This window comes from Chelonia mydas, chromosome 3 (genome assembly GCF_015237465.2).
Source record: "Chelonia mydas isolate rCheMyd1 chromosome 3, rCheMyd1.pri.v2, whole genome shotgun sequence".
Lineage (NCBI taxonomy): Eukaryota > Metazoa > Chordata > Testudines > Cheloniidae > Chelonia > Chelonia mydas.
The window spans coordinates 200,669,362-200,783,444 of record NC_057851.1 but is presented as its reverse complement, the minus strand read 5'-3'; the positions used below and the strand labels follow the sequence as shown (position 1 = coordinate 200,783,444).

Here is a 114,083-nt window from a genome sequence, read left to right as displayed (position 1 = left end):
AGAGCCATGGGTAGAGCCGGGGCCGGCTCTAGGTTTTTTGCCGCCCCAAGCAAAAAAAATGTTGGACCCTCCCTCCTTTTTTTGGCTTTTATACAGGTTCGCACTTTGCAATGGCTTTTGGTTGGTTTGTTTTGTTTTGACTGTTTAAAATAAAAAAAAAAATGAAAACAGAGAATTTGTAGTGAGTGAAATAAAGCAATTTCCTACGAGTGTACTCCTTTAATTTTAACAAAATCACAATTACAAACAATTTGGGTTCAACGACACGCTAATGAAAAACGTTACTGTCTTCCGGTGTGCCCGGTTTTGCATAAATTAAAAGAATTTATAGGACCTGAATTTTTCTGGTTTTCATACTTATGTCGTCTTAATAATTCAGTGAAATCTAAATTGTTTGCAGTGGTACTCTCAATGGAAAGGAATGCGAGTCTGACAAACAATTCTGAGACAGGGTGGACCTCAAATAATGGTTTAGTCAGTTCAGTTCTGAGAAACTGCACTCGCCAGAAGCCACTGATACGGGTCATGGTAAAAGAACGCGTAATGCTAGAGCTGTGTTTGGAGTGAAAAAATCATTTCTTGCTATAAATTCTAATACTTTTAGAGGAGAAGTTTTAGGACTTATGAGCCCAGGTAAAGCTATTAATTCTTCATACAGTTCTACTCCGTCAATGGCAGCAGCGTTATCAGCACTGAGTGCTAAATGCAGGTCTTGGCAGTGCTTCAGGAGGTCGTCTTTGGGAACCTGCTTTTTAATATTTCCAATATCGTATAAAAATTCAAAAGTTTCACAGTGACCATGCAACTGATAAAATCTGTCTTCAATGGAAGTTCTAGCTCCATCCAAAACCAAAAAACTACATCTTTGGTCTGTGAACACACTAACCACGATCGATTAATTTGTTCCCCATTTTTCATTTTTTTTCTTCATACTGGATGGCATAAATCAACTATTCGACTCATTAAATGGATATTCAAATGTAGGATCTAGTTTTGAAGAACTTTTTTTCACAATAATCTTTAGTATTGCATCAGTAATTACTGTCGGCCATGTACTTGGATCCGATCCTATGTCAGTCTCTCCGCCTTCCAATAATTGTTCTTCAGTTTTAGATTTGGATAACAGTTCTTCGTTTCTGGACTCTTCAGCTGAAGAAGTAAATCTTTGGCTGGATTGTGATTGTTTGTCTTTATCAGTTAGCGAAGATAATCTTTGGTCAGATTGTTGTTCATCTTTATCAGTTGATAAAGATAATCTTTGGTTTGATTGGTCTTCATCAGCTGATGAATAATCACTTTCAATGCATTGCTTAGAGCTTTCTCCTTGATTGTCGACTTTTTAAAAATACTTATGAAGTAGGAGAGAGTTTTTCTAATTCTTTTGGCCATTTCTCTCTTTGTTGCCGGTAGGCAGCACCGGAAAGTCGTTTTCGTTTTTGTCCCCGCATTTTCGCCCTATAACCACTGGCAACCAATGCAACTCGGAAATTGGCGCGAATGGTGCTGATAGGGCGGCACAGTACACACAAGTAATCGTGATTCCTGATTGAATTAATCAATAACCGTTAACATTTACACATGTTCACACCGAGTGACTGTGTCACAACGTGACACGATATTTTCCACGTCATGCTCCTATCGCACTACTGGAGATTTTTTTGATCTTCACGTATTATTTTTTTTCGTACATTGGTGGATTTTTCTGGGGAAAAAAAGGCTGTCCAGAATGCCACCCCTGGAAATGTACTGCCCCAAGCCCGTGCTTGCTTTGCTGGTGCCTAGAGCCGGTCCTGGGTAGAGCATGGCTGGGAGCTGGGGCATGTGCTGTCTGGGCAGCACGAGGAGCTGCGAGGGGATGGAGCATGCTCAGTGGGGACAGAATCCTTGGGGAGTTTAGCTGCTAAACTCGAGCAAGTTCCTAAGGAGCATGTGTGAACTGGGCTGGTTCGAAGCCTTTTCATAAGGGTGGCAAAAGCCTCTTCCCTCCCTCCCCCCAACTTTCAATCCCTGCTCCAAAGCAGAGGGGCACTACAGGTGGTCAAAAAGGCCACCATACGTTTTTAACATGGGCAAAACAAGGTGTTTTTCCCCTTCGCCCCATGCGTGGAAATGCCTGAACCGTTTTGGCTCGTTTGCCAAAAAGAAAAGGCTCAGCAGGAGGCAGGGACCCAGCGTGGAAAGTTCATCCCAAGTAGTTACCCAGCAATGTGATCAGCACCTGGAAAGAGGGGCTTAGACTGGGAAGGGGTGGGCAGCCCTGTCTGTAAGGAATATTTCAGAGGGGAGCTCAGGACCCCATTCTGCTGGGCAGAATACACACACGTAGTAAGAGAAAGAGCTTGCAGCCTATTCGACGAGGGGTGGGAGGGGAAACTGAGGCACGTGCTGGGGAAGTGACTTGGCCACGGTCCCACAGCAGGCCTGTGCAGAGCTGGGCTCAGAACGCAGGTCTCCTGAGTCCCAGCCCAGTGCGCTCTACCCCGGGTGATGCTGCCTCTCCTGAGCCCTGCCCTTTCCCTGGGCGAGAGGCACTCCTCTGGCTCTCATCCATGGAGGAGACTGGGTTTGTTTTTCCAGCTGTCTGAAGGGCTGAGCCTACCAAAGCTGCTCTGAACCCAAGTCTTTGTTGGGGCCTCAGGTGCAGTGCTGGGTGTGGGGAGAGGGTTTGAGCTCTCGCCAGCTTTGCTCTCAAAGGACTAGTCCTTATTTGAACCTTCCCTCGATGGGGGTGGGGAAGGACGGTCCCTGACCTGTTTTCTAGCAGTCGCTATACCCGGCAGAGCCAGCGGCTGTGTACTGCGTGGGCAACGTGTGAGCTTGGCTCCTGACCCCGTCTGGTTACAAGTGCCTGATACCGTTCTGAACGGCTCTCCCTGCTGCCGGGGTGCTGGGGGACTTGGCTCCCTACCCTGGGCTGCATGGCCAGCATGTAGAAATGGACCCTGCCCCCAGTAAGTGCCCTGGCGCTCGCCGTGGTTCTTTGGTCCAGGGCTTTCCAAGGTGCAGCCCTCCTCGCGGCCGTGTCTGTTTGAACTGTATTTCAATTGGGCAGTGCAGAAATAGAGAGAAAATGGGGTTTTACTCTTCAAAACTCAAACACTGTAAAATGCAGAGTTAAGGTGACGCTTCCCACCCCACCACCTTGACTTGGCCGCTCTGGTCCCTACCCTCAGATGTCCCTTGGGGGCTGGCAGGACCTTACCCGTCCCTCAGCCTCGTTGCCCTGGGTGTTCTGTGCCAAGCAGCAGCAAGCCCTGCATAGAGCACAGCAAGGGGCTGGTGGGCTGTGTGGACGGGGTGCGGAGCTGGACCTGTGCTGGGCACAGAGAGGGTGGCAGGTCTGGTTGGGGTGGGCTAGGTGCTGTGATGTTCCCTGTTCCTATTGTCATCCCCACAGGGGCAGAGTTAAGGGGGTGTGGTTGCATTGTGCAGAGAGAGGGTTGAGAAGCTGCCCTTTTCCCGGCCCAGGGTAGAACTCAGGGAACACAGCTACTGTGTCTGGTATTGGTATTAGATTCATAGACTTTAAGGCCAGAAGGGACCATCATGATCATCTCGTCTGACCTGCACATTGCAGGCCACCGCCCCTCACCTGCCCGCTCCTGTAATAGACCCCTAACCTCTGGCTGAGTTACTGAAGTCCTCAAATCATGATTTAAATTCAAGTTACAGAGAATCCTCCATTTACACAGCTCCCCTTGGAAGACTGTTCCAGAACTTCACTCCTCTGATAGTTAGAAACCTTTGCCTAATTTCAAGCCTAAACTTGTTGATGGCCAGTTTATAGCCCCTTGGTTTTGTGTCCACATTTGCCCTTAAGTTAAATAACTCCTCTCCCTCCCTCGCGTTTATCCCTCTGCTGTATTTATAGAGAGCAATCGTATCTCCCCTTGGCCTTCGTTTGGTTACAGTAAACAAGCCAAGCTCTTTGAGTCTCCTCTCATAAGGTTAGTCTTCCATTCCCTGATCATCCTAGTAGCCCTTCTCTGCACCTGTTTCAGTTTGAATTCGGCTTTCTTAAACCTGGGAGACCAGAATTGCACACAGTATTCCAGATGAGGTCTCACCTTGTACAGTGGTACTAACAATTCCCTGTCTCTACTGGAAATATCTCGCCTGACGCATCCTAGGCCTGCATTAGCCTTTTCCACGGCTGCATCACACTGGCAGCTCAGTCATCCTGTGATCAACCCATACACCCAGGTCTTTCTTCTCTGTCACTTCCAGCCAATATGTCCCCAGCTTGTAACAAAAATTCTTGTTGTTAGTCCCTAAGTGCATGACCTTGGACTCTGCACTATTAAATTTCATTCCATTTCTATTACTCCAGTTTTAAAGGTCTTTCAGATCTTTTTGTATGGTATTTCCATCCTCCTCCACATTGGCCATACCTCCCACTTTGTGTCATCTGCAGATTTTATTAGCGCACTCCCACTTTTTGTGCCAAGGTCATTCATGAAGATATTAAATAAGATTGGTCCCAAGACAGGTCCCTGAGGAACTCCTCTAGTAACTCCCTCCAGCCTGACAGTTCACCTTTCAGTATGATCATTGTAATCTCCCTTTAACTGGTTCCTTATCCTTTCAATGCTCATATTAATCCCCATCTTCTCTAATGTAACTAATAATTTCCCGTGTGGAACTGTATCCATTGCCTTACTGAAATCCAGGTGGATTAGATCTATTGCATTTCCTTTGTCTAAAAAATCAGTTATCTGCTCAAAGAAAGAGATCAGGTTGGTCTGGCATGATCTACCCTTTGTAAAACCATATTGTGTTTTATTCCAGTTATTATTTACCACTATGACCTTAACTACCTTCTCTTTCAAAATTTGTTCCAAGACCTTGCATGCAATTGAGGTCAAACTAACAGGCCTGCAGTTTGGTCCACTACTAGATGGAAATGGTAGAATCATCCAGGATAAGGCAGCAGAGGTGTTCAATAGATATTTCTGTTCTGTATCTGAGAAAAATATGATGTAGACATATCATATGATAATGCTCTTTCTGTTCCACTAGTATCTCAGGAGGATGTTAAACAGCAGCTATAAAGTTAGACATTTTTAAATCAGCAGGTCCAGACAACTTGCATCAAAGAGTTTTAAAGGAGCTGGCTGAGGAGCTTGCTAGACTGTTATTGTTGTTTTGGAACACTAAGGAAGATTCAGAACACTGGAAGAAAGCTAACGCGTGGCATTATTTAAAATGGGATTACATTGCTCCTGGGCAAGATAATGGAGCGGGACTTGATTAATAAAGGGGACTTGATTAATAACGAATTAAAGGAGAGGAAGATAACTCATGCCAATCAACTGGGGTTTATGGAAAGTAGATCCTGTCAAACTAACTGGATATCTTTTTTGATGAGATTACAAGCTTGGTTGATAAAGGTAATAGTGTTGATGTAAGCTAGTTAGACTTCTGTAAGGCATTTGACTTGCTGTCGCATGACATTTTGATTGAAACAACTAGAAAGATATACAATTAACAGAGAACACATTAAATGGATTAAAAACTGGCTAACTGGTAGGTTGCAAAATGTAACTGTAAATGGGGAATCATCAGTGAATGGGTCTGTTTCTAGTGGGGTCCTGCAGGGATCGGTTCTTGGCCCTATGCTATTTAACAATACTATCAATGACTTGGAAGAAAACAAAAATCAGCACAGAGGAAGTTTGCAGATGGCCCAAAACTTGGGGGAGTGGTAAAGAATGAAGAGGACAGGTCACGGATTCAGAGTGAACTGGATCACTTGGTAAGCTGGGTGCAAGCGAACAATCTGTGTTTTCATACAGCTAATTGTAAATGTCTACATCTGGGAACAAAGGCTGTCGGCCAGACTTGCAGGATGAGGGCCTCTATCCTGGGAAGCAGTGACGGGAAAAAATGTGGGAGTTGTGATGGATAATCAGCTAAACATGAGCTCCCAGTGTGACACTGTGGCCAAAAGGGCTAATGGGATCCTGGGCTGCGTAAACAGGGGATTTGGAGTAGGAGCAGAGAGGATCTATTGCCTCTGTATTTGGCACGGATGTGATGGCTGCTGTGCAGTCTCTCTGTGACCTTCCCTGCAGAAAGGGAAGGCAGATAGTTAGACATGGTTACTAGTAGAAGTGAAGGGTACAGACATGTTAGCAGCAGCCTGTGGAAGCTGAGACTTGCACTCATATATCTCTGGCTCCCAGCCCAGTGCACCTTCCCCTCGGCTACCTTGTGAGGGAAGGGCTCTCTCTCTCCCCCTCTTTCTGTCTGCTTGCAGCAGTCCAGCAAACCAAAAAAAGGATGAGCTCCGGCACTTTTGAGTTCTCCAGTGTCACAGTAAATCTCAGCTGTGGCATCCCAGGAACGTCCCTTTTACAGGGATCTTGCCTATCACTTTCTCCATTTTTGTGCAAAAAGCATTCCAAGGTTAACATTTTCAAATGCTGTTTTTGGAATGCTGTATCTCAAGAACCCCTTCATTGAGTGGTCCCAGATTTTCCCCATAGACTCTACCCCAGACCACGAACTGGTATATCCATTTTTAGACAGATCTGACTCTGCCTGTGGATTTTCAAGCCATTTGAAGATTTGTCCTTAAGCAGAAATGCAGATGCAGCCTTCACTTCTGAGTGGCTCTGTGTTGCTCCATAAAGCACAATAAGTAAAGGAGAACAGGACAGTGCCGTGTGCTATGAAATGAAGAACAGGGAAACGGGCACAATGACATGAGACTAGCAGGCTATGGCAAGAGGAAAGCTCCCATGCTAACAATCCAGCAAGGAACCCTCCTGCTCTGGCCCCACAGCATCGTTCCAGCTCGATTTTCTAGGCTTTGTTTAAGCTCCCATATTTGTAACCAGACCTGAGGTAGCTTGGGTACTCACTCTGTTTGGGTAGTTAGCTCCGCACCCTGGTAATAAGCCTATGGCATACTATGCTACTGACAGGTGTGGTATAAAACCCAGCTTAGAGAGGAGATCTAGTTGCTCCATCATGAAGATTGCAACAGCATTTCTCTTCAAAGCCCAATTGTCCAACTTCTCTACGTGCTCAGTCAGATCTGCTTGAAATCTGGCATGCTGGTTCAAGGCCCGTTTGTGGTGAAAAATTGGCAGCATTGGGTCAAAAAGTTCCCGAGATACAAATCCCCCAAATGACTTTTTGTTGTTTACATTTTCAATTGCTTACAGTGGTTTTTGCTCCAACATGGAAAATCTACTTGAAACCTACATCCCTAAGCTGCTCCGACGGAGATCTAGGTCTGGTACGCAGGCGGCGGGTCTAGCACTTTGGTTCTTATCCTCCAGAGCAGTGTCTTGGACGGCTCCCCGCCTTCTCCAACTTCTAGTGCTGGGACTCGCAGACGCGATCACGGCAGCTGCCAGTGGTGCCAACTCTCATGATTCTGTCCTGAGTCTCATGATAATTATTGCTTTCCTTAAAGCCCCAGCTCCTGGAGTCAAGTGGAGATGTGATGATTTCAACCTTCGTTTTTAAAGAAAAAATACATTTCTAGCCCTCGTGGCTGTGGAGAAAGCTTCAAGACGTGACCCCCGTGCACCCGAAAGGCTCCAAAAGCAGAAGGCCAATAAAAACACCACCAAAGCTTTTATTTTTACATAATCTCATGCTTTTAAAGCCAGCCTCCTGATTTCTGGTGAGCCTGACTCGTGCTGTTTGAACATTTGGGGTTGTCAGTACTGCATCTCTGACTGTCACAGAAAGACGAACAGCAGTTTTAGGAAGAAGATGGGTGCTATAGCCACCAACGCAACAGGCCACCACTGCCCTGCTCCGCTGCCTGGGGCTGGGGGAGAGGAGTGTGTGGGGCGTGGGGCGTACTCTGATACTTCCTCCGAGCCTATAGGAGACAACTAAACTTTGTGTTTACTCTCTTATGCTTGCAGTGATCTCGGACATGCCAGCCAGGCACGAAAGGGTGCCCGAGAGGGCCCAGAGCGGACTGTGGGGAGGAAAGGGTACTATCAGTTACTGCACTGAGGGGGGAAGGTGGGCACGAGGCAGTGAGAGCCAGTGGGGGAGGAGCTGATGGAGGGGCCACAATGCGGTTTTTGCTCCCAGGTGGAATGCCTTTGCACTTTTGCTGGGTGGATGCGTAGGTGGGCGTGGGGGTGGGGGGACAAAGTCAGGAATGGTGTGGAGAAAGTGGGCAATGAGGCAGAGCTGTTCCAGGCTGGGTGCTCAGGTCAAGCACAGTCTTTTGCTCACTGGGAAATCTCTAGGAGGAGGTGAATGGAAATTCACCCCCACAGCTCCCTTGTTATGCAAAAACCAAGCCTTTGGAAGCTATGCCTTGGAGAAGGGACCATTGTCTAGTCATTACCTGTTCCCACAGTGTAAAGATCAAAGGCCCAAGCTGAATAAAGGAAAGACTGGTTTCAGAGTAGCAGCTGTGTTAGTCTGTATCTGCAAAAAGAACAGGAGTACTTGTGGCACCTTAGAGACTAACCAATTTATTTGAGCATAAGCTTTCGTGAGCTACAGCTCACTTCATCGGATGCATCCTGTGGAAAGTGTAGAAGATCTTATTATATAAGGAAAGACTAACCTATTCAGGGGTGTACTTGTGCAGTGACCCAGCCCTTGGCTAGGCAATGCCTACTATATGGAGAGGCAAAGGTGAACTAAGACACTGGAGATAACCTTAAATTGTTAAACTTAGAAAGGACACCCCAGAAATTTGGCAAAAACATAAACCATACGAAGTAACATCAACTCTTTCCTTAGGAAAATAATCAACCGTAAATTACCCTCACACAAATGTTACTGTGACACGCTGAGCATCTTTCCCAGCCCTGAAGTAAAGCTCTGTGTGGAAGGAAAGTTTGTCTCTCTCACCAACAGAAGCTGGTCCAATAAAAGATATTCTCTCCCCCACATTGTCTAGCACAATAAAAGAAACCTGTCAACAAGGCGTTGTGCCACCCCAGGAAGGAATCAGCTCCTGCTCTCCCTGGCTGCAAAGTCCAATTTTATGCCTGCTGTCCCGCCTTCGTCCCTCTCTGGCCTGCACCTCTGTCCAGCCATCCCCCCGTGAGCAACAGCTCCTCACCCGTTCCCCAGGCGCCAAAACGGTATTTCCTCTGTCAGTGCCCCAGTGGTGAACCTCCCTGGTGATACGCTTTGTGCTCCTTGTGGCCAGGCTGCATGCACACGGCGCTTCGCAGCCCAGTTTCCTCTGTCCAAACCCCTTTTTAGCCAGCACTACCTTCTTTTGCCTCTCTCTGTAACTGCCATCTAGCTTCCCCTATGGGCAGTTCCTGAGCCTCCCCCCAGCTCCAGCCGCCCTCTCGCCTTTCTCTCTCCCCCCGGCAGCATTCTGAGTTGCTGCACCACGGCTGCAGGCCCTGTCACCTACCCCTCCTGGTCACAAGTACAGCAGGGGCTCGTGCTGGGGCCAGGGTTATTAGACTTACTCTGCGCCAAGGTGGTTGTGAACGTGCAATCATTGGGAGAACACCTGAGTGGGGTTTGAAGGACTGACTCCTACGCAAGCCCCTGGTGGAGCTGGGGGGACGTCTGGTAAGTGTTCCACCATAGGCGTCGGTTCTCTGATTGTTTTAATAGGTTTTCCCTGTAATGCTTTCACCGTTCAAATACGTGTGCTTGCTTAGAAAGAGCTAGTTATCACTCACCTGTCGGTAACGATGCGGTTCCCAGCCTCGGAGGGGACAGCGGAGTGCAGACCCTGGCCTGCTTAGGCCGTCTGGCTTACTGGGGTATCAGAAGATCTGTGCAGCCTTGACATACCCTGGCCAGGAGGGCACGAGATGCAGGCCACTGTGCCAGGGAGGTGAAAGCTGGGAGCCAGGAGCCCAGGGTAGGTGCCCTCCAGGGAGCAAGTGGGTGCTGTTGCCCTGCTCGTGGGCATGTGGGGAAGGGGTGGTGGTGGTTGGGGGTGTCGGTGCATCCAGCCAGGGCAGGGTAAGTGGGGGTGTCTGTCGCTTAGGGTGGGGCCTGTGGGGGGGGGGTCAGTTGCTAAGGAGGGAACTGGGGGGCGAGTCACTGGGGGCAGGGCCCCGTGGGAGGAGGGGCAGGGCAGGACCCCACTGGGTCAGTCGCTAAGGGATGGGGCCGGAGGTGAAGCCGGGGGGGTCAGTTGCTAGGGGTGGGGCTGGGGAGGGGGTCAATAGCTAAGGGCCAGGGTTGGAGGTGGGGTTAATTGCTAGGGGAGGGATGGGGGAATGTGTTGCTAAGGGGAATGGCCAGAGGCGGGACTGGGGGTGTCAGTTGTTAGGGGAGGAGCCAGGGTGACTGTCTATGGCTATGGGGCGGGGCCAGATGCTGGGGGGGCCAGCCTGGAGTCTGTAGCTATGGGGTGGGATGAGTTGCTAATGGAGGAGCTGGGGCGGGGGCCAGTAGCCAAGGGGCAGGGTTGGGGGGGTGGGGTCAGTTGCTAGGGGAGGAGCCGGGGAGGGGCCAGCAGCCAAGGGGCAGGGTTGGGGGGTGGGGTCAGTTGCTAGGGGAGGAGCCGGGGAGGGGGCCAGTAGCCAAGGGGCAGGGTTGGGGGGCGGGGTCAGTTGCTAGGGGAGGAGCCGGGGAGGGGGCTAGCAGCCAAGGGGCAGGGTTGGGGGGGGTGGGGTGAGTTGGTAGGGGAGGAGCCGGGGCGGGGGCCAGCAGCCAAGGGGCAGGGTTGGGGGCGGGGTCAGTTGGTAGGGGAGGAGCCAGAGAGGGGCCAGCAGCCAAGGGGCAGGGTTGGGGGGCGGGGTCAGTTGGTAGGGGAGGAGCTGGAGAGGGGGCCAGCAGCCAAGGGGCAGGGTTGGGGGGAGGGGTCAGTTGGTAGGGGAGGAGCCGGGGTGGGGGCCAGCAGCCAAGGGGCAGGGTTGGGGGCGGGGTCAGTTGGTAGGGGAGGAGCCGGGGCGGGGCCAGCAGCCAAGGGGCAGGGTTGGGGGCGGGGTCAGTTGCTAGGGGAGGGGGCGGGGCCAGCAGCCAAGGGGCAGGGTTGGGGGCGGGGTCAGTTGCTAGGGGAGGAGCCGGGGAGGGGCCAGTAGCCAAGGGGCAGGGTTGGGGGCGGGGTCAGTTGCTAGGGGAGGAGCCGGGGAGGGGGCCAGCAGCCAAGGGGCAGGGTTGGGGGGCGGGGTCAGTTGCTAGGGGAGGAGCCGGGGCGGGGGCCAGCAGCCAAGGGGCAGGGTTGGGGGGGTGGGGTCAGTTGCTAGGGGAGGAGCCGGGGAGGGGCCAGCAGCCAAGGGGCAGGGTTGGGGGGCGGGGTCAGTTGCTAGGGGAGGAGCCGGGGAGGGGGCCAGCAGCCAAGGGGCAGGGTTGGGGGGTGGGGTCAGTTGCTAGGGGAGGAGCCGGGGAGGGGCCAGTAGCCAAGGGGCAGGGTTGGGGGCTGGGGTCAGTTGCTAGGGGAGGAGCCGGGGAGGGGGCCAGCAGCCAAGGGGCAGGGTTGGGGGCGGGGTCAGTTGCTAGGGGAGGGGGCGGGGCCAGCAGCCAAGGGGCAGGGTTGGGGGCGGGGTCAGTTGCTAGGGGAGGAGCCGGGGAGGGGCCAGTAGCCAAGGGGCAGGGTTGGGGGCTGGGGTCAGTTGCTAGGGGAGGAGCCGGGGAGGGGGCCAGCAGCCAAGGGGCAGGGTTGGGGGGTGGGGTCAGTTGGTAGGGGAGGAGCCGGGGAGGGGGCCAGCAGCCAAGGGGCAGGGTTGGGGGGTGGGGTCAGTTGCTAGGGGAGGAGCCGGGGAGGGGGCCAGCAGCCAAGGGGCAGGGTTGGGGGGTGGGGTCAGTTGGTAGGGGAGGAGCCGGGGCGGGGGCCAGCAGCCAAGGGGCAGGGTTGGGGGGCGGGGTCAGTTGCTAGGGGAGGAGCCGGGGCGGGGGCCAGCAGCCAAGGGGCAGGGTTGGGGGCGGGGTCAGTTGCTAGGGAAGGGGGCGGGGCCAGCAGCCAAGGGGCAGGGTTGGGGGCGGGGTCAGTTGCTAGGGGAGGAGCCGGGGCGGGGCCAGCAGCCAAGGGGCAGGGTTGGGGGGGTGGGGTCAGTTGCTAGGGGAGGAGCCGGGGAGGGGGCCAGCAGCCAAGGGGCAGGGTTGGGGGGTGGGGTCAGTTGCTAGGGGAGAAGCTGGGGAGGGGGCCAGCAGCCAAGGGGCAGGGTTGGGGGGGCGGGGTCAGTTGCTAGGGGAGGAGCCGGGGAGGGGGCCAGCAGCCAAGGGGCAGGGTTGGGGGCTGGGGTCAGTTGCTAGGGGAGGAGCCGGGGAGGGGGCCAGCAGCCAAGGGGCAGGGTTGGGGGCGGGGTCAGTTGCTAGGGGAGGGGGCGGGGCCAGCAGCCAAGGGGCAGGGTTGGGGGCGGGGTCAGTTGCTAGGGGAGGAGCCGGGGAGGGGCCAGTAGCCAAGGGGCAGGGTTGGGGGCTGGGGTCAGTTGCTAGGGGAGGAGCCGGGGAGGGGGCCAGCAGCCAAGGGGCAGGGTTGGGGGGTGGGGTCAGTTGGTAGGGGAGGAGCCGGGGCGGGGGCCAGCAGCCAAGGGGCAGGGTTGGGGGCGGGGTCAGTTGCTAGGGAAGGGGGCGGGGCCAGCAGCCAAGGGGCAGGGTTGGGGGCGGGGTCAGTTGCTAGGGGAGGAGCCGGGGCGGGGCCAGCAGCCAAGGGGCAGGGTTGGGGGGGTGGGGTCAGTTGCTAGGGGAGAAGCTGGGGAGGGGGCCAGCAGCCAAGGGGCAGGGTTGGGGGGCGGGGTCAGTTGCTAGGGGAGGAGCCGGGGAGGGGGCCAGCAGCCAAGGGGCAGGGTTGGGGGGCGGGGTCAGTTGGTAGGGGAGGAGCCGGGGAGGGGGCCAGCAGCCAAGGGGCAGGGTTGGGGGGCGGGGTCAGTTGCTAGGGGAGGAGCTGGAGAGGGGGCCAGCAGCCAAGGGGCAGGGTTGGGGGGCGGGGTCAGTTGCTAGGGGAGGAGCTGGAGAGGGGGCCAGCAGCCAAGGGGCAGGGTTGGGGGGCGGGGTCAGTTGCTAGGGGAGGAGCCGGGGAGGGGGCCAGCAGCCAAGGGGCAGGGTTGGGGGCGGGGTCAGTTGCTAGGGGAGGAGCCGGGGCGGGGGCCAGCAGCCAAGGGGCAGGGTTGGGGGGTGGGGTCAGTTGCTAGGGGAGGAGCTGGAGAGGGGGCCAGCAGCCAAGGGGCAGGGTTGGGGGGCGGGGTCAGTTGCTAGGGGAGGAGCCGGGGAGGGGGGGTTGTGTCAGTTGCTAGGGGAGGGACGAGGTCAGTCGCTAAGGGGCGGGCCCGGGGCGGGGCCGAAGATCCGTTGCTAGGTGACGGCCCCGCGGTGGCAGTGGGGGAGGGGGTCCGCGTTCCAGCGGGGGTCGCGGCACCTCCCCGGGGTCAGAGGTCGTGGCGCTGCTCAGGGCGGTTTCCGGTGCAGACCCCCCCCCCCCCGCCGGAAGCCCCTCCTGTATGTGGCGGGGCGGGGCCGGTGGGCGGAGCCGGCGGCCGGGTCGGAGCGCGGCGGCATGGAGTGAGCGCGGCGGCGGCGGCGGGGACCCAGGGGCTGCGATGGAGGCGGCGCGCGGAGTCTGGCTCCTGCTGCTGCTCGGTGAGTGCGGGGCGGCCGGGCCCAGCGCCCCCCGGGGGCCCTGGCGCCTGCTCCCCCCAGGCCCGGCCCGGCGCGCGGGTCACGCGGGCTGCGGGGTCTGGGCAGCAGGGGACCGGAGCCCCCCCCCGGGCGGGTCTGGACTGATCCCGGGCGGCCCGTTCTTCCCCAGCCCCCCCCGCCCGGGGCTTCGGAGAGACTCTGAGACCTGCCCGGGACCCGCCTGCGGAGCGCGCCGGCCGGGAGCCGGGCCGCCCGACGGAGGGGTCAGCGACTCCTGGCGGGGCGGGGGCAGGAAAGACCCTCGCGATCCGGCCGGCCGGGCCAGAGGGCTCGCCCGGCGGGTCCTGCTGCAGGCTCGGGGGCTGGGGTGGCCAGGCGCCTGTCTCCGCCATCCCCCGGCGATGGGCCCCCCCAGGCCTGGGTCGGCTCTTCCCCCGGCTGTGTGCCTCTGTTCCCTTCGGGCTGGGAATGGGGTGGACCTGCCCCCCGGTTTCAGTCCCCGGCCGTCGCTTGTTCGGTTAAAGAACTTTTAATGATCAAGTCGCCTTTGACTTTTCTTTTGGGTAAATGCAACTGACGGTGCTCTTGAAGCCTCTCATGATGAGGGGTGTTTTCTGGGCTGTGAATCATTCTTGTGGCTCTTTTCAGTTTTTCAGCCTCCTTTTGGAAGTGTGGACACCAGAACTGGACACTGTATTTATTCCAGCCAGCTTGTTCCCTATCTCATGTACAGAGATAACACCTCCCTAGGCTGTTCTTTGTTCCCTGTTAGGTCATGCATGCAGGGATCACCTTAACCCTTTTGGCCACAACATTGCTGGGGGAGCACAAGTTCAGCTGGTTTTCACCAGTCCTTTTCCGTACCAGCTTTCCAAATGATGTACTCCTGCCTGCTCATTTCCCTCTGTCACAGCCCTCCCCATTAATGGGGGATTCCTTCAGGTGAGGAGGAAGCATTAGGAGCACAGGGCCTGCAAAGCAGTGAGAACCCATGTGCATGGAATGGTCCATAGTAGCACTAGGCTAAAGGCTGAAAAGAAGCCTTGTGGCCACTTGTGAAAAAGACTTGCTTTTTATCCACTTCACCAGGTGTTACTGCTTGATGCCGGATGACTGCATGCCCTGTAAACCTTAATGCCCTCTCTAGGGAACACCATCATTTGAAGCTGTAACAACTTTAATAATAATCTTTTAGATCTTGCAATTTGGAACTTTGTTCTAAACTAGCAAGGCCTGAAGTGAGAGCAGAGGGAGTTGGGTTTAGCTGGCATGTTTTTAGGATTTGAAATATGTATTATGGTCAGGTAACTCTCCTGTCTTGAATTTTGCCCCCTTGGATCCCTACCCTGACATGTTCATGGGAGAGATGACAGCATCTTACTTTCCTTTAGCGTCTGTGTAAAGTGTGATCTCTGCAAACCAGCAGCAAATACTCCCTGGGTCAGAGGTGCTGTGCATAGCTCACTGAGAGTCCGGTTGGCTATGTGAATAGGAGTGCGGTGTTGGACTGGGGTGGGTACAGAGAATGGGGTGGTAAGGTACTGGATATTCCCAGGTCCTGTTGCCATTTCCCTGAGGGCAGCAGCAAGGTGGTGTGATTGTGGTATTTAGGAAGTGTCACGTAGCTCTGCATTTTCTAACAATTTTGGTTTGCTCTTCCTTGTAAGGGGACCTTAACTCAGCATTTCATGGTTTTCCAGCATTTAAGTTTTGGGAAGGAAATTCTAATATTCTGGAAGGACTTGAGGAGCACAGGGCTGTGTTGACTGGCAGCAAATTTAATTCCACACTGGCTAAGCTTTTTTGCTTGTGACGCTTAGTTATAACCACGACCATAGTTTTGAAAGTGAGGAAATTAGAAGGCTGTTGAGAGAGGGGGTAGGGGGGGAATCTAAGAATGAGTCTGGAAATACTTAACTTTATAAAGCATGTGGGGTTCCTGGCAGAGTATTTCCAGACTCTTCAGTGCTTACGTTATTTGGATGACTCAGACAGCATTTGTTTTTTTAATATCTACAGCGTTCTAATGTGTGAGGTAAGATGTCAAATTATTTATTTTACCGCACTGTGACATGTGCATTGGAGAGAATGAATATATTTGTGGAGGGATATGTTTCCAATACCAATGATATAACTTATTTGTGCTTTCCAGTGAGGCTTTGGCAGAGTCAATCACAAGAGTCCATTAAGGAAATTAAGTAGTCCCAGGGTGAGAGGCAAGAAGAAACTTCCTCTGTGGACAGGTTATTCCACAGTTACCCAGCTGGAGAGTAGTGTTGTACCTTCCTCTAACTAAAGCATCTGATAAAGGCCACTGTTGGAGACAGGGCAGATGGGCCCTGACAGTGCCTTTTTTTTTTTTAATTAATTGGTCATTAAGATCTGATGAACACTCCATTCTGTAAAAATGGGAGCAACCAGATGTGAGCGGAGAGACCAGAAGCTGGAGCCCTTGGAAATGTCAGGACTCCAGCAACCGCCAGTGCTTTTAAATGCTTAATAGGAAAAGTTTAGTAACCACCTCCTGTTGCTGGTTTTAAATGTTACTTTAAGAGCTGCTATTTACATTCTTCTAGTAAGTAGCTAATACATTGTGGGGCTGCATTAAGTATCTGAAATATTTAAATACTATGCTCCTTCTTAAAACAGGAAAGAGTGGCAAGAAGCCGTGCATGCAACAGGATAACTGCTACAAGAGTGTAGTGAAGATTCAGCTGGTATGATTAGTTACATTACAATGCAGCAACCTGAGCATTGTGGGTGGAATACCAGAGGCTTCTGAAATAAATGAGCTGTTAAGTTGTAAAAGCAGCCCTTCTCCCTGCAGGAACTTGTACTGGGTTGAGGCTTGAGTATATTGCCTACTTGTTAGTGCAAATTGCATTCTTTGTGTGGTGGTCCTTTTGTTGTCTGGCAAGGTAGAGTCTGTGTCTTTATTTGATCAGTAAAGCACCCATCACACTTGTGGGCGCTGTACATATAGTAAAAAGGGTGACATTAAACCGTCTGCTGCAGTTCGCACTGAAGCGCTCCCTCTGTAGCTGGCACTCCATGGCTCAAATTTGTATTGATGTATCAAGTTGAGCAGAAGGAATTGAAAAGAGTTACTAAGGATGCATGATAGGCAGGTGCCTAAAACATTGATTAACACAATCCTCCTTGTGCTGTCCCCAAGCCTTGTGCTTTGCAGAGACCTTTGTGTGCTTCAAGAATAAAAGTTACTTCATACATGGGGCCTCAGAAAGCAGCGTCTTCATGGTGCTGGAGAATTTGATTTATTAGTGAAATGCAAGGCACACATAATGCAAAAATAGTATCCATGCAATGATAGGATTATGCAGTTAAAATCAGACCGAAAATATGGCAGTTAAGGCAACAGCTGCATTACCTTGATCCCATAAGACATACGGTGTGTTTTCAGGTATGTGTTCCATAGCATAAATAAGAACGTATTTATATATTTAACAAGAAATATAGTAATAGAAATTTCACCTTTGTAGTGGGACCAAGTTAGTGTTACTGGTGGGTCTCAACTCTTGCATTTACTGGCTGTTTTGGGACCTACCTGCATATTTAGCATGATATTACCATTGAGTTTTTTTGCATTTAATTTTGTTTTCATCGATCCTTAAGGCCAGAAGGGACTATGGTGACCATCTAGTCTGACCTCTTGTGAAATATAGGTCATAGAATTTCATCAAGTGGTTCCCATGGCAAGCCCTTAATTCGTCGTGAAGGCTGAGCTAGAGTTTGCTCTGATTTCAAGCAAGGGTATGTGCCTGTGGTGCAGATTGTGGCTTTATCTGGCCATACTAGGGGAGTGAACTGGGCTGCAGCTCTGAGGGTGGCTGTCATGGGGGCACATCCCTTGCATAGACAAGGCCTAGCTCTCTGTCCTTGAAATTGGCTCAGTAGCAGCCCCGGACTTGAGGCCCTGCTTAGGCTGATGAGGGAGTACTTGTGATGTCACGAAGAGGAGGAGCTTCACTGGGCTCTGATAGGTCTTAGCTGAGTGTGTGGAGAGGGTCAGATTCTATGTTTGGTTAGCAGTTAAAAACTACGTAGTGGCAGTACAGGTTGGGGCGGTTCAGGTCCATCTACCCAAGCCTTAACAGCCTGGAAATAACAAGGGGGAAGACTCGTGTGTTCCAGCTTCATCCAACATGGCCTGTCCAGTAAGGCACTAACCCATCTAAACAGATCAGCACGTCTGACGGTCACGTATCGTGTGCATTTGGAAAGTTATTCTGCCTTAATGTTGCTGAGGTCACTGTTAAGGTTTTATGTGAGTCTTTACAGCTTCTGCTGAAAAGCCAGGCTCTCAAGTTAAGAGATGTCAGACTCTCATCCTCTGTGGATTGGTGACAGAGGGGCTCACCACACGGGTGCTGACTTAAAGCCCAAGGGTTGTGGACGTAACACGCTATGTATTAGTCAGCCCTGTCCCTGGTTATGAGAGAAGGCTGTGGGTAATAGTAGCTAGGAATGGGATAATCCAAATGGGTTTAGTCACTCTGGAAGGCATTTGGTGCAGTGGATATGACTGGAATTTGTTGTGTTAGGAAAAACTTTTTAACTCTAAGGATGGTTAGACACTGGAACAGGTTACCATGGAATTCCCATCATTGGAGTTGTTTAAGAACAGGTTGGACCAAACACCTGTCAAGGGTTGTCTAAGTTTACTTGGTCCTGTCACAGCGCACAGGGTCTTGTCAAGATGACGTCTTGAGATCTCTTCCAGCCCTGCCTTTGTATGATTCTGTGTTAGAGACCTGGGTTGTGGGCCTGAAGTGATCTTGCATAAGCTCACTGCTAGCTTCCTTTTAAAGTGGTGGCTCTGCGGCATTTCTAGTGTGGCCATAGCCTAGTCATCAGTAGAGGGAGTAAATTTAAACAGAAGAGGTGAGATTTGAATGCCTGGTTTGATGATGATTGTCCTGCAGCTTGTCATCAGATTCTGTGGGTTTGCTTTGCCTCTATATCTAAAAAGTTTCAAAATGCTCTGTAGGTGCTCTTGGTGTACAAGTGATATTGTAGGTCTCATCGAACCATCCTGAAAACTTCAAATAATGCTCGGTGTTTATTCTGTGTGATTTGGCTTGTGCCATTAAAAACCTTTTCAATGAAAATCTCATTGAAAGTTGCTGTTAAATTGAACTCTAGGTAACACAACCTTAAGTGTGGAGTTGGGACCAGCGCCTCCATAATCCCATGGACTGGGGTAAATTTAGGCCTGTGTACGATCTTCAGTCAATCACAGATCCCCACTCTGATGTCAGTGGGAAGTTTGCCCAAACCTCAAGGATGGAATCTGGTCCTTACATATTGACTGCATTTTTAGTTACCATTATTTATTCAGCACCTGATTGTCTAACTTGGCAGCATCACTGTTCACCTGTCCTTTGCTTGTCCTTTGTCTCCTCTTTTGTTCACTCTGCATCTTCGTATTTTCTTCCTCACGGCCCCTCCCAATTTCTGTCCCTGTTCGTTTTCCTCCCGCTCCCTTCCTGTTTTCATCAGCTCGGGTGCTCAGGGCTTGTGAGATGAATGGGGTGGAGGGAGTTCCTGCCTTAGAGAAGAAGGATGGGGTGCTGGCCAGGGAGTGGGAAGACCTGAGTTCGGTTTCCTGCTCCACAGCAGGCTGCCTGTGTGATCTTGGGAAATCTCTGTGCCTTGGTCCCTGTTCGAGAGATGGGAACGGGTCACAGCCCTTCGAGGTTGTGGAGGGTAAATGCATTAAAGGTTGAGATGCTCAGATGCTGTGGTGATGGGGGATGGAGAGATCGTTGCCCTTCTGTGAGCCAGTATTTCAGCCTCTCTGTAGATCTGGGAAATCAACGCTGATGTGGGGCACTTGGATCTCGCGTTTTGAAGGCTTTACTTACAACCCGGAGGCACAGAAGCTGACCCTTTGAAATGAAAGCTCAGATTCTGTAGCTCCTGGACATGCCATATGGCTCTCAGATCCGTGAATCCCTCCTTATTTAAATTTTGCTTCTCTGGTGAAGCCATTCAGGGAAAACCCACCACAGATAAACATTTTGGGTAAAAAACAAAAACATAACCCCACTGAAACTTAAATTCAACCCTGTGTTGTTTCAACAGCCAAAAAAATATGTCTACACGGCAAACACAGCTGCTTTGTGACAGCGAATGTCAGAGCCCAGGTCAGCTGTCTCGGGCTTGCTCTATGGGGCTAAAAATCACAGTGCAGATGTTCCCACTTGGGCTGGAGCCCAGGCTCTGAGGCCCCCCAACCCCTTCACTGGATTTCAAATCCCAGGCTCCAGCCCCAGCCCAAACATCTACGCTGTGATTTTTAGCCCCTTAGTGTGAGCCCAAGTCAGTTGATCTGGGCTCTAAGACTGTCTGCCTCAGGGTTTTTTTCTGCAGCGTAGACATACCGTAGACGAGGGTACCTTTTCTATGGGGCTCCCAGTCTGAGCTCAGCCCTGGCAAACCGTAAGGAAGATGTGTGAGGAGTAAGGACAAGGGTCCCAGCATGACAATCATGCAGTCATTTGGGTCAAGGCATGGGGGGGGGGGGGGGGTTCAAATATAAAAATAAGTCCCAAGTTACAAGTAGTAAAATGATTTTTGTAGCCATCACCACAGATGAGCACTTCAGCAGGGACTTAGCAAGTGAGCTTGGCCCTTTGCCTGTGTGCACCAGTTCTCCTGGCCTCCTGTTGATTTGGGTTTGTGTGTCTGCTTTGTGACTTGTCTCTCTCACAGTGAAAGCTCCATGGGATGAGCGTGGGGAGGGCACAGACAAACTGCTTTCCTTACTGGAATGTACAGTGCCTAAGCTAGCTGTTAGCATTGGCCAGTGAGCAGCAATTCCACACCCAACTCCATCAACAGCTGTCTGCCATCCTGCAACACCCTGCCAACCTGATGGAGCTGGGGGAGGCTGCCCGGAGAAATGCAGCGAAACCGAGAAGCTCAGTAGCACGTTATAAAAAGCCTCTGCAATTCACAATGCTGTGAGAGGCCTCCAGTGTTAGGAATCGAAAGCAGGTTTTGTGTCCTTCCCCGGAGGATGCTTGCAGTGCCCACTCCGTGTTCCCCTCTCCCCTTTGGCTGGGCGTCTCTCCTCTTGGTGCTGCTCTCTTCTTCAGGCCAATGGAGCCTCCCTTTCCTGTTCCGTTCTCTCCTCTCTTCCCCCCCCCCCCCCACCTCTCGAGGGGCCCTCTTGCCATGTCGAGAGCTAAACAGTACCAATCACCTGACTGGTAAGTGCCTCTCTGGGCAGGTCCTGGATAAAGGAGCCACCTAATGACTAGGAGCATGGAGCGCTTCTTACGCCCAGCTGCCTCTTCCTTCCCCACAAGTGTATGATCCCAGGCACCCTTCTTTCCCTCTGCCAGGACGCAATGGGAGTCTGCCCTACCTGCCAGCAGTTCCTGTGGTGGGTGAGCCTGTCAGGCCTCCTTCACAAGGCTCCTGTGCATGCACTTTGTGCCTAAGTGTTTTGTTACCCGCTCAAACAGCTCTGAATTTTTGTTGCAAGATAATCAACTCCTTTCAATACTGCCTTTGGGAAGTATGCACTCCGTGGCACTTTCTTTTCGTCTGTTCCTTGAAGAGGAAATACATTAATATACAGGAGTCCTGGTCTGTTTATGCTACAGAGCTCAGTGTTTGCGTAAAGCTAAACGTGTCAGAGGCGAGTAACATTGCATGTCTGATGGAATGGTATTCAGCGCTCCAGCTTTACTCTTCATGTATAAGGAGCTGGGATTGGGCGCTGCTATTGGACTGGAAATAACATCCAGTTTGGAGGCAGTGTGCACAAAATGCAGCTTTTGTTTAACTAATTAGCACCGGAATTGCTGACTGGCTCACAGCATCCTGGGAATCTGGTTTTAGTGCTCAGAACTTGACAAAGCTCTGACTAGTAGCTCTTCATTCTCCTGTGTGTGTTCTTAAGAACAATAAGAACGGCCGTGCTGGGTCAGACCAATGGTCCAGCTAGCCCAGTATCCTGTCTTCCGAGAGTGGCCAGTGCCAGATGCTTCCCAGGGAATGAACAGAACAGAATTATTGTGTGATCCATCCCCTGTCATCCAGACCCCAATTCTGGCAGTCGGGCTTAGGAACACCCAGAGCATGAGGTTGCATCCCTGACATTCTTGGCTAATAAGGTCCATCAGTGGCTATCCTCCATGAACTTATCTAATTATTTTTTGAACGCAGTTATACTTTTGTCGTTCCAACATGAGTTGGAGCTTTCCTGGCAAGGAGTTGCACAGGATGACTGTACGTTGTGTGAAGGAGTACTTCCTTTTGTTTGTTTGTTAAACCTGCTGCCTATGAATTTAATTGGGTGGCCCCTGGTTCATGTGTTACATGAAGGAGTAAATATCACTTTCCTATTCACTTTCTCCACATTATTCATGATTTTATAGACCTGTCTCATATGCCCCCTTAGTCGTCTCTCTTCCAAGCTGTATAGTCCCAGTTTTTTTAATCTCCCTTCATATAGAAGCTGCTCAATACCCCTCATCATTTTTGTTGCCTTTGTACCTTTTGCAGTTCTGATATCTTTTTTTGAGACTGAGTGACGAGAACTGCACGCAGTATTCAAGGTGTGGGCGTACCATGGATTTTTATAGTGGCATTATGATATTTTCTGTCTTATCTATCCCTTTCCTAATGGTTCCTAACATAGTTAGCTTTTTTGACTGACACTACATATTTAGCAGGTGTTTTCAGAAAACCATCCATGATGACTCCAAGATCTTTGAGTGGTAACAGCTACTTTAGACCCCATTGTTTTGTATGTGTAGTTGGAAAACATAATCCCAGTGTGCATTATTTTGCATTTATCAACACTGAATTTCATTTGCCATTTTGTTGCCCCATCATTTAGCGTTGTGAGATCCCCTTGTAACTCTTCACAGCCTGATTTGGATTTAACTGTCTTGAGTAATTTTGTGTCGTCTGCAAATTTTGCCACCTCACTGTTTACTCCTTTTTCCAGATCATTTATGAATATGTTGAACAGCACTGGTCCCCATACAGATCCCTGGTGGACCCTGCTATTTACCTTTCTCCAGTCTGAAAACTAATAATTTTTTTCCTTCCCTTTTTCCTTCCTTTTAACCAGTTACTGATCCATGAGAGGACCTTCCCTCTTATCCCATGACAGCTTACTTTGCTGAAGAGCCTTTGGTGAGGGACTTTGTCAAAGGCTCTTTGAAAGTCCAAGTACACTATATTGATGAGATATCCTTGTCCATGTGTTTGCTGATCGTCTGCAAACAATTCTAGTAGATTAGTGAGGCATGATTTCTCTTTACAAAAGCCGTGTTGTCTCTTCCCCGACAAACTTGCAAAATGTCTTGTAAACAGGCCTCAGTATTTCATCAACTTGCTCATAAATCTTGTTCTGTCGTAAGCCCAGACCCGCTGCATTTCCTGGCTGGGCTTTTTTCCCCTCATTTTGGGCCAAAGGAGACAATTGTTGTTGTTTCTGTGTTGCTCTGCTACAGTTCTGTTTTAAATGTATTCTTTGTATATGTCTGTGCTGCCTGCTCGCTAACTGCAGTATTTGTGAGATTGTCCCACGTGCACATTTGAAGCCATTGTAAATGTAGATCTAAACTTTAACTTTGACTGACCGCTTTAATAGAAAGGTTTCAGAGTAGCAGCCGTGTTAGTCTGTATCCGCAAAAAGAAAAGGAGTACTTGTCTCTAAGGTGCCACAAGTACTCCTTTTCTTTTTAATAGAAAGGTTGACCTTAAATGTAGAATTTATTTGGTGATCAGTCTCATAGGTCTCAGAGGGAGGGTTTCTCCATTGTTCCTTTCCTGACTGAAGAGCTGTCATCCAACAGCAGTTGAGCGTGCTCAGTAAAGAGGGACTGTCGTTTTGGAGGAAGTGTTGTATTGGTCCAATTTACACAGATCATTTCACCTTGCCCTCTTTTAGTTACTGAAGCAACTTGTATCTGACCTGCCAGTCCATCCTCTTTGGTTAGATCTTGTAGTGAAGTTACAGTCTTTCCCACAATGGCAGACTCTGGCATTCCAGATATGAGCTGACCAATATTGAAATACGCAGCTGAAATTACTAGCAAAGGAATTATGGGCCAAGTCAGTTTCTTCTGTAAATTTTCCAGTTTGCATCAGTGTGCAAGTCCTGCTCTTACCCATGTGGTGAATTGTCTGTTTGGTGGTGATGGCGCCCTCTAGGTGATTCATCCCACCTATCAGGATCATGGTTTGTTAAGAAATTTTTTTTTCCTAAATTTAATGTCTTGAGACTGCTTAGCTGAATCCAGGCCTTTCCTTCTTCTAACCCTACTCTCCATTTCACAGGACTTTTCTTGTTCATAGAGTCCTAGGCCATTGAGATCCTATAGTCTGACCTTCTGTATAAAACAAGCTAGAGAACTGCTCAAGGAATTAATTCAGGGCCGATCTTTTAGAAAAACATCCAATATTGATTTTAAAGACATCAGGGATGGAGACTCCACCACGACCCTTTTAAATTGTTCCAATGGTTAATTACTCTCACTGTTAAAGTTACCTTATTTATAGTCTTTGTCTAGTTTCAACTTCCAGCCATTGGATTTTACCTTTCTCTGCTAGATTGAGGACCCATCATCAAAGGTGTTCTCTGTGAATGGTACAGACTTTGCACCAACCATTTAAATGTTTAAGCTGAGCAAAAATCCCTCTGGGCTCTGAATAGCTATTTTGTTCACAACTCAGCTGATGTGAAATTAAAAAATAAATCCACCCCATACTCCTGTGGGCTGCTCTGAACTGATGAGACCCCACTTCTGGCTTTGCAGCAGCACTGAACTGACCACCATCCAAGAGCTGAGTTGTGAATTAGACAAACAAGGAATTAAACCGAGCAGCATTAAATCCCTCGTCAAAAGGTGAATACCTAGCTTGGCTATGATGAGGAAGAATCAAAACCTGATGTTTCATAGAAACCTATCTGAAGAATGGATGTTGGAAGAAATTCACATGCCTACACCTCCTGTAAATAATGGGCTCTTTTTTTTTTTTTTAGGGGTTAAACACAACTCCCCCTGAGTTGAAGAAACATGCTGGGACATGCACTGAAGATACAGTGGGGGGAAGCGTGTCTGAAGTTGGGAATTGTTAATTTTTTCAGGGATTTTAAATCAAATGAACAACTTCCATAATGTTGCATCTCACTCAACCTCTTTTAGCTTTAAATTGTTAGTATTTTCAGTCAATTTTTTTTAAAAACACAAACTAAAAAATATGTAAACCTGCTCATCAAATTGGCTTAATTGTAAGCAACTAAGAACCGATTCAGGACACTGCATGTTGCAGCTTTCTAGGATTGCGTGTGTCTGTTAGCTCAGCCCAGCCTGATCCTTGCTGGATAAAGCAGAGTATATGTAACATCCAGATCTCTGGGGTATTTCTTCAGGCGAATAAAACTCTTCCTTCACTTATCAAAGCAGGCAGGGAGAAGGGTTCTGGCTCTATATAGTATCTGGATCTCTGTACGCTGGCTCTACTTAGTACCATGTTATGCATCCTTGGACCTCGCAGGTCACCAGTGTGTCAGAGCAGAGTGCCCAGTGGGCTTTTTGTGGAGAAGTCTGAATAAAGGCCATAAAACATCCCCCCCTGCAGGGTCTGAATCGGAAACAATTAATTCCTTATCCCCGTCTTGCTGCTCAGTTCTAGGGGCTAGATCCATTGGTGGCCGTTCTGGTCAACTTGGAGGGTAACTGTGTTTTGTCCTAGCCTGTGTGATGATCTCACCCCCAGAGATGGAGGCTTTGGTGGCCACTAATCTGACCTCCAGGTTTCTGTACAAAAGCCTATTGGCTACTCCCTCCTTTGTTCAGTATTAGGCACCGTCTACACACAAGTTTCACTGGCATGACGTGCGTTGCTAGAGTTAAACTGACGTGTCTGATTGTATGCCTTGTGCCTCATTTGTGTGATCTGCTTTGCATTTGAGCCCCTGCTTGTAGAACGTGGCTGGATGGGTAGGTATCCCAGAGTTCCTGGCACTGCTCTCAGGCTTGCTGAATTTCTCATGCCAGGAGTCCAGAGGAACTGTGGGAAGAGGGGCTCAGACTCCCCCCGCCCCTTGTGCTGTACCACAAAGCTCAGCTAGCTGCTAGTGCCAGTTCCAAACTAATCTCCGTCCGTGTGGAGGAGGCCCAGGGGAGCCCTGCCCTGCAGCAGGAATCTTGAGAGTCACTCAAGGACCCAGAGGTGGAATGGGAACAGTCTGCTGAAATGTATGGTGTCGTTCTCTGTGCCCAGTGGTTATGGCATTAGCTTGGCACTCAGAAGACCAGGTTCAAGTTCCAGCTGCACACAGTGTGTGTGGGCAAGTCCCTTAGTGTATGTCTACACTGCAGTGTAAGCCCAGGCTCAAACCTCGCCCCCCCTTCCATCTACCCTAAAATCACACTGACCCAGGGTTTGAGCCCTGTTGCTTTGCAGTGTAGACACAATCTCCCCTGACTCGGGTGCTGGGAGTCCTCCAAAAAGTATCCCACAATCCTATGGGCCAACTCCTTTGTCCTTTCTAGCCCAAGAACTTCGCATCTACTCTGCTGAAAATGGCAGCAGCCCTTTCATTGGCTTCTGACCACCAAGCTGCAAATGCACCACCAGAGCCTTCTGTGTTTGCGATGGTGACTGAACAGAACAAGCCTTTTACAAATCGTGCTGCCCCATGGTCAGGGGAGCACAGCCAGAGTTTGGAACATTTCTGGCAGAAGGCCAGCAAAACTGCAGACTTCAGTAAGAGTAACAGGAATGGCCACACAACCAGCAAATAGCTCAGCAGCTGGCACCTGCAAACTTACTGGACCTGTGACCAGCCCAGACAGTGGGATCAGCAGCTGAATAGCGAGTACTGGAAAACCAGGGACCACACTGTGGGCAACTTGCCAACATTGTGCCCATTTGATGAGGTGTTTGGCTGCTAACCAAGAGGGGACAGCAAAGTCTCTCTGTTACTGACAGCAGTCCCAGAGCAGGCTCTGGACCACGGGTCCATGCTCGGAGGAGCTGTTTGATGCCCCTCCCAGGAACAGCCAGCAGTGGAGCAGGCAGCAGCCACAGAAAGGACAGAAGCCCCCCCTGAGCCTGGTAAGTTTCTGGCTTACTAATATAGGAATGGGAGGGATTTCCGCTTAGGAACAAATGCAAAAATTATGAGAAGCCCTGGCTAGCAATGTGTATCTGCTAATGGGGAATTGTATGCCAATGCCTTGGTGTCCTCCCTCTACCTCCCTCACCACCGTGTAGAATTCAAAATGGCAACTGAGACATGCAAACAGTAAGGAACACCTTTACAGGGAACTTTTACTGGAAAGGTGCAGATTTTTGCTAGGGTCACTCCTGTTTCTTAAAGACAACCACACATTGCTTATAGGTATGCTGCTCTGTAACCAGTCAGTGGTCTACTGAGCGACCTGGAAACAGTGAACTGTGGGGGGTGGTAATGTTCCATTTACGAATCTAGTCCATTTCAGTTCAAGATAGTCCATGCAGTCCACAGGTGACAAAATCACTTGTCCCAAATATGACTGGGGTTTGTAATTTTGCCCAGAATCGTGCCATGGGCAGGAAGGAGTTTTGTGTGTTTGCATGCAGCCATAGCAGGGTAAGCCACATGGAAGGTAGTGCTGAGCAGCATCCTGTTGATTCCCTCATGAATTCTGGCCCACTCCTGGGTGCTGATAGCTGCAGACTTTTCCTGAAGCAGGAACTCTAGGTCAGTTGTTTTCAACCTTTTTTCATGTGTGGACCCCTTTGGAAATTTTAGATAAAGTCTGGGGACCCCCGGGGGTCCACGGACCATAGGTGGAAAACCACTGTTCTATGGTAATGACAATCTTTTGTGAACCCCCAGGGTCTGCGAACCACAGGTTGAAAACCACTGCTCTAGTTAGGTAGTCACATCTCAGGGCACATTTTCCTTGGTAGCTGACCAGCCCACTCCACTCATTGATGTGCTGCTTAGTCACGTTGTTTGAATACTTCGCAGGTCCATCAGCAGCTTGGCATAACCTCTCTCTTTGCCAGTCAGGCACCACAAGAACTGTTACGTCCTCCAAAATGTGGAAGGCCTGAAATTATAGAAAAAGCTTTTATAGCACAGCCACTGATGGCAGCCCCCTTTTCCCCAAACCCAAGTAGCTTTGCAGTTTTCTCAAATGAAAAATGCAGCTTTGCATGGAGTTAACCAGGCTGTGTCCAGGGAGCGCCTGTGGTCTGAAGCATCCTCCTCACAATATACTGAAATTCAGTTTGGAGCAGTAACATTTTATGTCCTTGAAATTCCACAAGGATTTTTTTCTGTGTTCTTGCAATGAGCTATTGGACACTATAACTCTCTGGGTCTTGTCCTGTTCCAGGCTCCTTGCTCTCTACTGGCTACAGCACTTACACAGCAGAAGCCTGGACCAACACACATGGACTGTTCCAGGAGGAATTATGGTTGAAGTTCTGGAGGTCCAGAACCAAAAGACACAGAGGGACATGCAGCTAGAGAAGAGGCATTCTGCAAGGCAAGAGGAAAGTCTCAGGCTGGCTGCATAGCTTGAGGACAGGGTTTCAGCGCAGGAGCAGTTACTTGCTTCGCAGTCCCCGAAACAGGAATGGCAGCTAAGGAAGGAGGACAGAGCTCAGCGGAAAGAGCTGTTTGAGTGGCTTATATCACTAATGACTGCAAGAATGGAGGCTCCTGCTGCATCACCCAGACCACAACCCTAGTTCCTTGCGTGCTACCCTGAGCTGCAGTCCGGAAGCAGCTTGGAAGACTCCATGGTTGGGTGGCCCATGTAGTTAGGCCCCATGAGTGGCTGGTCAGGGCAACCTTGCTCCATGTAGCCCTCCATATTGACCCCTTTCCACAGTGCCATGTGTGCAGGGAATGAAGGGAGAGGAGACTGGGGGGCCAGGGCCATGCCTCAGTAGGGGTTTTCTGTCTTGTACATGGTTTCACTGTTTGCACTTGTTCGTGCACTCTGTTTTTCTGTAAAGGTCTGATGTTACTGGCGTTTAGGTCTGGTAATGGCAGCTGGCGTGCCTGGCAGTGAGTGAATGTTGTAATATGTTTACAAATAAAGACTTTTTTATTTTATCTGGAAAGTTTATTTCTATCACTGCTTCACATCACATGGTGTGTGTTCAAAATAATAAAGGTAAACAACTGATTGTGGACAATTAGGAATTAGTATGCAAAGACTATCCCTCAGTACAGTTATCTATAGCAAGTCACTTCAGTCCCTTCCTTATGTCAGTCCACAGTGTGAATAACCCCTCTCCCCATTTCAAAAGTGTCATGTCCTTCATAAGTACATTGCCTGACACTAACATTCCCCACCCCTCTCAGAAGCACATTCACAAAGATACTGTATCCCCTCTTCTATTGGGCCATGCATGTCTAATATGGGAGCACACAGCAACCCTGACTCTGTTGCCAGCTCCGGCAGTGGGAGGTGCCCTTTCTGGCTGAGTGTACCGGTTCTGCGACCCCCTCGCAGTCACAGGTCCATTCAGGCGGAAATGACTAACCTCTGGCTTTACAAAGACTGTAAGGGCACAGTAAACGAACAGCATTGATGACACTGGCATCCAAACGGGTCTGTACACACCCCAAATGGGATTTCAATCTGCCAAAAGCACATTCAACTACCATTCTGGAGTCGCTGAGAGTGTAATTAAACTGTCTTTTGCCAGGGCATCTGAAATCAGGGTATGGTTTCATGAGCCAAGGCAAAAGAAGGTACCTGGGGTCCCCCAGAATACTGGTGGAGGCAGTAACTCCATTTATGACCATGTCATTTGGTGGGAATCGTGTCCCAGCCTGTCCATGAATGTAGACTGCTGATCGGTGGAAAACCCTGGCGTCGTGAACTTTCCCAGTGCAACCCACGTTGTCATTCATAAATCTCCCTCTGTGGTGCGCGAGGGCCTGCATAAATGTAGCAGTGTCTTTATGATCTATGTATTCATTGAGGAGGGCAAACTATGGGCACATGAATCCATCAGTGGCCTCAGCATAGTTTGGAAACCCCATTCCTTCAAAGCCAGCAGTTTCTTCAGGAATATAAATCCATGGTACACCCGCATCTTGAATACTGCATGCAGATGTGGTCCCCCCATCTCAAAAAAGGTTCAGAAAAAGGCAACAAAAATGATTAGGGGTATGGAACGGCTTCCATAGGAGGAGAGATTAATAAGACTGGGGCTTTTCAGCTTGGAAAAGAGATGGCTAAGGGGAGATATGGTTGAGGTCTATAAAATCAAGACTGGTATAGAGAGAGTAGATAAGGAAGTGTTATTTACTCCTTCTCATAACACAAGAACTAGGGGTCACCAAATGAAATCAATAGGCAGCAAGTTTAAAACAAACAAAAGGAAGTATTTCTTCACACAACGCACAGTCAACCTGCGGAACTCCTTGCCAAAGGATGTTGTGAAGGCCAAGACGATAATAGAGTTCAAAAAAGAACTAGATAGCCATTGATGGACCTATCCTCCATGAATTTATCAGCCAGGGTGGACAGGAATGGTGTCCCTAGCCTATGTTTCCCAGAAGCTGGGAATGGGCGACAGGGGATGGATCACTTGATGATTGCCTGTTCTGTTCATTCCCTCTGGAGCACCTGGCTACTGTCGGAAGATAGGATACTGGGCTAGATGGACCATTGGTCTGACCCAGTAGGGCCATTCTTATGTAATATCTTTTATGTCCGCCACCTTGGAGCAAACCACGCACCTGATTGCCTCAGAAACCTCCACCACTACCGTCAATGTTTCATCACCAAACTGGTTTGCACTGGATTTGTAGCAGTCTGGGCGTAGCCAGTTTCCAGACGGTAGTAGCAACCTGCTTCTTGATTGGCAAAGGTAGCCTCATGCGTGTATCTTTATGCTGGAGGGTGGGGGCAGACTGCTCACAAAGCTCCAGCAATGTAAAAGTGCTGGTCGTCCGAGGTGTGCATGCCCGTGTGATCCCACCAGTCTGTGCTCGTGGCTCTGCTCCAGACGTGCTGGGCTACGTAGGGGGCATCCGTGGGTATAGGGAGTGTAATGAGCTGCACCAGCTAGTTCGAGCCTCCATGCCTGGGTACGCCTCTTCTGCTGCTGCCTCCTCCTGCCGATGGGCCAGAAAACACCGCAGAAATGTCCACTGGTGTCTCATGGATGCTCTGCCTGTTTCCTGACCCAAGCAAGAGAAGTTCTTCAGAAGGTGCCTTCTCCATGTGGCTGGCTCCAGTAGCTGGGAGCACACATAGCAAAATGGCCACTTGGCGGGATTTGGTGGCAGGCTGTTCGTGACACTGTGCATATGTTTTCCCACTGTGCACCGCGGTTAGAGGTCTAGCTCGGCCACATTTCAGGTGGGCGCAGGGAGTCTGGGATATGGCTGGTCTGGCTCAGGTCTGCATTCTGCCGTGTTGACACAAGAGCGGTGGGTTCGAGCCAGGGTTAGAAAATTCTTAACCTAGGGTTAACAATCCGTGTTGATGCCCAGGCCAGGGCTGGCTGATCTGAGTCCCACTGACGTTACAGTGTAGACATACCCTTTCTCTCTGCCTCAGTTCCCCCACCTGTCCAGTGGTGATAAGAATAGTGCCCTGCCCTCTGCTTCACAGATTTGAAGGCCTGAAGGGACCCTTCTGGGGATCTAGTCTGACATGCCTAACACAGACATCAGGGCTTCCCGGCATTCGCTCCTGTTTGAGCTCGTACTGCAGGCAGCATCCAGTGATGAGTGCATGGCAGTATGTTCTGTAGTATTCTCCGTTACCCTTCCTTGATGCCCCTGAACATCTGCTTCCTTGACTGGAGCGGCACATTGCGCTGAGCCGTCCGTTAAGCCTAATGGCTGGAATGGAGAGCAATTACACTGGAGACATTAGGGTCCATCAGTACATTCTGGGAGGGCCTGTGGAATTGTAGGCCACAAGAAAAAACACAACCAAGAGCCCTCTTTTCTCTGGGGCAGTAGGAGAAAGTTCAGGGCCCCATCCAGGCATAACTGACAGCACCTTTCTGTAAATTGAGCTGAAAAGCAGCAAGATATCAATGACAAATATTTAGTGGTGGAGCTGTACATGGCTTTTTCCTACTCTGCTTACAATTCATTTGCTACTTGAATCACCAAGATCAAAGTAGGACTCCACCAAATACACGTGGGCATAAGTAAATACCCTGATCTTTAGCTCCAGCCCATGAATAAACACTCCTGCCTCTCTCCAGCCTTTGAAGCCTGGCTCTTGGTGCTGGAATGTGAAATATTTCATGTTAGCAGTGGGCTTGGGCTTTGGGTATTCATAAACTCCACACAAATGCTCATTGAGCAGCAGACAGACCTGGTCACAGATGTGTTCTTTGTTGATACTGAATCTGCCACATGTATTTGTAGCGAAATTCTACTGCAATTTTTGATGGTATGGCCAGGCTGTTCGTTAGACCCTGAACCAGCTTCTCTTCTAAGAACTGCCCTGAGTGCTGATGCCAGTCCTGCTGCGTTCTCAGGCAGGGCGCACCTTCAGGCCTCCCCTTGGGCCTTTTGAACTTCTATAGGATCTTGTCAACTTACTGATGACCCTCAGGAGTGATTTTCAGCTGTGTAGAGGCTTCCGGTCTAGGGGCCGTTGCTTTTTTTGTATACAGCCCCTTCATTTGTTTTATTACTGGCAGCTGGTCACTTGCAGTTCTCAGCCTGTTCCACATGGTATTTCCGTGTTGGTGGGGAGGAGGGATAGCGTGCATGCAAGATGTTTCTCCTCTTGATGAGGAGCAGACTTGGCTGCATTCATATTTAAAATGGAATTTTTCAATTCATAATTGGTTTGAAACAACCTTCATAGTTTTGCAGTTGGTCTCATTTGACAAGTGACCACTCTCTATTTAAATAGCCTATCAGAATATCTTGACCAGTAATGTATGCCTTTTTGCCATAGTTACACTGTCTGTATGAAACTGAATATAACGATTGGTTTATACATTTCTGAGGGGCGTGGTGATCTGGGCTGGAAATAAGCAAGGTCAGTTCTTTATTCTTGGAGAAAAGGAGGCACAAAACTACCCTGGCTCTTATAGGAGATCGAATAGGGTGTGGTGAAAAGGAGTGGGGGAAAAAATGCAGTGATAAAACCCTGCAGGAGATTGCTACTAAATAATGGGCTAAGGGATCTTGTAGGCAGAGAAATAGTCACTGAATGTGTCACCCAAACTAACAGCCCGGAGCATGCAGCTGTTTGGAGCTGGGAAGGCAGCTTGTAGGCCAGTCAGTGTCAACAAAAAACTCTGGGAGAAAGGCAGAAGAAAACTTTGAGCCCTCAAGTCCTCAACTAGGGAAGTATCCAAAGATTGCGTTGGAACCATGTGAGCTGGATACCAGCCAGGTGTGCAGGGGCTCCCCAACTGGGGGTCGTGACCCCTTGGGGTCACAGGGTGGTTACATGGGGGTTGTGAGTGGTCTGCTCTGTGGGGCTGACAGCCCCGAGCCCCCATTAAATTAAATTACCCCCCTCCATTTTTAATTTTTAAGCGGGGGGGGGGGTGTTACACTCAGAGGCTTGCTGTGTGAAAGGGGTCACCTATATGAACAGTTTGAAAATCACTCCACATGTGGAAGCATCTGGGGGCAGGAGGCCGTGTGAAAGAGGAATCCCAAGGCAGGGTGAGATGTGGGCCTCTGACTTGATGTGACTGTGCACGTGAAGTGGAAAGTGAACTGGCTGCGGAGGGGAAGGCAGGAGTGTAACCCAAGGAAAGCCTGACAGGTGCAAGGATGAAGATGGGATAGAGCAGGGAAGGTGGAGCGTTACCCAAGGTGATTTAAGAGGCACTGAGAGTTCTACGGTGAGATGGATGTGAGGGGGCTTCAGACTAAAGCTGGGAAGGTCTGGCTGAGGATGCGTGATTCTGGTCTTTTTTTAGGCAGGACATTGAAATCTCACTGCTTCTCAGATGGCCCTTAATTGCCATCTGCACATAGGATTGCCACCTTTCTAATTGCTGGTAATCGAACCCCTGAGTCCCTGTCCGGCACCGTTCCCCGTCTCTTTCCTTGAGGCCCCGCCCCTTCTCTGCCTCTTCCCTCAAGGCCCCATCCCATCTATCACTCCTCTCCCTCCCCCCGCCCCCTCTGTTGCTCGCTGGATCATCTCCACCTCGCTCCCCACCCCACCCTTCAACTGGGCTCCCGCTGCTCTGGGGTGGAATGGGAGCTGCTGCAGCCTGACCGGGGCCTGGCTGCAGATAGGAGGTGGCCCCAGTTGAGCAGGGGCCAGTTAATGACCTGGAGTCTCCCCGCAGTAACTGGGCTTTTGATGTCTGGTTAATACATGTGATCGGACCTTCTGGTCGAAAACTGGGCACCTAGCAACCCTAAATGGCACCTGAACACAGAAGCCAAAGACTGGGCTGTCCAGGTAAACCCCGTATGGCAGCAACCCTATTTGCACAACACATCAGAAATGCAAAATAGCTAGTGGGGGTGCACAAACCTAGAGCTTGCCAGCACCGGGCACATTTTAGCTTAAAGAAGAACCAGGACAGTATAGCTGCTCTGAGTCCACTGCAAGAGCTCTGGACCCTGGTGGTTCCAGTACAATAGCGTCAGAAGTTGGAGGCTGAGAGCGAAGAGGCGGGGTAGGTGAGGATGGGGTGGAAGCAGAGAGTATATGATGGTGATGTGCCACTGGCAGTTAGAAGTGTGGGAGCTTGTCAAGAAGGCAAAGTATAGCTCAGCGCAGGCAAGGACGGGCTTTAAAACCCCCCCAGGTCTGTGTGTCTGAGAGGCTGGGACCTGTGACTGTCTGTTGTATCGTGTGTCGTGGAGTTACTGGTTTGGTGGCGACAGCTTGTTTACTTTTCCAGTTGGCTTAAGGCGTCTGTGGAGCTTACTTCGTACAGTTCTGAGAAGGCTTTCTATAGTGAAGTGCTGCACACTTCAAGCACTCGCTAATCTTAAATAAGCAGCCCTTCCCGAGAGGAGAAAGAAGGCAGGGTCATGGGGAATGCTTTGTTGAGGAAATGTGTAGCCAGGAGCATGTGAGTTACTATTCCTACTGCTTTAAGTCAAGGGGGAAGAGCAGGAAAGTAATTGCAGCCTTTCTCTTAGAAGAGGAATGTCAGATGGGGCCATTGTCTCGCCTGGGCTGGGGGAGTGCTCTAAAGCGACATGGCAAGTCACCTGGCTCCTCACCAGGAGGTGGAGCAAAGACTAATCATGTGGCATGTTATCATACTCCCCTGGAGCTGTGCTAAGCAATGTCGGTAGTGCCAGGAGAGGCCACCAAAGCCCAGTGAGCGTTTCAGAATTGGGGGTAAACACCGCAACGTTGATTGGGCATTCTGGCCAGCTGCTAATTATGGCGGCCATTGCATCTCATTGGCCTTAACAATCTTAGCTGCTGAAACCAACAGTCTGCCCCTTGTTGTGACCCACCAAGCCGTAGACGTTGGGTATGGGAAAGACAGGTGAGACAGGCCTGTCTTATCTGCCGGGGGCCAGTGCAGGTTTGGTCCCTGTGCTGGGCTTCTTTCTCAGCCTTTGTCCAATATTAGAAGCCCCAAGTGACAGGACGTCTGCCTCTTTCCTTGGGAAGCTGCCCAATGCTCGTGCTGGGCACTGCAGTGGTGAATGCCTCCAGGTCTCCTGCCCGGCTGGCTCTAGTGGGTTGGCTTTCACTTTAGTTTCAGGCAGCTTTAAAATAGCCAAATACTGTCTGTGTGTTTTAAACAGTTGTCAGCCTGTTAATCGAGTGCATTGTGGGACTGTCTGGGAAGCAGGGTTCTCGGACCTCCATTTCATGTATATGGTGATCAAAGTGAGGGATACTTAACTCGTAAAAGCAATGATTTCTCTAAATTGTGGCGGCGTCAGCCCTGTATGTATCCATCCCTTTCCCCCGTCTGCTCTCTGGAGGATCGGCTAGCAACACGTGGCTACAGAGACCTTTTTCATAAAGGAAGGATAAATGGGCAGCAGTGGTCGGTTTGTTACTGACACCATCGTTGCTCTGTTCCTCTTTCTCTCCCTGATGAGCAGTGCTTAGGGTAAGTGCTGGAGTGGGGGGATGTAAAACCTGTTTTATATCTCATGTCTGAGACTGACACCTGGGGCTTGACTACACTACAAAATTAGGTTGACTTAATTAAGTCAACCTGCAGCCACCACAGCAATTAAATCGACTGTTGATGTCCACACTGCCTTCCTTCTCGTTGGTGTGCGTCCACACCAGGAGCGCTTGCACCGACTGAAGTGGGGCATTGTGAGGCACTGACAGCTGCGCAGAGCTCACAGCTGGAGCTCCCTTGCCCCCAGGGCTGACAGCGGGAGCCCCAAACTAAATGGGAAATAATAGAAGCCCTGAAACTGACAAGAACGTCAGTTGCACTGCTGGTAGGCTCCCTGCTGTGAAATTGAGCCATGCTTGGGGCTCAGGGCTAGGTTGTCAGCCATGGGGCTGAGGGCAGGTTCTCCCTCTGAGCCCTGCATGGGGCTGACAACCAACAGGTGATGTCAGTAACACAGTGTCTACATGGACACTGGTTCACCCTAACTACATCGACCTAAGGGCTACGCCTCTCATGGCGCAGTTATTAAGTTGATGTCGTCGGTGACTTACATTGGCGGGAGCAATGTTGTAGTGTAGACACTTAGAATTAGGTCGACGTTAAATTTACTAACTCCATAGAGTAGTCCAGGCCTTAGATTGTAGCTTTTATTTCACCCCAACTTGGCCATACAGGCCCCCTTTGCTTGGGTCTCTGAACCAGTCTGCAGACCCCTTGGAAGTGGTGAGGATTGAAGAAAAAGGAGGATAAGGGGCCATATTCTTGCATTGATACCAGTGGACATTGTAAACCGATGACAGTGACTTTTGCTGCTGCTGGCTAAAGCTTGAAAGGAACCGCACCATTGCCCATCATCTCAAAGCTGGAGCTTGGCACTTTCTGGCTGGCCATGCAGGAAACACTGCTGTTCCCCTAACCTGGAATGCCCTATTCTGGGTATCTGGTTTATTGAAAACGTTCAGCAGCTGTTTGGCACTGCATCTGTTGAAAACATTGAGCCTTATTTTTGTGGAATGTCTACGTCCAGCCACTGGAATGTCTACGCCTGGGGCAACCAACTGTGCTGCAGACGTGCGTGCTGGGTGTTTCTAGGAAAAGGGATTGATTAGGGTTCTCCAGGTTACCCCACTTAGACTAATGGGCAACCATTTTCTTTGGCTTTAGGATGCTGATTCTATAAGAGAAGGCTATCCATTTGCGTTGGGTACCCAACCGTTGCCCACCATGGCATACAGTGGCAACTCACCAATAGTCTGAGACTTAGCAGTGTCCACGCATGGGAATCTGACTCCGGCATGGGCAGTAGCATCTGCAAGTTTCCATCTTGATCAGGGCACCCTTCCCTGAGCGTCTTGGTTTCCCTACTTTACCATGGGGAACGGACACTTGCATTGTGAAGGGTTCTGTAGAAAGCTGCGGGGAGATGCATCTTTGGCAGTCGTTGATCTGCCGTTCCCTGTACTTGAGGGTTTTGGTAGGTCCAAAATACTGCCTAGTGCAGCTGAGTAGTAAGGTAGGAGTTGAGAGATACTCAAAGCCAGCCTCGGAAAGCATTTGGAAGTGCATCACTAATATGTCCCTCAGAAACAAGCTGTGTCTACACTGCGGCTGTGTTGCCGGAGCGCCATACTGTAGACGCTTCCTACTTTGGCGAAAGGGTTTTTTCTATCTCTGTAATTAGTCCACCTCTCAGAGGTGGTAGCGAGGTCAATGGAAGGGTTCGTTAACAAAGGCCTTGTCTACACTGCAGCTTATGTCTCCCTGAGCGACATAAGTTTCACTGGCATAAGTGCTTGTGTGCACAGTGCTATGCTGGCAAGAAAGCGTCTCCCACTGACATAGCTACTGCCGGTCGTGGGGGTGGTTTAGTTGTGTTGATGGGAGAGCTCTCTCCCATTGGCTTAGAGCGGCTATCTGAGGCATCTTACAGGGGCACAGCTGCATCAGTACCACTGTGCGACTATAAGCTCGCTAGTGTGGACATGGCCGAAGTGTCACTTCTCCATTGTAAAGCAGGGAAAACCAAGATGCACGGCGAAGGATGCACTGATCAGGATGGAAACTTGCCGGGTTAGGTTGGCTTAACATCAGAACGGCCATACTGGGTCAGACCAAACATCCATCTAGCCCAGTATCCTGTCTTCCGACAGTGGCCAATGCCAGGTACCCCACATGGAATGAATAGCACAGGGAATCATCAAGTGATCCATCCCCTGTCACCCATTAACTACATCGCTCAGAGGTGGGTGAGTTTTTCACATCCCTGAGAGATGTAGGTAGGTCAGTCTAAATTTGAAGGGTAGACCAACCCATGGATTTCATACAGTCTTACCGTAAGCGGATAACTGTTCATGCACATCTCTGAAACACTCCTATGCGGAATACTGGTCAATAAACACATGCACTTTACTTATTAGGGTTAACATGATACAAATCAGTGTGACAGTTCAGAGAGGCACACACCAATTTACGACGACGGTGCTAGGGCACTATGAAGTGTGTCATGTATTGGTGTGTTCAGCAGCCACAGCAGCTTTCACGCAAGACTTTTTTCCCCGTTTAACACACAATGGGGCACCTGCTACCTGGAGTCCTCCGCGGTAAGTGTGGAATCATTGCATCCCTACCTAGTCGTGTTTGATTCAACTTCACTATAAGCGGTCAACATGCTTTAAGGATCAGTGTCTCCTGGCTTCTCTTGTCTGGAGATGCCGCTGAATCTGTGGCAGGTATTCAGGGATTAAACCCTGTGAGGAGGAGTCTGATAGTATCTTGACCACTTCTTTGTTTTACATAACAGTCCTTGGCAGCAGGGGATAGATGTTCTGCACAGACGTGTAGCTTTCTTTAAGCTCTGTTGCCCCACTCCCAGCAGTTTGGGAAGATCTGAGAACACAAGTGGCCTTTGTCACAAAGGCATCAGTTTGAGTTGGCAGTCAAGCCCTGAGTGCATATGCTTTTCATTGAGTGCTCGCCGTTCCAGCTTCATACTTCCACTCCCTGTGCCAGCTTTTTTCTAGGTCTAATGTGAAAAAGTTTTCCCCAAGTTTACGTACAAAAAACAAGAACCCTTTAATTTGGCATTAAACGGATCCCTGAGCCATTATGGAAGTGTTCTCCCGGTCCCTGCACAGGCAGGCCGATGCTCTCTTCTGTTTGAGAATTGCGTCTTGTGCTGAGCAATTAAATTTTTTTTAGCACCTTAGTCATGAGGCTTCAAAAAGCACCATGTATACGAGATCAGTGATTGCTCTGTGTATGCCTACATTGAGGCTTAATCAAACTTATTCTTACAAAAAGGAATGCGGATTACGATCTAAAAACAATTGGTTGGGGTGGATTCTGCCGTGACTTTCAATACTGGTTCTTGAAAATGGTTTTTACTCTTGTGGCTTTTGCTGCCTGGTGCTGGCCTGCTTTGATTTGAAAGTGGTTTTCCACCATCATTTTTAAAAAGCTTCCTCAGTCTACACAGGTTTCTCTCTACTAGCAACATGATTTCCTGAAGCTGTTGTCTAGACTGGTCCTTGTAAAACAGTCTGGACCCTGAAATATATTGTGGATGGTACTGAAGTGACACAGCAGCCCTGGCGCTAATCTGAATGGAGTATACTGGGAGATGAGCCATGTACAGTAGAGGCGGATAAAGGGGAGCTGAGAGCTCTGTCTAGAACAGAGATGGGCAAACTACATCCGTCCTGCGGGCCGTCCTGCCTGGCCCCTGAGCTCCTCGCCGGAGAGGCAGCCCTCGGTCCCTCCCCTGTTGTCCCCCCTCCCCCGCAGCCTCAGGGGACAAGGAGCAGGGGGGGTTGGATGGGTCAGGGGTTCTGAGGGGGGCAGTCAGGGGCTGGGAAGTGGGAGGGGGCGGATAGGGGCGGGGGGCACAGCCTTTCCTATCTGGTCCTCCATATGGTTTCTCAATGTCGATGTGGCCCTCGGGCCAAAAAATTTGCTCACCCCTGGTCTAGAAGCTAGGTTTTCCGAATTGCATCAGGAATGTGGCTGTGGAAGGTATAACTGGCATTCCAGTTCATACAGAGGGTGACTGCTCATATTGTGATGGTGAATGAGGAATACTGGTATTTGCAGAATGAAATGCACTGTACTGTGGTCTTTTGGTCATCGTAAGAAGTTAGGGCGGAGGAGAGAGGCGACGTTGTCTTACTTCGGAAAGCAAGAAGTGAGTTGTTGGCATCTCTGGCCTATAAAGGGCTGGTGAACTGGAGGGCGGACACTGGGGCATATAGGGGAGTGTGTGGTGTGGGTTGAAAAAGTTGTAGCCCTTGTTGGAGATATATCTCTGAAGGTGGGTTCTGGTGTAAGTGGGCTTTTGGCCTGCCAGCTAGAGAGGGAATGATATTATCATGGCACCTAGGAACCCTTGTCATGGACCAAGATCCCCTTATGCTAGGGGTGGACAAACAGAACCAAAGGATGGTCCTTGCCCCAGAGAGCTCACAGTCTAAGGGGGGACTACGTTGCATTGGGAGGTGTGATTGCATCAATGTGAGTATATACCCAGGGTGGATTTGTACAGCCTGTGCTCAAACCCGGGCTGCCCCATCTTCACCGCTGGTGGTACCTGAGCTAGCCAGATTAAAGCCTACCTGAGCTGCAGTCACACCCTAAGCCAATAGATACAGCAGGCCAATGGGGGAAAACGAGAGACACTTGGTGAGCCTGGTAGGCAGTGGGCTTGGTACACCAGTGGCCTGTTAAGTTTTTATAAGCATCCTGGCAGAGGAGAGTTTTAAGGGGCAGGGTGAAGCCTTTTTAACATGCAGTGTGATACGTTACACACTTCAAAAGACTGAACTGTTGAGTGTATTTAAATCTCTCTTTATCTTCACTCGAATTCCAGGTACTAAAGGCTGACTACATTTAACTTGGTTGTTTTAAATCTGCGGAACAGAAATGCCCCCAAGGATTTTGCACACAGACTTCAATGCAAAACTGATAGACTGCTGCTTTCAAGATACCTTTAGAGCTAACAAATTGAATAACCATTGGATTAGTTCTGCTCCCTTTGTCATCGCTGCATCAAGTAGTTAGTTGCCCTGGCATTTATGTTCTTAGGTCTGAGTGCAAAGGTGTATATCGAAATTACAAATCCTATTGAGCCTAGAGCTCAAAATAATTAATTGCACAGACTGCTGTAATGGTGCTGGCAAATCAGATCCATTTTTGTCTGCCCAAAGGGGAAAATGAGACATGAATCCATTTACACTAAGGATATGTCTACACAGCAAACGAAATGTGATTGTAGAATGGGGAAGCCTACCCGCACCAACCGTGATCTGTCCACCACTGGTAACAGTTGCAGTGAAGACTGCAGCATGGGGTGGCTGCCCAAGTACAGTCAGTTCCTGTGCTAGCCCATTGGGGGCCCCTTGAGCTGCTCGGGGCCCTAAGCAATTGCTTATGCCTAGCCCTGGCTCTGAGTACAATCCTGCTGGGGACCCTGGTTATGTACTCTGGTTGTTAGCCTGCCTGCCTGTGCTTAATCACACCTTCATTTGTGGTAGATCTATCCAGAAGAGAAACCCAACCTCCCTAAGCTTCATCAGCTGGCAATCTGCTTGTCATCCTCTAAGCATTGAGTCTCTCCTCAAAGGTGAGTGTAGACCAGTTAGCTACTGTATCCACTCTTTCAGTTTGTAATTTGCAGAGTGTTAGTCATTGCTGTTGAAAGCAGAGTTATTGTAAAGCTAATGTGTAAGCCACATACCCTATTATTTAAGATCCATCAGCAAACAGTCCTCTTTGTTAGGGGTTGTTAGTCTCTTAAGAGTACAAAGAAATGCTTTGACTTCAAAACAAGCTGCTGTTGTAAGAGATGTCACAGTTTAAAGCCAACCAGGATCTGACTGGCCAGTGTCTTTGTTGCTTTCTACACTGGGTGTGTTGTACCTTCTTTGTGCTTTATGGCTCTCTCTGGGTGTCTCTCCTCTCCGAAAAAAGGGCATGTTCTTAAGTTATGTGAAAACTACAAATTGCCTTGTCTTCACGAGGGTGTTACCATGTGCCACCAACACAGGTTAAGGGGACATCCTTTTTGCCTAGTGAAGAGAGACCCTGAAAGACGTGGACTTGCAATACAATTGTGATCAGCCTTCCGGCATGCTATGAAGAGTGCTGTGTTGAGAGAGCATCTGGCTTTGTTGGAAAGTGAGCATCTCAGACTAGCCCTTGTGCTGCAGGGTGTCCTCTGAGTTCTGGGCGTTCTCAAACCACCGTGAGCGTGGTGTGCACTACGGGGCATATGAGTTGCGTGGTGTTAGAATTAAGCTGGAAAATAGCTTTATAACTTCAGGTTGCTTCAAGGGAGTGATTTTTGTTGCTGAATTACGTACATTTGCTGAGAGCGGAGAAGAGTGAGGACAGCTAAGGCATCCGTATTGATTTTCTGAGTTTCCTGCCTTCAGAACTCATGAAACATTCATGCGAGCAGGATGGGGTTAGCACTGCAGAGGATGGGTCATTCAAATGCTTATTAAACTGCTGACTGCAGTGGAAAGGGGCCAGTTGCTAAATATGAAAAATGTTTCCCCCAGCAGTTAAAAAGTTGTGCCAATCAGCTTAAGGCCAAAGAAAACAGACGTTTCTAATCAGTTACTTTTTCTTCATTCACATTCCTGCTTTTCCTGTGACTTTTGGAATGGAATCCTGATGAAACAGGCTAGTTACCAGGCTGAGGTGCAGTGTTTAAAGTATTCTGCATGCTCCCAAGTCCTTGGAAGGTATTGATGACGAGAGAGAAGGGGGTTGAGAGTGCCGAAAGGACTCTTCGTGGGTGTGCCTATGCTTAAGTTCCCAGAAACTTTCTGCCAGGCTCTGCGCTTCATCCTGTGGGCCAAGGACAGCAGGCAAGCTGGCTGCAGGGGGACTGAAGAGCTGTCTCTGGGATGTACAACAGCACATCTTAGCGAGCTGGTTAGTCTGAGTGTTTCGTCTAAACTGGCTCAGGAAGGGGAGAGTGAGGATCTGTCCTTTGGGAAGGCCTCTCCATAGTCCCACTCTCTCAACAGGTCAGGGGAAGGCACTTTGTTATGGGACTCCTGGCTCGGGAGCTGTGTGGATCTGACACTGGACTGTTGGGCTTTGAGGGTCCTCTGCACAGCATCTGGAACAAGAGGGCTTCAACACATACTGACTGTCAGGCCTTTGTTAGCTCCCATAAGAGTTTTCTAGTACCCTTGCACTCCATGGGGGGAATTATATGCCAGGCTCTCCAGGATGTGGCCTTTCTTGCGCTGGTTCTTGAGCCACGTGTGGGGATCCTGGGTAGAACAGAGAGAGATCTCCAGCACCAGAAGAAGCTAGCTAGGAGAGCCAGCTAGTTTCCTGGCACTCCCTGCAAGCTGCACATGGGGCCTCACTCGGCTGTAAGATTCATGACCAGAGACGCATGGCTTCTTCAGTTGGGGGTCTCAACAGAAGCACAAACTAATACTGTGGAGGTGTCCTCAGTACAGAACCGGAGGCCCTTCCACACATGTGAGGAGAAGATGTGCAGTTGCTGGGATCGACAGAAGCTCCCGCAGCTCAGGAGCTTTCCTTTCAACTCAGGATTTGGGTGCCAAGTCAGATCTCTGGCTGCCTCACCCTGCCGTCACGAAGAACTAGTCTTGGCCCCAGCTGCCACAGGCCAGGAGAGAATAAGGGTAAAAAGGCATTGGGTCATCTCTGGTCATTTGTGCTCCAGTCCTTAGATATGACTCATGGAGGCAACAGAACCAGCCTTCAGTTTCCCCTTTCAGCAACCCCTTACTTTGTGGACTGGCCAGTTCCATGCTGGTCCAAAGAGGTGTGGGAGTGGTGCTGTGTGTAAAGGGCGGACTCTGGGGAATCTAGTGAGATTAAAACCTGAGTGGAGACAACGATGCAGTTGAATCTAGATGGGGTGAATCCCACAGTGTAGGCATGTGAATGTATTAGCAGAGTTACACGCTCAGCCGCCCAATTACGAAAAGGAAACTGGGTGCGTGAGGTCAAAGAGGCAGCAAAATCTACCAAAATGATAAGGGGAGACTTCAGCTGTCCACCTAGAAGCTGTCCCATTGGGCTGTCCCACCAGTTGCTAGTTTCAGTTGCTGACTGCTTTTCAGCTTCTTAGAACCGTTATTTCTAGGACACCAAGGAGGAGAGGTTTCAACTTAGCTCCTGTGTGTTGTCTAAGACGAATGCAAGAAGTGACTGTAGCTGAGCCAGTAAGTACCGTAGTAGTGACCACAAGGGTCACCATCCTAGGGGCAGGTGCCTGCTAAAAAATGACACTTGAGAAAGGGTGATTTCAGTAAAATGAAGAGCCTCCTGAAAAAGGCCCTGAGTTAAAAGTAAAAAGCAAAATCCTTTATTATGTGGCTTGAATGCTACTTGAAAAAACAATAATAGTCTCACAAGACCTGCGTTCGACTGAGCTAAAGGGAAACAGGAGGGCAAGGAGTAAGCCAGTATGGTTACATGGCAGGCTCCAGGGGAGGTATTTAAGCCACACAGAAATCATTCAGAACTTGGAAATCTGACTCTAGTGAAGCCAATAAACAGATGCATAAATATCATGTATTATTGCTGAGAAGCTAATGGATTTCTTTGCCTCACTCTTCACTGCTGAGAACGTTGGAGAGATTCTTCTGCCAGAACCTCTCGTTCCCGATAACACAGATGAGGTGCCGTGAGGGACTGAGGTGACAGAAGAGGAGGTGCTGGAGCAAATTGATCATTTTAAAGTGCAGTAAGTCACCTGGCCTTCCTGATCCATCCCTGAGCTTTGAAGGAGCTCAAGTGTGAAATATCTGAGCCAACATCAAAAGTGTGCAATCACATTAAAAACAGCCACTGTTCCAGAGGCCTGGAGCGTACCAAATGTACCTTTATTTAAAAAGGGCTCTAGGAATGCTCTGGGGAATTAGACCTGTATGTAGCAGATTGATTGAAATTATAATTAAAAACAGAATAACAAAATACCTGGAAGATGATGATATGATAGGGTCTAACCAATTCTGCAAAAATAGGGCCTCACTAATCTTAAGAGTTCTTGGACTGTGTCAGTACAGTACGGGATAAAGCAGAAGAGGCTGTCATAGTTTATTTAGACTTCCTAAAGGTCTAGATAAGTTCCCAGACAAGAACTACTACTTGATAAGTTCCCACACAAGGCTACTAAAGAAGCTAAGCGGTTAACGGAAGAGGCAAAGAATTTTCCAGGATCAATAACTGGGTAAGAGACAGAAGGCAATGAGTAGGATTAAATGGTCAGCTTTCATCCCATGGCAAAAAGTTGACACACTAATTCCTCTGTTACTTATTGGTCTGGTAAGGGGAGTGAGAGAGAGAGCAAAATTTGCAGAGGACATATAGTTTGTTAGTCAGGACCAGAGAACTGTGAGGAACTTCCAAGAGCCCTAACCAACCTGGGTGAATGGGCAGCACGGTGGTAAATGAAATACAATGTCAACAATATGAAGTAATGGATATAAGAGGGAAAATGCAAAGTACTCTTAAACCTGGCAGGGTTCTAAATTCCCTGCATCAACTCACAAAGGGAGCTGGGTGTCACTGGAGACCGCTCAGTGGAGACCCTTGTTCAATGCCCAGCTGAGATCAAAAAGCAAACATTCTGGTGCATAAAGAATGTGATCAGATGCGCCGACTTCCCCAATTTCCCCTTGGTGCTTGACCCCTCCTCTATCCCCGGCCCCACCCCCACGCCACCCCTTCCGTGCGGCCCCGCCCCTACCCTGCCCCCATTCCAACCCCTTCCCCAAAGTCCTTGCCCCAAGTCCATCCAACTCCTTCCCCAAATCCCCGCCCTGGCCCCGCCTCTTCCCCTGAGTGTACCAAGTTCCCACTCCTCCCCCTCCCTCCCTCCCAGGGGAAGCGCTGGGAGGTAGGCGGAGGAGCGGGGACGCGGTGCACTCAGGGGGTGGGGGGAGGAGGAGAAGGAGGAGGTGGGGCGGGGGGTTAGGGGAGCTTGGTTGCCAGTGGGTGCTAATTTTTCCCTGTGGGTGCTCCAGCCCCGGAGCACCCACGGAGTCGGCACCGATGAATGTGATAGCATCATCATGTTCTTTGTACTATTCGCTGTTCTATAAGTCAGCTGTGAGGCCTCTTCTGGACACAGAGCAGTACTGACCACCCCATCTCCAAATGGTTATTGCAGAACGAGAGGGGTTCAGAGAAAAGCGACAAGAACGATCAGAGGCCTGGAAAGCTCTCCTGTAAAGGCAGATTGAAGAGGCGAACAAGCGGAGGGGAGGACACGCTAAAAGTATCTGAAATTACACACAAACTCCATTGCAAGAACATTATCCAGATTGCAGAGTCAAGCACTCAAAAATAAGTACATGGCAGAATTAGGGTTGGCTGTGCAGCCTCCATCCCCTTGTCCATATGCATAATGATACAGTCTCTAATTACACAATCAAGTACAGGTTTTCTACAAGCCTGTGCCTCATTCAGTGCGTGGAGTGGATGGTGCTCGCTTGATGAGCAGCCAGTCAATATTTTGTTCTGTTCTTATTGTTCAGTGTGTGATCCCGGCCTTATTTACTGTTACTTTTTAGCCTCTGCTCTGAAGACCGAGTTATTAATTCCCTCATGGGCTTTTCTCTGGTGCTCATCACTCTTACACTGAGTATGTCACAAACATGACTTAGGAGGAGGGGGCATTATCCTTGTTTTACAGGTGGGGAACTGAGGTACAGAGCAAAAAAGGCTTATGGAGAAGGGGAGCTGCCAGTCACTTTCAGGTCGGGGCAGGTTGGGCCAACACATTCACAGGAGGGGCAGTAGAAGGAGGGAACAAAAGCTGGCCCTGAGCTAGGCTTGTCTTCCTTCTCCCTTCCCTTCTAAGTGCATCTCCTCAGGACCCTGTGGAGGGGTAAATGAGCAAAAGGGAGGGAGGGGCACGGAAGAGAGGAAAAAGCAGGAATGTCCAGAACAAAGCAGCCTTTGGCCAGCTGCTCACTTGGTGCTGAGACCATTGTGGGTCATTAGAAGTACCTGGCAGGAGTGAGCGGAAGAGGAAGTAGAGAGACAGGGCCCATGGAGTTGGCTGGAGCCAGGACCTGGAGGACGGGGGTTTGGAGCGGGACCCAGAATAAAGGTGGGGAACCAGTGGAGATTCGGAGGTGGGAAGGGGTTGTGTTTGTGCTGCTGAGTGTACGTGAGAAGGTGGCAGCACAAGTCTGGAAAGCTGGGACATGGGGAGGCCCCAGAAGGAAGCTGTAATGTTATTTAAACATGTAGGGTCACAGGGAAGTCCCAGCTGGGGTACTGTGAGCCTCAGGCCCCCTCAGAGCTGCCTGTGAGTGGCTCTGGACACTGGTCACACCTCTGCAGTCTGTTCACCTACCAACAAACTGCGTGTTCTGTCTGTGCACCCATACCTCACCTCCTACCAAATAGCGGCAAGGTCCCCTCGTGGCCCCAGTTGTGCTGATCTAGTCTAGGTACTTTTAACCAAATGTGTGTCTGGACCAATCTGGTTGCTTTAATCAGAAGCTTCAGAAGTTGTTCCAGGAATCCTTGAATCTAAGCCAAGAGCTTGGCAATATGCCTAGAGAAAATTACAGGGAGGTCTACAAAGTGTCTGTTCTATGGGAAAGGACAGAGTTATTTCCAGCTGCCAAGTGTTGTCCAAATGCATAACAAATCTCAATACTTCTCCTGCTTGTAAATTAGTGACTGAAATAGAAATGATTAATTCTCCAGATCTCCTGGTGATCAAATGAGCTGATGCTGTAATGAGGGAAGCGCTTGTTTTTCAGGAACACTTGATTTAATGTGCATTTCTATCACTGAGAATCAGTTATTCTCGGTTCTCCTGTTAATTGGTTATTGGGCTCTCTATCAGACTGTACGGAAGTAAACATTCTGCCCACCTATTGATTTGTAAAAGCACTTCAGAAAGTGCCCTGTTTGCATATCCCAACTGCTATCTAATGGCTTTTATCCATTTTTAGAGGGGCGGAAATGCATTAATGTTTAGCAGTAGAGCATCCTTTTATTAAATATTGTATGAGCACAGGAAATACTAGCTTCTCTGGCTGTTCACTAATTTTGTGGCTTTTAATATAGATTTTTAAATTTCTATAATAAAACAAACAGATTTGAAATTGCATGTCCCAACTTTCCCCTGTCCCTGTAAGCAATTGATGGATACTAAAGGTAAGTTTTGAAAGTAGAGGCCATTGGCTCGCTATCCTGGCATCTGCAAGCCCGCAGAGAGAGCTTGCTCCATTTGAGTGGCTGTCTGACAAGTGGCCCAAAGGTGGCCTTTCTGCTTGAGAGTTTAGTCAGCAGCTTCGGCTGGGTTTGAGCTGAGTTACTTGGTGATGCTTTTCTGGACCGTGGGTTTGGGAGCAGGCTATCACTCCCCCGGAGGCTGATTTATACTAACCCACTACAAAGATTGTCTAAAGCTGTGGATGCCCTTGGTAATCTGTACACATAATTTATCGGATTATTGTAACACTCCCTCAGTAACTGCCAGATAACAATACACTAGTATAGCATTTTACAGAGCTGAAACTCTCTGAAATGCCTTCAGTCTCCGCTTCCCCTTCCTCAGGGGCTTGGAGAAGAGGTGGGCCCTTGTGCCCTGTGCTAAAGGCTGGAAATTTGGACTCTTCTGGACCAGCAATGAGTGAATTTCCAAAGCGCAGGACACCTGCCCCTCCTTTCTTTTGTCTGCCTGGGGTTGCTGGGAGTGGCCCAGGGAATTCCGGTCAGGATTAAAACAGAATTTTAAAACCTGGAAGTTCATGATATGATAGAGACAAACTAGCACGACGACTGCAACGTTTGCGTCGGACTCATTGGCTAGAATCTTTGACTGTCTGGAGAAGAGAGTGGGTAAAGGAGAACTGTCTGACCATTTAATTAGGCTTTCAAAACTGCGGTGACAGAGTTCCTTGCAGTAGGCTAAACCCAAAATTGTACTGCTTTAATGAAGGTGTCCTCTTAATCAATTTAAACGGTGCAAGAGCTGTACGTCGAGCAGACCTGAAGAAACAAGGTAGTCCAGGGCCAAAGGACAAAGCAGTGTCATAGATCAGAAACTGGCCAAGGCAAATCAAAAGAGTAGGAGTCATGGATCAGTTTTCATTGTGATAGGATATCACAAGGAGAGGCACTCGGTTAGGGAGGTCCCTGCTTTTCGTCTTTCAGTCTTAAGTCTTTTAGCATTTAAGGCTTTAAGTCATAGCTAGTGCCTTAGGCCTGGGCTACACTGGAGGGTGGGGGGGGTTTCGAACTAAGATACGCAACTTCAGCTGTGCTATTCGCGAGCTGAAGTCGAAGTATCTTAGTTCGACTTACCTGGCCATCCTCACGGCGGCGAGTCGACCGTGGCGGCTCCCCCGTTGACTCCGCTTACTCCTCCTGCCGAGGTGGAGTACAGGCGTTGATTCGGGGATCGATTTATCGCGTCTAGATGAGACACGATAAATCGATCCCCGATAGATTGAGCACTACCCATGGATCCGGCAGGTAGTGAAGATGTACCCTTTTGCTCCACCTGGAGACCAGCAGGCAGCCAGTGTAGATCTCAAAGCATGGGGGCGTGTGTGATGGCTTCTGTGCCAACTTCGATCTCCAGATGCCGATGGGGAAAAGCTGTCTTGGTTGGTGCTGTAATATGACCATCCAGCTGCAGCTGGATTCTGGAGTCCTCCAGTTGTGAACTTTGGTGATCAAAGGGATTGCCTCCAGCTGTTTCCTCCTCCCTCCATTCTCACCCCAGTGTAAACTTCAGCCAGCTCACTCTTATCTGTGCCCCAATCTCAAGTAGACGCTGGCTGAGGCCTTGAGCCGCCCTATGGGGAACAGCAGGGGGACAGAACAGCTCCCTGCAGCACTCCACACTTGAGAGCTCTGAAGGAAAAGGGACAATTCCCCATAATTACTTGTTATGATCTTTCCAAGGCAAAAAGTACAGTCACTGAAACACAACCCTGTCCACTCCTGCCAAGCTCTGCAGGCACATCGGAGCATCTTGTGATCTGTTGTCTCAAAAGCAGCTGATGGAGCTAATAACTTCATGGACACCTGGACTGCATCCATTGTATTAATGATCTGGAAAAGCCAGTGAACAGTGTGGGGGAAAACTTGCAATTATGTCTTGGGTAGTTTAGACCAGGGAAGATGTGAGGCGCATCAGTGGCCCTCACTAATTTAGGAGAATGGGCAGCATCATGGTGGGTGAAATTCAGTATTGACAAATGCAAAGCAATGCAGATTAGAAATTTGTAAGTTGGCTGTTAGCAGTCAAGAAAGAGATCTTGGAGTCATTGTGGATAGTTCTCTGAAAACATCCACTCCATGTGCAGCAGCAGTCAAAAAAGCGAACAGAACGTTGGGAGTCCTTAGAAAGGGATAGATAAGAAGACACACTGCCTCTTGGTGGCCCTCTGCTCTTTCTCAGTCTGGCAGTTCCTATATGCCCTGTGCTACTCTTTCATAGAGTCAGTTGCTAGCTAGAGTGACCAGCAGAGGGGACACCATGTTTGTGCAGCACACTGCACAGTGGGGCCCCAAATCTGCCTGAGTCCTTTGGTCACTACCCCAATAGAAATGGTTAATAATGATAAACCCACATTGCCTTGGCCTTATCTGTATGACCCTTAGCCAGCTAGCTCTTATCCAGACCCTGAGCACTGCAAGGGACTGCTCTCAGGGGGCTGGACAGCTGGACCCCTCATCTCTTCACTAGCCCTCCCATGCAGCTACACCCCTCAGACAAGAGGGAACCTGGTAGAACCCTGCCTGATAACATGCGGACGCCCTTTAGGAAATCAGCAAGGTACCAGTGGAGAAACCCGTGGGCAGCCCCACCTTTACAGAGACCTATCGAAGCTCATCTCACATGTGTGTCCACACTGGAACTCAAGCCTGGCGGTGAATGGACAGCTATTGATCCTCTCCATCACATACTCGTACGTGGACGTGAGGATAGGTTGGGCGAGAGAATTCCTGTAATCGGGCATCTTTCTTGAACATGGGTGCCCGGATCTGTACACAGTGTTCCAGAGGAGGTCTCACCAGTGCCTTGTTTGGGAGCCTTCCAACATCCTGCTCTGCACATGCTGCCAGCGCTCTCTGGTGAGGAGGGATTCCCTCCTCTAGAGCTCAAAGAAAGCCGATCAGTAGTGTTGCTTGGGTGCTTCTGTTTGGATATTGCACTCGATGAGCTGCATCCTGTCAGTCAGAATTGGACATTTCTGCCTCTCCCGTCTCTTCATCAAGTGAAAGCGTGGTCCCAAGTTCCCCCGGGGATTGGGGCAGGTGGCACTGACCGATGAGATCAGGGTCTTCCCAGATTTGTTGTAGAAAGGTTTTGTTTGGTCTCCTGTGCTGTAGGGACTGAGGCCCAGATCCTCAAAGGTATTTAGATGCCTGCCTTCCATAAGGCACCTAAATATCTTTTAGGATCTGAATCATAGTCCAAGCAAGGGAAAGAAACCGTGGGGTGGGGGAACCGTGAAAAATGTAGTGAATTTGTAAAGAGGCAGGTGGCACATTTGGCTGCATCTCTTCCCTCTGTGTCCCAAGCACTTCCCGGGTTCAACTCGAACAGTGTTTCTATCCTCCAGCCTAGCGTCCCATGCTGGAACTGCTTCCGGCATCTAGTGTCTGTTGCGGATGGTGCTGCTTGCTTAAATGTGGGACGTAGACTTTCCGTGGCAAGTGTTGTCATGTGTATCCTGCAAAATAACCAGGGACAGGAAATAGGGCCTGGTAAATACTCAAGAGATTTGCAGGCATCCTAGCCTGGAGCTGAGCAAAGGTCATTCACCAGAACAATATGCACACTGGCAGTTGGTCTCAGAGCTTAGCGAGCATGGCTCTGCAAAACAGCATCCCCACTAGTCAGAGCAGCAACAAGCTGTTCTTAATTGCCTCCCCTAGCCTGGAGTTTTAGAAGCGAGGGCAGTGGGTAAAAGCATCCAGCTAGTTAATCTGGGAGTTGATCTCCCCTGGATTTTGAGTTTGGTAAGCAGAGAAGAGGCAGTTGCTCTCAGCCAAGTGTGATACAGGAGGGCCAGGGAGCAGCGGGAGAGTGCTAGAGGGGAAATATATAAACTCAAGGCTAATTAAGGTGTGGTTCCCTGTAGACTAGGGAAGGTGGCTGCAGGTTAATTGGAGCACCTGCAGTCAATCAAGGCCCTGTTAGAAACCTAATAAAACCCCCTGCTTCAGGCAGACATGGGGGGAGGAGGAAGGAGAGAGGACTAGAGTTTGGAGGTGTGTTGAGAGATTTGGAAGACCTGAGTACTGAAGTAAGGGAGACCCTGCCCCAGCAGGACAGGGAGACTCCCTTCCCCCCAGCATCTAAGGAGCGAGGGTAAAACCCCACCTAAGAGGGACGAGGGTAAGAAACCCGCAGAGGTTGAGAGGGGCTGGGACTCAGAGCGAGGCGCAAACCCAGACCCCTGCCCCGCTTCGCTCCTCTACCACCTTCCCGGGCTAGTAGCGGGGCCCTCGGCACCCAAGAGCAGGGGCAAGGGGTGGCATCTTAGCTCCCCACCAGACTAATGTCGGCCATCTTGTCACACAAGTTACAATAGAGCAGCTGTGTGCAGGAATTCAATGGCGACTCCCTGCAGCTGTCACTGAGATCCAGAAGTCTCCTTCTGGAATCTCTGCAATTGGAAGAGGCTTTTCTCCAAGGCCCTGTAGCCCTCTCTGAGGCGCAGCCAGATGGGTCCTTCTGGCTTCATGTTAAGTCTGTCTGACCCTAGCAGGACATTTCCAGGCATGTTGTTAAACGAGAGTTACAGTTGTAAATACCTATCCATGACTTCGGGAGGGTGGGGGAGAAAGCCGTAAATAAAATATTCATTTAAAATCTGCGTTTGCGAGGTGGGGAATTGAAAACAAAGGTTACATTTACCACCCCAACCATGGACGAGTTAGCATTGCCCTGGCGTTCTCACCAATCTGGGCCCTCCCTGTTTGACAAGTGTCACAGCTAATTGCCCTGTTTAAATTCTGAATTTCCTTGATGGCTCAACCAGGAACAGCTGGGTTATTTTAAAGGTGAGGTGCCAAATGGGGTAGGGAATTGCCCTTTTCAGCTGCTTTATGATAGCTAGAGAGAGCCTGAATGGGTTGGGGGAGGGGATTCCGCCTGTTTTTTATACTGTACTCTGGCCTTGCCTGCCCTGGAGGTCTTGACCATCGATCTAGGAAAATGTCATCGTGAGGGTTGTGTGAAAGCTGCGGAAGGGAGTTTACCAGCTATTTAACTCAATAACTGAGTAAACGATGTCTTTTGTTAAACTGATCCCCCTAACAAAACTGATTCTCCAGCAGAACTAGGGAAGAGCACACTTCATTCTTCAGACTTTTCCAGTGAAAACAAGCAGGAGATAGAGAAAGAAGTGAGAATGGGCACACTACTTAAGTGGTTGCTGCCCTCCTTTAACCCTTGTGTGTGCTGGCACTTGGCCTACAGTTGCAGACAGCTTAAACTGTTGGGGTAGTTACTGTAAGTATTGGAGATGCAATTGGCGTTGCTACAGTATTGCCTAAAGGCACTGGGCACACACACGAGACAGCCCCTGCCTCCGAGCGCTTGCAGTGTAAATAGAGGGTGGCAGACTTGTGCTGTGGTAAAGGCTGAATTGCCCTTTCAGTGAGTCTGTGGCTGGGTGTGTAAGTTTCCCTAGCAAGAGGCAGGTATTGCAGCCTTCTCCAAATGCAGGCTGTGCCCCTCGACTGGGAGAAGTTAAATATTGCATTCAAAGCCAGTCAAAGCCTTTTTTAAAAAAGTACACGCCCTCCCTGATTGTCCATGAACGCAGCTCCCTGTGCATTCCCACTGCGACCAGTCCCCCACCATCTGTGAGCGTAACCCCTCCAAGTGCCACCCTACCTTCTGGAGCACTTGGCTTCTCTTTCTCTCACCTTCGTTCCCCTTCGGGCCCTTGTGCGGTGAGGCTATAGGCAAGTCTACACGACGAGCGCTACGGAGGCACCGCAGCGTAGACACTTCCTGCCGCAACGGAAGGGGTTATTCCATGGCAGTCGTCAATCCGCCTCCCTGAGCAGCGGTAGCTAGGTTGAGGAGAGAATTCTTCCACTGACCTCACTGCGGCTGCATTGGAGGTTAGGGCGACTTAACGATGGTGCGCCTCAGTGTGCATTTTTCTCCCCTGGGAGTGTTGTGGCTAGGTCGACCAAACTGTTAAGTGTAGACCAGGGCTCAGGGGGGAGAGGCTAGAAACTTGCATCCTCTTCAAGTCCAGGGAGTGGGCTGTGTGGGGAGCTCACTTGCCTGTGACCAATTATCCGTGAGTGCCCTCCGCAGCTCCTGGCACTGGGGTCTGTGGCCTGCAGAGCAGGCAGCCGGTGGCAGGCCATGTGTTTGACACCTCTGATCTAAGTAGGCAAGGCCAAGGGTGGGGGACGGGATGCAGCTCCCCAGAAGGGGGTAGGCTGCTGGGGTGTGCCTGGTGTGCGTGCACAGAGCCACCGGGGTGTATGTGCAGCGTGCTGGTGGGGAGGGATGTGGTGTGGAAGGAAGGCAGAGGGAGATTAGTTAGCAGGCAGGACAAAGCAGCAGCCATTGAAGGGAGGGTGGAAGCGATGGTGCACAGGGGGCAGGCCAGGCAGGGCGCAGCTGGTGGTGAGGGGACAAACAGCCACTCCAGAAACAAGAGGGTCCAGGTGTTGGGGGAGGGGTGCCCTGGCTCTAGCTTTGCCCCCTTCCCCCCCAGCACCTGTTGGGCCCCTCCCTGGCTGCTGGGATGGTTCCAACCTGGGAGTTTCTCCTTTCCCTGGGGTCTCTTGGCTGCGGCGTCCCCAGAGGAAGAGGCTCTCAGCTGAGAGACACTGTGCTGCGTGGTTTCCGTGGCCTAGGCGCACGGGTATACAGCCCAGGCCTCTTGGCCATGCTGTTTGCCCTGCTAAATGAGCTGCCTGTTTTACCAAGGGGTAACGAACGCACATGAGCCACCTCAAGGGAAAAGCACAGCAGAGACCAGGCATCTTAGTAAGTTTGTATCATCTGCAGACTTTTTCCGCCTCACTTGTTGCCCCCTTTTCCAGATCATCTGTGGATATATTGAACAGCACTGGTCCCAGTACAGATCCCTGGGGGACCCTTCCATTGTGAAAACCTGACCATTTATTCTTACCCTCTGTTTCCTGTCTTTTAACCAGTTACTGATCCATGAGTAGACCTTCCCTCTCTTATCCCATGACTGCTTACTTTGCTGAAGAACCTTTGGTGTGAGACCTTGTCAAAGGCTTTCTGAAAGTCCAAGTACATTGTAATGATGGGCTCACCCTTGTCCACATGCTTGTTGACACCCTCAAAGAATTCTAGTAGATTGGTGAGGCGTGATTTCCCTTGACAAAAGCCATGCTGACTCTTCCCCAACATATGGTGTTTATCTATGTGTCTGATAATGCTGTTCTTAACTATAGTTTCAAACAATTTGAATGACGCGTGTGGGGGAAACAGCTCTGTGCTGCTGTGTAGATAAACAGAAGCCTTCTTTCACCAGCATTGCATCCAGGCCATTTTTTAAGTCAGAGTTGACGGTTGTCTGTAAATTAGCCCATTAGATAATTTGCATAGAGTCTCACCTGGAGCTGCCCAAAACTCTGCAGCAGTGCTGAATGGAGATCTTGTTACCTGGGAAGCGCTTGGTTACTACAGTAATGGACATTCTAGAGTGTCTGGTCCATGGGGATGTGGTGCATCGGGGGAGGACTGTTGTTGGGGCAGCTCCCATGGAAATAGTTTGAGGGTGACAGTGAATAGTAACAACAGTTGCTTAACGGTGGGAGAAAGCTGTATGAGACACTGTATCTGGGAAATAGTATGTGATCATGTAATGAAAGACTTGTGTGGTGATGATGTACAAACGCACCCAGGCGGTGATAGTCTGATGGGCAATCCCCAGGGTAGCACGCCCTGTCTGAGGGTGAACTCCACAGCCTTCAGGTCGTGTTACACGGGAGTACCAGCTCTACTGGAGTTACGGTTGGGTGGACGTAGCGAGCATCTCACCTTTATCGTAGTGCAGAAAGCTGCAGTTCCACTGGGAGGTGGGTGAGTGTCAGTCACCCCCATGGGTCATGCTAGGGGCTGAGGATGGACATGGGAATTGCTGGCTGCCCGATCACCCACTCAGCCCATTAGCCTAGCCTGCTTTTCAGTGGCACGGAGTTAAAAGCTGGAGAAGTGCAGCGGATTGGTGAATGATTCTTTTCTAGTAGCTGCTCCCTTCATAGCCTCATTGGCCCCTTTGCTTGTTAGCTCTTTGTGCAGTTGACTTATCTGTGAAGCATGGAGCTTGGCATGGTTCCAGACCCAAATCCTAGTACTGGACCCGAGCAGCAGGGGGCTGCTGTGTCGCGGGGCTGCAAACGGACCCAGAGCGAGACTGGAAATGGGATAGTCAGCAGCCTCGTCTCTTCCTGCCTTCTCCTTCCAAGGAGATGCAGCTGCGTGTTTATTTGGTGGTGGTGTGCATGTAGCTAAACCTTCCTTCCCTAATGCACATTATCAGGCTCCAGGAAGTTACTGACCTGACACGAACACAGAGGAAACAGCCCCTTTTAATCAGTGCAAAGCTTTTACAACGACACACAATAGTCTCAAATTAGGTTATTCTTGGCCTAGTTTCAAATGTGCCTGAGGACCAGCACCACACTGTGTTCCCCAGAAGGCAGAGCTGGTGTAGCTAAATGGGACTGCTGCTCAGTTTGAGAAAGTTGCTGTGTTCAGATTCACTGGTCATGTGCTTTTAGACTAGAGCTCTGGACAAATGTCCTTTTCAGCACGGACAGATTTGCTAGTTATCACATTAAAAGAGTGGCTCAGGGTCCTGGCACAGATGGCTGCTGGTTCCTCTGACCATGCTTGCACTCTGTGCATGCTTTTGGTACATCCGCTCCGCTGCTGGCAGATTGCAAGACAGCACAGCCAGCCAGATGAAACAGTTGGATTGATTCACATGCATTGCATTCATGCTTCCTGTCCCCTTTCTCTTCCCTTCTCTTTCCCTTTTGTCTTTACAGCCTTGTAGCAGAAGTTTCCATGCTCCAGCTGGCCACAATTCTTATTTGCTGGAGGTAACACCTGGGCTGCTTTATTGGCTTGGTTCTGATTTTCCCATTGTCTCCCAGTGAGGCAGTTCTGTATGAACAGGAGAATGTTAAACAATTGGCCAGAACTGTGCAGTTGTGAAATTGTGTGTGTCACTGTCATTCCGTTCTGGGGTATTTGGACTGCGCAGCGTCCGAGCTGGCTCTGAATAACCGAAAGCATTTTCAGCGCTCATCCTTCTGTGTGAACTAAAAGGAGACGACTTAATGGGCACGTCCTGGTTTGATGTATGAGGTATTGACCTTGATTCACTTGGGTACAAACCCTGGTTTCTATACAGCCAAGTCATATAGCTTTACCCCGTAGGCTCTGTGTTTTCTCAGCCGGCTAGGAACGCTCCACAGGGAGGTTCCAGGCCAGTAGACTGCCTCACCAGCAGAAGGTACATGCCTGCCCCCTCAGGCTGTGGGAGCCTCCTGTGGAGAGTGAAGTGCAGCCTTTGTGCAGCATCTTCCTCCACTTCCTCCATTTTCCTTTCTGGTGACTATTTATTTCCTTAGATCATTGTAAAGTCCTTGTTTAAAACACAGGATATATGCTATCCCATCTGGAACGTTCACTCTTCTTCTGGGGCCCTCACGCAAATTCTGGTTTCACTTGGTATCCTGTCTTGTCTTTTCCTGTCACCGGTTTTTGTCTTGTTTCCTCGTCCCACTTTCAGGCTTATCCACGGCAGAGCTGAAACAGGACAGTGACTTCAGGAATCAGAGACCACAAGCAAAATGACATAAGAACAGCCATATTGGGTCAGATCAAAGGTCCATCTAGCCCAATATCCTGTTTTCTGACAGTGGCCAATGCCAGGTGCTTCAGAGGGAATGAACAGCACAGGTAATCATCAAGTGATCCATCCCGTCTCCCATTCCCAACTTCTGACAAACAGAGGCTAGGGACACCATTCCTGCCCATCCTGGCTAATAGCTGTTGATGGACTTATCCACCATGAATTTATCTAGTTCTTTTTTGAACCCTGTTATAGTCTTGGCCTTCACAACATCCTCTGGCAAGGAGTTCCACAGGTTGGCTGTGTGTTGTGTGAAGAAATACTTCCTTTTGTTTGTTTTTAAACCTGTTGCCTATTAATGTCATTTGGTAACCCCTAGTTCATGTGTTATGAGAAGGAATAAACAACACTTCCTTATTTACTTTCTCCACACCAGTCATGATTTTATAGACCTCTATCATATCCCCCTTTGTTGTCTCTTTTCCAAGCTGAAACGACCCAGTCTTATTAATCTCTCTTCCTATGGCAGCCATTCCATATGCTTTCTTTATGATGCCCAGCATTCTGTTTGCTTTTTTGACTGCTGCTGCACATTGAGTGGATGTGTTCAGAGAACTGTCCACAATGACTCCAAGATCTCTTTCTTGAGAGGTAACAGCTAATTTAAACCCCATCATTTTATATGTATGGTTGGGATTATGTTTTCAGTGTGCATTACTTTGCATTTATCAACATTTAATTTAATCTGCCATTTTGTTGTGAGATCCTTTTTTAGCTCTTCACAGTCTGCCTGGGACTTAACTATTTTGAGTAGTTTTGTATCATCTGCAAATTTTGCCACCTCACTGTTTACCCCTTTTTCCAGATCATTTATGAATATGTTGAATAGGACTCTCCCATTACAGACCCCTGGGGACACCATTATTTACCTCTCTCCATTCTGAAAATTGACCGTTTATTCCTACCCTTTGTTTCCTATCTTTTAACCAGTTACCAATCTGAGAGAACCTTCCCTCTTGTCCCATGACAGCTTACTTTACTTAAGAGCCTTTCTGAAAATCTAAGTACATTATATCCACTGGATCCTCCTTGTCCACATGCTTGTTGACTCCCTCAAAGAATTCTAGTAGATTGATGAGGCATGATTTCCCTTTCCAAAAACCATGTTGACTATTCCCCAACAAATTATGTTCATCTGTGTGTCTGACAATTTTGTTCTTTACTATTGTTTCAACCAGTTTGCCTGGTACTGAAGTCAGGCTTACCGGCCTGTGATTGGTGGGGTCACCTCTGGAGCCCTTTTTAAAAATTGGCGTCACATTAGCTTGACATGCTGGCTGTAAGTTTGGCCTTGGGGAGAGAGGCGCATAGGGTCTCTGGATCTGCAGTGATCTCGTCAGGCTGTCAGGTGCTCAAGGTAGCACGTCTGGCTATACATCACCTTCTCTGCAGCAGCTTGATTTGGTTCACAAGTCAGTGCAGAAGCCCTTGGAGAAGTCCCCTTCTTTTATGCTGGGAGTGGAGCTCAAGTAGCAGAGTTGCGAGGTGTAGCAGAAATCTGCCTTGTAGTGGGGCTGGGGCAATTCCAAAGCAGCCCCTGTTTTGGGAAGGGGCACGTCTGCTGGCACTTTGTGAAGAGTCTGATGAGGTGTCCGCAGTAGCACTCTATGTGCCCCGTGCATTGAACTACAAAAGCTTCTTTACTGAACTGAGTCGGCTCAGAACCTCAGACCCCATGTGTGTTGGGTCAGGTGGCTTTGTCACATCCATTTGTTCTTGAGGTTTGTGCTGCAAGAGAGTCCAAGCGTCCCGTGCTTCAGCGGGTGATGTCACTCCAAGGTTCAGTGCAGTAGGTGCGCCTCGCTCGCAGGGTGCTCTGCGTGTGGAGATGTTGTCTGGAGACACTAGGCGAGTACCACCAAGAGCACTTTGAGGAGTCCAGTCCTCCCGAGACTGGAGGTTGGGGGTAGAAAGCCACAAGGCAGCGCCTGAAAGACCCACGGCTCCCCATCTTAGTGACATGGAAGTAAATGTTTTAAGAGACTGCAAGGCTTCCAGCCTGGAAATGTTGGTCCTTTCCAGTCTTGCTTTGTTCATCTAAGAATCTAGACCAAATTCTGGAGGGACAGGCCACCCCAATCACTCTTAAGCAGGTAGAGCATAAGTGTCAGCCTCTGAGGGACAAAATTAACACTTTCTCCCAATCTCTCCCCATGAGATTGGCTGCACGAGACCCTGCCAAAGTCCACCGGGCAGATTGCTACTGTCTGGAAGTCGTACGTTATTAAGAATGTATCAGCTACTATCGGCCCTATGTTGTTATGTACCTGTACACAGTGATGAGCTGCCAAAATCTTAACAACCGGTTCCCTATAAAAAGTTGTGATTTTAGGGATGTGCCCCAGTATGTATTTTTTGTACCAACAGGGTTACCATACGTCTGTATTTTCCCATATTTAAAAATTCCTCCCGGACGGCGATTTAAGAACCAAAAAGCCTGACCTGTCTGGGAAAATACGGGTGTGTGTTAACCCTGCCTAAAGTTCTTTTTTAAAAAGATGGGCCTGAGCTAGAAATGAGCTCCGTTTCACATGTGTGGGGCCCCGCCACGCCCTGGGGGTGTGCTAGAGTGACCAGATGTCCCGATTTTGGGGTCTTTTTCTTATATTGGCTCCTATTACCCCCCACCCACTGTCCTGATTTTTCACACTTGCTGTCTGGTCACCCTAGGGTGTGCACATGCGTGGGTCCCAGCTGCTCCCTGTCCCCCTCATTGAAGCAGGTGTGCAGGGTTACTGCCCTGGGAACAGCAGGGCACGAGTGGACATGGGGCCAGCTGCAGACAGGGGTGTGGGGCAAGGCTAGCTGGAGGCAGGGGGTGCAGGGCTGGCTGCGGGCAGGGCAGGGGGTGCGGAGCTGGCTGGAGACTGGAGGGTGCGGGGTTGGCTGGAGGCAAGGGGGTGTGGGGATAGCTGGAGACAGGGCAGGGGCTGACTGGAGGTAGGGGCTGGCTGCAGGCAGGGCAGGGGCATGCAGGGCTGGCTGGAGACAGGGGCTGGCTGCGGGCAGGGCAGGGGGTGCGGGGGTGGCTGGAGACGGGCTGGTTGCGGGCAGGGCAGGGGGTGCGTGCGGCAGGGGTTGGCTGGAGACAGGACAGGGCGTGCGTGCGGCAGGGGCTGGCTGCGGGCAGGGCAGGGGGTGCGGCAGGGGCTGGCTGCGGGCAGGGCAGGGGGTGCGGCAGGGGCTGGCTGCGGGCAGGGCAGGGGGTGCGGCAGGGGCTGGCTGCGGGCAGGGCAGGGGGTGCGGCAGGGGCTGGCTGCGGGCAGGGCAGGGGGTGCGGCAGGGGCTGGCTGCGGGCAGGGCAGGGGGTGCGGCAGGGGCTGGCTGGAGACAGGGGCTGGCTGCAGGCAGGGGGTGCGCCGGGGCTGGTGCGGGCAGGGCAGGGGGTGCGCCAGGGGCTGGTACGGGCAGAACAGGGGGTGCAGGCAGGGCAGGGTCTGGGGGGTGGCTGGAGGCAGGAGCTGGCTGTGGGCAGGGGGGTGGGTGCTCACGGACAGAGCGGCTCGGAGCAGCCCGAGCAGCAGGACGCAGCCCAGGCCCAGCAGAGCAGCCGGGGACCCACCGGGCAGCAGCGGGAGCCCCAGGGCCAGGGGAGCAGCAGCAGCACCAGGGCTCGTGGCCAGGGCCAGGCGGCAGTCCACATGGCTCCAGCAGCGCAGCGCCCACCGGTGGCAGGAGGACGAATTACATCACTTCCTGGCCAGAGCCCATCAAAGCCTCAGCGCCCCCTGCAGGGAAGTGGGCTAACAGCTGGTTCTAAAACTGCTTCAAAATTTAACAACTGGTTCGCGTGAACCGGCTCCAGCTCACCACTGCCTGTACATCGGTTCTCTGCTCCCAGAAGCCAAACGTATTCGCGCTCCTTCTCTATAGCGGGTTGGAGTCCTGGCACTGGGTTGAGGTAGAAGGCAGTAATGAGAACAGCTGTCTGGAGGAAGACACTCAGGCCTACATGCTGGAAGTCTTGGGATCTGCCGTGTGACTGAGAACCTTTTGGGAGAGAGTAAAGCCACCCATGGGTCCCTGCAAGCTCTCAGCCCTTCTCTTGCCTTACCTAGGATGCTGAACCCTTAAGGAAGCTAGTTGTTTATAACTAACTGCTTGTTTAGCAGAGCCCTAGCGGCCTGATTTCCATTTCCATCACTGCCCCTTTACACGGCTCTGCAACCACTCTGGTAACGTGCACCCGCTTCACGCTGCCAGGTTAGTGTAAACCAGAAGCCAGCCCTAAAGCTCTGCACATTCAATGGCATCCCACTTCTGGGCCTCCCAGCACGCAGGGTGACCGTGCTCAGCTTCCCCAGGAACTGGGTTTTGGAGAAGAAGAGCAGGGTCATGCCTTGGGAATCTCTCTCCATTGCAGACACTCCTGCGCTCGAAGTACTGAAGACGCCTATGGCTGAGTGTACCGGAAGCATCTCTGGGAGAACGACGGCATCGACATGGGGACGCTTGGCTCCTCCTTTCCTGGGTTTGGCTGGCTGAGAGAGCATGGAGAGCAGGTTTGGGAGGCAGGCCTGGCCCTGGGGCAGCCCACGCAGTAGCAGTGACCTACGCGTTCAGGATGGAGGCCAGTTGTTCTGCTTAGGCAGCTCCTCTTCTTGGCTGGTAGATCTGCAGAAGAGTTAGACTCCTGAAGGGATATTTTGCTTAACCCGCCTCTTCTCCCTGCCCCAGCACATGTTTGCAGGTGACGTGGTAGGGTGAAAACCATGGTTAGCAGTTCAGGCAGAGGATTGTCTGCCTGGAGCCAAAACGCTTGCCCCAAGCCTGGGGCAAGACGGCTCTTTGGCTGTGTTTGAAAGAGGGTTGCCTTTCCATGGAACGCGAGCTGTGGCTGTTCTGCTGTGTAGCAAATCCTTGGCCGTGAAACAAGCTCCCCTGTGTGGCTGGAGGTTTCTCTGGGTGTGGGTCTGGGCTGTGAAATAATAATGCATTGCCCGTTAAGATTGTGTGTCTGCCGGGAGTTAGCAGTGAGCATCCCCAGCAAACGGGATCTCTTCAAGGAGGTTTGTTTAATTAGATGTTAACCCCCCAATGACCTGTTCCTTTGCCTCCCTGCTTGAGGATGCTTGAGGAAACCATCAGGAGGATGTGGGGATTAGTCATCTCTGGTCAGCTTTAGGAATGGTAACAGCGTCACAAACCCTCTGTATATTGTGGCCCTCTCACCTTGTGGGCATCACACTAAGCCCTTGTGTTGGTCCTGCACACTGCCAATGTGGGAAACATTTTCTCTGATCGTTCACGCTGTTGTGAGTGGTCAGGGCTCTTGTAACTGTTCTCACCGGGCTGCCAGGCTCCGCTGCCATGCCCAGGCCGCTGCACAGTGCAGTTACTGGCCAGTTGGTCTGGGAGACACGTATGATGTCCCCTCCTTGTCTCCCTTTGGCTTTTCCCTTCGTTATGGTGGATTTGCTGTAATGTTACCTCCATAGCTCTTTGTCCTTAGAGTGCCATCCTACGTTCTGCTGCGCAACATGCATCCGGAGACAGGGAGAGAGTCCCCTGCTCAGCATTTCGTCTTGCGGACAAAGATGAGATGCGCAGGGAGACCAAGGATGCCGTTGGCTTAGATTAAAATGCTCTTCTGGAAGCAACATGAGATTGAGCCGGGTTAGTCTCTGTGGCTTTTGCAGAGGAAGTGAGTCTGTAGGAGAGATCTGAATGGGGAAGGGGTCAGGGCTTGGCACACTGATTTTGGAGGTCACGCCACACATGGGGTGGCATTGTTACCTGCACGCTCTAGGGCACCCCACCTTTATCCTTCTGTAGGCTCAGGGCATAATCTTCTGCAGGTTTGCGGGGCCTTTTACCAGTGAACAAGCCTGACCCAGTAATATCCTTAACCTCTATTAACAGTTACCAGACAGAATACACATGCTAAGCGTACATACAATGCGCACCACTCCCAATAAGGCAGATGAACCTTTCCTGGTGGCCAATCAGGATTAGATCGTCCTGGGCTCCTCCAGCTTCTGCACAGTGTGGTTGGCAGGGTGTTGAGGTCTGGCAGCTCTGATCTTGGGGCTGTGTCCTGGAGTTCCTTTTGGACCCCAGTTAAACTTGGGTCCTGCTTAGTTGTACCGTAACCAATCATTGTAAACTAAAGTTCTACAAAACAGTATTTTTCAACAATCCTAGCCCAGTACAAAACAATTCTTTAACCAATCACATCTCACCATCTTAGTTGATTTAAATACTGTAAAAAATTAGTTACACAACAGACAGAACCAATTAAAGAACAAGACAGACCCTACAGAAGTGAGGACCATAAAGGGCAAACAATAGAAGTAGAGGTTTCACAATCACAACGGTTGATAAGTGGTTTCTTGCCAGATAGAACACTATCAGAGTTTTCTTTAAAAATCTTAAGATCTGTCTCTTTACCTGATGGTGGTGGGTACTATTAGGACAGGAGCCTTCCTAACAGCCCAATTTAAATTTTTTATTAAAGCTAATGTTAAAAATTTGTATAGTACACAGGTTAAGAAAAGTGTCTGGACAACTGGGTATAGTGCTTAGAATATCCACAAATACAAAGTTTGTTTTTAAATGTAATATAATACATATAGTGCATAATCAGCAATAACACAAATTTAGGTGAATAAATTTAAGAATACGTTTAGATATTTGCATCTAAGTATTCGGGTACATCACTCATGGAAAGGTGTACAAAGTGGTTGTGGAAAGCAAAATGTAGCAATGAGTGAAGATTGTCCCCCAGTAATTGAGCATTTAGGGTAGGTTGTCCGTTTAGAAAAAACAATCTGTGTGGGAAGTATTTCAGTTACTTTTCCCACTGCGCTTCTCATCAGCACTCCAGCTCATCCCTCCTGGTATTGCCGATGTCCGGTGATGTGTTCTAGGTAGATGTCTCTTGACCATCTGATGGCATCCAACACCATGAGTTACCACATCAGCCGAGTGTAGCATTGACCAATTCCGCATTCCCGCAACTTGCTTGTTATTGGAGTCCCATGTGCCCAGGGCTCCAATGATCAATGCGTCTGTCTGAACCTGGTAACCCTTAGCTCTCAAGGGGTCAGACAGAGGGACATATTTCTCTAGCTTTCGAGCTCGGGTGTTGCAGAAGGCCCGGGTCCTGTTCTCAAAGGGCACTGTGACGTCCACCATGATGATTTTCTTCTGGTCCTCATCGGTGATGATGATGTCCAGTTGCAGTTGGCTGTCGGTTCTGGGGATGGTGGAGTTCATGGCAACCTTCCCTATGGGTGGTGGGATGGCTCTGACCGGGCGATCTTTGATGGCGTCATGTTGCAGCTGCCAGACTCTGGAATGGGGTTTGCAGCTACACAGGATGTGGGGTAGTGTCTCGTTGGCATAGCCGCACTTCCTGCATTGCTTGTCCCAATTCGCATGGCGGGAACAGGGTTTTGATGCAATTTAGATGGAATGTGAGAATGTGACTCTCTGCTTCTTAGCTCATGGTTGCTGGTGCCCTAATGTGACTGCTGCTGCTTACTAAAGAGAAATGCCTCAGCCCTTACAGCATGGAAGATTGCATGGAGAAGGGAGATGAAGCGGGTAACGTTTGCGGGGAGGGAATACTACGGAACAGGTCCTGAGGGGTGACTGGGGCAGAGAGCTCTGCAAGGCAAGCGCCGGTAGCTCGGATTGCACTCTCATGGTCCGGGGGGATCAGTGAGGGGGTTCCTGGAGGCTGCAATCCCTGCTCCAAGGTTCCTGCAGGGATTTTGTCTTCAGATTGCTCTATGTAACAGGATCAGCATTTAAATGCTCTTTGGAGGCAATTGTTACAGTTGGAGGGGGAGACGTAGGAATCGGAGTTACCATGCAGCAGTGAAGGAGAGCATGTGTGAGCAGGGGCTGCCTGCTTTGTGATGTTAACCATGTGCAGTGGAGACTGCCCGTGCTTCCCTGCTGAGTGTGGTATTGAAGGAATTCCTCTAGGAACCCTTTGGGAGGCCAGCTGTTTCCATACATGTTACTGGGTGGGTTGCCTCAGCCTTGTCTTCAGTGATCAGTCTACAGGCATGAAACTATAATTGCTTTGTTCTCTTTTTGTTGTAATGGGTAGAAATTCAGCTGAAGGCTGCACAGCCGTTCCTCGGTACAGGGCATGAGGAGGTAGAGAGACATGGAAAGCCGTTGGTTACAGCATCTCTTAATGAGCAGCTTGGAAGAGACTGATGGGAACTAAGGGCTTGTCTACACTTAAAATGCGGCTGTGCTTCACTGGACAGGCTACCTACGCTGACAGGATGGCTTCTCCCGTTCGCGTAGCTACTCCACTTCCCTGAGACGGGGTAGCCATGGTGATGGGAGAATTCTCCTGTTGATCTCTCTAAACCAAGGGTTAGGCCGGTTTAACTGTCGCTCAGGGGGGTTGATTTTCACACCCCTGAGCAATGTTGTTCTCCCGACCTAACTCCCTGGTATAGACCAGGCCTAAGATTGTTCGGTGGTTGTGGTTTTTGTTTTGAACTCTGGCTTGAAGATGTAGCTGGCTTCTCAGCAGTACCCTCGGAGCCTGTTTTTAAAAGACATTGTCCACTGGAGGCCCACAGAGCCAATGTCTGTGATGGAGATGTCAGCCCTTTGCTCCAGCCCAGCTTCTCCTGCGTGCTGCCTTCCTAGGAGGGCTGCTGCTGCGATTGTCAGACCAGCGGAGGGAGCAGAGAGGGGACAGCAGTCTCCTGAGTCTGCATATCCTCTTGGGGGATCCCTGGGACTCTGGCGAACATCACAGCTCATACATGCAGAGAATACACCTCTTCTAAGTACAGAGTTTTACCGGTCCAGCCCGTTGAGAAGGGGGATTGAGTTTCAGGGCCCTCCTTTCTCTCTAGGTAGGATGTGGCCAGTGATTTTAACATTCCAGTTTCGTGACTCCTCTCACCACCTCTCAGCAATACTAGTTATCTCAAATTTCATACATCAATGAGCATTTCTAATTCCTCTTGTTTAACCAGGCTTCCAGCATTGCTGTACCAGTGATCAAAGAATTTCTTCTGTGTCCCTTGGCACCTTGAGTCTGAGCCACAGGCTTGGGTTTGTCCTGTGTTTACCCTGGTCCCCTGCCTCTTCTGTTGCTAGTCTAGTGCCCGCCTGGCCTGTCTAGCTAGTCTGTCACCCCGAAGATTGGTTTCCCTGCCACTGTGATGGAGCCGTCCACCTGGTGCAGCAGCCATCTCTCCCATGGTAGAGTTGTATTGTGATCCAGTGATCGCTGGCCATAGACTAGCCAGATCAGTACGTTTCTGGGTGCAGAGAAGATTTTTGTTCCTCTTTTTCCTCCTAAAGTTCTGGTTTGGATGCAATGTACTCTTAAAAAGTGAGCCTGACGGGCTTTAAAGGAATTTCCAGATGTTGAGGTTGATTAGAACAGGCCAGCCGCATCCAGAAATTCTTCCCTGTGTTTAAAGTAGTTCCATATGGCCTGGATGGTTAAAATGTTTTATTGTCAACTCCGCAGGTCTGAGGGGCTTTCTAAACCAGAGACCCTCGCACTGAGCAGCATGGGGGCTGGAAATCATGTTGAGTTTCACATCACTCTCAATGTTTAGTTTGGCTCCTGTCCCTGGACTAGCTGAGCATCTCTCCATCCTGCCAAGCTGTAGCATAGGCCTAGCACAGAGCAGGCTGTCATGCTCTGAGCAGTGTTCTTTATGTGGAAGGGGAGACTGCCTTTCCAAGCAAGGGTTCGTATTGTACTGGTAAGCATGCCAGGGATCTGCCGAACCTGCTAGCTTTCAGCACTCGCCTCCACAGCTTCCAGTAGTGAAAAACCAGGGACGTGGTTTCACGTTTTTCTCAGAGGGGAGCTAGGCTCAGGAGTTTTGTGCTGTTCCTTGTCCCATCATGCTGAAAATTAGCAGCAAGAGAAGGAAGTTCATAACATCCCGCTGGCCGGTGCCAGGAAACACATGGCTCACTTGGCCGTGAATGAGAGGTCTGTGGTGGGGGGGCTGGGTGTTGGACTTGCTCAGAGGTGTCCGGCACTCATGAGCCTTACAGTCTGGGAGGGCTGGGCAGAGGTAGGAGTCAGGAGGGCTGAAGTGGGGCACAGAAGTCTGCTTAAAGCCGGTGGTTGAGACTGAAGAGGGCAGCGCTGAGGGTGAGTGAATGTTTCCTCCAGGCCTTTCCCTCCAGCTCTCCGCCCTGAGTGTGCTGGGCTGGGAGTCACGAGATCCGGGGTTTCGTCTGCTTTGGGCTGGCTGGGTGGCCAGGGCAAGTCACATCAATGCCCTCACCTGGGAAAATGGGGTATCTGTTTGTGGGAAGGTGGAGCAACTAATGTCTGAAGCTCTTCATCCAGGAGGCACTAGAGAGAAGCGCTTAGGTTTTGGGTTTAGCTGGGCCGATCCTAGCACCTCTTTTTTTGTTCCTCGCCGAGGGGGCGGAGGACAGCACCCATTATCTCAGCGTGACCGCTTGGGGCCCCAGGGTTGACGCGCACAGCCCTTCTGGAGGGTGGTTTACAGCACCAGCTCATCCAGCACTCCTACTACCCGACTGGCTCAGGGAGGGAGGGGGCTTTGCCTCTGCTGTGCCAGAAAGAGAGCGTCTGTGATCGGGGATGCTGGCACTGTGGGGACGGCTGCTCCAGCGTTGGTTAGTTCATGTGTGTACAGGCCTCAGAGGTTTGTCAGCCATCGGACATGTGCCAAGGAAAGTATTTCCAGGCCGGGCTCTGTGTTCTGCGATAGGGTCCCTTCACGTGGTGGTTTTGTTGAGCCCTCCAAGATGACCAGCTAACAGGTTGCGTTGCTGGTCATTTAACTGACAGACCTCTCTTTACCCTGCCAGTGTAACCCAAGCTGGAAACACGGGGTGCTAAAGATGCTGGGGAGAGCGTTTACCATAAGTCAGGTGACTGAATCGTTAACCTAGTTGCTCAAATTACAATCTGCTGCCGCCGTCCCCGCTGTTAGTTGGGGTTTTGTAATTAGCAGATGAGTCCAAAATTGTATTCTGTGCCTCGAAAGGTGTGGAGGTGTCTCTTAATCCTGTTCTTTAAGGATGCAAAGCTGCAAGGAGCCCTTTCTATTCCTGCTTATAGGGCATGTCTGCTGCTTCTGTACTAAGTCCCCCAAAGAAGGCATTATGCTTCAGACTACAGCTTGGTGTACTGTGGAAGTGCCTAGGCTCCTGTCAGGACAGGGGCCCTGTTGTGCCGGGCACAACACAAATGACTCTGTCCTTGCCTAAGGAGCTTACAAGCTAATTTGGTCTGTAAGTATTGAAGTGTCCCACCTTTGCCGGGATAAATGGCATTCAGGATCTCTGGGCCAGGAGTAAATGACTGGGTGTGAGGCAGGCTGTGGTGGTACCGTGGGTCAGTTCCACGTGTTGGGATCTCACGGAGGCCATGGGCCTGCAGTCGACATTTTGTTTTCCCTGGTGGCTGAAGGCTTGTGCCGCTCTCAGGGCGCTAACTGTGACATGGCTTACAGGCCATTACTGATCCGGAGCTGTTCCTGAGACTGAGATGTGCTGACATTTCGCAATTGTGTGACTCCTGGGAAGATCTGACAGTCTTGAAATCCCTGGGGCTGTTCACTGGTCGTAGATGGCTAAAGCTTTTTGGTGTCGTTTGTAAAACTCAAACGCATATCCTGTTCGAGCTGCTGGTTCGCTGTGTGCAAACTGACATTGCACCACGAGATCTGTGCATGCTTCGCAGTGCATCTCCAGAGAGAAGAGTGCCGGGGGCTGGCTCTGTCTGGGAACGACCTGGGGTTCAGTGTTGTCAGCTGTCGGGAAAAGTCCAGTCCCAAGAGGAGAGTCTGTCTGTAAATGTATGGGCTGATTCAGGGCCCAGAGCTCTATGGTGTTAGCATCTCTGAAACAAGTTTTCTCTGTTTAAAAACATCTCTTCGCATTTGATGTTCTTTGCCATTCACCTGATTGTGTAAAGGAATTGCCCTACTTATGTCTCTTGCACTGTTGGTGTGTAAGACCTTTAGCATGTGCCCAAGGCAGGCGCTGAACTTGTTTAAAATGGACCAGGCTGCAGCCAACCTTCTTAGCCCAGCAGGCAATGCGGCTTTGCTCAGGTCACAAAGGATCATCCGAAGCTAGGGCCTGCGGTCCCCGCCCTGCTGCACCTCTGGCAGGGTGAATAACAATCCATGGCTTCTTCATTACAAATGAATTTTTAATTTAAATCAGATTTTTAAAATTTAAATATTTTTTTTTAAAAAGCCTTATTTAACATTAAATTTGAAATTATGACAGCCTTTGTTAAGGCCTTAATTTACTATAGTCTATTAAAATCATTGTAGTTTAAAGCAAATAATTAATATGCAAGCAATACATATTTTCTGTCTGATGTTTTAAAGATAATCAAACCACTGAACTGCTGGAAGTCACTGGCTCAGCACCTGCAATCCAAGTTTGAATAGCTAACCCAGGGTTTGACAGCACTGTGCAAATAGAGATTTTTTTTCATTTCAGTTTATTCAACTAGTTCAATTCAATGGCTAGTTTATTTCCATGCCTAGTCTATTCCAAGCTAAGAAACTGATTGGGAATTGAAAAAGCAGGAAAGTTTGTTTTCCTCTTCCAATCTATGAATAAAAAGTAGGTGTGAGAGGATGAGATCTGTTAGTTCTAAATTCTTGAAGGATGTGGTGACCCGAACCAATCAGTTAAACTTGTTAACTACAAATAATATTCCTGTGTTTAATAAATCACTTGGTTTTAACATGTTTTGAAAAACTTACTTATTTGTTCTTATGTATCCAGCACATTTAAGGTTTATTTACTTTAAAATGATGGTTTTGTGCATTTTTATTGAATTTTGAATTTCCATCCAAATAGAGCATGACACAAATCATGAGTCAAAAAATAAAAAATCATCTAGTAAAAAAGATTTTTCCAATGTAATAAAAAATGTAAAATTAAGAATCTGAATAAATATATGTTAAGCTAGATATAATTGCTTAAATACATGTGTATAGCTATAGTATATCCTCCTGGTTAGCAAAATGAAACACCAAATTTAGTGTAAAGGTTATATTTAATTGCAAATCAATGTGTTTTAATGGATATACCAACTGATGAGATTCGACCTTTCTTTAAGAAAATGTATGAATGCAAAACAAGATTAAAATCTGTTATTTAAATCAAGGTTTCTTGCTTGCTGCTTTAACTCATGATGCAAATGGACTGATGATGAGTCGTCATGGGCCATAGGTGCGTTGCTCAGGTAGTTCTACCTCTGACACTTCCAACAGAACAGGGGTTCTCAAGCTGGGGGTCGAGAGGTTATTACATGGGGGGTCGCGAGCTGTCAGCCTCCGCCCCACGCCCCACTTCATCTCCAGCATTTATAAGAGTATTAAATATTTTGTAAGTGTTCTTAATTTATAAGGGGGTCGCACTCGTAGGTTTGCTGTGTGAAAAGGGTCACCAGTACAAAAGTTTGAGAACCACTGCAACAGAACATAAGTATCGTTTGCAAGGCAGAACGGCTAGAGCCTGGACTCTGGTGTGTGTCTAGCTGGCGGGACCCCTTGGCGATCTGATGCTCTGTGAGCTTTCCTTGCACTAGAAGAGCTTTTCTTTCTTGCTGGTGTTGTCTGTGTCAAATCGGAAAGCAGCCACACTTGCTGGAATTGCTTCCTAAGCCGGGCTACTGGAGCTAGTCCTGTGACTTTGAGAGGGAACCGTGTATGCTGAGCCCACCGTCTCTGCCGACAGTAGAGCTCCTTGGAGAACCTGGCTCACATCAGTTTTCTCCATTAACGTCCAGGGTACGTTTATTTATGGAAAAGACATTTGTCTCAATGCTGTGGAGCCAGTTAGTCTCGGTTATTCTCATACTAACTGTGAGGAATTAGCCAGCCACTGCGCCAGCTGCTGAGCTCCTCCTCTGAACCAGAGAATGGAGGGTGCCCCATGCTCTGGGAGGAGACAGGCTTCTGTTGGCTTGTTGTGTCCTCTGCGTTCTGCAGCCTCCACACAATGGTCGTTTTCTAGTGCTTCGGATTTTATCTTCTGCTTTGGGATTGGACTAACGTTAGCTGAACTCTGCACGTGGTCCCACGCTGCCAGGGCGCACTGCGACCCAGCACGGATTCTCTTCGCTTTGGAAGCGAGCAGCGGGACGGTAACGCTCTGGTGGCTAGGTCCAAGATGGGCTTGGGGCATCCGCTGAGCCTGTCCATTGCAACTAGTGTGTGAAAGACCCTGTACTGTTGTGAACACGCAACCATGCCCACTTCACCCCAAGGGCTGACTGCCCGGCAGCTGGCTGAGAGACCAAGCTGTCTCATCAATGAATAAAGCTAACGCCCTCAAGCAGTGCAATGAGCACCAGGAAACGGCAGGTAACTTCCTAACCCTGCCTTGTGGGCTTCCCCCCGGCTTGTCTAATGTGATGTGGGGAGCGATTACATCCTCCCAGCCACTAACGGAAGGAATGGGGTGACTTCCTGCTGCTCCCTTCCACACCTGTCCTGGCGCTCAGAGAGGTGTCTGACTGAGAGTCGTGGTACGGCTGCCACGGTGCGTGGAGTCACTGCACACCTCTGATTCTATCGATCTGGGGCACTTCTGAGGCCCCCATCAGCATAGTGCTTGAGCACCTGGCCGTCACTCCTGTACCTACCCCCACACCACCGGGGGAGGCAGGGCCAGGCTGTTATCCCCATGGGTAGGGCCCTACCAAAATCACCATCCAGTTTGGTAAATTTCAGGGTCATAGGATTTTTAAAATCTTAAATGTCATGGATTCGGATATTTAAATCTGAAATGTCGCGGTGTTGTAGCACAGGGGCTCACAGCACCACGTGGGTTTGGCCCGGAGCCCATCTGTGTGCCAGGTCACAATGCAACTCACTCGGATTTGGCTTGGCTGCCCCTTCATCATGACAGGGGCAGTTGGGCCAGGGCTGAATGGTGCTGAGTCTCTGTGCGCCAGGCCACAACGCCTGGGGCTCAGCCCCGCGGGACGGGAACAGCTGCTGCAGGGTAGATGCAGGAGTCCAGCTCACTCTCCAGCCCTCTCACCCCCGGGGTCTCCCATCCGCACCAGACCAGCGACCCATCTAGAACCATTCTGGGTCGCCACCCACAGGCTGGGAAACACTGGGCTAGACTCCCATCTGGCTCACACCACGCAGGGTTGGGACTGCTCGGGGCTCGGATCAGAGATGTGCAGGCTGCTCCAGGTGCTGGCTGGGAGTGACAATCCTCTGAATGAGCCCTGAGCTCCATGCTAGGGCTGGGGGAGGTCTCCCGCAGGCCACATGCCTCCCCGGGGGACCTTCCAGGTTTCTTGCTTGCTGATTTAACTCACTGGGATTTAAATCAATCCCTCCTGGTGGGAGGAAGGCCTGAGTCAGCATCCAGACCTGTGCTGGGCTGGGCACTGCACAAACACAAAGGCAGGCATGGTCCCTCATAGTCTGACTAGCGAGAGTGGCTGCTGCTCTCAAATGAAGCTACAGGTCAGCAAAACGTCAGCTTGTTTCTGGCTCCGCTGAACGGCTGGAGGAATTCCGGCACCACCCGCTGGTTTGCTCTGTGTACGTGGTCACTTTAATAACATTGTACAAGTGGTATTGAAAAGTCCCCATTACTGCATCCTCTGGGGCTACAAACAAAGGCTGGGGCAGCTTAATATGACACCAAGTGTCTGGAAGGGGCAGCTGATCCCTGAGTCCAGCTGCAATGTCCCCCGCTCCTTCTAGTGAGAAACTGTAGGTGAGGAGGGTCTGTGCGAAGACAAAGGAGAGCCCAAGCTGTGCAGCTGTGTCTGGCTTGTGGTCAGGCTGCATTCCCCAGAGATGTCACTGAGGAAGTGGGAGAGACGGTGATTTTCAGATTGTTTCAAGCTGTTGGCGATTGTTCAGATCAGACGCAGCGGGGGGGTAGGAGGGATGCTGCCCTGCACAGAAAGAGGGTCCCTGGAGCGCCTGCAATGGGAACCCTCACTCTGCATTTGCCGATTAGCCATGCTGGGGGCAGCCAAGGAGGAGGTAAACAGTGGGTGCAGAGATAAGCATTGCCTCTTATTTTGAGCCTGAGTCTTTTTGTGCTTCTCCTTGTACGGCTGCCATGAGCAGTGCTTCTGGCCTAGTGAGTGTTTCGGAGAAGCTGGCTCTTCCCAGTGCTTACTCCTTGCTTGTTGCCCCGGTACCTGAGCCTCCACTGCCAGCCCCACCTGCTCTCTGGTGCCGTGCAGCTGTGACAGCAGCTGCTAGTGACCCAGCGGGCTGCCCTGGCCGGTGGGGTGGTCAGTGTCTGCCAAAATCGCCTTTTGGCTACTTCGTTCTACTGAACAATTCAAACAACTGCGGCTTTAGGCCCTGCTCCAGCTGCCTTATTAAACGTGGGCACTGCCTGAAGTGATGTCCCAGGGGGTGGCACTGCCACTCGATGTACACATGCAGACAGGGAAAGCTGGGGTTAAAAGAGAAGAAATGGGCCGTAACGTGTCAGCGTTTTCCTTCCCTTCAGAGGCTCTGGCAGATTCCATGGAGCTCTTCCTTAGTTTCCTTGTGCCCTGCAGTATGGTGAGTCTTTAATACTGCTCGGGGTGATGCGGGGGAGAGTGGCCCTGTGAGGAGGAGGACGCTGCTGGGGCTGTCGGCAGAGTAGAGCCTGGAGCAGGAGGCATATGGGGCTCTGTGTACATGTACTGGGATGTTCTGAATACGTGGCAGTGTTTCCCTGTTGGTGCCTCGCAGATTGGTGTTTTGTAAGCCCCCCGGTGCTGGCAGGGGGTGCTCCGGGAGAAGCCATGCGTGCGCGAGCACCAGGCTTAGAGGAGTTCTCTGGAATGCTTTGTGGTGTCTGTTACTGCAGCACTTAAGTCAGTCGCTTCCCCGCTCCGAGCGGAGCCCTGAACCCTGGCGCCTCGGGCGCTGTCTCCAGGCCCGTGACTGGTGATGACTCGCTCCTGACTACAGCGGAGCGCTGGGTGTTTGGATGCTGAGGACGGTGTGGATCCCAGTCCTGCTCACTGCCAGGGGGTACCTGCAGTATCTCGACAGTGCTGGGGGCACCTGCCCTCTTCCTCTCGTGCCCATGCTCGGCTCCCTTCCCTCCTCGCACTCTCAGGGGCTGTGGGCCAGGACCGCACCTGCTGCAAGGGGAGTCTCTGCAGCCCACTGTTAACACGCAGGCAGGCCCCACTTATCATGGCTGGGGGGCTCTGATCTTCCTCCATGGGGTCATGAGCTCCTGGGCTTCAGTTCAGTAACAGCAGCTCCCTTCTCCTGTCACCAAGGGGCAGTTACAGTGGGAGAGCTGGTGACTTGGCCCAGGTCACTTGGCAAGTCAGGTCAGTGGCCATCACAGCAACAGAGTCCTGGTCTTCTGACCGGCAGCCTGGTGCCCTCTTCGGAGGGTTAGCACTGGGCAAGCTGCTGCTCCGTTGCCCCAGCTCCTCCTGACTCCTTCCCTGCCCTGCACTCTGCTGCAGCTGGCCATGGGGAGGCCAAGGCGAATTGCTGCAGCTGCCAGGAGCCCTCTCTTGTCCCCAGCGCCAGGCCCTGAGTTATGGGCCCTAGGTTATGGCCAGTTCCAAGGAGCCAAGTCCCTTCATGCTGGCCAGTTTTCTGAGGGCTAAAACAGGCTGCCCTGCTGCACTGTATCCTGCAGCCCCCAGCGCCCGAGGAGGCTGGAGGGTTAGATGCACTCAGCCCTGGCTGCCATTAACCCTGTCTGCAGGGCACACAGATATGCTTACTTAAGCTCACACTTTTGGGATCTGTCAGTACCAACCCGAAGGCTTAGACAGGTTTCCCCTGGAATAAATCCACCCACTGGGTTTGGGGTCACTCCCATCCCATAACTCAGAGGGCATCAGGCCACAATGTTCCTGCTGAGGGGAGCTCGCCAAGGCCACGGCAGCGCGGGTGGGTGGGAGAAAGGAGACCAGGCGTCCTGGGAAGGTGATGGCCATGTGGTTGGCTACTCCCGTCCCTCCTGGGGGAGCCAGGCTGGCACAGCAGATGCAGTTGGCCATTGATTTCTGGGCATGACTGCTGAGATTTCCAAAGGCCCAGAAGGCCTTTTTCCATGTGAGGGAGGTGCTGCTCCCCAGGAACAGCTGAGCCCCCCATTCCCATCTCTGCAGGAGGCTTTTGGCCTTTGCTGTGGGATTTGACTGTGTCCAGATCCCCCCCTCCTCACACCTCACCAGGTGCCAGCCTCACTCGGCCAGGTGCTGCTCCTGTGTCACACCAAACAGCGTTAAAGAAATAATTCCCAGCACCAATAAACCAGTGTTATTCCTCGTTAGCCCACGTGGTTAGCCAGCAGTCAATGTTAGACAGCTTGAGTCCGGGTCAGTAGACCGGTCTTGCAGTGGTTCTTATTGAGAGCTAATGCACACGATGTTCCCATAGGAAGCCACCTCCACTCTCTTCTTCTTTCTTGCCACTCTCCTGTTCAGGGTCGGTGGCTTCTATAGACTTTGCTTACGGAGGGGCCTGCTGTTGTCAGGAATGTACCAGGCCTGAAATTGCAGAACTCACCAAGCATGTGGTATAATTTCACTCTGAGCTACCAGCCACAGAACTAGATCTCCTTAACCTCAGCAGGGAGCCGGGGTCCTCCCTCAGCTGTCTCACTGCTGGTGCAGCTGGGTGAATGCTCACTCAGTTGGATACAGCTTGTATCCACACCTGTCTGCAGAAATCTTGTGAGTCCTTTTTAGCCACATGAGAGTGGGGTTTGTATTTCACTCCTCGCTGTCCCATGGGCTGAAGGGACAAGGCCACTCTCCTGGCTGCTCAAGAGTAGAATGGCCCTGGCCCTCAACCTTCCTTAACTAGCTCAGTTGGAGGCTTGTACCTTTCAGTCAAACATATTTAAAGTGAAATACCCCCATTTATTTTACAAAGCACCAGAACTTAAGGCTTGCTTCTCTGATCAGTCAGAAACTGTCCCAAAATGCATTCCTCCGGCAAGAGGCCACAGAGAAACAATTCAGGCGAAAACCGGATTTTTGAGTGGTTTTTTTGCATAACATGGGGGTGAGTTATTGTGGTACACACACACATCATAATACTGTGTGTGGGAGTGTGTACACAGGTTTAACAGAGCTGTTTTAGCACTTGTGTCCCTGGTCGTGTGGGCTGGCACAGTTACATTTCACTCATGAAATGCTTTGGAACTCAGCCTTGACTTTTAGGTTAACTCCTAATTAAGTTAATCAGCTTTTTCATGACTGTGTTTTTTCAAGCAGCCTTTTCGGTTGAAGTCAGAACAATCGTGCTATTCATCCCTCAGTTTGCCTTGGAGCTGATGCTCAGCCCCTCTCTGACTTTCTGAGAGTCCCGATTGCCCAGGCCTGCCTTGCCATCTGGGTTGTGCTGGGGAACAGTCTCCTCGAGTCACTCTGGTGAGTTCACGCACTGGGCACTCATGGCAGAGTGCAGAGAGCCTGCTGTCCACTGGAAGGGCTTCCCCTGGTCTGACATTGGTCAGTATGGGGACTCAAATGCTGCTTTTCCCCAGTGCAATTATAAAGGGCTTGTCTTGTCTGAGCTGCATTAGCCCTGGCCTCAGGGAATATCCGGGCGTGATTATCTAGACAGCCCCTCGTGTGCAGAGTGCTTTACAGAGAGCTGAAACTGACAGCCTGTGGTGCCCAGAACATGCAGTCTACCTGACCTACCCCACAAGAGGCAGTGGCCGGAAAAGGGGGGCTGGTGTGGGAGGGGGAGAGATGGAGCATGTGGGACGCAGCTCTGGTACTAGAATTTTTCATTCCACAGGAATCCAAAGCGTCTCTCAGACCGGGTGCCTGGCTCTGCACGTGGGTCGCTGGCCGGCCATTCTGCACCCGCAGCGCTGCAGGCCAGTGAAGGACTACGAGTCAGTTCGGTGAAGTGTAACAGTGCCGTTAGAATGTGAGCAGGACGCTGCCACCTGGCGTCCAGCCGCCTGCTACGGAGTCTTGACTGGCCCGAGGAGTCAGGACTCCGCCACCGTGGCACCTCCGGCAGGGCAGTGCCCTAGTGCCACACTGAGGTGTCAAGGGCTGACTTGAGGGAACCAACACCACCTCTGCAGCACCTGTGTTTCCCTACCAAGTGCCCGTTTGAGTGTGAGCATGCCAGCCTGGGCTCAGCGGGAGAGGGGCCTAAGGTGAGATGTCTGTTGCAGGAGGCCAAGGACGGGTCTCTGCAGTGCTATGCTCTGAAAGCCTCAGAGAAAGTTTCTCTGTGCAGAAACTAGCCCTGTCAAACTCAGTTTACCTTGACATTGATACTGTTGGGTCTCTATGTGGGGAGACAAAACTATTTACTAAGTAGGTGGGCTCTGATGTCCTTTACAGAATGTGATCTGAAGCATTCATTTTTCTTTGTGATTAGTCCCACCCCTGCATTATCTCCTTGTATTGCTGTTTATCAGCCACAGGGTAGCAGCCACAAGTATATGGTGTCAGATACAATTGTTCATGAAACTGGAGAAGACAAAGAAATGCCTTTGGGAAGGTTTCAAGTGCTAAATGTGTCACACCAAACTGAGTGCTAAAGAAATTGTTCACAACACACAAAAAACTAGTGTTACTCCTCCTTAGCCCAAGTGGTTAGCCAGTATTCAGGGTGTTGTGGGTTGCCTCCGCTAGGAAGAGAAATTGATGTGGGGATCGTGTATTTCTTTGGTGCAGTCCTGTTTATTTTGTTTCCTTGAACACAATAGGAATCAAACAGAAGGCTATTTCTTTGCTCACAGTTCCAAGCCTCTTTCAGCCAGCACTCTGCCCAAAAAGCATTCTCTCTTTACTTTCTCTCATGGCCAGACTACAAGAACTTCTCTTGTCTCCTGATTTTCTGCTTGCTTCTGGCTGACGCAGCTCCATCAGACAAGATCCAGCCCCGTGTTTGCATTCAGTCTAATCTCTGGGCTGTGGCTTCCATTGTAATTGCTCCCTTGTGTAGTCTGGATGGAAGGTAGCCAGCATGCCCATCAGCTGCAGTGAGGTTTCACTCAGGACTAGATCAAAGCTCATTAGCCAGCTGTTAATGCGTCTCAGCAGGGTCCACAGGGACAGTTAGTCCGTGGTGGGCTAGTGCAGGGTAGAGTCACACCCCAGCTTTCTGTGAACTAAATGTCTGTGGAGGCAAGCCCCAAGTCTGGCTGCTGCTCGTTCACTCTAAAATTCAGACCCTGATGAGTCCTTGCCGTGAGCCCTTAGAAAATCTGTTATCCAGCTCCTGGATCCACTCAAGTTCTGGCCCGAAATCCTATCATTGAAGGAGAGCACAAGGGTTGCTGCTCCTGTTCCACTTCACGCGGCGGGTTCCCAACGCATCCCGGTGCTAGAGTGCTTAGTCCAGCATGTCACTAGGATCCACCGTGGCCCAGCCAATGTTTGCCTCCATTACCCCCCAAATATACTATAGAAATAGAGGACAAGTGTGTCGTTTCCCCGGGCTCACCAGAGAGGTCCGGCCTCTGACACATCCTGGGCCCTGAGTATGTGTTTGTAAAATCCGTAGCCAGCACCTGGATCCGGCTGGCCCTAGCTCATTTTTCGCACATGCCCCTTCTGTTCAGACAGCAAGTGTATCCACCCTCGTACATCAGAGAATCATGTGCTCCAGAGCGGCCCCAGTAACCCGGCCTGGCACCTTTATCTGTAGATGCATCACAAGTCACGCAGTAACACTCTGCAGGAACAAGAAGTGGTGCGGGCATAGCAGATGGGCGGCTGCACATGATCAGATTATCCTGGGGTTTAGCTGGTCAGCTCTTAGTGTATGTGATGTGATTGCATTGGTAACTGAGGGCCCGGTGATGATGGTTCTGCCAGATTCTTTTTGTGGTGCACAAGTTAATGATTGCCGTTTTATTGGTTTAAGCACTCTTGGTTTGAAATTAAGTGCTTAATAGTTTAATCCCCTGGTACTTAAAATGAGGATGACACATCCCTACATCAGATGTGCTGTTCGTACAAATTAATAGATCGCAGGGAAAGTGTTCAGGGCAAGGAGGGTGCTGGCATGAAAGTCAGGCTACCCCCCTGTAATTGAACGGGTCTCCTTGTGCACATCTGGCTTTTACATGGCGCTCCCTACCAAAGAGGAACAGATCCAAAGGCACTCACCAGCACTGTGGCCTAGTCACGCCTGGGACTTTCCTTCAGAGGTCAGTGGCGGCAGCTTGTGTTCCTAACCGAGGGAAGGGGTCTGCAGAGTCCAGCTGTGTCGCATCCCCCGCCCCCTCTGTTCCTGTGGGCCTGTTCATCTGCCTGGTGTCTTGTTGTAACCCTGTTCTGTGACTTGTCTGTGCAGCACTTTGCCTGGGGGCTACTTGACTACAGATGAATAACAACGTGCATGGAGCTGTATGTACAGTGCAATGTCACTATCTGCTGGTTGTCTGTTCGCCTTCGTCCCTCACCTACAGTGTCAGACAGCTCGCGCCCCGCGCCTGTCAGCGACCTGGACCTTCACAAGTGCAGCTTGATGAAAGAGCGTGTGGTTCAGCTTGCTGGGCAGCCTTGGGAGATTTAGCCAGCTTGTATTGTTTATGCGACAGCTGCTGCGGGCCGATGGACAGACTGTACCTCGTTGCAGGGAACGTGGGGTGTGGCGACTGATAGCGGAAACCCCCTTTGGACTTGGTGTTGTCCGGGGGACACACCATTGAAAAGGCTGTTCTTGATGGCAAGCCCCCACACCCAAGATTTCAGGCCCTGGTTCGCGGCAGTGGGCTTGCACTGTAGATCGTACCATGCCTGGCGCGGGGGTCAGGGTCACCATACCTACCTCGGACTAGTCAATGCAAACTCCAGGGCTGATCAAAGCCAGCTGATTGGCACCTTTTGATGGGCGGGTGTGTGTGCCTCTGCAGAAGCTCTAGGTCCCCCCGGGAGGCCTCGGTGTTGAGGCGTGATCTGAAGAAGGGCCCTGTGTGCATTCTCCAAGCTGTGTACATAAGAGTGGGCTGGCGCTTAATCACCCTCTGCCGTGCCTGGCCCAGACACAAGCAGCAGGGGTGCTGGTCCCCCCTGGTGTCAGGCCAAGGCCAACACCAGCACCTGGACACAACGCCAGGTGGCATGTTCACGAGCCAGCCAAAAAGCTGGTCCATGGTCTGTCAAGTTCCAGCCCTTCCCCCTGCCACCTGGGCCAGCTTCCCTCTGCATGACATCAGGTTTGCTCCCCAGTACTTCCCTGTTGGCTTCTCTAGACGAGGAATTGCAGCTGGCAGAGGCTGGGGACAGCAAGGCCGGCCCAGCGAGGCTCTGGGAATGCAGCGCAGGGGCAGCCCCTCCTTAGCCCACATGTTGGGTTGCTCTCTCCCTGCTCACATGACAGGTGAAGAGGCCAAATGACAGGTGTGATGCACACGTGACAGGTGTGATGTTTTTAGCGGTCTTGCTCCTTCTTCGCAAAGTGCTTCAGGAAGGCTCCTGTCACCTTTGCCCTGTGCTCCCCTGCCCCCAGCTAATGCCCTCAGCTGGCATTGACAGGTGACAGTTCCCACATACACTTCCCGTGCTGTTCCAGCACAGCGTGCCCAAACCCGTCAGCGCCGCTGCGGTCCTTTCCATTCCCAGCACCTCTGGGCATGGGGGAGAGGGGGAACAGCTCAAGCAGCCAAAGCACTCGGTATTGAACTGGCTTTTCAAATACGACTCCGTCCCCCCAGTCCAACAGCAGCCGGAAGGGAGAGGGTATTGAGCCGCCAGAGGGACCTGCTTAGAACAATTGGACTCAGCTGCCTTCTCATGCTTCCTGTTGTTAGTCCCTTGGCACCAGTGTCTGCGAACGCTCGGTGTGGTGCAAAGGGACTGAACCCTTGTGCCCAGGAGCGTGGCACTGGGTGAGGTGCCACAAGGCAGGGCTAGCTGCCCTCCCCGCACAGAGCTTGGCCATCCCCGACGCATCGCTGCCTCGCTCTGGCAGAGGCCTTAGCTGGGTCTGCGCTAGCCTTTGCCTTGGGGCCCCCGCTTTTTGTGCTGCCCTGCTGCCGGTGTTTGAACTGCAGTGTCGTCTAACCCTGCTGCGGGCGCGGTGGTGAAAGGCTGGCAGCCGCTGTGGGCTGCAGACAAGATGGGGAGATGTGCGTGTCATAAGGCCAGAGAGGAGCAGTTTGTGATCAAGGCCTGGGTGAGATTTGGGGTGGCAGTGGAAGGTCTGGTTTTACTCTAGGAGTGGCTGCTGTTTAAACTAATCCCACATCTGATTCGAGGCCAGGATTGGAAATGGCGGCGTTCTCTTTGGATTGGGCTCCCAGAGCATGGTACCTGGGCGGATCGAGAGTGCTGAATGCTTCTGTGCCGCTTCCAGAGGCGTTGTGAGGAGAGCCAGGCCTCAGCCCGGGGAGCTCAGGATGGCCAAGGGTCTGGTTTGGGTGCCTTGTAGTCCCAGCAAGCCAGACATGCAAGAGATTTTCCCCATTGCCTTTCTCAGCAAGGAGCAGCCACTCAGACATAGAGAACTGCTGTGGGTAGGCAGTTCCACCTGTCGGACGCCCGTTAGCCCTGTGGCCGTCACAGCGCTCTGCAGAGCAGCCAGCCGCCCTGCGGGCCGTCCTAACCAGGCAGTAGGGCGTAGTCTTTAAAAGGTGCTCACGCGGCTTCTGGGCATAGAGAATCGTGTTCGAAAGCTCCAGCCGCGGCCGGATACGGATGTGACTTGGCACTGGGCACCAGGCTTTGTAGCCTTCACATTGTCCAGGCAGGGTGGGGAGGCTCCTCCTGCCTGCCCTTCAGTTGAGCTAACGAATCCCAGGCTGGTGGGGCATGGTGGTGCGATGCCCTCTGTCCCCATGGGCTGAGGAGTCTCTTCTGGGGGATTTTCCTCTCCCTGGGCTGTGCTGGGGTGTTAAGTATGCCGGTGCAGGCCCTGGCAGGCCAGCATGGCCCTTTGGGTGCTCTGGGATGGTGTGGTGACCCAGCAGAGCAGTTCCTCTCATCCCCTGCCCGTGCGAGGCTCACTCCGAGGAGTTTCTGGGAGGCTGAGCGCACTGGTCGAACGGGGCCAGCTGTAGATGAATATGAAAGTGTCAAGCTCAAGCATGTGGCCATCAGGGCCCTGAGCTAAGGTGCTCCCTCCATGTTAGTGTCTGTGAAACCTTCTCTCCAAGTCAGGTTTGCCTGAGTCTGGAACGTGTTCTGCTGTCTGGCATGTGTCCCCTGCAGCTATGCAGCGGGGCCGGGTGATTGCCCTCGCTGTCTCCATGAATTCCCCTGCTCATGGGCAGGACGGCTGCACAGCCACCCCCGCAGCTCCCAGGAAGCTGGGCCACTAGCCGCATGTGGTACGAAGAGCTGTTTGTGCAGGTGTTGTTCTCCTTGTGGGGGTCCAGGAGCTCGGCGCTGGGCCTTGTGCTCTGCTCGTGTGGGCTGAGTGCAAGGAGCTGCAGTGTGGGTATCGCATGGTGACGGCGGAAGCAAGCTGTGGGCCCCACGGATGGGCAGGGCTTGCGGTGGGAATGCAGCTGGGATGGGGCCCTGAGCCATCTCCGCCAAAGGAGTGTCCTACCCATTGTGCGTGGGTGAAGGAGGATCCCCCTGGTCTCCCTGCGGAGCAGCAGTGGGTGGGGCAGGCAGTCTCACGCTCCGTCACAGTCCTGGCTTTGGTTCTCCATTTCTGTGGCCCCTTCCGAGGGGTGATCTGCGGCCAGCAGACTTCCTGTGGCCCAGGTGCAAGCTGTGCTGTCTGAGGGACCCCTTGTGGGAGACACCTCTCCCGCATTCGTTGCCTCTTCTCTCCAGAGCCGCGTGACTCCTTTGACTGGCCCAGCGAGGCTGGGTGCAGGAGCTTGGGTCTGAAAGGGGAAGGTGCTGGCCACCAGCACGGCCTGTGGCAAGCATGGCAGTGCCTCCTGGTGGGCTGTCGGGGATCTGCAGCTGCTTGTCACCAGACGTTATGGGCCAGTTGGACCTGCAACGCTTGTGAGTGTCCGCTGTGCTGCTTCCTCCAGGCTGGGCGGGCTGGCTGGCTGCGTTTTCTCCCTAGCCCCACCCCAGTGGGTCCCTGACCACCACCTTTAGGCAGGTTTGGAGCTTGTTGCTGGAATACAGGCAGGAATCCTGTTCCTGAAGCCATTCCCCCTGCCGGAGCAGCTGAGGGAACACGGCATCTTGGGCACTTCGCCATTCACCTTTGATGTATAAAGTACTCAACATCTGCCTCGTGTTGGACAGCCCCCCAGCTCTGCGCTGCCTTGGCCTCCCTCCACGTGAGAGCGGGAGGCTGGGAACGGGATCGGGTAGCGAGCGGCAAATGCTGAATTGCCCTTTGTCCGTCTCTCTTCCGATTGCCAGCTGGTAGCCCGAGCGGCGCGTACAGGCAGCTGGCTGCAGACAGGCAGTTTGCACGCTCCCGGGTGGACAGTTAGACCGACCTTGCTTGGGGGATGTTCAGCAGTGCCCGGCCCGGCCTGGCCCCGGCCAGTTCTCCAGCCGCGTGGCCCGTGCCTGGCCAGTGCTCTCCTTGAGCTAGGTGGGCTGTGCTGGGGAAGACCTGCTCAGCCTGCGTTGCCGGCCCTTGGCACGGTCTCCTTTTCCTGTCGCGCGGCTCCAGCTGCCGCGCATTGACGCTCAGCCCCCGCAGCAGCCCCTGTGCGGTTCTGATGGCTGGACCCTGTTCAGGCCGAGAGGGCCCGCTGACTGCATCGCTGGAGGGGTGGGGAGCAGGTGCTGCTAGGCACTGGGATTCCCACAAGCTCCCCTCTAGGGAAGGGGCTTTACAGTGGCCGTTCCCCCTGCACCTGTTTGCAGATGGGCTTGGGGGGGAGGGAGTCTCCCAAGCGTTGGAGCAGTGGCTATCATCTGCTGCAGGGATGCTCCCGTCTCCTCCCCGAGATGGGCCGCCACCGCTTGTGCACACCTCAGGCTGGGGTGTCCTCACTGCTTGCCCCGCCCTGGCCGAGCCAGGCTGGGGTGAACAGCCCGCAGGAGAGAGCGGAGTCCTTGTTCACGCTGCTTCCCCCGTTCCTGTGTGCCCTCCTGACATGGTACCCGAGGGGCCTAGGCAGTCTCCGAGCTCTGGGACTGTTTGGCAGGGGCAGGGCAGGAGTGCCCCTTTGGTCAGCCCTGAGCAATGGGCTTTGCCCCAGAGCCTCGCAGACCCTCCCTGCTGGGGTGATCCAGCCTTTCCCTGTGCCTTTTCCAGTGCTCCTGCTCCGCCTCTCCCATAGCTCTGCGCTCATCTCTCTCCTCTGGCCCGCGGCTGCCTGGTGCTGGCTGTGACCTCGCAGGGCTTCAGCTGGGATTTGAACTGGTGCCACGGTGTTTTCTTGCCTAGCTGTGCAGCCAAGTATTTGCCTCTCCTCTGAGGTGCTTTGTTCTCTTCCTGTGGCCAAAGCTCCTGCCGGGTCCTGTCCCTCTGGGCCACTCCTGTTTCAAACCAGGAGCTGTGTTTCTGGGTTAACCCCTTCCTCTCCCAGGCTGTGTCAGGTAGAGATAAAGCTGAGGTGTGGGTTGAAAACTGGCCCTCCGGGTATGTCAGAGAGAGGAGACAGTTTTTCCGAAGTGGGGGATCATTTGGGAAGGGGAGATGCTGGAGCGGAAAGCCCAGGAACAGAGCTGGTAACAGACAGACATGTCTGCTCCTGAAATGTAACCTGTGAAATCTGGACACTTGGCAAGCAGGTTAGTGCATGCCAGGGCAGTCGGAGCCTCCCAGTGCCCTGTGTGTGGCACGGAGAGGGTGGCCTTCTCCTTTGGCCTAGTTAATGTCCTGGTTGCCATTCTGGGCACAGGGCTGCTCCCACGTAGAGATGAGAAAACAATCGTGCCGCCTTTTCAGTGCGGGTTTTTTCTGGAAGTTGAGGCTCTGAGAATTCAGACTGAGGTGCTTGTTTGTAACAGGGAGGGGAGTTAATCACTGGACCAGCTTCCTTAGCGACATGGCGGATTCTCATCACTTGGAGTTGTTAAATCCAGCCTCTAGCTCCAGCAGAAGCCATGGGCTCCGTGAGGGAATCACTAGGTGAGGCTCTGTGGCCTGTGTTAGGCAGGAAGCCAGCCTAGTCCCTTTTGACGGTGAAGTCGGACTCCCCTTGAGCCAGAGCGCTGCTGGCAGTTGCATTGGCCCGGCTGAAGGCTGTTGGCTCCAGGAGCTGGATTCAGAGCCCTGGGCTCACTCCGCAGGAAATGAGCCCCAGGAGGCAACTCAGCGGGTTCTCCAGGAAACAGACACGGGCTCATTCGCTCTGAGGATGAGGAGGAACCTGCTTGCTGGAAAACTGCAAAGCAGAACACTTCAGAGTCACCTAGAAGGGCCTGAACTCTTCGACGAGCTCCTTGGGAGACCGGGTTGGATGTCCCCACCCTTTGGGGCCTTTGAGCACCCGCCCTAACACAGCTAGCCAGCTCCCCCTGCTTTCCCTCCCCAGGGTTCCCATCTTGTTCCTGGGTTGAGCAGGCTCCATCCGAGCCCGTCAGCACCTGTGCAGTCCCTGGGGCACAGCAGCTATGGCTCCCATGGGGAAGTCAAGCTAGAGAGGCGGCTGTGGGCCCTTAGTTTCTTTGGCTGGGATTCAGCGGCTGGAAGGGAGAGTTACAGCCTCAGAGACCAGCCCGCTCTGGGTTAGGAGCAGCAGCCCAGACAGAGGAGCTGGTTGGAATGGCCTGGCACTGGCCTTTGATGGTGGAGGAGAAGCCAGCCGCTACCCGGCTGGGCATGTGCTGCTCTTCTGGCACACAGAGCGGCTAGTCCTCGGCTTTGGCATGCTGCCTGCCTCTCCTGCAAACTCCCTCTGGGCCCAGGCTCTGGAGAGACTATGCCAGGGCCCTGACTGCTGCTCCCTTAGGCTCTTTTATTGACCAGATCAAAGCATTATTGATGATCTCCAGTAGGCTTCCTTCAAAGGGCATTGTTTGCTTAATTGCCTTCCCCTCCCCCGCTCAATCCCTGCCTTTGAAAAGGGCTCCCAGTGGGGGAGGATAGCACCATAAGCACAGAGGCACTGCAGGAGAGTTCCTGGTAGGGAAACAGTCCCAGACCCCAGTTGGGGCAGGGCTCCAGACTGAGCTTTGCAGGGGGAGCCATTGCAGGATCGAAGTCAAGGTGCCTTTGGGGGGGATTCCAGGCTTCAGAGACTCTGACCCTCCACTGGATGTGGCTCGGAGCTGGGGTGTTCCTTTGTGACTCCTCTCAGCAGCCCAGCCCCGGGCTCTGCCCCTTCTCGGCCAGTGCTCCCCCGAGAGAAGGGAGTGTTTCCAGTTGGCCTGTGTTCAGGACAGGCCATCGGCATGCAGTTCATGGGCTCTGCAGCTTGTGTGCGCTGGGGCACGGCCCCCCTAGGCTGCCTGGGCGGAGCTGCAGGGAGGGCCATGGATTTGGGCGACAGACGATCCCTCTGGGGCTTCAGATGCAGGAAATCCAGACTGCTCGAAGTCCCGATTCTGAAGGAAATTGAAACTGTCTGGGCGTCTCTTACCAGACCGTGTTTAACCCTTGATGGGCTGGACTAGATCATGGTGCAGTGGTCCCGAGGGACGTATGGACGTCTGTAGTGTTGGGCACGGAAAGCGTGTGGGTGTGTATCTCACTTCGCACAGTGAAGCCATTGTAACGGATGTTCCAGTGCACACCGGGGGTTCCCATCACAGCAGTCCCCAGCGCCTGAGCGTCGTGGGATCAGAGACCTGGCGAGCCTGTAGCGTTGAAAGTGCAGCCTTGTTCAGCCTCCGGGTTGCACCAGGTCCTGGGTGTTGGCGTCGTGGCCAGGAGGTTCCCTGCATTCCCCCGTCGGTCAGGCCTGAGCTTGCTGCCTGTCAGCAGGACAGAGAGCACTCGGGGCAGAAGGCGGACGTGCCCTGCACTGTGTTCCCCAGGCTCAGGCGCTGCGTGGACGGGGAAGAGCAGTGAGAAACGGCGCCTCGGGCAGTGGAGCGGCACACGGAGCTGCGTCCTGGTGCTAGCTGGGAGGCTGCTCAGAGGCTGCTTTTCACTTTGGCCTTCTCTTTTCTGAGCTGGAAGGACTTGTTCTGGCCTGGCACGAGCTAGCGCGGGGAGCCTTAGTGCTGACAGGGCAGTTTGCGGCTTAGCCCGAGCGTTTATCACGCCCTTCCGACTCGCGGGGAAGCTACAGTCTGCCCTGTCGGCACTAGGGCTGCACCCCATGGTGGTTGTGGAGCAGATATTGGCTAATGGGGTAAAGTCCTAGGCCGTGTCTTCACTACAGAAGGGCAGGGTTTGAGTGAGGTGCTTACTGCGCCTTTGCTGGCCTGCTGAGCCGAAGCGCAGACGGGGGCGAGGACAAACCTGGGTGAGGAGGTAGTCCTGACCTGCTTGGGCAGTGAAGTCACAGCCTGGCGAGCGGGGGGTCCTGGAGCTGGGCCTAGGCAGAGCAGCCCACAGGGGGCCCCCAGCACCTTTCTCCCCCTCCCGTTAACCGAGCCGTTCCCCAGCCGTTCTGCCCCCAGGCCAATCTCTGCGCTCGTGGGGCTGAGCTCTCTTGTCAGTCTGGCCCCAGTTGTGGGTGCTGAGCCCTGGGAATGTGGTCTGGAGCTGGGGGGAGCCCCTGGCCTGGAGTGGGAGCACCCTCTCCCTGCCCTGCTGCCCCTTAAGCATGGCAGCCTCTCCAGGGCGCTGTGGGTCAGAACGCTCTGAAGTGGGTGTGTAGTGAAAGAAGCAGGCTGTGTTCCCAGTGTCTCTACTGTTACTGCTCCCAGGGTGACCCCAGCACATGCCCAGTCCTGGATTCCCCCCAGAAACGTGTGTTCTGCGTGTCCAGCCCTCTCCTGGGCAGCCCAGATGTGTTAGGTGTGTAGCCCCTCTCATGGGATCGGTACACAGCAGTCTACCTCAGCTCGAGTTACCCACCAGTTCACAACGCTGGGTTAGTTCTAATTAAAGAATAAAACGAGTGCATTTAATTGCAGGGAGAGAGCTGTTCAGGGTACAAGTAAAGAGGCACGAAAGTCAGAAATGGTTCCAAGAGAAATAAAGATAAATCGCTTCCCAAGCTGGGCTTGGCTCACGGTGAAGTCCGTGAGCACGTGTCCAGTAACGCTGCTGACCAAACCCTCCAGCCAGGATCTGCTCCCAAAGCCCAATAAGCATTTCTTTCCTGGTCTTAGGTGAACAGGAGAGAGATGTGCGGGGAGAGAGAACCGGGGGGTTGCCCCTCACTTTTATAGTTCAGTCCTCTTTTGAAATGCATTGTCCTGAGGGTGACCCCTAGGTAAAGGTCTTTCTCCCTGAGAGCCAGGAGACAAGGAGGGGGGGTGCGGGGAGAGGTTCCATGCTGTTGTTTGCTGAGATCAGATCTGTTTGTTCCTGCCTCGTCCTTGCCAAAGAATGGCCACTTGGTAGTCGATGGCCCGTCGGCTTTGATGGCACCTGCCTGGCTGGGGCAACAACTTGTCCTTTGTCTTTGAGAAGCACGTTTACGCCCCCAGACTTGCCTGGCGAACGCCCTTCAGTCATGAGTTCGGCTTCTGCTCAGAGCGTTCCATAGAATGCTGCTCCAGCCCTGTCCCTGAGATGTTGTTAGCTGTCAGATGACACCTCCCCAGGCGTATCTGCACAAAGATTATTGCCGTGGTGTGCAGGGTGTGACGGCAGGGGGCGTTCTGTCACAGCGGGGCGCTCGAGAAATGGGTCTACACTTAGAATTCACATGGCCCTCGCTAGGTGTGGAAGTGTTACGCTGACCTAGACCCCGGTGTGGGTGCGGCCAGGACAGCAGCAGAATTCTCCCACCAGACTAGCTATTGCCGCTCAGGGAGGCAGCTTAACTGCAGCCATGGAAAAACCCCTTCAGACGCTGTAGGAAACGTCTCTGCCACCCAGGCATGGCCTGCATCTCCCCAGGTCCTGCTGGGGCCTGTTTCACGCCGTGTTCCCCTGCCTGAGAGCTGAGAGGCTGACCCCTTCCCCCGTACGCTTCCCGCGGGGGGCTGCTCTTGCTTCATCTGAGCTGCACCCCTTCCCCAGGGTACCCCCTGGCCCCGCCGGTGACCTCCTTTCCTGCCTTCCTTTCAGCCGTGGGCACTCGGGCGCGGATCCTCTTCACCAAGGAGCCGTCCTCTCAGGACGCCTTGCACGGCCGCAGCGCCATCCTGCGCTGTGAGGTGGAGGAGCCGAGCGGCGTGGAGTTCGAGTGGCTGCACAATGGGCTCTTCATCCAGGACACCGAGCGCCGCTTCCAGGAGGGCAGCAACCTGCAGTTCACCGCCGTGGATCGGCAGCAGGACGCCGGGGGCTTCCAGTGCGTGGCCAGGAACACGGTCACCGGAGAGGAGGCCCGAACGGCCAACGCATCTTTCAACATCAAGTGTGAGTACGAGAGCAGGGCCAGTGAGCCTGCCCCAGGCACGTGCCTCCCGACCCAGACTCCCGGGGTGGGCACATGGGAGTGGGTACAGCCCTCCTTCCTGCTGCCTTTTCCTTGCCACCCTCAGCTGGTGTCCACTTTCCCAGAGCTTGCTAACGGCCTGGCTCCTTCCTTCGATGTATGCTGCAGAGCAGCATGCACCAAGGCCACTGGTCTCCAGGCCTGGACCAGTCACCTCTCCCCTCTGCAGAGAGGCACAGTGACCCAGTGAATCCTCAGGGATGTGGCCAGGGTGGGATGGGGTGGGGCCAGGTTGTTCTTCCCTTGGAGCTGTCAAAGTGAGTGAAGAGCTGGGCTGTACCCAGAGTGGTTCCTACAAGACCCAGCAGATGTGCTGTCTGACTCCTCGGTGGGTAAGTGGGAGCAGAGGGACTGACCGGGTTAGGAGGGGCGATTTCTAGCTGGGAGCTGTGCCAGGCTGTGGGACTATGGGCTGGAGGAGTGGGTGGGAGCCCTTGGCACTTTGAGCTACCAAACTGGACCAAAGCCTAGGCAGGGATCTGCAGTGCCCACCACCCGGAGAATGGGCTGGGAGCTGGGATAGGTCTTTCCTGTGGGCGTTACCCTTCTCCTGCTCTCCGCCTTCCCTCCACCACACCAGGCACAAGCCTTCAGACATGGCTACTAGAAAAGAGCCCCCCTGATACCATGTGAGGCCAGGCCTCCCCCCGCCTGCCAGCTCGGTGGGGAGCTGTGCCCCAGCCTAGCAACACTCCCGCAGTGATGTCGGCATGGAGAGCTGCGAGCTGGAGTCTGTGCAGTGTCTGGAGTAATCTGATGCTGGCCAGTGGCCCTGAGCTTCGCCAGTCCTTAGCCCAACTCCTTTACCTCCAGCAGGCTGTTTGTCATGGGGTGCTTGTCTCTATCTTTTGCTGACTCTCCTTACGAGTGTTTGCTCCAGGCTACGCTGGACTTTTGTCCCCTTGGATGACATTGAGCACGGGCCTCGGCCCAACGTTTAAACCCTTCTCCTGTGTGCCACTCCCTGTCAACACTACAGAACACCAGAACGGCCATGCTGGGTCAGCCCAATGGTCTAGCTAGCCCTTATCCAATTCCTTTATGAACCTAGTTCTACTTTTGGCCTTCACAACATCCCCTGGCAGTGAGTTCCACAGGTTGACTGTGCGTTGTGTGAAGAAATACTTCCTTCTGTTTGTTTTAAACCTGCTGCCTATTAATTTCATTGGTTGACTCCTGGTTCTTATGTGATGGGAAGGGATAAATTACACTTCCGTAGTCCCTTTCTCCCCACCAGTTGTGACTGTATAGCCCTCTAGCGTGTCCCCCTCAGTCCTCTATTTTCCAAGCTGAGACATCCCAGTCCCTTTCATCTCTCCTCAGACGGAAGCTGTTCCATCCCCCTGAGGGTTTTTGTTGCCCCTCTCTGCACAGTTTCCAATTCTAATGGGTCTGTGATGAGCTGGGCGACCCCCGTGGTTTGGCTGAGCCCTCTGGGTGCGGCTGATAGGGTTGCCCCTCCCCCACGTTCCCAGCGCAGCCCCCAGGCCAGGCATGGTCAAGCTGGGCTTGTGACCTCGGCTTGCATGACTGCCTGGTTTTGATCTGCTCCGTTGCCTGCTTTGAAGGCCCTTCATGGATCTCGGCAAATGCCCTGCGAGGGTCAGAGACCACTCCTTGCTGCTCCCTCCCCCCCCCCATGGCACAGAGCCCCAGCGAGCCGCAGGCCATGGCTGGAGATGCTCCTGATGTGAGCGCTGGAGGCTGGGGGGTGTGGAGAGTCCCAGGCCCAGCCGAGACCAGCCAAGAACTGCCTGGGGCCGGTGCTGCACGCTGCTGGCTGGGGGAGTGGAGCACCTGGACCAAGCCCAGGGCCCCAAGAACCCGCTCGGGCGCTCTGGGGCCCACGTGCAGCCTGGGGGGGACCTGGAGCAGCCATGGAGCTAGCGTCTGAATGTCAGCGCTGTCGCTGACTGTGGCAGCAGCGGGATGGAAGGGCTGGCCTGCTCCAAGCTCGGGCCGTGGCAGCCGTGGGGTGCCGGCAGGAAGGTGTGGGGTGGGCACGCTGCTCCGAGCAGTGGGGGCTGGAACTCCCTTTCTTTTTGCAGGGCTCGAAACGGGTGGCGTTGTCCTGAAGCACCCAGCAAGCGTGGCAGAGATCCAGCCCTCTGCCTCCGTGACGCTGCGCTGCCACATCGACGGCCATCCGCGGTAAGGAGCCACTCTCGCTTCGCCAGCGTCCGGGCTGGGCTCTGCCTCGCCTTTCACCTGCGCGCTCTCTCTCTCTCTCTGTCTCTCCTGTGAAGATCCACCAAAGCCTAGGGGGAAGGTGAGAGGCAGGAGTAAGCATCGGGGGAGAGAGCAAACCGCGGGAGCACAGTAAGGGCGGGCCTAGAGCCCCAGGTCCTGGAGCTGCTTGGTGTCGCTGAACGGGGTCACTGTCTGTCATTGGAACGGCTGCATGCCTCATGGCTTCCCGAGCTGTGTCTGTGTGTGTCCAGGCCAGCGGGGTGCAACGAAGGGTCAGCCGAGCGGGCCATTTCCCGGCTGCTTTCCTCAGTGCATGTGCTCTCAGGCCCGCTGCTGGCCACCACACTGACATGCCTGTCTGTCTCCTAGCCCAACGGGCCAGTGGTTCCGGGATGGCAGCCAGCTCCTGGATGACCGTAGCAGCTACGGGATCAGCAATAAGGAGCGGACACTAACCCTAAAGAGCGCCAGCCCCGAGGACAACGGCATCTACTACTGCTGTGCTCGCAACGCCGTGGGCATGGTGTGCAGCAGCAACAACTTCACGCTGAATATCATCGGTAAGGGGCGCTCTGCCCACCCGGGCAGCAGGCGCGCGCCCCACGGGCTGGGGGGCCCAGGGAGAGGGCTGTTCAGTGCTGTGTCAACTGCCTTGTCTTTGATGTTGCAGAACATCAATGAGGCTGTGACCTCAGATCTGCCGCAGCTGGGGAAGTGTCAGGCTGGTGTGATTTCCTCCGTCCCCCAGGAGGGAGGGGAAATTGTCATTCGCAGGGGCCCTGCCTGAGCTAGGGACCGCAGGAAGCACCCCACCTGCATGGCCACATTTTAGCCCCGCCTCGTCCCCGAGGCAGACGCAGACAGTGATGTTTCTAAATACCTGCCGCACGGCCCCAGGGCCCCAGCAGGGAGCTGGCGGGTTTGTCGGCCCCGCTCTGCTGTGCGCACAGTGCTTGTATCGGGCAGCAGGTGCCGTCGTATCGGTGTGTTAAACCCCTTCAGCCCCAGCGCAGCCACACTTATACCGGGATAAAGGTGCCATGTACCGAGTCCACCAATGTAGGCAGCATGAAAGCAGCATCCACCCAAGGGGCTGGACTGCTTTGTCCCTCCCAGTCCAGGTGAAGTGATACGGCTTGTGTGTGTAGACAAGGCCTTAGCCACCACTCCTGTTCCCAGTCTTGGCTGGTCCTTGCAGAGGGGCTGTAGCTGGCAGAGGGACGGCATGCCCAGAAGGGAGGTTGGGTGAAGGTACATTTCTGCCATGTGGGAAGGGAGCAAGCAGCTTGGTGCCAGACCCTGCTGTGTCGGACAGGCCCCCTCTCCGTGGCTTCTTGGAAGGCAGGCTGGGCCTTCCCCAGCTCTGCTGGCCCTGCCCATGGCTGGGCTGGGCTGCGGCAGCAGCCTGACGCTTGTGGCTCTGGCTGCGTTTTCCAGACTGGTCAGCGTTCCCGAAGGGGAGCTAGGAGCCAAAACCAACACGGGAAAGCCAGAAGCGAGGACACAGCAGCCTCCCCAGGAGGCAGGGCTTGTGCCGGGACAGGAGTGTAAACGCCTGCTGGCGCGAGGGTCCCTGTCCTGGCAGGCTCTCTGCATGCTGCAGCCCAGCCCTCTGCGGGATTCCCGCCAGCCCCTTGGCCAGGCCTCCCTGTGTCTTGTGTCTCGCTGGAGATGAGCTGGCCTTCGGGGGAGAGGTGGGACTCCAGCCACCCTAATGTTCCTGCGGTCTCCCCTCCCAGACGAGAGCTTCCCTCGCCCGGTGATCATCCCGCAGGACCTGATCGTGAGTAAGAATGAAGAGGCCATGTTCCACTGTCAATTCACAGCAGTGCCTCCTCCCAGGCAGGAGTGGGTCTTCGAGGACAACTCCCCCATCACCAACAAGACACGGTGAGTGCCCCCGCCCCCACTGCGCTGGGGAGGGCGAGAGGCCCCAAACCGGCAGAGGAAAGGAAACCCATCTCCCATTTCATTGCGTGCTCCTGAGACCTGCAAGGCTGGAGGAGCCATGAGCCCTGCGAGTGTGAGAGGATCCATCCCGCTTCCCATACTGGAGCCCTCCCTGTCCTTTCCAGCGCCAGTCCGAGGGCCAGGCTCGTTCTGGGTCGGGTCCCAATTCCCATGAGGCGCGGTCTGTGCCAGTCACTTGCCAAGGGCCTGGAAGGCGAGCAGCAGCCTGGGGGCTTGTCTCCCCGGCTGAGGGGCGGGATGAGGGAAAGCAGTCTGATTGCTGGCTAGGTCAGGTCAGGAAGGAATCGGTCGAAGCTGGCTTGACCCAAGTCGCTCTTTGCCTGCAGTCAGAGCGTCCGCACTGCGCTTTGCACGGCCTTAATGACATCGGTTTAAAAACACCCCTGTGGTTAAACTACTGCCAACTCGCGGGTATGCCAGGCCAGGCCAGGCCTCAGTGTGGCTTGTTACCGTCCCCGCCCTGTTGTTAGGACACCTGCCTTGTGAACCGTGATCCCTCTGTTCCCTCTCTCCCCAGAGCTGGCCCAGGCTGTTGCTGCTGGCCCTTGGCCTGGTTCTCTTCTGTCGTGTGGCAGCACGCTGGGTTATGGGGCAGCTTGAGAGGGGCAGGGATGGCAGGGAATCACCTGGAAGCCTGGGGTATCTCAGCGCTTGATTCAAGAGCTGAGGACATGGGCAGCCAGCCCCAGAGTGGCCGTGCCCAGTGGTACTTAGCACACGCACCGTGGCTGAACAGACACGTGCCTGGCCCTTGCTCTGGGCCAGCATCTGGAGTGAAGAGCTGAGGGCAAGAGGGAGCCATTTGCAGCACATGGCAACAAGCCTGACCCGCCCTCCAAAGCCCAGGAATGGCGCTGGAAATTCTCCAGCACCCTCTGCTGGGCACATGCAGACAGCTCTGTGTGTTTTGTGGAGCACTGCGGTGACGCGGGGTCTGGCAGGCCTGGGCTGGGGGTGCCCAGCCAGCGCTGGTGCCTGATCTGTTGATTAGGTGTCAGTGGTATTGATTGCTTAAGAATCACCCGCTGACAGATTTGCACTGTCTGGTGGGTTCTAGGCCCCAGATCGGGCTGCGGTGTTGGCATTGCTGTTAGACTGGGTATCCCGACTTGCACCTTTGGGAAAAGGCTTCTAAGTTTGCAATAGTTTTATTAACACCAATAGCAAAATCACAGAACCTCCCACCCAGCAAGGGGGGTAGAGAGAGCGAACACAGAGCGACTGTCTGAGCAGCCATGTACTCACACCGTCCCCCGCACGAAAACCCGCAGCGTCAGTCATTGTCCTCGCCATCGTCCTGCCGTCCCCCAGGGCACACAGGCTGGGATCAGCTTTCCCAGTGTGGGACGCTGGCGCCCCTGTGCCTAGTGCATGTTCCGTAGGGGTTCAGCCCCTTTTCCTTATTTGAACTTCTGCCCCCCACTAATGTTGGGGTGCCCATCTCCCACAGGTTACTAGACCTTTTACCTCAAGCTTCTTAGCATGCACGTCAGTTACCGTGGCATTGTGGTGGTCAGACATCTGCTGATGTTCCGGACCTGGGAGATCTAAGGCTGATATCAGCTGGTATCCTGTGGTTACCTATCAGCATTTCAGTCCTCCTTGCACTACAGCACCCTCGCCCGGGCTAGCTCATGATCCGGGCTTGCTCCTGGCCAACTGCTTATGCCCTAGCCTCCGTTAGTTTAGCTAGTGTCGCCCTGGCCCGGAGGGCGAGGTTTTCGTTGTGTTTCAGTTTGGGTTTTGTTTTATTCCCTGTTGTTTCCCATTTGTGAAGACCCCGGGCTCGATCTTTGCAGCCCGGGGCACAGTGGGCTTGCCCAGAATCCCAGCTGGCATTTCACAGACCTGATGGTTCTTGCCCCCAACGGAGCTGAGTGTAGCCGCTGTGGGGCTGTCTGCAGCCAGCCTGGCCCCATGGCTCTGAGGGGTGGAAACCTCCTTGGAGCACTGGCTCCAGGTCCCAGCTGTGACACCACCAGCCCACTGGAGCCCGGGGCTAGGAAGGGCAGAGGAGACGGCCGTGGAGGGGAAGGCTAAAGCAGTGTGGCGGGGCTTGGGCCGAGCAGGTGTCCTCACTGGGTGGTGCTGAATGTGTCAATGAGGGACCGAGTAGCTTGAGGGTCAGGTACTCGCTCAAGGTGCGCTCTCCCTTCATCCCCGAGCCAGCCCCGAACCCCAGTGCCATGCACCGTCCCGAAATGGGGCCCTGCTCTGCGCCCGCTCAGGATGGGCACCCACACCGCCTGCCGCAGGATCCCCTCGCAGGCCTGGGGCCTGTGCGTCCGGGGCCATCTCCCCCGGGATTCCCCGCCGGCAGCCCCTGAGCCATCCGAGACTCTCCTGCACAACGCGCAGCCTGGGGCAGCAGCAGCTGTGAGCCACCTCCAGCCCTCCGGAGGTGGGCAGCCAGGCCTGCCCCCTGTCCCAGGTGGGGAAGAGAGCCTGCCCCCCAGCCCCTGTATCTCGTGTTCCAGTGCCCAGCAGAGGGGATGCAGGGAGGGAGTGCGTGGCCACGGAGCGTGTTGCTTAGACAGGGCCGTGCTGCGGCTTTGCACGTCTGTCCCTCCTGTCTCAGCCCCTCGCTGATGCTCGGCCACTCACTCCCTTTGTGCAGGATCACGGTGTTTGCCAATGGCTCCCTGCTGATAACCCAGGTGAGAGCGCGCAGCACGGGGATCTACAGGTGCATTGGCCATGGGCAGAGAGGGAAACCCACCGTCCTGGAGGCAAGTCTGCGGCTGGCAGGTAAGGCCCTGGGTGGCTGGCCAGGTACTCGTGCGGCCCTGGCTGTACTCTGAGCCAGGCGGGCGCAGCGCTGCCTCTGTCCGGTGGTTGGGGATGAGCCGTTCGTTCTCCAGGGCTGCCCGGCCATGGAGAGCCGTCCTGTCCCACTGCCCAGCCAGGGCCAGGAGCTCTGCTCTGCTCCCTGGATCCCTGCCTGGATCTGCACTGAGGCCCAGCGCCTGGGGCAGCAAGGCACAGGGCCTCGGGGCACGGCTGGGGATAAGTCACCTCTCCCCCGTTTCTCTCAGAGATCGAGGACATGGCGCCGTTCTCCCCGAAGGTTTTCATAGCGAGCCAGGAGCAGCGCGTGGCCTGCCCCGCCCCCCGCGGCATGCCCCAGCCCCGTGTCTGGTGGGAGAGGAACGGCCTCCCGATACCCGCCAGCGGCAGGGTGCACCAGGAGGCCGAGGAGCTGGTGTTCACCAGCGTTACCGGGAGCGACGCTGGCACTTACACGTGCCACGCGGCAAACAAGGCCGGGGAGAAGAAGCAAGACCTCAGTGTCACCGTAGCCAGTAAGCATTTTCCACTGGGGGCTGGGCAGGGGGCTCTGGGGATGGGCTGTGGGGGGCTGGGCAGGGGGCTCTGGGGATGGGCTGTGGGGGGCTGGGCAGGGGCGGTGGGTTGAGATGGCAAACGGGCAGTGCCCCATGTGTCACTGACCCTGGAGCAAAGGCTGAGCGAGGGCAGGCTGCGTAGCAGAGCCTCGCCCAGCAGACCGCCCCAGACGCAGCAGGGAGGAGGCTGTCTTGGTTGTCTTTGGGGTGGTCTCTGGCAGGTCTCCCCAGCCCGGGGGCAGTGCCCGGGTGTCCCCGTGGCTCTGGGAGGAGGTGGGGCCTTTTCCCAAAGGCCCCCTGCCCCACCCCCACGTTACAGAGCAGAGCTCCTGTGGCCCCGGACGTCACGTCACCAGCAGTCCACGCTGGGCGGGCGGGTGGTGCAGTACCGGGGGTGCCCGAGCTCTCCAGGCCAGCCGGGGGCACTGCCCGGTGTGGCTGAGGCAAGCACGGCGGGAGCCCAGGTAACGCTGTGCCCTCGTCCCCAGCGGTGCCCAGGTGGGTGGAGATGCCCAGGGACAGCCAGCTGGAGGAGGGGAAGCCGGGCTATCTCCACTGCCTCAGCAAGGCCTCCCTGAAACCCACTGTCACCTGGTACCGCAACGGTGTCTCCATCTCCGAGGTGAGTGTGGCGCGTGAACCCCAGCCAGCCCGGCCGCAGCTCCCAGCACCCGCGCTCTTCCACCGGCCGGGCAGCCCTGGGGACCGGCTCATTCCCAGCCGTGCTCTCCCTGCTGCCTCTGGGCTGCGCGTCGGGCCAGGGCAGCCGCAATCCATGGCGCACTGAAATGAACCTTGCCCAGTGCTAGGACCCCCTGCATGTCTCCCCCGCCTGCCACTGTCAGCTCCTAGTGCCCTGGGCCCCAGGCCCCACTTCCCCTGGCTCTGCCCCACACCTCAGCCCCAGTCTCTACCCCCTGCCCCGCAGCCTGCTCCAATGGGCTGGGCCACAGCCCCTCCCTGGCCTGCTCCAGTGGGCCAGGTCCCAGCCTGAGTCCTGGCAGGGGAGGAGGCAGAGCCTCAGGGGCGGCCGAGCCAGCCGCTGACTGCCCCTGCAATGGGCCTGCGGGCCAGGGCAGGGCCAGCTCCCCAGGGCCAGCAGCATGCCCGGGCAGGGGAGGACAGCAGGACTGATGCTGCTGTTCTGGTTGGGCAGGACTCGCGCTTTGAGATCTCGGAGAACGGGACGCTGCGCATAAACAACGTGGAGGTGTACGACGGGACCGTGTATAAGTGTGTGAGCAGCACTCCGGCGGGGAGCATCGAGGGATATGCCCGCGTGCACGTCCTGGGTAGGCCGGGCGGCTGCGTGCCGCTGCGGGGACCCCCCGTGCCCCTCCTCGCCCTGCTTGGGCAGGCGCTGCACCCCTGGGTTGGGACACCAGCTGCTTTGGCCTCTCCCTCCATGGGTCCTTGGCTCTTCCAGCGTGAGCCCTGCTCCTGTGTGAGTGTGCAGCAGGGCCGGGTATCCGGGCAGGGCCCCTGCTCCCTGTGTACGTGTGCAGCAGCAGCCCCGGGGCCGGTGCAGGTCTCCAGGCACGGCCCCCGGTGCCAGTGCGGGTCTCCAGGCACGGCCCCTGGTGCTGGCGCGGGTAGGCAGTGGGGTCAGTTACACTCAGGGGTCCCTGGGCTGACTGCCCCGTCTGTGTTTGTTCCAGAGAAGCTGAAATTCACGCCCCCCCCGCAGCCCCTGCAGTGCATGGAATTCGACAAGGAGGTCACCGTGTCCTGCTCGGCCACTGGCCGTGAGAAGCCCACCATCCAATGGCTCAAAACAGGTGAGGGGGGGGACGTGGTCTGTTTCCGGACTGCCTGGGGCTTGACTTCCCGGCGTGGCGGAGGCTGGGCTCGGCACCAGGGATTGTTCTGGCCTAAGGCCTCCGGCCCGGCTGTGTAGCTCGGTGCCCTTCTGGGGAGCGCCGCAGCAAGGGGGAGCCCAGGCCACAGCCGTGCTGCAGGATACATGCTGCCCATGTCCTGGGCACAGCGCTGGGGCCCGCAGGGCCCAGAGCCTCCTGCTACTTTGCGTGGCTGCAGCGTAACCCCCGTTTCTGCCCTCCAGATGGGAGCAGCCTGCCGGCTCACGTCAGCCTCAACGCTGGCGCCCTGCACTTCCGCAAGGTGAGCCGGAGTGACGCTGGTAACTACACCTGCATCGCCTCCAACAGCCCCCAGGGCGAGATCCGGGCCACGGTGCAGCTCACGGTGGCAGGTGAGTGCTGCGCACCTCCCGGGTCGGTCCCTGCTCCAGAGGGGCATTTCCTGGGCACCACCCCTTAAACATCCGTCCTGAGGAAGGGAGCATGCTCTGGCCTCAGGATCCCAGCACCATGAGCCCTTCGCACCTACCGGTGCTGCAAGTCACGGCCTCCCAGTCAGCTGAGCTGCTGGCAGCGTCTGTTCGTCCGTGTGCCGCTGGGTCAGGGCGCGAGTCACCCCAAAACCCAGTCCTGTTTGTGCAGCTCCCTCTCCCGCCTGCAGCTCTGCCAGCCCCCCACTGCAGCCTGTGGCACTGGGGAAATGCCACCGGCAGGGAGCTGTCCTGCCCCACGCTGACCCCTCGCTCAGGCCCTGCTCTGACCTTCCCCCTCGCCGGCCCCAGGGCAGGCCCCCCAGTAGTGCTGGACAAGGGGGCCATCTGAGCGCTTACCTCCTGGTTTGGGGGTCCCCCCCGGGAGCTGGGATGTCCAGGGAGCCTGCGTAGACCTGGCGGGGGGGGTGGGGAGCGGCAGTAGGAGAAGAGCTCGCATTGGTGCTGAGAAGCTGTGACCTCTGTGTTCAGTTTACATCACCTTTAAGCTGGAGCCGGAGCCCACGACGGTGTACCAGGGGCACACAGCCGTGTTGCGGTGCCAGGCAGAGGGCGACCCGGTACCACACATCCAGTGGAAGGGGAAGGAGAGGATTCTAGATCCCAGCAAGCTCTCACCCAGGTACGGAGCCATCTCTCTGCCCCCCTGCCGCTGGAATCTGAGCTCTCCTGCCTTGGGCATGTGACGCGTGAGGCTGGCTGCCTCCAACCCATCCTGGAGCAGTGGTGGGGGGCCAGCTGGGGGCACCATCCCCAGCCTTCTGCACTCCTGTGCCAGGCCCCAGACCTGGAGACCAGACCAATCCACGGGGGGATATTGGTCATTGGGCAGTTTTCTGCACTGCTCTGTGAGTGACAGTTGTGACTGGGAATCCCCTGCCTCCAGGAGCTGAGGCTTTAAGGCAAGGCCCAGGTATGGAGGAGGGTACCTTGGGCCCAGGCCGTGACGACTGAGAACACTGCTCCATCAGAGCTCACCAGCTGAGCCACTGAGGCGCTCAGGAATGGGGAATCTCCGGGGAGCAGGAGAGTCCGTTCCCTCGCAAGGCCACCGCGCAGTGGGGCGGGGTCCCAGCAGGCCTGGGAGGCCATTGGAGTCCCCGGGGGAGACCCGCCCAGGCCGGTGTGCTCAGGACGGCGGTGTGCTCGGTGTTGGTACCAGTAGAGCTGGCCATCAGGTGCTGTTCTCCAGCTGTAGTTACGCCCTGGGACTCGGAGAAAGGCGCCTTCTCCGGGGGTAGGTACGGCCCTTCCCACGCAGCACTGCTCGGGGGCTGCACTGGACCAGTCTAGTTACAGGGCTGAGTGGAGACGGGCCTTCGGTCCGGTTCCCCGAGGGCAGGTGCCCACATCTGACAGGGCAGCGTCACCACTGGCAGCTGCAGCAGAGGGGCTGAGCGCAGGGTGGGCAGGGCGAGCGAGGCCCCGAGCAGGGCTGAGGCTTGAGGAGTGGTGCCTGGGCTCAGACTTTCTGCCTCCTGGCCCCTTTCACCAGCAGCAGATCAGGGAAGTGAGGCAGAGGGGAGAGCGCTGATGGGGGCCGCCAGTGCCCTGCATGCCTGACCCAGCACAGACCTCAGTTACGCCCTTTGCTGGGCCCCTGCCGTGTCCCGCGGGGTGTGCAGGGCGCATGCCTCTCAGCACCCAGCCGGCGGTGAGAACCACTCCCGTCCCAGCGGGATCAGTCGCAGTGGGCAGTGCCGGAGGGGTCTTGCCGGGCTGACGGATTCGAGGCCCGAGACAGATGTTCGGCTGGATCAGATGCGTGCACAGGCGTTCCGGGAGCGTGCGGGAAAGCCATGGAGGGGCACTTGCTCTGCACCGAGCCATGCTGTGTTGGGGGGAAGCACTTTGCAGAGGGCCGGGTGGCTGCTGGCTCCGTGCAGCCAGGAGGCCCCTGGAGGAATATGGGGGTAGCAGAGCTATTTTGAGAAAATATTACAAAGAATTCCCACGGTCTCCCTCCTGCCGTCCCTGGCTGCACGGACCCAGCAGGAATGCGGGCCCTTGACCCCTGCCGCTCCCCTCTGCTCTGGCCTCACGCACTGTGTCCCGGGAGGGCCTTGCCTGGGGTTAGCGCAGCGCCTAGCACACGGGACACCCCCTAAGTGCTGCCCTGGGGGTGCCTGTCGTTACAGGATCCAGATCATGCCCAACGGCTCCTTGGTGATCTACGATGTCACCACGGACGACTCCGGGAGGTACACGTGTATTGCTGGCAACAGCTGCAACATCAAACACCGTGACGCCACCCTCTACGTCGTAGGTAGGATGCGCCCTCGAGCCCTTCTTGGGGACTCGGGCAGGAGCAGCTCAGCCCCCGGCGGGGAGGCCTGGGAACAGCGGCTGGGGTAGGCAGGGCGGGTGTTTCCCCTCTGTATGGGCACCTCTGTGCAGTCGAGGGAGGGTCTCCTGTTCCTGTAGCACCGTTTGGCCATGCCAGCAGGCCACCATCGCTGCACACAGTGCCATGCGGGCAATGTGGAGACAGCCAGGTGGGGTTTGGAGCTGGACCACTGGGGCTTCAGGGGCTCCCTGTGGCAGCACAGCTAAGGAATTGGGGTCAGGACTCACTCAGGGCAAAGAGCACCCCCCACTGAGTGCTCGCCCGGCCAGGGGCTCCCCTGCACACGCACCCACTCAGCCGCGTCCCGCCCGGCCAGGGGCTCCCCTGCACACGCGCACCCTCTGAGCCGCGTCCCGCCCAGCCAGGGGCTCCCCTGCACACGCGCACCCTCTGAGCCGCGTCCCGCCCGGCCAGGGGCTCCCCTGCACACGCGCACCCTCTGAGCCGCGTCCCGCCCAGCCAGGGGCTCCCCTGCACACGCGCACCCTCTGAGCCGCGTCCCGCCCGGCCAGGGGCTCCCCTGCCACGCGCACCCTCTGAGCCGCGTCCCGCCGGCCAGGGGCTCCCCTGCACACGCGCACCCTCTGAGCCGCGTCCCGCCCAGCCAGGGGCTCCCCTGCACACGCACCCTCTGAGCCGCGTCCCGCCCAGCCAGGGGCTCCCCTGCACACGCGCACCCTCTGAGCCGCGTCCCGCCCAGCCAGGGGCTCCCCTGCACACGCGCACCCTCTGAGCCGCGTCCCGCCCAGCCAGGGGCTCCCCTGCCATGTGCACCCTCTGAGCCGCGTCCCGCCCAGCCAGGGGCTCCCCTGCACACGCGCACCCTCTGAGCCGCGTCCCGCCCGGCCAGGGGCTCCCCTGCACACGCGCACCCTCTGAGCCGCGTCCCGCCGGCCAGGGGCTCCCCTGCACACGCGCACCCTCTGAGCCGCGTCCCGCCCAGCCAGGGGCTCCCCTGCACACGCGCACCCTCTGAGCCGCGTCCCGCCCGGCCAGGGGCTCCCCTGCACACGCGCACCCTCTGAGCCGCGTCCCGCCCGGCCAGGGGCTCCCCTGCACACGCGCACCCTCTGAGCCGCGTCCCGCCCGGCCAGGGGCTCCCCTGCACACGCGCACCCTCTGAGCCGCGTCCCGCCCGGCCAGGGGCTCCCCTGCCACGCGCACCCTCTGAGCCGCGTCCCGCCCAGCCAGGGGCTCCCCTGCCACGCGCACCCTCTGAGCCGCGTCCCGCCCGGCCAGGGGCTCCCCTGCACACGCGCACCCTCTGAGCCGCGTCCCGCCCGGCCAGGGGCTCCCCTGCACGCGCACCCTCTGAGCCGCGTCCCGCCCAGCCAGGGGCTCCCCTGCCACGTGCACCCTCTGAGCCGCGTCCCGCCCAGCCAGGGGCTCCCCTGCCACGCGCACCCTCTGAGCCGCGTCCCGCCCAGCCAGGGGCTCCCCTGCACACGCGCACCCTCTGAGCCGCGTCCCGCCCAGCCAGGGGCTCCCCTGCACACGCGCACCCTCTGAGCCGCGTCCCGCCCAGCCAGGGGCTCCCCTGCCACGCGCACCCTCTGAGCCGCGTCCCGCCCAGCCAGGGGCTCCCCTGCCACGCGCACCCTCTGAGCCGCGTCCCGCCCAGCCAGGGGCTCCCCTGCACACGCGCACCCTCTGAGCCGCGTCCCGCCCAGCCAGGGGCTCCCCTGCACACGCGCACCCTCTGAGCCGCGTCCCGCCCGGCCAGGGGCTCCCCTGCACACGCGCACCCTCTGAGCCGCGTCCCGCCCGGCCAGGGGCTCCCCTGCACACGCGCACCCTCTGAGCCGCGTCCCGCCCGGCCAGGGGCTCCCCTGCACACGCGCACCCTCTGAGCCGCGTCCCGCCCGGCCAGGGGCTCCCCTGCCACGCGCACCCTCTGAGCCGCGTCCCGCCCGGCCAGGGGCTCCCCTGCCACGCGCACCCTCTGAGCCGCGTCCCGCCCAGCCAGGGGCTCCCCTGCCACGCGCACCCTCTGAGCCGCGTCCCGCCCAGCCAGGGGCTCCCCTGCACACGCGCACCCTCTGAGCCGCGTCCCGCCCGGCCAGGGGCTCCCCTGCCACGCGCACCCTCTGAGCCGCGTCCCGCCCAGCCAGGCCACATATTGGGCTGTGCGTTGTGCTGTCATCTCACACTGTGTCATTTGGCCCCCAGACAAGCCGGTTGCAGAAGGGGACGAAGGTCCCAACAGCCACACGCCCTATAAGATGATCCAGACCATCGGGCTGTCGGTTGGGGCGGCCGTCGCCTACATCATCATTGTGCTGGGCCTCATGTTTTACTGCAAGAAGCGGAGGAAGGCCAAGCGGCTGAAGAAGCACCCGGAGGGCGAGGAGCCCGAGATGGAGTGTCTGAATGGTAAGGCCTTAGCTGCCAGCCGGGGCTTGGCACAGGCCTCCCACACAGGCCCCAGTGCGTTGGGAGTGGGGACCGACAGGGGCTGCCTCCGTTTCCGTCAGCACAGAGCCCTGTCTACGCCAGGCAGGAGCGTGGGGTGGGGCCCCAGGCTCTCCCAGCAGGCTGCGCTGGAGGCGTTGGCAGGGCAGGTGCCAGCAGAGGCTGGCTGGGCTGCCCCATGGCTCAGCTGGCCGGTGGCAGGTTGTGCAGTGACCCAGCGAGCGGCACGGAGAGTTCCCCGCAGTGCGTGGATGCAGTGCCCTCTGGTGGGCACGGCAAGGCAGGGCCCCCTCTGTGGCTTTCCCTAGCAGTGGGGAGGGTGAGAACTGACTCCCATGTCAAGGCATTCCCTGCTCCCCCTCCCCCAGCATGCAGGCTGAGCTCCCTTCAGGGGGCACATGCTGGAGGGCTGCGTTGGGCATGGCATGCTTGCTGCGCCATCAGCCATGTGCTCTCTGCCTGGGAACTCAGGTGCCGGTTCCTCTGGTGATCGGTAGAGCCCCCGCAGTTGGTGTGGTAAAGGAAGGTCTCCCAGGGACCGGGCCGTTAGCTGACCGGGGCTTGGAGAAGCCGGTAGCACCCTGCAGCCCATGAGGAGCCTGGTGAGGCTTGCTGATGTGCAGGGGGATGCTGGGCCACGGGGTGGTTTTGCCCAGCTTCGGTGTCAGGCTCACAGGCCCACGGTCCCTAGCGTCGCAGAGGGCTGCTGAGCTCTGACAGTACGTCCAAGTCTTGCTTGGGTCTGAGTGCGGGGAGGGGCTGAGCGCTCGCTTCACACCGTCTCCGAGTCCGATCTGTGGCATTGAACTGAGATCCTGGCCAGGTTCCCTGGCTGCCCACGCCGGGTATGATGGCCCCTGTTTTCCTCGCAGGTGGCGCTCTGCTGCAAAACGGGCAAACCACGGCCGAGATCCAGGAAGAAGTGGCCTTGACCAATCTGGGCAGTAGCTCCGGCGCTAGCAAGAGGCACAGCGCCACGGACAAGATGCACTTCCCCCGCGCCAATCTGCAGACCATCACGACGCTGGGTATGGGCAGTGGGGCTGCTTCAGACCCGGGTGCTAGGTCCGGAACCAAGGTTCAGCCAGGACGTGACGCTTTCCGGGCTGGGAGCCACCTTCTGCTGCCTGCCCCCAGCCCGAGGGCGTCCTCCTGTGCCAGCTGGGTGTTCGCTCCTGGGCGTCTGCTACTCAAGCACTCTCCTCTGGCTGCACCAGCCCTGCCTTTGCCCTGCAGCCTGCCAGTCCCTGAGTCTCTTCCCAGTGTCCCCCTGTGGTGTCCAGCCCCTGATCATGGGATACCCACAGAAATCCCAGCTCCTCCCTGCCCACATGAACAGGGTACCCCAGCTCCCGGGTTTTACTTTAGACACACACAGCCCTCCAGTGCGGTTCCAGTCAAACAGGAGATTTACTGCAGAAGGAACAGAGATTCAACTAGAAACCAGCGTGAGCAATGGATGCAAATGATTACATCCGAAACAAATCGTAACGCGCAGTAGGCATCCCCCTGGCCTGTCTGTTAGATTCCACCCCCCAAAGTTCAGTCTTTTGCCGCCCCCCCTCCCGCCAGTAGGCACCCAGTCTTGCACGAAGCATTAAATCTCCCCCCGCACACACAGCTTGCAGTGGTGATGGGAATTGAGAAGTTACAAGCTTCCAGCAGAGCCCTCACATGCTCAATACCCTGGGAGCGGTGCATCAGGTGCAGTGAGTTTGTAAGGTCTGAGACAGGAGTTGCTTGTAAAGACTAGTGAGCCCTTTGCCAGCTGGCACTAGTGGGCCTCTGTCACCCGGGCATGGCTCTCAGTCCCCAGGGGCTGTAACCCCGAAGGGCTGTTTCCCTGTGCCATGTTCTGGGGTCCTGCAATCAGCCGCAGCACCAGCACAATGGAGAAACCTACCTGTGGGGCCTGGAGCACACAAGCGACGGACCAGCCCCATCAGCGTGCATGGGGCGTGACCCCCTCCGACAGAACACTGGGGATGAGACCTGTCGCCCTCCCCTACCCCCTGGGCACAGAAATGCCCCCGGCTGGCCGGCCTACAGCCTGTTGCTCCTGATGCATGATCAGACTGTCCAGCCCAGCCCCTGGCAGCGCTGGCTCCGGGAATGCCCACTCGTACAGCGTTCTTGGGCCGAGCCGACTGGGCCCTCTGGGGATCAGCGGACAGGCGCGCCCGGCGGAAGGGGGCGTCGGCCGTATCGCCGTAGCTTTACCGCCAGCCTGGCTGCTTGCCCTAACCATGGCTGTGACCCGGCCAGCCATACCCTGTGCATGCAGGTGGCCGCGCATTGTCCCAGTACGCGCATGCCGATCTCCCTGCTGGCCAGACTGCCCCAGCGTGCTTACCCCAGAACCGGCGCTTGTGAAAACCCCAGGCTGGGCACAGCCCTCGCATCTGCCCTCCAGGGCTGGCCCCTCTTGGTCCAGATGGGACTGCCTAACCGCGGCATGTGGGATGGGGGGGTTAGCTGCCCCCGGTGACGCCTGCGGTCCTCAGGCAGCGGCCGCCCCTCCCTGGCCACACAGCGGCAGCGGGGTGCGTGTGCATGGGCGGGATAGAAGGAACGATCGGTGACACGCTGGGACTGTCGTGCGTGTGGCTCTCTTCGCATGCTGGTCCCCGGTTTATTATTTATTGGGGAGTTTCCTTCCTTTTGAACGGAAATGAGATGATGACGCGAGGGAGCGTCCCGCAGCTCCCCACCCAATGGGTGCCGGAGAGGGAGGGCGTGCCCCCGTGGACGTGAGTGCCAGCTGAGCCCATGCCAGGTGGCTCCCGCCCTGGGGACCAGCCGCCTGTCCCGTTGCATGGCCGCCGTTCCCTGCGCCCGCTGAATGGGCCATTCTCAGAAGCACCCTACAGGGTGGTGTGGACAGCCCTGGCTGCGTTGTCTGTCCCTCAGCCCCCCTCGTTTTGGGGGTGGCAGTCCTGCTGGCTGCTTCGAGAGTAACGCTGGGTCAGCCTTCTCCTCCCAGCTTAGCGTAGGAAACGAGGGTGGCAGAGTGGCCTAGTGGGTAGGGTGCTGGACTGGGTCGCAGGGGACCTGGGGTCTTTCCCAGCTCTGCCCCTGGGCTGCTGGGTGACTGAGGTGAGTCGTCCCCTCTCTGGGCTCCAGCTCTCCTGTTTGCCGCAGGGCAGGGGCTCGGGCTGTGCAGAGGTGGTCCTGCTCACGCCCTCCGGCCCGCCTCCCGGTGACCCGCTGCCCTCTGCTTCCAGGGAAGGGCGAGTTCGGGGAGGTCTTCCTGGCCAAGGCGAAGGGCCTGGAGGACAGCGAGAGCGAGGTGCTGGTGCTGGTGAAGAGCCTGCAGACGAGAGACGAGCAGCTGCAGCTAGACTTCCGGCGCGAGGCGGAGATGTTCGGCAAACTGAGCCACCCCAACGTGGGGCGGCTGGTGGGCCTGTGCCGCGAGGCAGAGCCGCACTACATGGTCCTGGAGTACGTGGATCTGGTAAGGGAAGGGCCCTGCTGGCCAGGGACGGGGCTGTTCTGGGATGAGCGCGGGCTGGGGGTTGCCATAGGGGGAGAGACCCTCTAGCGCGCAGGAGAAGAGGAGGGCGGCTGGGTTTGTGGCCAGGCCCTCCCTACCTCTGTCGAGAGGCCATTTGGCCAGCTTTGCCCTGGGGGGTCCAGGCAGGGCTCCTCTCCAGGATGGTCCAGGAGGGAGCAGAGACTCTGTGCGGGTCTGTCTGGGGCAGGGCCCTGGGCTAGTGCCGAGCCGCTAGGCCTCCCCGGTCCAGGGGCGCAGGGCAGGCAGAGCTCTCCGAGGGCCAAGGCCCGGCTGGGGGCCGGCTGGCCATGCCCATGGCGCGAGGAAGGGCTGAGCTGCGTAAGGGGCCCTGTAAGCTGGCCCCCAACAGCCATGGGGGAAGGGTCTAACCCCTGGGGCCGGGAGGACGCCAGTCTCTCCGGAGCCCTCGCTCCCCCACGCTGGCAGTGCCAGGGCCCCTCGCTGCCGCTCTCGGCCGCCGCCCAGAGGGCGGGGAGCTCGCGCCTCTGGCAGACAGCCCCTTGCTGCCCTGAGCCGCGCTGACGTGGCGATTTCGGCCTCACCAGGGGGACCTGAAGCAGTTCCTGAGGATCTCCAGGAGCAAGGATGAGACGCTCAAGCCTCAGCCCCTCAGCAGCAAACACAAGGTAAGTGCGGGAGCACCGGTGACCCCTAGTGGGCTAAAAGGGCCAGTGTGCCCGGCTGAGGGCCCCGATCCTCCCGAGGATGGGCCCTGGAGCCTGCCCCCACAGGCACGGGCTCCGATCCGGCCCAGGCTGAGGGACGGGCCATGCTGAGATGCCCTGTGGCTGGCACTGATGTGTCTCTCGTGGCAGGTGTCTGTCTGCAGCCAGGTGGCCCTGGGGATGGAGCATCTCTCCAACACCAGGTTTGTGCACAAGGACCTGGCCGCCCGGAACTGCCTGATCAGCGCTCAGAGGCAGGTCAAGGTGTCGGCCCTGAGCCTCAGCAAGGACGTGTATAACAGGTACGTCAGGCCAGACCCTGGCTGCCTGCCCGTGGGTCCCCTGGGTGCGGGCGCTCTCCGGCCGGCCTGACCCCCCTGTCTCGCTGTGCAGTGAGTACTACCACTTCCGCCAAGCCTGGATCCCGCTGCGCTGGATGCCCCCGGAAGCCGTCCTGGAGGACGAGTTCTCCACCAAGTCAGACGTGTGGTCCTTTGGCGTCCTCATGTGGGAGGTCTTCACGCACGGGGAGATGCCCCACGCCAAGCTGGCGGACGATGAGGTGCTAGCAGGTACGTGGGGCACCGCCCACACCGAGGGCAGGCAGGGCTGGGCAGAGGAGGTCGCTGAGTGGGGGGGATATTCTGGGCTGTTGCCTTCTCTCCCGCTCCTGAGAAGGCTGCTGGAGCAGCGGGTCCTGGCCAGTATCTGAGTCGGGCCCAGGGCTGGACAGGCCCCACGGTGACCCCACAGCGATCCCTGTGCCCTCCCCAGACTGCTCAGTGCCTCGGCCCTGGCTGGCTCTCCAGGCTCCCTGCACACAGGCTTGGCGAGCGGCACGGTGCTGTCACCCGCCCTTCCCCCATGGGCCTTTGGCCAACGCCCTGCCCCGCCCCGCGGCCTCCTATCCCTCCCCCCACGCCCTGCCCCAGGGCTCTCCTGTCTCTCACCCCCACAGACCTTTGGCCAATGCCTCGCCCTCCCCAAGGGCTCTGCTGTCTGTTCCCCCTCTGCTGTCCCTGCAGGGGGCCGACACCCGCCCTGCCCCAGGGCTCTCCTGTCTCTCACCCTGGGCTTTTGCTGTCCCTGCAGGTTTACAGGCTGGGAAGATGAAGCTGCCTCACCCCGAGGGCTGCCCTTCCAAGCTCTACAAGCTGATGCAGCGCTGCTGGGCCCCCAGCCCCAAGGAACGCCCCTCCTTCAGTGAGCTCGCCACCGCGCTGGGCGACAGCCCGTCCGACAGCAGAGCCTGAGCGGGGAGCCGGCCCCTTGCGGGGGGGCGGGGGGAGCCGGGCTCCAGGATCGGACTGGGACGAGTGGGAGCCCAGAGGGACCATGGGTTATCACAGCTGGACTGGGCGCTGGGGGGGCCACTCCCCGGCCTGCCGGCATGGTGTCCTCCAGGCCCTACCTCGGCTCCCCACGGTGCTCCAGCCAGCCATTGTGTGCCAGCAGGGAATGCTGGGGGCCCCGGGCCACTTCCACACCCCCGACTAGGGGCTCCTCTGCTGCCCTGAGTCCCCAGCACAGCCAGGCCCCCCCTGGGGGGCTGGGCTCCATGCCCCGCGGCGCTGGGAACCTGGCAGGAAACCCCCGTTCGGCTGAGACACGCTGTGCAATGCAGCCCTCCCCTCTCCCCTGCGTGCCCCCGCCACCCTCTCCTTCGGGGCAGCCTGGCACAGAGCTGTGGGCTGTCTCCCTGTGCCACGTCCCTGCCCGCTGTCAGACCAGGGGAGCCATGCACAGCCGACGCAGATCCTCTCCCGGAGTCGCCGAGGAACCTGTGTATTTATTCAGAGGTTCTGCTCCCCTGCCCCGCCCGTCCGTGCTAGGCCCCAGCGTGGCCCTGCACAGTGAGCTGAGCGGCAGGACCACCAAGTGCCTGGCATATGAAGGAGATTCTCACTCGCTTTCCTGACTATCCGATGCCTTCTTTTGTATGATTCCCCAGGGCAACGCCTCTCTGGCCCCAGTGTGTCGCGCTGACCCCTCCCCGCCGAGAGCCCTGGTGTTCGTTTGGTTGCGCGGGGGCTGTGACAGCCAAGAGGTTTTTTACACGCTGCTCTCAATAAAGAATCCCTTTTTGTAGCTGCTGTCGTCAGCCTCCTTCCCCCCTGCAGAGGCTGGGCGGGTCCTGCACCAGCTGTCGGCACAGCCAGCTCTCCAGCGCCTGGACCTCGCACACGCGCCGGCTGTGGGGTGAGGCAAGGCAGCACTGCTGGGCGAGGGGCAGGCGCGCTGGCTGGCATCCCTGCTGCTGGGACGGCCTCCCGCCTCCCCTGGGAGCAGGGCATGGAGCTGGCTGGGAACCAGGGTGCTCTGCAGGACGTGGGTTTGTCTTTTCCAGGGAACATTTCAGGTTTGGGTTTTTGGTGAAAAGCAGAAAACCAAAAGATTTCCATCCCAGCATGCTGCCGCAGAGCCTCCTGGGCGTTCTGGGTCAGGGAGCCAGTCCCCACCTGCAGCCCTCTGCTAGGGTCGCCCTCTCCGCTGGCCAGCCCCAAAGCTTCCCCCCCCACCCCCACCTCGCCTTGCTCTGCACCCAGAGCCCCCAGTGCTGGAGTCGCCCGCAGGGTGCCTGGCAGTCCCTGCGGTAGGTGGCACTGGCCCGGCATGTTCCCAACACCTGGGCGCAGGGGGGAGCGAGGCAGTGCTGTGCCTGCGGGGCCTGAGGTCCAGACTGCAGTGCTAAGAGGAGAGGGGGCACCAGCCCCACGGGGACCTGCAAGGGGCTGAGCTCTTGGGGCTCCCCGCACTCAGGCATGGAGGCTTTTCCTTGAGTGACAGCAGGGGTAACACCCAGGTACTGGGACATGGAGCATCCAGGCTGGGCAATTCCTCCTCCCCAAGAGATGGATCTGTGGCCTCTGCCATCTCCCTGCATGGGCCATTCTGCTGCCAAGGCCCTGGGCTGCCTCTACCCCTGCCTGCCAGCCACAGGGCGCAGTGGGGTCTGCTCCCGGTCGCTATGCTCACTACAAACCAGAGAGACTCATAGACTTTAAGGCTAGCAGGGACCATCATGGATATCCAGTCTGAGCTCCTGCATATCACAGGCCACAGAACCTCGCCCACCCCACCCCCTGCTGGAATAGGCCCCTAGTCTTTGGCTGAGTGGCCTCAGAGGCAGGCGAATCTCTCCCCCAACTGCCCAGGTCTCTGCCAATCTGCCCTGGGGGAGGATTCCTGCCTGACCCCAAATACAGCGATCAATTAGACCCTCAGCATGTGGGCAAACTCCACCAGCCAGACACCTGGGAAAGAATTCTCTGTGTAACTCAGAGCCCTCCCCACACTGGGCCATCTCCGGCTGGGGGAGATACTTGCTAACAGCAGTCGATGGGCCACATGCCATTGTAGGCAACATCAGACCATCTCCTCCAGAGACTTCTCAAACTCAGTCCTGGCACCAGTTAGGCTTTGCCCCCACTGCTCCCTGGGGAGCCTGTTCCAGAACTTCACCCCTCTGATTATTAGAAACCTTCGCCTAATTTCAAGCCTAAACTTGTTGATGGCCAGTTTATAGTCATTGGTTCTTGTGTCCGCATTGGCGCTTAACTTAAATAACTCCTATCTCTCCCTTGCATTTATTCCTCTGATGTATTTACAGAGGGCAATTGTATCTCCCCTCGGCCTTTGTTTGGTTACGGTAAACAAGCCAAGCTCTTTGAGTCTCCTCTCATAAGGTTAGTTTTCCATTCCCTGATTGTCCTAGTAGCCCTTCTCTGCACCTGTTCCAGTTTGAATTCATCTTTCTTAAACCTGGGAGACCAGAACTGCACACGCTATTCCAGATGAGGGCTCACCAGTACCTTGTATAGTGGTACTAACACTTCCCTGCCTCTACTGGAAATACCTCACCTGATCCAGCCTAGGATTACATTAGTCTTTTTCACAGCCGCATTACATTAGCAGCTCATAGTTATCCTGTCATGGCCTAATACACCGAGGTCTCTCTTCCTCTGTCGCTTTCAACTGATACGTCCCCAGCTTCTAGCAAATATTCTTGTTGTTAGTCCCTAAGTGCTTGACCTGCACTTTGCACCATTAAATTTCATCCCATTTCTATTACTGCAGTTTTCAAAGTCCTCCAGATCTTGTATGATATTCCGGTCCTCCTCCGTATTGCCCATACCTCCCAACTCTGTGTCCTCTGCAAATTTCATTAGCTCACTCCCACTCTTTGTGCCAAGGTCACTAATGAAAATGTTAAATAAGACTGGTCCCAAGGCAGGTCCCTGAGGTCTATTGTATTAATTTACAGGGAAGAGATGGGCCAAGGGTGCTACCTAACCCAGTCGCTGTCCAGCACTGAACAGTGGTAAGGTCTGATTCTGTTTCATCCCAGGGCCTGGTTGGAATTCAGCTGGCGCTGGTACGGGTGGGGATGCCACCTGGGTCCCTCTCTCTGACCTGGTCTTGGCAGGACGGCTCTCAGGATGGGGATGCCGAAGGCCTGGGTTTCCAGGACATGGTCGGGGTGGCAGCCATGGGGGAAGCTTGGGGAGGGGCCAGGGAGCTGGGGCGAGCCAGGGCCAGCGGGTGGCTGGGAAGGGCAGCAGAGCTTGGGCACAGGATGCTCAGGCTGTCGCCTTGCATATGTTTTTCTGCCCCCTTCCACGGCCAGGCAGCCCAGCGGCTGGCGTCTGCCCTCTCTCCCCCGGCCCAGCCGCCTCCACGTGCTCCGTGCTGGGCTCTGCCAGTCTGCAGACGGCTCCGGACATCAGCGCCGGCCGGGCAGGCCCCTGGGTGGCAGGCATGTTCGGCACTCGTTTCCATGGCAACAACATCCCAGGATGCACCAGGAACTGAGATTAAAGCATAATTTTAGCACCTGCTAAAGTAACAAAATTCTGCCCCCTTTCCCCCACCCCTCAACCCACTGCTGATCCTGTAGGAATCAGGACTTCAAATTTCCTGATATTCGTGCTCAGAATCAGACCTAGAAAACCAAGGGGCATGGGCTGGCTTGGGGGGTGTGGGGACAGGGAATGGGGCCTTTCCTCTCTAGGGGGCACCGGCTCTGATCTGGCCCCAAGGCATGGGACTGGTTGATCGGGAGGGTGGGGTGGGAATGGGGCATTTCCCCTCTAGGGGTGCTGGCTCCATCTGGCCCTAGATTGGGGAACTGGCTGGTTGGGAGGGTGGGGTGGGAATGGGGCATGGGGCATTTCCTCTCTAAGGGGTGCTGGCTACAATCTGGCCCCAGGGGCACTGAGTTCAGTTCTCTTGTTGGAAATCCCAAGCAAGGCTCCCTGGCGGCAGGGCTGCCTAGAGCCTGAGCAGGGATCCCCAGGGAATAGAGCCATTTCCATCCCTCAGCAGTTACAGGTCACCAAGCAGCTACTTCAGGAAGCAAATTCACCAATCCAGCAAGAGCAGCTGACAGAGCAGATATGAACATGTGAAAGAACAGCCACACTGGATCCATCTATCAGTGTCCTGTCTCCAGTGCCAGGTGCTTCAGAGGGAACGAACAGAACAGGGCAATTCTCGAGTGATCCATCCCGTCATCCAGTCCCAGCTTCTGGCAGTCAGAGGTGTAGGGACACCCAGAACATGGGGATGTG

At 54.2% G+C, this 114,083-nt stretch overlaps 1 protein-coding gene across 1 annotated transcript; it reads left to right on the top strand.

Moving 5' to 3' along the window:
• The first annotated feature begins 13,339 nt into the window (after window positions 1-13,339).
• PTK7 (protein tyrosine kinase 7 (inactive)) lies at window positions 13,340-110,601 on the top strand. The gene is made up of 20 exons (XM_037896272.2): window positions 13,340-13,488; window positions 89,384-89,677; window positions 91,805-91,907; window positions 92,316-92,506; window positions 93,686-93,836; window positions 96,535-96,665; window positions 96,953-97,219; window positions 97,750-97,883; window positions 98,418-98,553; window positions 98,920-99,039; window positions 99,324-99,473; window positions 100,044-100,194; window positions 101,711-101,838; window positions 104,089-104,292; window positions 105,204-105,359; window positions 107,556-107,788; window positions 108,394-108,474; window positions 108,664-108,815; window positions 108,907-109,085; window positions 109,606-110,601. The coding sequence occupies exons 1-20, from the start codon at window positions 13,350-13,352 to the stop codon at window positions 109,764-109,766; spliced, it is 3,261 nt and encodes a 1,086-aa protein (XP_037752200.2). The 5' UTR covers window positions 13,340-13,349; the 3' UTR covers window positions 109,767-110,601.
• Window positions 110,602-114,083: the final 3,482 nt, after the last annotated feature.

Coding starts and splice junctions, on each gene's coding strand:
- PTK7 (XM_037896272.2), top strand. CDS start 13,350: ATGTGGCGGGGCGGGGCCGGTGGGCGGAGCCGGCGGCCGGGTCGGAGC. Junction 89,678..91,804: donor CGCATCTTTCAACATCAAGT/GTGAGTACGAGA, acceptor TTCTTTTTGCAG/GGCTCGAAACGGGTGGCGTT. Junction 92,507..93,685: donor CTTCACGCTGAATATCATCG/GTAAGGGGCGCT, acceptor CTCCCCTCCCAG/ACGAGAGCTTCCCTCGCCCG.